Source organism: Alosa alosa, chromosome 12 (assembly GCF_017589495.1).
Source record: "Alosa alosa isolate M-15738 ecotype Scorff River chromosome 12, AALO_Geno_1.1, whole genome shotgun sequence".
In the NCBI taxonomy this organism is placed as follows: Eukaryota; Metazoa; Chordata; class Actinopteri; order Clupeiformes; family Clupeidae; genus Alosa; species Alosa alosa.
The window spans coordinates 8,612,112-8,739,611 of NC_063200.1; the positions used below are offsets into that span (position 1 = coordinate 8,612,112).

The 127,500-nt window shown below is 43.9% G+C and overlaps 2 protein-coding genes across 2 annotated transcripts in view; one reads left to right on the plus strand and one right to left on the minus strand.

The window, feature by feature from the left end:
* Positions 1-5,679: 5,679 nt before the first annotated feature.
* LOC125304353 (potassium/sodium hyperpolarization-activated cyclic nucleotide-gated channel 1) lies at positions 5,680-66,252 on the plus strand. The gene is given in 10 exon segments (XM_048258542.1): positions 5,680-6,167; positions 13,085-13,508; positions 31,522-31,683; positions 41,198-41,416; positions 47,750-47,896; positions 49,501-49,707; positions 50,218-50,249; positions 51,843-51,849; positions 53,192-53,354; positions 60,120-66,252. Coding segments are annotated over 10 exon segments (2,784 nt in total). The 5' UTR covers positions 5,680-5,811; the 3' UTR covers positions 61,187-66,252.
* Positions 66,253-106,398: 40,146 nt separating this feature from the next.
* LOC125304352 (probable E3 ubiquitin-protein ligase HERC1) overlaps positions 106,399-127,500 on the minus strand; it is a 56,557-nt gene continuing 35,455 nt past the window's right edge. The window contains 35 exon segments of the mRNA XM_048258541.1: positions 106,399-107,287; positions 107,472-107,777; positions 108,236-108,388; positions 108,626-108,878; positions 109,083-109,159; positions 109,968-110,133; positions 110,649-110,818; positions 112,310-112,476; positions 112,922-113,060; positions 114,170-114,339; positions 114,722-114,824; positions 114,948-115,070; positions 115,156-115,311; positions 115,690-115,871; positions 116,118-116,256; positions 116,444-116,569; positions 116,971-117,036; positions 117,751-118,035; positions 118,412-118,585; positions 118,707-118,808; positions 118,959-119,090; positions 119,319-119,433; positions 119,736-119,935; positions 120,575-120,702; positions 120,859-120,872; positions 120,904-121,081; positions 121,438-121,562; positions 121,778-121,905; positions 124,105-124,370; positions 124,571-124,784; positions 125,374-125,605; positions 125,749-125,923; positions 126,086-126,283; positions 126,427-126,476; positions 126,590-126,858. Of these exon segments, the coding sequence (XP_048114498.1) occupies positions 107,102-107,287; positions 107,472-107,777; positions 108,236-108,388; positions 108,626-108,878; positions 109,083-109,159; positions 109,968-110,133; positions 110,649-110,818; positions 112,310-112,476; positions 112,922-113,060; positions 114,170-114,339; positions 114,722-114,824; positions 114,948-115,070; positions 115,156-115,311; positions 115,690-115,871; positions 116,118-116,256; positions 116,444-116,569; positions 116,971-117,036; positions 117,751-118,035; positions 118,412-118,585; positions 118,707-118,808; positions 118,959-119,090; positions 119,319-119,433; positions 119,736-119,935; positions 120,575-120,702; positions 120,859-120,872; positions 120,904-121,081; positions 121,438-121,562; positions 121,778-121,905; positions 124,105-124,370; positions 124,571-124,784; positions 125,374-125,605; positions 125,749-125,923; positions 126,086-126,283; positions 126,427-126,476; positions 126,590-126,858 (5,667 nt within the window). The 3' untranslated portion in view covers positions 106,399-107,101.

Genomic DNA, 127,500 nt, shown 5'->3' on the forward strand with positions numbered 1-127,500 from the left:
ACGCAGTGCAAACGGGTGCTTTCCAACTGCATATGTATGTACTGATGACACAAGAAGCATTCTATTGAGCCAGGTCAACCAATCATGACATGAAACAGATTGTCCTGTCAGCAACAACATGTTTTCCTCTTGCTAGCATGTACCAGGGAACACAAACAGGTGGCAAAGGGTACAAATCCCTTCACAGTTAGAATCAGGGAATGGTTTGCCACCTGTAATTCACCTAAGCAGTTGTAGTAATGGTGAGTGTATCATGGATGCAAAAAGAGAACATGCATAACCCCAACATACTGTATTATGTTTTATCTGCAGTGCAACCGGAAAGCAAAAACTGTAAAGAAGTGATGGGCAATAAGCAGTGGATGGTCATTGTTCTGCTCTTTCTCACTCACATGAAATAAGATAAAGCCATTAATGCAACAACCAGGAACGTATGTAGCTGATGTCAGTGATGTGATATACTGTCTGTAGGGGATATATCGTGATGGTAATTTTGATATCACAGTTGCATGTATGGGTTATTTTTTCATGAACTTGTCCAGCCCAATCTGAACAGACTCTTACAGTCCATAGTCTACTCATCCATTCATCAGACCCATGCCAGTACATTTGATGAATGGGAATGTGCCCAGAATGAAGGCACTTGAGTGCAACACATTGTAATAAGCCTCCCAGTCTTATGCCAAGTGACGTTAGGAAGAAAAGGACTGAGCTGTTGAGGATGGTGTTCCCCTCATGAATTGAGAATATGAAGAGCAGGACTGCACTCTGTATCTTGTGTACAGCGTGTCATTTCCTGTCAGATAACAGATAGGTGAAATTCAATAAAGCATAGAATCATAATAATACCTGATCTTTTGATATTTGTTTTGTCCACTTGTGGACGATGTAACAGAAAGCAACAGCGAGGATCTCAGAGGTATAGCTAAAAATAACTATTTTTTTTTTTTTTTAAGGGAATTGATAGAAGATTAGGCAAAGCCAGTGAGCAACAGGAACAGAAGGCAGCTCAGTAATAACAGAGACAATGTCATTTCCATTTTACTCTCTCACTAAAGAGCATTTCATCATTACTCCCTAACCTCTTTATCCATTGTTTTTGTTTTTGTGCAACAGACATTTGATATCTCTCCCTGAGTTAAGCAGTCTGAGATCGAGATCACGATGGAGATTTCCTTTACACACAAAGTCAACAACAAGCAAAGGCTGTTAGACAGACAAGCCATTTAAAACAATGGTTTAGATAATTGGTGGTTGAAATGAACAGCATTGGCACTGCTCATGCGTTTACTTATAATGACTCACTGGGGAGGAGTTTAGAATTCTAGTTTGATGACTATTTCATCCACATGCTGGCAAAACATGAGGGAGGGATACATGACTAAGCAAGGCACATTCAAATGGAATTGAATTTAATGACTGTTCGCTCGTGTACTATTACCTTAAATCTGATCTTATGATGATCTGATGATTCTCCAAGGGGGGGATTTAAGTGTGTGTGTGTGTGTGTGTGTGTGTGTGTGTGTGTGTGTGTAAAAGAATGAGAGAGAGAGTGTATGTGGGGAACTATGCTATTAATGGAAGAGATGTTGTGTTCTAATGTAGAGAGAAATATCCCCATCTACACAACTTTCTACTCTAATCTGCCTGTCTAGCTGGAAAAGAGCAAGCGAAAGGCATGAGACAAATGTCCTTCTCTGCCTCCTCTGCTCAGGGTTATGAGGGCGGAATAATGTCATGTCTAAAAGGCTGCACTCTTGGCCCGTGGTCTGTCCTGCACTCGGCCATCGCTGACCCCCCCCCCCCTCCACCCGTGGTGTGAGACCTGTGGCACTGAGCACTCCTCTAAAACTCACTCAAAAGAATTGGCCTTTGACTCGGAGAAGTTGGAAATGTCCAGTAAAACCTATGGGGGCTCTACAGAGTGATCTCCATTTTGTCTCATTTGCCAATGATAACCTTCTGCAATAATTGCTCTGAAGTGTTATATCTTTCTATTTTCACCCCTTTCAACATTAAAAAAGACATCAGGAGAGTTACACTCTGGGCTTAATGAGTCTTGGCCCTCCATCCATTCTCTGCCTTGCCTCCTTCACCAGCTCTATTCCCCTTTGGCGTAATGCCCACACAGCAAAGCCCAGGCTTCTAGTGTGTGCGGGAAGGACAATGTCATTTTTTATGCCCACTTACCTCTCCCTACTCCCTGGTGATGTTTAAATCTCCTGTGCAGTAGAGGTGACTTAATTGCCTTTTTGACCCTGCTTATTCAAGTGCCAGGTGCAAGATCAAGAATTAGCAGAGGTTGGGGTGCTCTTTGTTGAAGCCTGACAATATGCAAACCTGTGTTTCATTTCGCCTCTGGTTTGTTTAGTTATAATACTAATACTACTACTGCTACTACTACTACTACTACTACTACTAATAATAATAATAATCCTTCTCCATAATTGGAAATAGTCGAGTTGCACTGTCCAATATGACAGATGAAGGCATAATATCTGCATCCATTTGCACCAGGGTCCACCAATGAATCTTTTAGCCTCTCCTTGGGCGGCATGGAGGACAGACATGTGAAAAGTTTTGCATATATGGGCCTGTACCCAGTGGTGCTCTTTGATTCAACAGCTCAAAAGCTGTCAAAGGATCAAGTCAACAAAGGGGTCTAAAAATACTTTGCCAATCCTTTGGATTACTACACTAAGCAAGTGAAATGCACATGCGTTAAGTCTGGGACGAGAGTGGCTGGGAATGGGTAGATGGTGCCACACCTGATCTGTTTTACAGACTTAAGTTTGCACTGCCCTACCGGCCTGGTGGGAGCAGATAGAATGTTTGCTATTTACTTCACTTCTTTGATCACTTCTCCACACCAAACACATAGCTCCATACAGATAACTTGTCTTTGTTGTATTGTTTTGTTTGTTTGTTATTGTGTTTCCTTGCCTTCCTACTATGTAAAGCGACCTTGGGTTTGAGAAAGGCGCTATATAAAATAAACGTATTATTACTTCCATTTAATACCACTGTGAGGGCGAGATGTGCATCAGGGGGAAAAACTCAAATGTGTTCTATTGCTCTGAGCTGGCCTACTTTCCAGATATGTTCCCTATCAGTTTGAGTTGAATATGATGAAACATGAATGGATGGGCTACATTTGAGCAGATAGGGGCATCCTCTAATGACTAACACTCCATCTGCCTTTATTCTTTAGGCTGAATGACTTGCAGAAAAGAACAACCCTTTTGTAACATGAGTCTCCCATTTTGCAGTTTGGTCTATTTGTGGTATAAAGATGGCTGGCATGGAAGTGCATCGTGTTTCACATCTCAGTGGTATGATGACTGCAAACAGACCCGTGAAAAGGAAATGTAACATCCTCTGTGGGGTGACAAAAATCGCTGGGGAGGAATCCAACCCACAAGCCAACCCACAGCAGGTGAAAGTAACTTACTTGCTGTGGTATATGCAGTCTTCTGTATTTCAAAATAAAACCATTATTCATTATTATTTCTTTGCACCCTTCTTATCATCCATACATACGGTGGTGTATGTGATGTAAGTAATGGTTACACTGGCATCCAACATGTGTGTATAGGTGCAATGAAATGTGAACAGAGCACCTTCTGATAGAGAGCGGAGGGATACTCAGGTCAGAGACATCCTAGTGAGAGCTCTTTCATTTTTTCAGCACCTTGTTTGCTTCGAAACCGGATGTCCCAGGAAGACCATCTGATTCATTCGGTCCATTTGAAATCTAAATTACCTTGGGTTTTCAACTTATGCAACACTTCCCCCTCTGCTGCAAATTACACAAGCTTTTGAGACCAGTTGAGATTGGTTAGGGAAACAGTTGGCATGCAAACTAATCCAACAGAACTCTGGCTGAAAGAAGAAAGCAATTGGAAATAAAGTGATGTGTTTCAGTTATGATAGCACTGGGGAGATTACACAATGCCATCTCCAAAATGTATGATGCTAAATATTGCTATTCTTATATGAAATCTAGGCAGAATGCATACGTTATTGCACGATATGTGACAAACACAGTATTTGTGTTACAATTAAATAATAATAAATTGTTGAAGTGAAGTGTTAAAAATAATCATCATGGTTCATGGCGAAAACTACATTTCAGTGGTGACAGATTTATATGATAAGTATCGATATGCATAAGTCTGTAGGCAAGACAATATTTCTAATACCTACACTCTTAAAATGAACATGTTGTCCCTATCTGGACAAAGATATGTGTTAAAAACAATGCAAGTTGTGTTATTTTCAACACATTGTGTAACATATAAAAAGGGAAACAACACAATCTGTGTTGTCTCTATATGGACGCAGAGATGTGTTAAAAACAATGCAAGTTGTGTTGTTTTCAACACATTCGTTTTAAGGGTGGCAATACAATATTTCTAATGCTTACATTTAATTTTGCTTTGGAATTCAATTTACAGTAATGATTAATCATACTCAGCCACAGCCAAACCAATCTTCACCTTATTACAAAGGTGAGGAAAAAAAATAAGATCTGTATTGAATTATTGAATTTCACACACACACACACACACACACACACACACACACATAGAATGCACATGCATTGCAGCACAGAGAGAAAGAGAGAGAGAGAGATAGATAGATAGAGAGAGAGAGAGAGAGAGAGAGAGAGAGAGAAAGAGAGAGAGAGAGAGAGGCATATCCTTTGGCCTTATAGGCTTGGACTCATCTGGCACCATTCCCACCCTCTGTCCAGTGCTGGCACTGAGCTGCTGATGTATCCATGTGCCCTCTAGACAGGGCATCAGAGCAACATGTGGAAAATTCCCTCCAATTAATCTCTGAATGAGGAGGCCAAGGGCAACCGGAGCCATCCAGAGTGTCTTTGGTAACCTCTCAAAAGGGACTCACTCTATAACTTTTCTGTAGGTCTGTAATAATGAAGCATTCCCATGGTCATTTGGGTCTTACTAGGTTGAGCTGCATAATGACAGAAGAGGCTCAACCAGGAGTTCCATATTCAGATTTTTTGCAGATGCAGTCTCCTCTTCATTCCCTTGTTTAATTAAACATGTACATATTAAAACATTCCAAATGGATTTTATTTGGATTAAGAGAGGACATAAGCCCATGAATGGAATGAAAACTTGTGAATTAAAAAAGAGAAAGAGGATAAGAATGGGTGATTGGAATTCATGTCTGAAGTTGAATTTTTGCAGGTGTCTTTTTTCATGAGAGGGTTGTGACAGGTGAAATTATCTTTAAAAAGTCTGTTTCTGGCTTCTATTTTGCTTTTGTGTCCATCAGACACATAAAAACATTTTCAGGCCTCAAGCCATAGCTCAACACAGATTTGATGTAGATGAAATTAGTCATGCCTAGGGTCACCATAGAGACACCGGGGGTCGCTACATAAACATACACTACATTTTCCTGTAAATACCACGCAAATTCGTCGCAAAAATGGCCTGTACACATGACTAATTTTAACATGGGATATTCGCCTCACGTTACAGTAACTAAATCTATGCTGTTTTGGAGTTGTAGTGCATCCGTATACGCTATTATGCTGCCGCGGCCAAGCTGAGGTGAGCTAAACTGAGCGAGAAACTGGCGGTAGATGGCGCTAACTTGAGAAACCTGATTCTCCAGGTCCACGACAACTCTGTATCAGTTTGCACCAGTCGCAAAGGAGGCAGCGGAGCTGAGCAGTTGAAGGACATCAAATGAAACAAGAGAGCTTCCAGCGGCTCCTCTTGAGTTTTGCGCGTAGTCTGTCCTCCCGTCCCGGAGACAGTGCGTTTTGAAAACATGGATGACAAATCCAATTCGTTCGCCAGCAACAAAGAGGAGAAGGCGGATGGGAATAACGTGTTTCAGAGGCAAGACTCCATACTGAAGAACAACATGGGGAGCCAGAACATGAAAGACCACGGTAACTCTGTGGGTGTAAAGGGGGATCGAGAGGAAACCATGGTCGGTTTCGATGATATAGATGCAGCAGCCAGGCAACACAGTTTCATGCAGCGGCAGTTTGGAGCCATGATGCAGCCCGGGGTGAATAAGTTCTCCCTGCGGATGTTCGGCAGTCAGAAAGCCGTGGAGAAAGAACAGGAGAGGGTTCAAACGGCTGGATACTGGATCATTCATCCCTATAGCGATTTTAGGTAAGGCGTGGAATGTCACCTTCCTCAGCCCATGCCACACTTGGGTCCGCAACACACCACTATTCCATTCTGTCATTACACGCGTACGTGTGCGCATAGCACATTGCAGAGACGCGCTCTCAATCGTGTCATACTACAGCTTACTACATACTACATTATATTTTGAACACCAAGGTGTTGCATTTGTCTTCGGATGAACCTGAGAGAAACGTGGCATGACGACAGAAACGTCTGTGATGCCCTTGTCAAAGATGATGGTGAATGTCATCCTGGTAAACACAGACTGTGTAAAAGAAAACAGCAGGATCAAATACAAACTCATATGGTACAATAAGGGGTTCTATTGTCTTGGCTTGCCGTGTGCTAAATCTGACAGTTTATGAGCACTCGCACGGTAGTGCACATAACATGCTGGCTAGTCTGTAAAGGCTAATGATCTTCAATGGAAATACAAAGCTGTCTATGTTACTGAAATGCTGTCATTATCACTCTATTCTGAAATCATCTAATTATCGCTGATTACAGTTATTTATAGGACATTGGTTTGCGTCAAACCAGTATAGTGATAATCGTTGTTAATAGCCTACAAATATAGGTAGCCTATCTGTTAAGTAGTTTATAACAACCTCCATCTTCAGAGATTTAATGTGGCATACAGCGCTTTGCCCATTCAATACGCAAAATGACTTGGAATACAATAGGGATGTATCGGTACAAATGAAACATCGATTCAAAAGCCTGTGTTATTCTCAAAAATATCAGTTCAACTAATCACGTATCTCGAATTTACGACACATTTTATTCCATCAATACATCAAAGTGATTAAAGTATGTAGGGGTCAATAGCACTGCGCCATCATATTTTGATATTTCATTGCCGTTCTCGGTCAGTTCTGAAACCTGCACGGTCCACACCTTACTGACACATAGCAAAGATCATCTCAGCGCGCAATCGTCATTTGTTGGTGTTGTATGTGGTCTTTCTATGCCTATTTGTTCTGGAATAGAACACTTATCATTCACGTGTGATTATTACTATGGACTAGCTTGCTATAAACAAGGCAGGCCTAGATGTAGGCTACTACATTTTTTCCTTCTCATCTTATAACCTTTACATGTGAGTAAATCATACATGTTGTAAGAGGGACTAATAATTTCCATAAATAATTAAATGGAATGTTCAAAGGAGAATGTTTACTTGAAGCCGAGTTGAACGGACCGTGACCTGCGTTCCTGTAGTGCATTGGTCGAGGAGACGGCACGTCTCACGTGCACGTTTTCCCTGGCAACAACTTCTTAAAGAATCAATGAAGTATTTCGTGCTCGTTCTGGGCCAGCAGCTCAGGTATTCGCCAAAACCTACCAATTGTCTCCCATTCGATCCTCCTCGCGGCTGTTGCTTTTCCTCGTCGCTGTCCAGGGTGCTGAAACGGAGGCTAATAGAGGGCAACGTCCATACATACCCTTCATTTTGTACGACTATGGCGTTCCAGTGCAAAACTTCATGCTACGTCTCATTAGGATGAAAAAGGGACTCGTTATACTTTTTCTAAAATGTGAAGCTATGCCAGGATGACACCCTTGGCAGAAAGGGAGAATCACAATGTCAGAAAAAATGATAGGTACAGTGCTAATAAAGTCAACAGGACAAAACAGAACCTGCAACAGCAGTCACTGCAATAATTTCAGTAAAATTCATTGCATCACTCATGAGATTCTCATATTTGGAAGCTCAGCTATGGCATTGTTTAGAGGCCTGTGACATCAGGGCCTGGAGAGGATTAGATGTGTGACATGACACTCAATAAGCTTTGTGTGCAGGAGCATAGTGATGTAACATGACTGTCCTTTGCAGAGTATGCACAAAGGGCATGTGTGATACCAGTGTCCCTTGTGGAATGCAGGCCAATTTATCAGATGTGTCATGGTTATCTAAAGAATCTGCATGCACTAGTGTTTGGGCCATTGGAAGATAAATTATCAGTTCTCACCTGCAGATGTTTCAGGCACGTTTGAATTGCTTCATCAACCTTAATTTAGGAATTCTCAAGTCACATTTCAGTCCGATAGCCTCTTAACCCAGATCACTGTTTCACTAATTCATAAGTGTTACGTATTTCTCCTGTTATGATAGAGTGGGCTTTACACAGTTCAGAAAGAATATTAGACACAAAGTCAAAGAACCCTCCCTTAAGGCCAAAGCATGGGTCCGTATGGCTATTTTAGACCCACACATTTAGTTAGAAATCCTACTGGTCACACTGGTTGGCAGGCTTTTCCATTGTGTTTTCTTCCAAAACAAAGTAATTGCACACTAGCATATTCATTTTTGTTTACAATATTGTATACATTCTCAGTTCACATGTTTGTTCTACTCTCACACATCTAAGGGTCTAGTGACATGACATGAGTAAATTAATGATGACATAAAAATGAACAACATCTCAGTGAATGACAACACCATTCATGAATTCTTTGTATGGGTTTTACAGCACTAGGAAACTCAATCCAGCCATCTCTTAATACTGAGACTGCTTAAAGATTAATGGCTGGTTAGTAATATTTATTATTTATAGATAGACTAGGTCTGGCCCCAGCCTTTTCGGGGGGAGCTTTTGTCCTTGTGCTGAAAGTCTGCCCTCTGTCTCCTTCATCAAGCCATCAACGCTAGAACGTGTCATCTGGTGCTATGCTTTTGCCACTTGCAATCTTCATCCAAATGTTTCGCTCTGTGGCTAGTTTATCACCAAAAACAATAGGTACCCATGGAAGACCTGTCCGAGTTGCTCCTGATGGTGTCATTACTCAGGGTCTTTGGGATATCTCCCAGGTGGATTTCCGGTGATTTAAAGGGAATTTGGCTATCACGGTGACACGCATTCATCGTTTAACTGATATGCCTGTTCAGAATTATTGGCTGATTAATTAATCACAGTCATCATAGAAAATCTGATTTGAATGAGAGAGTAGACTCCTCCACACATCAAAGCTCCCTCTGATTTCTAAACCAAGATTAAAGGCTATTTTAGACCCACACATTTAGTTAGAAATCCTACTGGTCACACTGGTTGGCAGGCTTTTTCCATTGTGTTTTTTCCAAAACAAAGTAATTGCACACTAGCATATTCATTTTTGTTTACAATATTGTATACATTCTCAGTTCACATATTTGTTCTACTCTCACACATCTAAGGGTCTAGTGACATGACATGAGTAAATTAATGATGACATAAAAATGAACAACATCTCAGTGAATGACAACACCATTCATGAATTCTTTGTATGGGTTTTACAGCACTAGGAAACTCAATCCAGCCATCTCTTAATACTGAGACTGCTTAAAGATTAATGGCTGGTTAGTAATATTTATTATTTATAGATAGACTAGGTCTGGCCCCAGCCTTTTCGGGGGGAGCTTTTGTCCTTGTGCTGAAAGTCTGCCCTCTGTCTCCTTCATCAAGCCATCAACGCTAGAACGTGTCATCTGGTGCTATGCTTTTGCCACTTGCAATCTTCATCCAAATGTTTCGCTCTGTGGCTAGTTTATCACCAAAAACAATAGGTACCCATGGAAGACCTGTCCGAAAGGTTCCTGATGGTGTGTCATTACTCAGGGTCTTTGGGATATCTCCCAGGTGGATTTCCGGTGATTTAAAGGGAATTTGGCTATCACGGTGACACGCATTCATCGTTTAACTGATATGCCTGTTCAGAATTATTGGCTGATTAATTAATCACAGTCATCATAGAAAATCTGATTTGAATGAGAGAGTAGACTCCTCCACACATCAAAGCTCCCTCTGATTTCTAAACCAAGATTAAAGGCTATTTTTAGACCCAGCAACTTTAGCATGCATTATTTATACTTTTTGGTCTAGCTGTGTTTTTTTCTCATGCAGTTCTGATATGTGTCCCAAGTCTAATGAAGCTTTGTTTTTGACTTGCAACTCAAAATTGATGCCCTCTGGTTCTCTTTATTTAGCGACACTGATATTGCAGAACAATGCCTTAAAGTCAACATTGTGCACTGGCTGCAAAATAATAATAACCTACTGTCTTGTTACCAAAATAACTCTCCAACCTTTAGTGCATAGCTTTTAGCATGTCTAATGGTTACAGATTACCCCATGTTTATCCTGGGGATCAATGTTGATTATTCAGATGTAATGCCAGTGTTTTCTGGCAAAATGTCCAGAATCTGTACAGCATGACCTCTGTTTGGGGTCAGAGCCATGCGGCGGTCTTCTTGTTTGGGTCTGAGATGAAGGGCTGAGTCACGTGTCTATTGTCTCGCCTTTGATGATGCAGTACAGGCGGCAGGACAGTGAAACAGGCGGCAGGAAGAATGTTCTGTGCATTGTGTGAGCATGATGCGGCAGGATGTGTTAAATGATGAGCCTGTGATTGACAGCGCATAGTCCCTTAGGGCAGACATTACAACCAGGCAGTTGGGTTGTCAGCTGTAACAACAAGCCAATGAAAAACAGCTCCACCAAGAGCGGCTCCATTGTTTGTATTTATTCTTTTGAACAGCCTCTATCTATTTATTCAATAATTGATCCCTTGGTTCTGGTTCATGACGCTGCTTTAGCCAGGGGCCTCTTTTTCCCTTTTGATTGAGTGCACAACCCAATCTGATTTGCATGATATACAGCAGTGGATCAGACTGGATCACTGGCTCTTAGCTGCCCCCAACGAAGATTCCACCTGCATCGTGAGGTGTTGAATGAGGTGGTTATGGGTTTAATACATCCATGTTGGATATTATTAACTGGCGAGATGACCATTTAGTTGGAGTGGAGACAATTATCTGACACATGATCTTCAGATATTTATAAAGCAAGGCCTATGGCTTCATTTATTTAAGCAGATCCATTACAGCCGAGTGGCTCAGCTGCTGCTACGGCACCAGACAGGGTTTTAGTGTGAGATAGGATTCTTGAAAGCATCTATTTTAGTTCATGGATGTGCATCGTTATCAGTGTCTGGGACATTTCGTCAAGACTACCCCCTCTCCCGTCTCTCACTTTCTCTCTGTCACACACACACACACACACACACACACACACACACACACACACACACATCTATAGAGAGACAAACACATTGCTGTGTGTATACACCATGATAGAGGAATGTTACATTCATGCTGCTCTCTGACGAGTGTGTCCAATCTCAACCTCGCTTTCACCCTTAAAGGGCCGGTCTGCTTTTGAGGACCTGCGAGAAGCTACTTCCCACTCCCTGCCTCTCGTTCAGGCATGCTGATTCACTCCTATTCAGTGTGCTAAGGGAGGTAGAGAGCCAGATCTCTGGCTCTGTAACATTACCAGGGATTTGCAAAAGTGTATTTGCATTTCATTTCACAGTAACGTTTAGTTACGCATGTCTGTGAGATCTCTATTTAAATTGTGTGCACTGATGTTATTGTGAGAAATGATGTTTCAGATCCATGCTGAGACAGTGTGAATGGAAGGAGACATTTAGATTCTTCACTGACAATCAAACAGGCTACAGATCATCAAATACATGGATGGTATCTGTGTCAGTATTGTTTTACTGTAACATGAAATAAAATCTAAAATGAAATATTCTGTTTCATCATTTTGAAGAGTAAACTGTTAACACATGCTTTGTAAAGTAGGGGGCCTGAGTAATCACCCACCAGTCTTCTCTGACATTTCAGCAAAAGCAAATAGTCATCCCTTGCTGAACGAGTTCAGTTTGTGGCAATTTTAATGTCAAATGGAGGCTTTTAGCATTACCACACAAAATTGCTTTTAAAACGATAATGTATTTCAACTCTCAACACACAACAACGATTCTGTTCTTTATCTCTGTTGAGGAGCAAAGATGGGTGCATTGTAGCATGCAGTGACTTCAGATATTGCCTGTATGAGATATTAGGTTTTCTGAATGGAAGTAATGACATGCTATTTTGAAAGGTATAGAGGATCTTTTCACAAAATTGCACTGAAATATCTGAATAGAGCAAACATAAATGGGTGATATTGCTAAAAAGCTATAACCATTATCACCAGAATATAATCTGAGACAGTATAGGATACATGGACATGGTCTTGCTCTGTTCCGTCTCCTCCTTAGCATACACGTATGACATAGTAATGTGAACATGCAGGAAAGACCATGTTGTCTTTCTTAAGTGTCTATGGACCCTTTCAAGATAGTTCCATTATCAGCATCATAGTTGGCCCCACAAGACTTCCATTTTAACATTCCATATGTTATCTTAATGCAGAGGAAGTAGATTGGGGCCCAAATAGAACGTTCAAGCATTGTTTTTGTTTTTATTGTTGAAAGGGTCTATAAAATATGCCTTGGCATGTCTGACATGGGACACAGGTGTACTAGATTTACTGCGCAGGCTGTTCCAGGTGGCTTAAGAAAACTCCATCATATCTGCTTTGCCATAGGGTGAGGACACTCCAGTGCCGCGGCACAAACTGGTGTAGTCACGGAATAGATGAAGACTAAGACAAAAGCACATATTAACACCATTCATGACCTTTTCCATTGTTCACAGACAAGGGCATACATTTCTCATCTAGAAACATATCTACATAAAGATTGCAGGAGAGTGGCTTCCTACCTTAGAGGAAACCACTCTCTTACAATTCAGTCATACACTGCTGGCTGTGAGACTGATTAAGCCATTTTAGTCTGATTGAGGTATGATGAATGCTGCCGTATTGTATGTTACAGATTCTGTACCATTTTGGTTGAGAGTATTTGAGAGCTGTGTGCATGCAATTCTATTTTTTTTTTTATTATTGAGCTACTAGCATTAAGTGCTGCTGAGCACTTCAGCTGGGTAATACAGTAGCTGCAATAGTGTTGTATTACTACAGCAGTTTATTTAACATTTGTGCTACAAACTCTCTTTCCTGTTTTGTCAGGTTCTACTGGGACTTAATAATGCTCATCATGATGATGGGAAATCTAATCATCATTCCTGTTGGAATAACATTCTTTTCCGAAGAGACCTCCACCACCTGGCTAATATTCAATGTGGCCTCAGACACCATATTTATGGTGGACCTGGTCATGAACTTCCGGACGGGGATTGTCAACGAGGAGAGCTCCGAGATCATCCTGGACCCCAAGGTCATCAAGATGAACTACCTGAAGAGCTGGTTTGTGGTCGACTTCCTCTCCTCCATACCGGTGGATTATATCTTTCTAATAGTGGAGAAAGGGTTTGACTCAGAGGTGTACAAGACTGCCCGTGCACTGCGAATTGTGAGGTTTACAAAAATCCTTAGTCTGCTCCGCCTGTTGAGACTGTCTCGACTCATCCGATACATTCATCAGTGGGAGGAGGTGAGTGCTGGTGGTGGTGTGTGTGTGTGTGTGTGTGTGTGTGTGTGTGTGTGTGTGTGTGTGTGTGTGTGTGTGTGTCTCTGTGTGTGTGTGTGTGTGTGTGTGTGTGTGTGTGTGTGTGTGTGTGTGTGTGTCTCTGTGTGTATGTGTGTGTCTGTGTGTGTGTGTGTGTGTTTGTGTGTGTGTGTGTGTGTGTGTGTGTCTCTGTGTGTATGTGTGTGTGTGTGTGTGTGTGTGTGTGTGTGTGTGTGTGTGTGTGTGTGTGTGTGTGTGTGTGTGTCTGTGTGTATGTGTGTGTGTGTGTGTGTGTGTGTGTGTGTGTGTGTGTGTGTGTGTGGGGTGCATGTATGAGTGTCGGCCAGTTGAGGGCTGAATCACATGGTACTGGCTAAGAAGAAGCTGGATGGGTCAGAAGCAGCATTGCTTTTCCTGTCTGTTCAGCTCAAGTTCTATTGAGTGGAGCAGCAGTGAAGGCTAGCACTCCTCAGCCAAGCTGCCACCTAGATTTATCCATCTTAGGCAGAGGATAGCTGCCCCTTTTCTTTCACTCAAACACTCATTTGTCATTCAGACAATTGTAAGTGTATCACATGTAAGAGTATCAAGTGTATTTGTAATTAGGCACTTGTGATCGTATAGAAGGACACTGTTGAGGCCTGGCTGAATGATGTTGTAAACAGGGCAGGGATGTTGATATATAGCAGTCCATGTAGCGGCTGGCGTCGAGGTATCTAGTGCAGTTCCTTTGGAGGGCTCATTAGGAAGTGTGCATTACACTGGCAGAATCCCAAATGAAACACGGCACTGTGCTGGAGTGCTGCCGTGAAGGGGAGACCGTGTACCTCACGACTGACCTTAATTAGGAAACAGCTCTAACTAAGCTTTTTGAACAACGGCAACAAGAAGTTCTTGGGCCAAATTTGTATATCCCTCTCCAAAATGATTGCAGTGACCTAGGTATGCCTGATCAAGTGAGCAGAATGTGACAGGAATCTGGACAGGCCTCGGCCATCAGACGCAGTGAGAGACAGACAGCGGTCAGCCTTGTGTGGCTCGCTGAATCTCCATGACAGGCTCCTGCTCTCTTTATCGCCAGGGCCCTTCTCTGATGACACATTTTCTCCTTCGCAATTAGAACTTGAATTACCATGACACCATCTTTTTGTGCTCCTGCAAGAGAGGGGCTAGCAGCCCTCCCCTCCCCTCCCCTCCCTGCCCCCAGCAATCACCCTGCCCCGCCCTGTCCTGTCCCAATGTTTTGATTGTTTAACCGGAGTCCTATTCCCTTGAATGGGTGTGCTGGCACATACTGCTGTTATCGAGCTGTTGCCAGGGTTGACAACCTCAGGATAGCACAACATGGAGGCTTATCGCAGGATGAGCTTGTATGCTCAGTACACATTATAGGCCACTGCCAGAGAATGGCCACAGCTCCACGAATGTGTGTGTGTGTGTGTGTGTGTGTGTGTGTGTGTGTGTGTGTGTGTGTGTGTGTGTGTGTGTGTGTGTGTGTGTGTGTCTGTATATGTGTGTGTGTGTGTGTGTGTGTGTGTGTGTGTGTGTGTGTGTCTGTGTGTCTGTGTGTCTGTAAATGTGTGTGTGTATGTATGTGTGTGTGTGTGTGTGTGTGTGTGTGTGTGTGTGTGTGTGTGTGTGTGTGTGTGTGTGTGTGTGCGTGCACACATGTGTTTTGTATGTGCGTAGGTGAGTGGGTATGTATGTGTGTGCTCGTGCACGTGTATTCTCCAAATGCCCCAATCTGCTCTGCTCAGCACAGCTGCATTTAAAGTAGGAGTTCTGAGCCATGCTCATGTGCTGTCCACAATCCCCATCAGCAGCACGTCCATGTGGGGCTGCTTGCAAACCAACCACTGTGGAAAAACCGTGTAAGGAGGCTGGGGCTCAGTGTTGGTGCTGCAGGGAGTGATAAATCACACACTCTCTTCCCTCTCCTCTCCTCTCCTCTCCTCCCCTCTCCTCCCCTCTCCTCTCCTCTCCTCTCCTCGCTTATCTTCCAGCTAAAACACTTTTTGGGTAGAATTAGATCTATCGATTGGTTATACATGCACATAACCGTGAAGACTCATACAGGCATTATAAGGCTGTGAGGGGGGGGCTGTTGTAAAGGAACAAAAGAGCCTGGACTACATAGTAGGTAGATAGATAGATAGATAGATAGATAGATAGATAGATAGATAGATAGATAGATAGATAGACAGATAAATAGATAGATGAAATGAAGTTACAGCTGTGAAATGAAAGTGTAACCACCAGATCTCTACAGGGAAATAATACTATAACCTGAAGGAGTGTGTGTCAGTAAAGGTGATGAAGTGAAATGCTATGGTATATATCAGTATGTCCATGGAGGTGCAAGGTGGAGGTGTAATTGTCTATCTGAATGTTATTTAGTGTAGGGGCAGAGAGGTAATGTCATGTCCAATAGGCAATATCACTTTTTGTTCACAAACAATTTAAAATGTTGAAGGACCCCAGCATCCTCAGGAAATAGAACTGGCTTGAGACAGTTAGCACAGGGGCCATGGAAAGGGTGAATGGACAGGGGAAAGCACAGTCCCCTGTGGTCCGCCAGTGTTGCTGACCATAGTCTCAGAGGAGCAGTCTGACAAACTGCACCTGACTGCAACACTGCAGAGAAGAGGTGCCATATGCCTCCGTTGTGCTTGTCTGTTGTGCCCATCTGAATGAGGACGACCTCTGCAGCCAGCATCATCTCTTTCTACTTTCAGCCATCGTGTGAGATTATTATGGATTAAATGGATCCAACAGTCTATTTACAGAGACAGCCATCGTAATGGGCATGAGGCACTGGAATATTCCTATTACCGGATATACACTCCTGCTGGGCACACCCACTCTGCAGTGAGAGAGAGAGACAGAGAGAGAGAGAGAGAGAGAGAGAGAGAGAGAGAGAGAGAGACTGATGGAAGAAAGATATAAGTATTCTGTTTGTGGGATGAGACAGAGCTAAGCCTTCGTTTTTATCCCCTGTCATCCATTAGGGAAACTAAAAAGAAAGTGCATCATGTTGACTTAAACTGTAGATGCCTCTGACTACTAATGTTATACAATCTGTTGTATTTGTGTTCATATACAGAATTTTCTATACCCCTCCCCCCACCCATTTCTTTCATTGTAGATGGAAAGATTTTGAATTGCTCTTAACTGCTTATCTCGAACGACTTTTTGATTTAGATCAGTGCCAACAGTCACATAAACTTGATGGAAGGACAGACAGGAAGAGTGATGAGGAACCAGATGGAGAGTGCTCACTTATCTGGCTTTGGAGAGAGAGAGAGAAAAAAACTAGCATTCACATGAACAGATGCAGTGGATGCTGGAAAATGAATCCCCATGGTGACTGCAGACACATCTGTCTCATCACACCAGCTCTTTTGCCGCACATTAGCGGCGCACGGTTTGAGGTGGGGAGGTTAGGTCCTGCCTGTGCCCCAAACACACACACAGCTGCTCACCCACGGTGTAGGTGACAGCTCAGCACAGTCATTATTCCAGGCCATGGCCGGTGCATCCCCTGACATAGAGCTGCTCACTGTTTCCTAACAGCCCCTGTTTACCTTTTTCCGTCTCTAGGAGTTGGGGAAAAGGTTAGGGGAGACAGCGTGCAGATCCCTGGAGCATCTTAGGAGCGCTGCCTCTTTAAGAGGCTCTTCACCTGGCAGACAGGCAGGCGGAATGAGCCATCACTAGGCAGAGTAAATTGATCTGAAAAGGGAAAATTTGAGCCAACTGACCTATGTATCAAGTTCGTTGACTGAACAGGGGCATCGGCTAGGGGCGGGAGCAGTATTTAACGGCAGTGAAGTATGCAAGCAGATCTGCACTGAGGTCGTCCGTTAGACCTAATTTCGCCCAGTTTTTCCAGGACAGTGTTGATGTTGGGGACACTTTCTAGGGCTCAGCTAAGGACTAACCTCTCAGTAAAAAAACCTCACATCAATCTCTTTCTCTCTTGCACTCTCTCTCTCTCTCTCTCTCTCTCTCTCTCTCTTCCTCTCTCTCTGCTATTGCCTCCAACCTTTTGTTTCTCCAACTAAACTCTTACAAAAAAGTATTTAGAACTTTAGAATCATGCAATGTTTTTATACAGGCAAGATTTTTCCAGTTTTCTAGAACACCTTGGAACAAAGACGCATTACCAGTCTGAGGAAGAGAGTGGAATGAGGCCACTTGGCTCGTGCCTTGTTTGGGACCGGAGGCATAAGGTCCTGACAGGTGAAGGTGTGTAAGTCCATAGCGTGTTAGCTGCCTCAGCAACTCTGCCAGCTAGCGTCAGGGATAAGAGCCCCAGTGCATGTCTGGCAGCACTCGCACATGCCCGAGGGGTGAGGGTTTTAAGAAGTGACAGGTCCAGATCTCTAAGCTGTTGGCCTGTGACAGGGAACCTGTGCCACCCGGTGAGTCACATTGGCCAGATATACTGATGGCCCACGCAGGACACTATGAATCACTCGGGCTGTTTTCCTGTCCAGTCAGCCACTTTACTTTGCAGTAAATGTTGCAGGAATGCGTCCAATAAAAATTATGCTGGCTCAGAGGTGGACGCCATATTACAGTTCTGTGCTCTTTTGAGCCCTGTAACAGTCAGAATGTGATTTTAATAAACACCAGAGGTGATGGGGGCACATTTGTCAGGGTATGTTGTTGTTGCAAGCTGTGCTGAGAGGTGCTGCGCTCCTCATTAGACCTGTGTTGGCCAGAGACACCCATACTGTGAATGAATCTCCTTAGTGGAGTGCAAACAGCTGTCACGACTGCACTGTTTAACAGGGTCTCTTTGTCTCGTTCCACAACGCAGAGAAGAATAGCGCCCGAGACATAAATGGAGCACCGACTCAAAAAAAAAAAAAAACAGGAAGGGAAAAAATGTGGGTGGCACCACTTCACTTCACGGCAGGCAGAACAAGAGAGACAGAGAGAGAGCGAGAGAAAGAGAAACAGAGGCGAACGTGAGCGAGCACTCAGAGGCGAGCGTGATTGGCTGCGAGATTGCCAGCATTGCGCTGGCAGCTGCAGACACAAGCCTCTTGAGCCCGAACAGACCCGCCCCCTCCGTCCTCATCATTGCGTGTGAAAGCTGCTGTCTTCAGGAGCTGAAAATCCTCCTCACGCGGTGCATGTATGTGACTAGGCGGCCTGCCTCATCTGCCTCATCGCATACTTTAAGAGGGAACAATCAGCCCTCTCTGGGCAAGCCAAAGGAATCCCCAGCCACAGCCAGGCCATGTGCTATATGGAGTTATTATTATCCCACCCCAGACATGCTCAGTACATTTCAGATGGAGGGCACACAGATTCGCAGACCATGCCTTAGTCATCCATATTAAATTTGTTTTTGAGCCTGACGTGCGTACGTAGCCAGAGTTTGCATCCATAATTGTAATTGGATGCTGTCGAACGGAGGTGTTGGCACCGGCTTGATGGTGAACACGTGTGTCATGATAGATAAATGTTTCCACCGAGCCTTTTTATGCTTTTTGGAGCCATTTTTCAAAGGTTAATTAGATTTCACAAACTGCTCACTTTCTCTGGCGATGCTAATGCAATTTTACTGCAGTTCCTCTCAATTAACAATTCATCTCCCCAAAAGTGCTCTATGTGCTCTCGGCCAGCACAATCACCCAGCTATCTCCTGCTGGCAGAAATAAACAAGCGCTTGTCGCTCTTCACCGCGTCCGCTGGGACTCAAGACGGCTTGTGGGAGAACCTGGAGAAATGTAAATGTCCTCATGCCCAGCAGATAAATAAATAAATAAATACATAAATAAAACATATGGCTTGAAGGACTGAGAATTGGTTGGCACTTTGTATTCATCCATGCAGCCACTTAAAGACTTTTTCCAAGTCATCAACACTGAGTGCCTTAGTCACACAGTCAAATTCATTGTAATAGCTTATTGCTCATGATTACAGGTAGGCTGCATAGAGTCTGTGAGTACCTGTCTATGCATAGCCGCCATGTTTAGATTTAGCAGTCCAATCAAAATGACAGCGCTTCAGAAGCATAAAAGCATAATATTTCCTCACAAACTTTGGAATGTAGTGTAAGCACATGCTGGTATTTTTAATCAAATTAATTGTATTATTATTATTATTATCAAATAATAATAATAATAATAATAATAATAATAATAATAATAATGTATTCATGTGTGTAAGTGAGTGAGAAAAAAGAATGAGAAGTGAATGGTCTTCACACCATCAGCAGAGGATCGAAGAGATTATGCTGTGCTCATTATATCTCCCCCCTCTAAAGAGAAGCCAAAGATATTTTCACTCGAGGTTCCTTTGAGGAGATACTGCTATTCTAGATCCAATTACTGGGAGTACATCCTCTGCTACTCGCTGCGTGGTGCTGTGCCAAGGGGAATCGGACTTGGACACTTCCATTTTTGGAACGGAAGCTATTTTTGCACCCTACTCCTGCTTTTCCCACCCTGGGATCTGCAGCTATAGTACGGGATCTCGCAGCGCTTCAGGCTTTCCCGTCTGGAATTTTAGCCTGACCAGGTTTTGGGTGCCTTTGAAACACCCGCCTTCTTGTAATATGTAATTGTGCTAGGCGCACAGCCCAAGCAGTGCTCACAAATGCTGAGTCATACCAGCCGAGCCAGTAACACCTGCTTCTCCATACCAGACCGTTTTTCCCAATTGAATGCACTGTGCAGAGTGTAGGGATTCACACAAGGACACATATTGGTAAAGGTCCCATTTTTATGAATACTTCCTTTTACAGATGCTGAGTAGCATCCACACATATAGCCTACATGTAGCTTCTCTTCAGCCATGGCCTTGTAGGGAATGCCTCCACCTTAGTGCTAATCCTTAGGGATTACTAGTGTTCATTACTAGTGTTCAAGCCATGTAAACAGACAGTCAGTCTGATTCTCAACTCATCTATGTCATTCTGCTACTTGTTCAATTATTATTAATTAAATATGATTCATTATTTAAGGATTGGAAGGTCTGTAAGCCCTTACTGTGGTTGCATGGATATTACAGCAAAACAACTCTAAATGCCGGTTTTTTGATTAACTGGAATGCAAATATCTGCCTGCATCAAAGAGAGAGAGAGCAAAGAAAATCCTGCTTATTGTCTTGATCACTTGGTCACCCTTGAGATGGGCTTGATGTTATCTGCTGGTAGGTTGGCTAATTAGCTGTGAATAGGCTATTGAGACATAATATGTACACGGGGGGGGAGGGGTCTGTGTGATTTGTAGTAGATGAAGGCATTGAAAAGGTTGGATAAGGTTTTGGAGCAAGTAGTCTAGCATTCTCCAGAATAAGAGGCAGTGAGAGTAGATTCATGCTGAAATGCATGTTTAATCATGGCTGAATGTTCCATTGCAGCCCATATTTATGGATATCATCATTTAAGGTGACACTGTGACATGTATGAGAGACAGAGATGATGCTGTAATACATCAAGTGATTAGGCCCAATTGACGCCTTTTCCTCTTTATAATGAAGTTAATGTGGAGATGCAGACTGGATGAGTAGCTGTGTACACAAGCCTGGCTCTCATTTCACTCATCTAAACTGCCTGTGTAGTTATTTTACTTATTTTAATATTAGACAATATGTCCAAATTGAGGTTTTATGTGTTTGAAGCCAATTTTCAAAGGTTAATTAGATTTCACAAACTGCTCACTTTTACTGGTAATGCTAATACAATTGTACTAAAGTTCCTCTAATCTCTCCAAAACAGATACTGATGGATATCCCTGGAATAGTATCAGCAGATATATCAATACACAACAGCTGGTAGATCTCAGAGGTCAAGTATACAATGAAGTGCTTTACAGAGAATAATGTCCACAGTGAATTGTTGACCTTTTTGTCAGCACTAGCACCGCGGTTTTTGGGCCTTTTTGCCTGAACGTGAACAGGAAAGGACCACAGGTGGGATCTGAACCCCACAGGCACCTGTACCTAAATGTGGCAGTGGCATGGACACTGCCGCTTGTGCCACAGCTCCCCAATAATCCCCAATAATAAGGCTTTTGTAGCATTGTAGCCTTTTGTCACCAAAACTCTATGTAGCAAAAATGGATGGATGCTGTGTTGCAAGGGGCAGCATCCTGACCACGTCCAGGTCCTAGAGCGGACCAAGGGCAGTCATGGGAGATCTGAAGGCGATGAGGTGGTGTTGACCACAGATAGATTTATAGTCTTAGTGCCCTTGTGGACATACTGTAGAAACAGCAGGTCAGGCACTGCAGTCCAACAAGCCTGCCCCCTTTCCATCCTTTTGTCTCTGTCTCTCTCTAGCCACTGCCACTCACATAAGGGCAGGTCCAACTCATCCAACTTTAACCAACTGAATGGCTCAAGCTTTATCTTTTCTGGCCTTTGCACATTATATGCGTTTGTTTGTGTGTGTGTGTGTGTGTGTGTGTGTGTGTGTGTGTGTGTGTGTGTGTGTGTGTGTGTGTGTTGTGTGTGTTTGTGTGTGTGTTTACCGTTCTTGTCTCTGGCCATCCTGTCCACCCTGCTAAGGATAAACCCCTCAGGTGACTGGCCGAAGCAACAATAGGATTTCCTTGAGCCCTGTTAAAGAGTCAAAGGGACTTATCTGACTTTAAGTCCCGTTGCCCGTTGTGAATGGGTGTCGTCCGCCCCCACTGGTCACCGTCAGATGCTTTTATAAAAGGTCAGGACTCAGGTCTGTTGGCATGCAGCCTAATGCACTTGGATTAATGAGTTCAGTGGATATGAGACATTCTCAGTGCAACTGAACCAATCCTCAAGGCATTTACTGACTGTGGAAATAAAGCACACAAGTCCCACTTAACAGACAATGTCAAGGTTTTGGCTTTTGACTGTTTCTTTTAATATAAAGCCTCTCACAGATATCACAGAGTGTTATGTGCAGACCCCAAGAAGTGAAAGTGACACAGGCTTTAGAGGTCATAATCTTATGCTATATCAAGACTCCATAGTTTGATGGGACCTCATATGAGTGTGTGTGTGTGTGTGTGTGTGTGTGTGTGTGTGTGTGCGTGTGTGTGTGTGCGTGTGTGTGTGTGTGAGAGAGAGAGAGAGAACAAGAGAGGGGGTGTATGTGTGCATGGATGATTTTGTCATTGCAATATGATATAATGAGCATGATGTGTAGCAAGCAGCCTGTTAAGTCTTTTTGAAGTTGGTAATCTGCTAAATTTCGGCATTATCACTGAGGCATAATAAGTCTAAGAGTAAATTAAATAATGCTTCCTTGTTTTAAATCAAGCTGGTTACTGTAGCTTCCCTCAGTAACAGATTTGTATTTATATCTTTGTCTAATTATCCTTGTCACTAGGACAAATTAAATGCTTAACAGGTTACTGTAAGTCAGTTCTTCATTAAAGTCATAAATATTGTTGTCAAAAATAAAGTCCTACCTCATAATGATGATCCTTCGGTCTTCTTACAGTTTGGTTGGATTTGGATTTATTCTAATAACTATTTAGCATGCTGCCTTTCTCTTTATACATGCTACAATCACAAAGACTTCAAACAGTATTCTACGCTGCCAAGAGCTGCACCTGTTTTCATTGTAACATATTGTTTCAATCACAGATATAAACCTTTGTCCTACACTGCATTCCCATAATCATTAGGATCTATCCTGTCATTGACGATAAGAAACCAGAGTGTTGGAGATGAAAGCTCCTCTGCTTTCTATCTCCGTCTCTTGCTGTGGCTGGATGGGAGCTCTGTGTTTTGGGAGACCAGTGAGTTATTTAGGATCCGATCAGGAATATGGCAACTCAGTCATGTGTGATCACTCAGCTGACACAACCATGAAATGTGGTGCTGCTGAATTTTTAAAGTGTGGTAATTTTGGGTGGGATAATTAGGGATGGTGGATGGCCTCTCCTCTACTGAATCTGGGTTGAGGTTGGGACAGTCAGCATTTGGTTGCTCCCTCCTTAGAAATGACTGCATATAGTATGCGTGATGGCTCTCCTTCCTTCTTTGGCTCAAAAAGAGAAGATGGATTCTGACTGGGAAATGTGAACATGCCAAGTGTGAGTCCTGATCTGAGAACAGAGCCAATGCCAAATGGAACGTCAGAGAAATGATTGCTAGGTTGTGCGCAAGTAGTCACTGAGGCAGCAGAAGAACCCAGTTAGCACAAACAAGCGGTTTCAAGTCGAACCTTTACTGCTGTAGAGTTAGTTTTATAATCAAGCACAGCTTGTAGTGGAGGGGGGATTCAGATAAGCAGTCCTTTTGATGAGTGCCAGTATGTGCAAAGTTGCTGTGCAAAATGTGCAGATCTAACCAAGAGGAGCGGTTGGCTCGCTACATGTGCATCTAGCGCGTATTTGAGAATGTCATCAACTAAATTGGACGCTTCTCTTCCTTCAGTACACAGCTGGGACAGGGGTATGAGTGACTGCTTTTTCAAGCGAGACCTGTGTAGCTGTTTTGTCTCTGCTATCGTCTTACAGAAAGGAATCAATAGACCATCCACCCTACAGCCATAAATTAGTTTTGTTTAGCACTGAAATATGAAACCCCTGTCTCACGATATATTTTCGATGTTGACTCTGGCAAGTTCCACATAAATCTTACATCAATGCATGGCTCAGTGTCAAGCTGTTGAGTTTCCTCAAGTCATGGGTTTTGGCCATGTTTTTTTCGTAAACTCTTGAGTGCAGCCCGGCCGCCTGAGCGCCCGTGTGGAGGATGTGAGCCCCGACTGTGTCTCTGGGCCTCTAGTGCAGGCTGCGCCTCGCAATGGAAACAGATTAAGCGAGCAGTGGAGTCGAGGTTATCACGCTCACGCGACCAAAATAGATGTGCAGCTTGCTCGCCGCCCCGGAGCTGGCCAAGTGTGCAGGGCAGGATGGGAAGTGAGGGGAGAGATGAATGCTCAATGGCAAAGTCCCCCTGAGATGACCGTCTGGGCACTGGACACAAGCACATCGATTGCTGAGGCAATTTATTCATTCTTGAATAGACATAAATAGACCTTTGAATATATGGATAGATGGATGAATGGATAAGAGAGATTTTGACATTTTTATCTTTGACATGATGGAATGATTTATGGGGATGTGGTGAGTCCACTACCTGGCAAGATGGCTTTCTCCTTTCTCCAAGATTGTCTGACATAATGTAACAGCAAACATACAGAAACATGAAAAGATAATCAAAGTCTTGGGGATTGGGAATAAACGTGTGTGTGTGTGTGTGTGTGTGTGTGTGTGTGTGTGTGTAGTTAGGGGGCCTCATATAAACAAAAACATGAAATGAGAGATGAGAGGCTTTTTAAAATGATGTCGCTTTTCATTCAAACCTATTCCAAAGGATAATTTGTTTAAATAATGCACAGTGGCATAGACAGCAGGCTATTTCTATTAATGTTGGTCCCCTAGTTGATTACCCCCTCTCCCTGATAATTCCTGATGAAAGTGATGAAATCTGATGAATGGACTTTATGTATTAGACATATAATTTCATACACTTAAAGCTCTTGCTGTCTGATTGGTCTTGCCTCTTTCTTCTGTGCACTTAATTTGGTGAAAGAAGAGTAAGGTGCACATTTAACAGTCCTCTAAAGCATTTCCTTGCTCTGATTTAAAACCAGCTCAGCGTTCATCTACAATACACTACAGTGCATTATTGATGTCAGGGACTAATTGTTTTTCTATTGATTACCTTATCTTTAATTATCTCCTTCCCCACACAATTATTATCATCAGCTAATGTCAAGGTCAGTTTTGCTCGAGAAGGACTTCACCTAGCAGCTAAATCAAACAAGGCAAGCAAAACCTCTGGTGTCTGCACTGATATGCCATTTGTATGGCACAGAAAGGGACTGTGTTCAGGGATTAGAGTACTGTCCATAAACCATATTATAATACTTTACTGAACTACTGAGCTGAGGAAAAAGTTGATCAGTTTTCATATGAATTGAAGTTAATTAGTTTAATGCTGATAAGAGAGCGATAGATATAGTGGCGTCTCTGTTCGGAGTGCTGGGTGGATGCCTTATCCTCAGTGATCAGGGCTCCTCCATATGCATGAAGCTGGCTGGGACTTATGGGAGGAAACAGGGAGGTGGTAGGTGGAAGGGAAATGATGTGGGATGTCAGTATTCAGATAACACTTGGGTCAGCTGGTGAGCTATGCAGGCTTTTTTTCATAGGCGAAGCTGTGGAAAACTGTACTTAGAGAATCAATGGCATAAGTCTGCAAAATGAGTTGGCATATCTACCAGTGATTCACAGCGTTTAGGTTTAGACTGTCTTTGTGTTGGTGTGCTTCAGGTGATCACCACTGGGCTGTGGAAAGAGCACATGGTTTTATTGGCGGCGAGCGTGCTGATTGGCCGCATGGCAGGCGCTAGATGTTGCTGTGGAGCCACTCCTCTTCTCTCTGTGCCTCTCGGCAGGAGGCTCGGCAGAGTTTCACACTCTCTGAAAGAGCCCGTGATGTCACATGCATGATTTATTTAATGGAGGGGTGCAAACAGAAGCGCTCTTTTTAATGACGAAAAGCTGCGGAAAGGGCAAAAGAAAATACTATGAGTCATATTTCCTCCTCTTGAGATGGATTCTGCCTCATTTGGTGTGTTGGATTCTTAGGTCTGTGACCCGAGGCACATCTCTTCCCAAGCATGCAAGCCGAGCAAACAACTGAAATTGAATTGCCAACAACACAACTGAAAATTGCCCCTCATTTCCAGTATGTCTCAGATAGTCCACTCAACGCAACTATTGTTTCTGTAACAAAAGTATACTAAGGGGATTTTAAGCCAAAGCCATTTTCCTGGAAACAGTTTGTCATCTCCCAACGTAATAACGAGTGGTGGATTTAATCCAGGCAAATTAGTCTCTTGTTAATCCTTCATAACCTTTCGTAGAGGTCAATCATTGCTGTGTGTAATTTAAAAATGGAGATCGTATATTTGATGATCCTGCAAGTTCCACTTTCCACAAGTTCTGCTGACATGGGGCAAGGCTGGTTAAATGTGTTTTATACTCTTAAGCATGTTGGCAGTTGAATCATCCAGAAGATTTCACCATTGGTGACTTCACTGCCAGGGTGATTTGCAAAGTATTAAGGGATTGGCTGTTTAATACACTTAAATCAAACCCTACAATAGAGAGTGCCGTGTAACAGTAGCTAACAGCCATGGGACAATCCTGTCTGTAGTGTAATGTGCTCTTCAGAAGCACTGTGCAATCATGAGAACTAATGTCCTCTCAACACTAGCAAAATGCACAACTTAGCATCAGTGCTCAGCAAAACAAAAGACACAGACCACTTTCCTTTTGGAAATATTTGATACAAATGCCCTTCCCATTCACTTCTCAATGTGTTTTGTTGAGTGCACACACACAAACACACACACACACAAACACACACACACACACACACACACTCACACACACATGGTGCTATGTTGACCTTGTTAATGAAGACACAGAGGCTGTCTGTTGTGTGTTTGGTGTAGCACCTTATGTGATAAACTCATTAATTCGGATTACCTGGGGTTTGTACACAAATCTATCAAGGAAACCAATGTTATAGCCCTTCTAATCCATCTGCATTATGGGACAGGCGTTTTACAACAGGTTGGAGGGGGTACAGTAAACATGTTACAGTACAAAAAGACTGTTGTTGTTGTTAAAGGTTGTTAAACCTGTCAGGATGTACCAGCTTGTGTAGGCATATTTAAAAGGACTTTTCAAGTCATGTCAGGACTGATGTTGATAGTTTATACTGTACAGTGTTCCTATGCAGACAGAACAGAGAGTGTAAATTGTGCAGACTATCTTTGGGAGGAAGAGGTTTGGCTACAAGGTTATTCCCAAGCCTGTGCAGGTGCAACCTGACAGAGGCTGTTAAGGCCTTGCTAAGCTAAACACAAGAGAATGCTCAGCGCCATTCTCCACAGCTTTGATTCTTTGGTTGCCCCTGCCCCCCTCTCCCTTCTCTGTCTATTTTGTTGTGTTTTCAATTATCTGTCGTTGACACAGACTTTGCAGACAGGCTGTCAGGGGCTCTTCATATCTGTGGAGAGTGTGAAACATTAGCAATTCAAATAGGCCCATGTGCTCTTTCCTGTTTATCACTTTTTTCAGGGGTCCTGCAGGAATATCTGCCTCTCCTCCCTCTCTCTCTCCCTCTCTCTTTCCCTCTCTCTCTCCCTCTCTCTTTCCCTCTCTCTCTTATTCCCCCCCCCATGTGTTGTTCTCTGGTGTGCGTCTACGTGTGTAATCAAACAGTGTTTGCATCCGTAGGAAAAGAGGATGAAAAGGCTTGAGTTGGGAAAAAGCTGTTGAGACTTCCACCCCTCGGAGCCAGCTGCAGCTAATTTTAGCGTCCCCTCCCGTGCTGTGCCGGGCCCATGCCGAATGGCTGTGAGAGATTAATGGAGTTACAGCAGCGCTACCGCGCAGAGCTTCGGACGCCCTGTCTGAACCCGCTGAGCCCTGCCTCTGCCCCTGGCACGGCCTTGGCCTGGGCACCGTGCGGTGCAGTGTCAGCAGCGGTCTCTGCGGGAGGCCACATACGGAGGGACAGGTCTGGGCACCTGCGCTGGGCACCCCAGGGCTCCTTATCCTCTAGGTTGTCTGTTGGTGCTGCGTCACGGTCAAGTGTCAAGCTGAGAGGCCGTAGGGGTTGTCCACTGGGTGGGAAGCAGAGGGACAGGTCCAAAGGGAACTGAGAGGGAGAGAAAGCTGAGGTTTGGGGTAAGGGACAAACGTCTGGTAAGCATGAGACAATTCTGCAGAGGTGATGGTCTAACAATAACAAATAGTATTGGAGAGAAAGAGTAAGAGAGAGAGAGAAAGAGAGGCAGGAATATATCATACACTTATAAATGACAATGTCACTGCTTATTCTAATGCCACAATCTTACTTCATAAGGAAAAGAAAATAAATGACAATGTCACTGCTTATTCTAATGCCACAATCTTACTTCATAAGGAAAACATCACATTATATAACACAATATAACGGAAGATTAATATACTAAATTGATTTTCAAATTTACTGATCAATTATTTGACCTTAAGCCCTTTATTATGTAGCCTATTGTATGCAAAACAATTACTGTGGTATTTCAAGATCTCAAGTGAAAATGCCCAGCTTTCTGAATCATATTATATATTGACATGGGGCCCAAAATGTTCAATGATTTAACTAGCAAATAGTTGATTTTTACTTTTTAACTCATGTTTATAATTCTGATCTAAAGTCAGTTCTTGACCAACCCAAATCCAAAGCCAATGTTATTTGTAGCCTATGAAAAGTGTGGATGTTTTACTTTCTAAACCTGGACTCTGTAATACGTACCATTTAGCAGGGGTTAATAGCTGACCCAGAGTAGCCCATTCATTGTGTAAGTGATGTTTGCCCTTGTGTCAGTAACCTTGAGTGTAAATCAATTTCCTGCTACGTCATCACCTTTGCCATGGGAGGCCGTTTGTGCTGCAGTTCACCTCCACGTGAGGACCACAGCACGTTCCCCTCAATGTGAAGGTGTTATTTCCCTGATGAATGCCTATGCTGGTCTGTCTTCACCGGTGGCTATATTCCTGCACCAGGGGGAAGCAGGACATTTAATATGGTGCTGAGGATGTGCACTGCCAAGATGTAAACATGGAGGATTGGCTTCCAAGTAATTGGTTGGGAAACTGCCCCAAGGCTGAGCAGCCGAAATGCAGGCAGAGATGTCTGGAGTTGCCAGGTGTCACTGTACAAAATCTCTAAACAATTCCTAGTGCCAATATCTTGTCCTCTTGCTCTTAGCCTCCGAGATGGTTATTACAGTAACAGGACTGCAGATACGTCATACACTTGCATTGTTTTCGTGACCACATGATCAGATTTAGCATAATGTACTGTAATGCTAAATGTCAAGGAGAATAAATGGCAAAATAATAATTATAAAGCATTCATTATAAGATATTAAGCTAATGATACAAAAATGTCATCCTGCTGTAAATAACATTTGCTAAGGTGGAAGATGGCTGGATCCTAAAATTCAAATCATGGTGTGGAGAGAGTATCTAGTATTTGACATCATGTCATACTTTTTTTTACATTAGTGTTTAACAGTATCAGCTATTCTATGACTTTTATTAACCAGACTGTGAGTAAACATATGGTTGTTTTTGGTCCTTTTTATATTTCATAATCCACAGACCATGTGGACCAGTGAGCATGACCAAAAAGAAACTTGGCTTCAGCCCTGATTAAGAGGCTAACTTGAGTTAAACTAAAGGTCACAAGCCTCCCTTGTCAGTGGGTTTTTCTGTGTGTAAAATTAACTCACGATTCCCTCATTGCTCCCATACTGAACCTATTAAAATAACCGTAAAATCCATGCATTGGTGAGTTTATGGAGAAAGCAATCTTGTCACCTTAAAAGTAAATAGCAATTACCCCAACACTCAGATAAGACAGCCCACCATACATTCTGGCGTGTGGATGTGTGGAGACTGGTTTTATCATGCAGAAACAGAACAGCTCTTTCTCCCACACTGAAGAATCATGCTTGGGCCAAAGTGGGAAGCATAATAAGCAGAAAAAATAATGGATTTTGTATGCAAATGAGAGGGCCTGAATTTATGACCCATTCACAGCAGCATGATAGAGTTGGCTTTGTCCAGAACTAATGTCACCAACCTCTTTTATACTGACTCATTCAACCATGGTGCAGATTGCATTCTTTTATATAGATCCTTGGTTTGATTAAACCACAAGTCTGAAGTATTGCTCTAATGTAGATCTGTGCTAACAGTAGCTTATCATCTCTGTACAGCGGGAACAATTGTGGTGGAGACACCTTCAGACTAGCATGATCTGCCAAATGAATTTCTGATTATTCTGATTCTGATAATTATCATAGATAACGGGTGTGTGTAAGATCTTTTCATGGCAGAAATGAAACACTTTTGGTTTTGGTTAGTAGCTACTTAAGGAAATAGAATGGAAGTCACATTATTCTTCTCAGATGTATTATGCCAGTGATATTTGGTTGTTTACTACATATTTCAAGATGTCCATTTGGAGCTGAGATTTGCACAAAATCCCCCCTTCTCTCTCTCTCTCTCTCTCTCTCTCTCTCTCTCTCTCTCTCTCTCACACACCTTCCCTTTCTGGTTTGATCTCTCTGTCTTCATTGGTCCTATTTTGGTCTGTTGTCTATTTACTTCCTGGGTAAAAATGGATTTTTTTTGTCCTCAGCCCAAGTCAGGTCGATTGCTGACCTTGGGGGTTCTGAGGGAAATATAAGTCCCCATTTCTCTGACTTGAGATGTTTATCTACATTGCAATATCAGAGATATTAGGCTTTGCTGTCTCCCTTTCAGATATCTGTGTGATCTCTTTGTATTTTCTGGTTGTGAATCACTTGTTCTGGCGTGCCCTGGTTGTTAAATGGAGATTTAATTGGCATGCATGCACACTGTCTAGATGGGATCAATAAAACAGAAAGACACAGCAGGAATCTTGAGTATCAGAACATCATGTCCATGATAAGAAGCGGTCAAGTATCATAACCTAAGCCACATATAAGAGTTGTTTATTCTGGTCAGGCATGTGGAGTCTTTGTGTGTTCTGTCTTAAATAGTGTGCCTGATTGTATGTGAGTGTGTGGGTGGCAATTCTCTGTGTGTTTTTCAGCTGCTCATTACTGAAGCTCACATCACAAATGTTTTATGCAATCTTTACACAATTATCTCATTATTTGCCAGATATCATTTATTTAATAACTAGAATGTTAGAGACATATCTGTGTAGATGAACTAAATGAGGACTATAAATATACTTTATGAATACAGTAAGATTGTTACAGCAGCCTTCTGTGACACATCACACACTATTATATTACATGCTATATTATGCTATATATATTTGAATAGTCAAGCAGTGTTTCACATTTCTGTAACCTTTTCATTCAAAACTTATTGATTTTATATATTTGATATTTATCCAATCTCTTGTCATGTTTCAGATTTTCCATATGACCTATGACCTGGCCAGTGCGGTGGTGAGGATTTTTAACCTGATCGGGATGATGCTGCTGCTGTGCCACTGGGATGGCTGTCTGCAGTTCCTGGTGCCCCTCCTGCAGGACTTCCCCCCAGACTGCTGGGTCTCCTTAAATGGCATGGTGGTAAGTGGCACACGCTTTTTCACTCTCGTTTTTCCTCTTCACTGGACTGACTGCTTTATGTGCTCAAGTCAGATTTTCATCAGGAGATTTTTTCCCTTTTCCCCCATCAAATGTCACTGAGTTCTAGTGGCTTTTGATGGCCGCTGGGCTTGATTAAATGGCTGCTCAAGGGTGCATGGAATGTCCTCCAGCCAAGGTGTGTTGAAGCAGTGATAAGCAGAATAAAGTACTGCATTATATGTACAACCTGAGAAGTTCAATATTCCTTAAGAGCTGACTGAGTGATGAAATCAATGGACGGCTTTCTAGAGAAATAAATCATGGTATGGAATGGCTACCTTTTTTAATCAGCTGGTTGAAAGGATTGAGAATTTTCTTTAAGCCAGTGAATGTGTGGTTCAGTTAAATTGTTGATATCACTATCCTTAGATTACACTCTTCAATTATCGTCACTTTGTATAGCTCAAGGTTAAACATCACCTTATAACTCAAGCCCAGCTATGGATTAAAGTTCTTTTAAACCACACAAAAGTCCTTTCAAATACTAAACTAAGTGGTATAAGGATGAGTCACCCACCCAGACCTCACCCCCACCACACCCCACTGCTGTCCATGGGAATGAAACATCCTTTCTCACACAGCTTCACTTTCACACGTGCCTGTTTGCCAACTGCATCAAAATGAAGTGATGCAAAATGAATTCATCGGGATTTGTTACCTCTGCTTTTTTATAATGTGCTTAGAGCTTCAGGATAATGCTCTGGCTCTGTGCAGTCTGTCCAGAAAGGATGAGATCAGTTTCATTATCCTGACTGGATCAGATGAGACTAAAACAACATCATTAACATATAAAAAGTAATTTGATATAGAGCCACCACCTGATTTTGGTGAGCCAGCCAGAATGGTCCCTGCACAAAATGAGCTCCTCATAAGCTTCTTATGGTTTAGAAGGAGAGAGCTTTTCTCGGACAGAGCATTGCCCTGTCTGACCAAGATTATATGTTTTATTTTCTCTCTTGGAGCAACATACAAAGCTCAAAAGACAGAGTTTGGGGGACATGAGGGAAATCTTCTTGCCTTATCTCATGTTTGCCGTGGTCATTTAGTGTAGCATACATATTAGGTAATAATGGAGGTGCAGTCAGGACGGAGTTACGCAACAGCTTTGTGTTATTTGTTTTGAGAGCTGCAGGGCCAAGATGAAACTTACAGATTTACAAAATTCATCTTGTCTGTCTGCCGTGATTTCATGTTCAGAAATCATGGTGGATGCTGCTGAATCATCCATGGTGTCTCTGTCGACACGTCATCTGCCTCAGAAAAGTACACTGGCTCTCGGGCCAAAAACAATCTGTATCATCTTTTGTTTGTGTAACCCCCACACTTTATCTCACTGAAAACAGAAAATGTTATCCAAATCCTCACCTCTGCATCACTAGTAGTATTTTATCTGACATGTTCAAGTCATTTTGAAAGCAGTCCACCCTATCTCCTGATGTGAATTTGAATTGCTTTCGGCCTTTTTTTGTCAACCTGACTGAAGAGTCATGACTCTAATAAGAAACCAGTTGATGGTGGCAATATGATAAAAGCTGTTTGATGTTGCACGGTGGAGGTTTAATGCCGTCACCAGTCTAAGTTTAGGTTGGAATCCATTTGGGAGTTTGTCATCCGGCACTATTATAATGGCCCAGGTGGAGATCAGTCTTCATTTAGACTCGCATCCCCCGCACCGCGGGCCCCTCCTCACACACTCCTGAGTACAGAACATGAGGCGAGACGTTCATGGGCCAATGCAGCTAAACTAGTTATGTGGGAATGGAAGGGGTTTCTCATTGTGCTCATTCCCCAAAGTGATTAAAATCGCATCAGAGTTAGCATTGCAGTGCAGCCAGTTGTGGTGCCATAAATATGATAAATTGCAATGTGAACAATATGGCAGCAGAGGTGAGATTCAATTCAACTGGGGCCAAATGACTGCCTCATATTCCAAATTTGGACAAAGAAATGTTGCTTTAATGCAGGTCAAAATAGGATTCATTACAAGTTTCACAATATTGTGTACAATGTTCTTTGTAAAAGCTGTAATTGTAATGATACATTCAAACAATAATTCCATCTTCACTTCTGTGATAACCCTCTTAAGTACTCCAAAGGATCAAATGAAATATCACAGTGTGTATGTGACTTTCCTGAATTGCAATTAGTCGACTTGTATTTGTGTGGTATCTTCTTGATTTCTTAAAGCTGTTAATACTGACATTTGCCCCTTTCCAATAGAATTATAGCTACAATCTCATTCAGCACTGGCAATTTTCAGAGCTATACAAGATTGAACATGATTCAACACTGTCAGTAAAGTAATTGCATTGGTCAGGTACTATTTGTGGAAGCATAGATCTAAACTACATACATTACAGAGCAAAATAGATAGTGTTACATTCTGTGACATGAAGTTACTCTCTCTCTCTCTCTCTCTCTCTCTCTCTCTTGCTCTCTGGCTATGTGTGTTTGTTGTGTGTGTGTGTGTGTGTGTGTGTGTGTGTGTGTGTGTGTGTGTGTGTGTGTGTGTGTGTGTGTGTGTGTGCTCTGAAAAGAGAGGTCAAACGCCCCTAGTTCCTCATTTCAGAGGGATGAGATCTGAGCTTGAAATTGCGCCCTTGGGTCCTAATTGTAAATGCTGGCCCCAGGTTCTTGCTCTTGCCTTTCCCATCCCTTGCCTGTGTGGAGGACGCGAGCCCACATGAAACACACACACACACACACACACACACACACACACACACACACACACACACACACACACACACACACTGACACACACACACTCACTCTCTCTCTCTCTCTCTCTCTCTCTATCACACACACAAACACACGCATGCACAATCAGGCTATAAATGTATGTCAGTACTTCTCCCCATCAGCACCAGTGAGCACCAGAGCAGGACCACCCTCGCACATCATCTGTATGCGGTGGGGAATCTCTTTCCAGTCAGGCTATGAATATAGCTCAATTCATTTGCCCTAATACAGTCATTGATGTACAGCACTTTTAATTTATTCCATCAAAAGGTGTTGAGGTAGTGACTCATTTTCTTGTCCTTGATATGTAAAAAATATACTAATGTGTGTAGGTTACCAGAGAAATATATTTAAATCATATATTCTGTAGGTATACAGAGCCTTTTTTAAACTTGCATTTGCTACCACCATATGTTTGGTAGAACTGCATCCTGTGAAGTTAGGTGCTTATTTTGCCATGTTTGTGTGGCATAGCAAGCCTAAATAAGGGAATCCCTGAACAGCAAAATCAATGCTGATGAAGAAATGAATAAAGATCCCCCCATGCTGTGGGTAGTGGCTCATCTGTGTGTGTGTGTGTGTGTGTGTGTGTGTGTGTGTGTGTGTGTGTGTGTGTGTGTGTACGCATGACTGTGTTTGTTCATTTGTGTGTGTGTGCACGGGTATGTGTGGGTGTGTGTGACGGGCAGTAGTCTGGCTGTGTGGCGGTGGTCACTCCAAGCACAGATAGTCGAGAGCAGCTAACTGCTCCTCACACCAGAAAGTACTTGCCAGAAATGCATCTCCAGAGACAGGGCCTGCAGCAAGAGGAGCGCTTTTGATCTCCTCTTTAGCTCTTAAATATGAAAGGATCCCATGCACTGGATATCGAAGTATCATGGGAAAGATGCAATCGGAGCAGTGATGCAATGATGGTGAATCACTTGCAAGCGTTTTTGTACCATATTTTATTTTGAAGACATGAATAGCATAGATAGATAGATAGATACTTTATTGATCCCCAATGGGAAATTCAAGACTGGACAGTCTCAGGCTGAGCTCTAATTCTCTGATGGATCTCTGATATAGTATCACCTACTGTATGTTACATACATGTTGGCTTCATGCAAATTTAAATTCTACTCTCCACCTGCAAACAAGCGTGATTTAAAGCTGTTAAATGTTTTGCCGCACAATTATGAATCTTGAACCACTATGTTTCACAAATCTCCATGTAGGGTGGGGAGGTGAAAAGTGTCAGCACGTGAGGAAAAGACTGTAGTACTTATGGGAACATAGTTTAGACCCAATTGTCTCTATTTCTCAGAGAGTGGACATGCAGTGTGGCGCTGGTGCTGTTAATGTCCTGTGGAATGTGGCCAGGGATTAATACTCTCTTCAGTGTATTCATTAGTCTACTTGTGCATCGACTCATTGTCATTCCAGTCAGGCAGAGCTGGGGCCTGGGCAAAGCAATGACCATTAGCCTCCCCTCAAAGTGGACCGGAGCGTCTGTGTGATTCACACATGCTGCTGACCTCTGATGGTGATTGGGCTTGTTGTTGAACAGGCCGGCAAAACGGGGGCGCTGGACCTGCCAAGCTCACCTAGGTTCGGCGGACCTGGAGCGCAAAAAGCCCAGACTGGCGGCCTAGTCTCTATAGCCTCTTAGCCTCTCAGAGGCGCATCAGCGTTCCCAGTCCAGCTTTTAATCAGCTTCCTGTCCAGGTTTGTGTGAAAGCACCCCTTTATTTCTCCTGACACAACTGCATGACGTCATTTCAGAAATTGCAACTTTGGATGTTGTCGGGGGAAAACTTTTATGCCAGACTCCCTATCCAAACACCCCCAACAACACCAATGCTGCATATTTGACAACGGCAGTTGAAACGAAAAAAAAAATATTTTGTGTCTGTTCTCACAAAGACTACCTTCCTCACCCTGTCACTTCCTTTGTGTCGGTGGCGGCTGCGGTCCAGTGGCAGAGGCGGTGGTGCAGTCTGGCCTTTGGTTGTTTCCTGCGAACGCTGGGCCTATTTTAATCTGGGCGTGCAGATAGGCGGCCGGGCTGACGTCTCGTGCAGGCTGTGTATGCGGGTGATGTGTGGGCCTGCAGATAGAGCGGAGGGGCGCGGTACAGGACGCGGCCCTATTATCTCCATGACTAATGGAGGCAGAGGAACCTGGGCCTCTGTGAGCGCTGCTTTTACTTAATCACCAGCCGTGATAACGAGGGGACCAGGCTCAGCCCTCCAGACCTGGGCTGCAGCTCAGACACCTTCTCAAGGGTAGGGTGGGGGAAGGGTAGGGTGGGGGAAGGGTACGGTGGGGGGCAAATGTAGCAGTAGCTCTCGCCCCGTTCAACCCCCGCCATTAGTGGGATATATTCTCTATCACATTTTATGCATACAAAATCATTATGACTATTGGTTTTTTTATAAGAACTTTCTCACTGGAGAATATTTGGACATTTTTGCAAAGTCAAAGTCAATAACTTCTAATAACTTCTAATGATGTATTGAAAGAGGCTGACCTGTTCAGTAGTAAAGGGCTATGGCTACTGAATTAATGACTTGACTTTTGGGAACATTCTCTCTCTCTCTCTGTGTGTGTGTGTGTGTGTGTGTGTGTGTTTGCAAAAGAGTGCATGAGGAGTTTGTTATGGCTCATTTGAATTTCTATGACTAGATTTATTAGCAGGGGTGTTGAAGAGGCTCCATAGAGAATAGATAACCTCATGCATATTCCCTCACCCTGCCAAGCCACTACTTTCTCCTCAAATGCCTGTGGCACTGAAGAGACGATCAACTTTCTTTACATGTTTTTATTTCATAGACAACTTTCAGATGCACTATAGTCTACGACGCTATTACAATCCACAGTGCAGGATAAAGAAAATACTGTAACCCTATTCACCCCATTGACATAAGGACTAAACCAATGACTATAGCATCACTTGAAAAATGTGATGTCATGTGCTAAATGCAAAAGAATTACAAATAAATAATATATTCTCTAGGCTGATAAATGTACTTCAAGAAAGAAATATGATTTATTAAGATTTATTCCTTTTCTCCATTTTCCATGCATTCATTAGTTGTGTTTTGTGTTTGTTGAGGGGGGGGGGCGATGTTGTTTCTCATTGTGATTGTGAAACATCTGAAGAGCAGTCTTCTTTGGCCTGCTGGGTTGTTTGTCCTATTTTGATTGCTACATGAATCATTTGCATACAATCTTCAGTCCTGTGTGAAGGTGGAATGGGGGAATGTATTGAGGGTGGTACTGTGTACATCTCACACACATAGCACAAGCAGCACCTAGTTACCAACAAAAATGAGAGTCAGTCCCCTTCCTGGTCACATAGATCTCACATCACAGTGGCTGTGACATGACTGGCTGCTTGGCCTCTGTTCACACCAGAGCTCTGAGTGGTCGGCGGCTGACCACCATTCCATCACACATGGCGTTTTGGAAGGCCTGCTGCTGCCAGAAATAACAAGCGTGATAAACGGTTACTGACAAAAACACTTGACATCTGACAGAGATGCAAATTCTTCTGCCTAGTTTAGTGTTCAAATCCCAAAAGCTTTTTACTCTTTTCATAGCAAATGTGTTTTATATTCCCATAGGCCGCAGTGAGAGGCAGACGATATTGTATCAAAAGCCCCCTTTTGAAATGTTAAAAGTCAGTTTGGGCTCAGAGAGCAGTATGGAGATGTGATGTTTGATGCTACTTTGACTGCCAATTCATTGTTTGGGATAAATTTGAGTTTTTTTGTAACTCATAGATCTGCACATTATCATTGCATTAAAACACTTTCTTAAAAGTGGTAATTCAATGATCTATTTAAAATGTTTCAACACTCACTTCTTAAATAATTACTCTTAAAATAAGTCATCTTGGTATGTATATACAACACATGATCCTGTACTTTGTCAGTAGCACTGTCATGTGTACCTTAATATTGTCCTTCATTTTTCGCCGAGGGGTCTTAGAAACCAACATTCAGGGACTAGCCGTGGCTGTGGACAAGTCTTTATTGTTAAGCCCCCTCCTGTGCTGATACACTCAAGGCAAGAAAGCAATCTGCCTTTTAAATATTTATTTTATAGTCTCTCAGAACGCAGCCTTGTAAATACATCCCATTTCTTGATCCTCATGTCATGTTGTGTACAGTATGTTGCTATGCTCTCGTGTTGTTTTGTTTAACCCTCAGGTCATGTGATGCAAATGCCTCCCAGGGCTACGCTGACTGGCTGAATCTCCTTTGTCTATTAGATTACGGAGAGCGTTTCCAGGAGAAAGTATCTCAGAGTCTCTGTCATGTAAAGTTATTTATGGCAGCATAGTGATAAGCTGTTTTTCATCTGCTATCTGATACTCTGTCCCAGCCGACTGTCTTACTGCAATTATAGTAATGTGGAGCAAAGAAAGACTGACAGAATGTCTAATGTCTGCACAACAAGAAGAATGTACACAGTCTACAGGTCCATCCTGTCATTACAGGTTACATGATACACATGTTTCAGGTATGAACGTACACACGCACAGACACAGACACACACACACACACACACACACACACACACACACACATGAAAGAAAAGGAAAATGTAGGTTTTAATGAGATGTCCTTGTTGCTGTCCTACCCACAACAGGTCAACAGGACAAATTTTATGTGGTGAAATACATATTTGAATATTTAGAATAAAAGTTTTACAATGTTTAGATGAAATTGTTGCAAATCAGTAAATATCTCTGTATAACGTAAAAAATATATTTTTGAACAGGGTTACTGATTACAGCTTTGAACATGATTACTTTTGACATTTTCGGTTTCATAATCATATTTTGGTGTACACCATCACAGGTAGCAGTGATATAGTCCAAGCAGTCCAGACTCAGTTCCTGATGACAGTAGCATAGGTAATTATCAGATAATTTCCCCATCAATTCCCAGAAGAAACAAGCAATCAGCGTGGAGATTAGATTTCATATTAATAGGTGAGTCAGCGGAGGAGCTAATTTAGCCATAAATTTGCCATTACCTCTGTCTGGATAATGGATTGTCCTTCGTGCTCAAACAGAGGGGTGAGCGTTGCTGTTTGATGGCACAGTTGCTATCATCCAATTTTTCTAAAAGGTGCAAGAAAGGCCCAGCATGTGCAGGAGTTATTATAGGGCTGCCATGTGATATATTCAGTGGCAGCACACCCTGGTGTGTCAGGTGCAGAGAAGGAGAGAGATTTACGGTGATGTTCCTCTGGAGTTCTGCATTGGGTGAGAAATGCTAGGCTTCCTCAGCACTTTCTGTCTTCAAAGGACACACAGTGATTCCAATAGTCAGCAACTTGGAAACAACTACAGGACTCTAGCTCAGAGCTGTCACATTCCTTATTCAAAGAAAGCCTTGTACCGATCACACACACACACACACACACACACACACACACACACACACACACACACACACACATACACACACACACACACATATACACACGTACGCACACACACACATTCCCAACCATTTGTTCTTTTAGTGTCACTAGCTTTCTCTGTCTCACGACACACACACACACACGCGCACACACACACACACACACACACACACACACACACACACACACACACACACACACACACACACAGTAAAGGTTTTGTTTTGATGTTTTGGATTCATCATCTTGGTTTATCATGAAATGTTGACAAAGCAACAGTTTTAGTACTCAAAACAGGAAATGGATTTGACTAATTTCTTATTTGTATTCACTTGTTGGTTGTGTATATTGTGCCTTGTGCATCACTTGTGTATGATTACAAACTGATGAGTCAACAGTTGGACTTCCTTCTCATCCCAAAGTGGATCACAATTCCCCAAAGGCCCAATTTTCCTCCTCAGTGAACTAAAATATTCATGTTTTTTTTTCTCCAGTGGGGTGTTTCCTACAACATTATATAACACTTCACATACAACACCAGCAAAATGCCATTTGACAAGAACAATAAAATCTCATTGAATTACAGTAATAAACATTTCTATTTATTAGCTCGCATGACCTGACATGTTGGTTGAGATTTAGGCCACCTTGGTGATGCTGTGTTCCTGTCTGTGCGGCTCTTGAGTGGATCCTGCTCCGAACAGCTGTGCTAATCGCCCATGAGAGCACGGAGTTCACGACTGCTCATTTCCCCTCTCCCTCGCCTGGCTGGCCTCCCCGGGCCACTGGCAAAGCTGAGCATCAGCCGCACAAAACAAATCGGAGTAATAGATGTTGATTAGTGGTGCTCACAGCCAACGATTGTTCCACACCCAGCGGCGGCCGAGCACTAGAGAGGACTAGGGAGGACTAGGGAGAGTTGGCACAAGGGAAGACAAGGGAAGACGTTGAGTAAGAGGGAGAGAGAGAGAGAATGAGAGAGAGAGGGAGGGAGAGAGAAATAGAGGAAAACGTGCACTGACACAGAGAGAGAAGTTTAGCTCGCTCTGCGTGACTGTGAGCCTCTGAAGCATGAAGGGTATGTTGTCAGGATGTTCCACGGCAGTCCACTGATCCATTGCTGCGTGCTGCCTGAGGTCCTTCATGTGGTAACCTCCCCTCCATCCTTCTGTCTTTTATGCCCCCTCCCTCTCATCTCTCTTTCTCTCTCTCTCTCTCTCATCTCTCTCTCTCTCTCTCTCTCTCTCTCTCTCTAATCTCCCTCTCTCTCTCTCTCTCTCTCTCTCTACAGAATGATTCCTGGGGTAAGCAGTACTCCTATGCCCTCTTCAAAGCCATGAGCCACATGCTGTGCATCGGGTACGGTGCCCGGGCGCCCGTCAGCATGTCAGATCTGTGGATCACCATGCTCAGCATGATCGTGGGTGCCACCTGCTACGCCATGTTCGTGGGCCACGCCACTGCCCTCATCCAGTCTCTGGACTCCTCCCGACGCCAGTACCAGGAGAAGGTAAGACAGGCCTCACACACATGCCCACATGGACAGGACTAGATGGATAAACAGGTCACATGAACAGCCAGTGGAACAATGCCAACAGACCTGAGGATTATGTTAGTTAGGTAATCAGTTCCTGATATTATAAACAAAAGAACTGTGTATTCATCAGTGCATATGCAAAACTTCCTCTCGATTTGAGAAGTGTTTCACACTGTGTAGCTGATTCACTGACATGGTATCATTTCATGTTGTAATCAAAGACCTTTGTAGGCCTCCTCTCCCGCTGACACATTATGACAGTATAGATTATAATGTTGTTCTACAGGCCTCAAAGCTGATGAGGCTAGATTATACTCCCTGTACAGTCTGAGCCTGAATTAGAGGCTTAAATACTCGTGCTTATTGAGGTTTCTTCAATGTATTGTTCTTGGTCCAAGTCATTTAGATGATTGACATAGTATAGATGCTGGAAAGAAACAGAGCCAGATGGAGATGGGGATTTAATTGGCAAACCCTGTGTGTATATACAGTCAGTACAGTACATAGTTAATTAGTCTTTTCAGAGTTATGATGCATCCACCACAGTTTAATGACAGCTTACCCACTGATTCCATGCACAGTCTCAAGAGAGGCATTTGGAGTGTGATGTGTTGGTGCAAATAAGCCCCATGATGCACAGCAGCCCAGACCAGGGCCAGAACATAATCCATTCACTTTGACAGCACCCACACATGCTGGTGTGAAATAAACAGCCTATGCTTCCGCTAAATCAAACCGCTTTGCACCAGTCGCAAATAAATATTTGAGAAAACAGTTCAATAGATTATGTCTGTTTTCGGGTGCGCAAAAAGTTCACAAAATGTGAAGCAAAGAGTGAAACTGCGGAAGACTGGATGCTGTGAGCTGGTGAAATAGCCCCAACACCGGAGTGAGGAGAGGAGGAGTGCACTGCATCAATTAGCCTGTCAGAGGCAGCGCGTTCCTCCTTATCTCCAGCGTCCATGGAGCCCACGTCACCTTGAAAGTGACAATGACAAGGCAGCCACAAATGGACGAGGCGTTACGTTAATTTACATTCAATGGCTCCCGCATTAGTGGCTATCGTTCATTTAAATATGATGTTGTGACCTTGCTGAGACAGGCATTGGTCAAGCAAGCTGGACCCCCAACATGTTCTGTATTTATGTCGCATTGTTGCTCATTTGTTGTTGGTAGTGTGTCTGTGGTTTTAGCGGGTTTATGAGTTTAGCACAGAGCAGTCAAATTAGTGACCATCAGAACACATGAGACCAATGCAATACGTTTTTTCTGTGCCAGGTTCTGTCCTGTTTTAAGCCTCAGGCCCATGAGGAGCTCTGCACAGTCAAAGCCATTTGCTTCAGAGTCACACAATCATGTTTTCCAACCTCCCTAATCCCCCTGACAACACAAACACTATGGCAACTGGCGAAGAGGCTGTCCCAATGGTGGAATGAGACTCTTCTGCCACTGAATGGGGGAGGTTGGGGAGATAACGGTGGCACACATGTGTGCTCTGAAGGAGCCCGCTCACGCACTCCCTCCTAATGACTGTGGTGGAGCGGCGCGGTGGCGTCACACACACACAGGCATTATCTCTCATCGCTTTCCCCCCGTCGAGTGGAGCAGCTCTGATCCCAGATCAAAAACGGGCGATGAACCCGTTTCAGATCAGCCCCCTAGGGGGAACAACAGCTCAGCTCAGCTAGAGAGAGAGAGAGAGAGAGAGAGAGAGAGAGAGCGCCATGTGACTGAGGAGACTTTGGAGAGCGAGCAGCACATACTCAGCTCTTTCCCCTGAAGTCAGTCTGGTGTGGCTCCTGTGCCTGAGGCAGGTACTGAGTCCCAGTGGCCCACGCTCTGAGTGAGTGACACACACACACACACACTTTCTCTCACACACACACACACACACACACACACACACACACACACACACACATACACACACACACACACACACACACACACACACACACACACACACACACACACACACACACACACACACACACACACACACACACTCTCACACACACACACATACACACACACACACACATATATATATATATGAAATATTTGAACATGTGCAGCCGCCACCGTGCTGCAGAGATGCAATTACGAAGCATGCTCTAGCCGAGCACTCTGAGCACTGTCCCTCAGCTAAGATTAGGCCATTTTGTCCTATTGCTCTGGTTGATATCTCATTACTGAGCAGCTCCATCAACACATCAGATAATTGTTTTGTGTTGTGTAGGACTGATTCTCCAAAGGGACAGGGATAATGTAATGTAATGTTATTCCATGACAACGTATTGTTATGGCTGCGTCCGAAGATATCCGTCTGCTAATATCGCAGCTATCAGAGGGCGGGAATGTCTAACCAAGTTTCCAATTTCAAAACACGTGGCCGCCAAAGCAAACCAGCCTATGACCTTACACCCTGGAATAGCTTTCATTTGCTTTTATTGCAAAATAGGACATCAGCATCTTGCTCAGCTAGGTAAAGGCCCTGTTATTTCCCTCCGCTTGAATGACTGTTGTGGAAATTGTGTTAAACAAAGTGCTTTTGGCAGCAGTGGTGTATTTTATCTTCCTGTGAGTCAGAAAGCAGGCGTAGGCTGGTCTGTTTTCACCTGATGTCCACCTGGGGAGGATGAAGCTCCGCTGGCCGATTGGTTCTGACATCTAATATAACCCTGCCTCTCCTCAGAAGCACTTCTAATATGATCGCCGATCATATGTGAGGGGAAATAATCGGAAAGGGGTGAAAATAAGCTCTCTCTCCTTTTACTGTCGTCTTCTCAAGCTGTTATGTACGTTTCTCGCAGCTTTGCCTGTGGAAATTACAGGAAGGAGCCTTAATGTTGTTCAATGCCTTCCACCATTTTACTTCTGCAAGGATACAAGGTTAATTTGATGTCACCTCTCTGTGAAGAGGACCTATTTCTGGGGAACCACAGCAGCATCTTGCATGCACAGAGTACATAGTGGACTTAATTAGACTTCATTAGCTGAGCCCTCTGGATCCCTGTGAATCACAACACACTCATCACTGATGCAAGTGCTTTCATAGGCCCGCAAGGAGTCCTGCACCACTGGAGGAACACACACACACACACACACACACACACACACACACACACACACACACACACACACACACACACACACACACACACACACACACACACCACTGTCTGGAGGAACACACACACACACACATTTGTGGGCAGCTGTGGCCGTGGTTAGCACTCTGGACTTGTAATCGGAGGGTTGCTGGTTCGATCTCCGACCAGTGGGCTGCAGCTGAAGTGCCCTTGAGCAAGGCACCTAACCCCTCACTGCTCCCCGAGGGCCGCTGTTGTAGCAGGCAGCTCACTGCACCGGGATTAGTGTGTGCTTCACCTCACTGTGTGTTCACTGTGTGCTGTTTGTGTTTCACTAATTCACCGATTGGGTTAAATGCAGAGACCAAATTTCCCTCACGGGATCAAAAAAGTATATATACTATACTTATATAGTACATGCATAGATCCATGGAAACAGCACTGAAACAGTAGTTTTGATTAGGTTTTGTGAATACCTGACATTGTTTGTGGAACATATTTAGAGACTTTATATAACATGTTTACTTATAACATAAAATAGCCATTATTGTCTTTACAGTGAAGTAGGCTGCAATAGGAATACGTTTTATATGCATATACCTTGCTGAAATACCACTAAAGGGCCATGTAGTCATGACAAAATCCACTGGCGTTGGAAGAGAAGAGTCTTTCTGTGTCCCCAGCTTCAGCTCACACACCAGAATGATACAGGATTTCATTGGAAATCCATGTAGAGGCATTCACTATGTGCATATACAAGCAAGTGTTCACACAAGCTTATGTAGATGGGATGCAGACTGTCAAGATGCAACACACACACACACACACACACACACACACACACACACACACACACACTAACACACACTAACACAAATAGAAGAGTGAGTGATACAGGAGACTTGTTAATAATTCAGAGAGTGTGGCCCTTTTTAGCTTAGTCTCTAAATGGCACACTACTCTATACCATACACACAGGACTGCACCAGGGTGATGCTGTGTCAAATTTTCCTGAAACAATTCAACCCCCTTCCTGTGGGAGTAGCGTGGTGGCTGTGAGTAAAAGCTTGATGGAAATCGCTCACTGCAGTGAATGAAGAGGAATTAGTTGGGGCTGTGGGTGTCTGTTAGTGTGTGTGTGTGTGTGTGTGTGTGTGTGTGTGATGCCATGACCTACAGTGACCCAGCCATACTCCCTGCCAAAGTGATCATCATCAACATATCAAAGTTGAAATTCAATTGCCTTTAAACTAAAGGAGAAGAGTGTGGGCTTTTATTGTGTACACAGTGTAAATGAATTTGCCTCAAACAAAACGGCCTGCCTTATCACCCCCCCACTGCAGCTGTGCCCTTATCAGTTAGGAGCACATTTGCTTTTGCTGGCTGTGTGCTCAGTCGGGCCAAATTATTATTTGCTGGTCTGCTCTTGTGCAATTTTGGCCGAGGGGCTGGTCACTGTCACCGGGGAGCTGACTGGCACCTCTGATTGCACCTAGAGAGCCGGAGATGGACCGCGGTGGACGGCGAGAGTCAGAGCGCGACAGTGAGAGACACCCCCCTAAACACTGGCGCTCTTGACGGCCGCCATTCTATACGTGCTGGAGATTGCCTTCGCTGGCCACCGGCCTCCCCTGGCTGCCCAGCAGCGCCGCGCTTGATTACTGTAAAATGGACGAGGTCCAAAACATTTGTTCTTGTTCTCCTTTTTCCACTGCGCAAAGTGTGTGTGTCTCAGCACAGTCTGGAGCCCAGTCTGGTGTTCAGGCTCCCTGCCAAGCCCTCACATAAATCAGAGGTCTTTGCTAAGTCTGACACAGCCCATATTTATTTGCCTGCTAGCGTGACATGCTGATGCCACTGTTTAATGAAATATGCAAGAGGTGTGTCCCTTCTTCAGACACACTGAGTAGCAACGGGTCACCTGTGCGTCTTGCTCCGTGTCTGGAGTGCTAACGGATCACATCGCCCAGTCAGGTCCGGACAGTGTTCTTCACACCGAGGCATCCAACCAGATGACACCGCGGAACCTCCCAGACAAGTCCTAAGTGTGTCTTTGAAGCCTGCTTCACTGTGCAGTGCTCCCTCTTCACCTTTCCGCGGCTTTAAATAGCCAGTCAGTCATTCCAGTCCAAATGGGCTGATTGTAATTCTTTCAGACATGGCTAATTTTTCAGGAGCAACAGACTAATGGTCTGCTGCTTAGAAGAGAGTGAGAGGGCATCTGTCACATTTAGCTCCTATTGTTTTGGCTGCCAGGATTGAGCACTCAGACAGACTTGCAGATTTAAGCCCCTTGCATTAAGATGTGGGTCCAGATGCCAGATATTTATTTATTTATTTGTTTATTTATTTCTTAATTTATTTATTTATTTTAATGTTTACAAATCCTCTGCCTTAAAAGCAGCTGCACAAACCACAGGCATTTTTCCATACTTCCACAAGAAACAATTTCCTAGAAGGGTCTTGAGGCAAAATGGGTAGTAAAGGATAGCTAGTCTGTTGCTAAGCAGACAGCGAGTGCGCATGAGCTGTCATAAGCGATGTCTAAGGCAGGTTTGTCAGATGCTTGGCCTGCAGTCATGAGACATCATTGAGCCCCAGTGTGAGGGCAGACTGCAACACATCCTGTGAATCACAGGTCCCTCTGCAGGGCTGAGTGACAGTGGTTGGGGTGGCGATGGTTTGGGGGGGGGGTGGGGGGGCGAGGTTGTGATAGGCCCGCAGATGGTGATGTTATCGGAGTTGCCAGCTGGTGTCAGCGGAAAAGCCTGTGGCCATACCTGCATGCACACCTGCGCCCTCACCTGCCACCTGCTTTGCTAGTTAAAGCACATGGCAATGGCTACGTTTGTTTCTCTGTCTGTGTGGAAAAGTGTGTATATATTTGCCTGACTGAATGTGTTTGCATATGGCCATACAAGAGAATTGTGTGCATGTAAGAAGATGGTAACAAAGTGGCGATGTGGAAAGGCCAAAGTCACAGAAATATGAGTGTGAGGTAGTTTTGTATCCATTGCAACAGATATATCAAAATATCATATCAAGGGCAGAGAGAATACATGCCAGCCCCAGTCTTATTGGTTCCATTTCAATTTTGAATGATGATCTGTCATATGCTTTATATTCTATAATATTCTATAATTCTATAATGTTCCAAAACATTCTATAATGTTTCTCACTCACTGCTCTCCACTGCCTTATTGTATGTTTACAGTATAAGCAAGTGGAGCAGTACATGTCCTTCCATAAGCTTCCTGCAGACATGCGGCAGAAGATCCACGACTACTATGAACATCGTTACCAGGGCAAGATCTTCGATGAGGACAACATCCTCAACGAGCTCAATGACCCCCTTAAAGAGGTGAGTCCCCAAGGACGCCCGCACCGCAGGCTCTCAGTGCCAGACGTTCACACCTCAGAGCTTTCTCGCCATCGATTTGTTTGAAATTAATCCATCGTTACCCTCGCCGACGACGCAGATTAGGTCATTTACATGGTGCCTGATTATTGATATTTTGGTATGGGAAAAATGTCTGGAATCTGATAGGAGCAGAGAGTCATGGGTAATTTGAAGCATGCCCTCTGTCGGGGAACACTTTTGAGTGGACTTTACGAGAAGGGCCACCGCTCTAAGTATCAATTTCCCTTACGTCAAATCAGTTTTTTGATGTGTTTAGAAAATAGACTACACATATTGATGTGTTGGTCAGAGCATGGTAGAGCACGCCTTCCACAGTGAAAAACATTAGCCTGTCCATCAGACTGAGGTTGCCGGTGCTGTGATTAAAAGTACAAAATGCACGCTGAATGTTTAAGTAGTTTAGACCTCTTTGGTCAAGCAGAGCTCTGTAGAAAAGTGCTCATTATAATGCAGGAGGGATTTATAATGCAGCAAAATGCATCAAGGCCTTGCAGTTGGAGTACAATTTGGGTAGCTTTAAAGCAAGGCAATGCTAAGCTCCCATCCTTAAACGATAGATAGCTTGTCTCTTTGTAATGGTGCACACTGTAAATCCTCTGGGTAATTGGGCCCTGAACAGAAAGAAAAATGATCAGAGCAGGAAAAAGAGCTGTGCATCACATAGGCACGTACAGGGGCTTAAAGCCCATCCCAGTGCAAGACAGGCGTAGGCATGGGATGCAGATGCGTGTGATGCTTATCAAATAACATGGCAGCCCATAACTCTGCCAGCTCTGATATAACTAGACAGAATGAGCCCAAGTGATGATGCTGCAAGGTGAGAGAACACTTAATGTTTCATCGCTGCAACACTTTTTTTTTCTTTTTCTTTTTTCTTTTTTTTTGCAGCTGGTCACTGCTGCTATTTTTATGAATGTCGCCCGATGACAAATAGTCTTTAAATAGATAGAGTAGAAAGCTTGTTTCCCCCTGGTGAAGCCGCGAGCAGGAGGATGCTGGGATCTAATTCATTATTTGGGGTGTGATTGGGGTCGGGGGCCCCTCAGTTCGAGATGCCACAGTGGTACCTCTGTGTGCTTATGCTGCTATTAACAAATAATGCTCTCCCCAACACACACACACACACACACACACACACACACACACACATGCAGACCCCCTCAGGAGGAGCAACAAACAAGACTAGAAAAGCGCTCCTGGAGCTAAGACACACTTCCTCATCCTCATCCCCAGGAAATTAGAGACTGCTTAGTAAACAAGCCTCTCCTCTCATGTCGGCTTAAAGGTAGACTCAGCAAGACAACTTCATTATTCACAACAACTGTCTGGCTGCTGCCAAGGCAGGTATCAAATGTACAATATCAAGACATGGCAGTAGTGGCGATAAGGCCTTTGGTTGTTTGTTGTCTGCTAGAAATGGGCAATTTGAAAAGGGATATTACAGTCAACTTTTTAAGAGCCGAATCGATTTTAGATTACAATATTGCATTAGCGAGGTAAAACATTGCAACGATATGACTTTATTTTTGTACTTTTGCTCATAGGAAATTGTTAATTTTAACTGCCGTAAGCTGGTGGCCACCATGCCCCTGTTTGCCAACGCCGATCCCAACTTCGTGACGGGCATGCTGAGCAAACTCAAGTTTGAAGTCTTCCAGCCCAACGACTACATTATCCGCGAGGGCACCGTGGGGAAGAAGATGTACTTTATTCAGCACGGCGTCGCCAGCGTCATCCGAAAGTGAAGCACCGCATTTTGGAGGAGTGTGTGGCCATGAAGCATCACCAGAATGCTAATTTCCTGTTCATTTGCCATGCTAATCTTCAAACGCTGATGAAGAATATAAATGAATACATGGCCTTGTTGATGATATGTTTGTTCAATTTTGCATCAGTCCATGAAATACAGTAAGCATCTCCTTTGGTGTTGTAGTTTGTAGTGTTGAATAATTTATGTGAAAATATAGGGCTCATGGATGAAATACTAAAGTGTTATGGATAATTGTTGTTAAGTGATGGTTTCTGCAAACTTTAGAAGGTCTTTCAGGTTAAGAGGTTATCTATAGGCATCTACAAATAGATATTTTGCACCCTTGAGGCTTCCATCCCTCTGTAAACACACTTTAGATGTTCCACTGATTCCCTCGGTGAGTCACTTGAATCTGGAGGTCAGTTGAGAGGTAAACAGTCTCTGGTCCTGGTGGACCGACCACACTGAGCTCAGTCTGCTGCGTTCCACGGCATTCTAGAAGTTCTGTCAGAGTGGTGACAGACTCTCATCGGGCACTTTCCTGTCCTGGAAATGGGTTTGCGTTCACAAGCTCTTACATAATGTTCATCTGTTCAGGCAGAAGGGACCAAGCAGAAGATCAACTTTCCCAGAGGACAGGCAGAGGTTGTCATGGCACTGAATGTTGAATAAATGTTCCTTTCGCGTAATTGAGGGAGTAATTCCCCCTCTCTAGCAAACATGGCCTGACATTAAATATTAATCCATCAATCCGTTTAAAACGAAGCTGTTTACCCTACCTTATTCGTTTATTTATTTATTTGGCCTTCGTTTCCCCTTTCTGTGTAATGGGACTACGTGACATAGTGTAATGTTTTATATTGTCTTCGCCGTGAATTTTTTATTTCAAATGAGATCATTTTCCACGGAAAGAGTTCTAAGAATAGTGACAGATTGTGTGCAATTTCAGGAATCATTTCTGTTACTTCTAAGCCCAGACTTTTAAAATATATTTTTCCCTCTTTGCCAGAACTAAAAAGCTAAAGCTTGGTCCACAAAGGAGTTTTGATTGATTTTTAATGTTTCACCCAAAGCTTTCCCTTTCATTTCTCAAATGAAAAATGAAATGTTGACACAATGTGATGATTCATTGGATAAGTATTATTATGTTTCACTAGATATATTCAGTTTGCATTTAGGACGTCAAAGCAGTATTACTTTGAATTGCATCATGTGAATGGTAAAATATGATATAATAACGTGTTACTGCAAACATGCTATTACTGAGGTGAACTGTGAGAGTTTGCCAGCCCATCTCAATAATATAATTTGTATTGAACCTATAACATAATTTCATGAGCCTCCTCTAAAATCAATCAAATATTTTTTGTTCATGAATTAAAATGTTCAGTTGAGGTCTTGAAAGAGTAAATGGAGTAAGATTATTAGACAAAGTCATTACAACAAAAACATTAACGTGTCAGGATTTAACTGTCAGGTTAGTCTTTAAGTCCATGAGATGATTGTGATCAGGTGGCTGACCAACGTCTATGTCTCCGGCTGTAGTTTTTAGCATGCTGTCGGCTGTCCTTATGTTTCATAATGCCGTAATGAAAAAAGGACATTTAAATCCCTCCCCCTAGCCCTCCTTGATAATCCTTTTCCCCCCAGTGTGGATGGAGGATGTTGCTGGCCTCTCTGGCATATTAAGTTCTGATACCAGCCACCTGCTCCAGTGGGATGCCCATCTGGTGGGGGAATATTTATGCTGCGTGGCATGAGCGTGGCATTAGGAGATCAGTGCTGACTGGGCATCACAGCAGCTGGCTTTGTCAGGAAGTGCATCCTTCTCCTCCACTGAATCATGGGAACTGCTGTTAGGCTAAAGAGATCGAGCAAACTCTAGCGATGGCTGCCTTACCCAAACGCCGTTCGTTCCGGTTGCATAATGAGACACTGTCAAAGAATTCCCTTCTAAGAATTTCTAAATTTGATCCTAAAGTGGCTCAGAGACACATGCAAGCCCATAGACAAGAACTCAATCAACAACTCCCAAAAGCAACTCCCAAAAGTAATTGAGTGTTGTCTGGCTACCTCTGTCATGTGAAACAACTCTTTCCCAAGTCCAGTTGAAAGCAGGCCAGGCAGTAAGGCCAGTGGGGAAGTGTAGTGGTGGCTGTGTTTCGACACAGATCTGCACAGGAAGCACATGGGCTCATGGCTGGTTACCCACACTGCCCTGCGGTGAACAGCCCCGCTGGACGACATGTGTGAAAGTGCTGGTCGTCATGCCAGCTTGCCTGGCTGCCTCCTCCAGCCCCCCTCGACCCACCCACCCCTTTCCACTGCGGACGACCTGATGGGCCGTTGGAGTCGTATGGTTGTAAGAGGTTGTGAGGGCAGCCAGCAGTGTGTTAGGAAGTGTGCACGTGTCTCTGCTTGATTTCTCTCATTGCTATCACAACACACACATTTCTCACACAGTAATGTGCAAGTGTATATTGTCTGTGTCAATAGTGTGTGTATATTTGACAGCACAGGTTTTCACGTTGTGCTTTTCTTCATTACGTAAATCCGTGCGGCTACCTTGTTTACACCTCCAGCTGGAGTGTGCTGTCCAGGCGTCCAGCAGGCCAGCCTTTTGGCAGCGCTGCACACCAGAACTTGAGCTGTGAATGTCAAGGGCATCGGTCCTCAAACGGCCATTTAATGCCATGTTTTATTCAGCCTCCGGGACACACGCGCCGTTATGAGGAAGATAAAACTGACAACGTCTGTCGTTATTGGCAGAGGTGGCCAAATTGGATATTCACAATTTTCACGACACATGGTGTCGCACAATAGCACAAGGCAGGAGGCCATTTCGCTAAAAGATTCACAGCAGATAATGTAACAACCAGTCATTTGGGAATCATTTTAGGTCTACTATTATATATTAAATAAATCAAGGCCTCGTCCATTAACGGTAAGAATTTGGCTGGTATGGTGGGAGTGGTTATGTGAATGGAAGAATAAATTATTTGTGAGTTAATCAGCAACACGCCCCAGTACAGTAGATGCGCTACTGAGCTGAGCTCGCTGCTGTAGTATGTTCTGACCACCTACAAAAGAAGTATTGGGGTGCAACGCTTCCTTGATTGCACTTCATGTATGATCATTAGTGCTGCCAGCTCAGCACAAGCCAGTTTAGTTTGGAGGAGTCATTAGCCACCGAGCCATTTGACGAATGGGGTGTGGGAGCTAGCGGCGACAGCGCACGCGTTGGCTGCGTAGCCGAGGGCTCATTCACATGGGTGTCCTGCTGGCCTCGCACCCCCAGCTGTCCGGCCCTGTGTCCGAGCTCCACGCTCATTTGGGTAGCGTTCAGTCTGGACTGTGTGTGAGTCTTCCATTTGCTCCCGTGGGTGATGATGATAATGGCCATTTCTTGTCTTCATTTCCACTTTTTGTGTGTGTGTGTGTGTGTGTGTGTGTGTGTGTTTCCTGCCTTTCGCTCCCCCGCAGAGATCTGCCTGCTGACCAAGGGCAGACGCACGGCCAGTGTCCGCGCCGACACCTACTGCCGCCTCTTCTCGCTGTCCGTCGACCACTTCAACGAGGTGCTGGAGGAGTACCCCATGATGCGCCGCGCCTTCGAGACGGTGGCCATCGACCGCCTGGACCGCATCGGTAAGGCCGTGACTCTCCGCCCTCTCAGCTCTTCTGCTAGCTCCCCATACTAATGAGTGCCTTGCCTGTGCCATAACTCATATGTGCTGTGTGTCTGTTCTCCCTCAACGCACTTGTCTGCCATCGTGCCTGCATGCTTGTGTGTATGCTCTCTGTCTCTACCTCTCTATTCTCCTCTCTCCTCATCCGGATTAACATTAACCCTGTGATCTTACGATCCAATAATGATTGAAGAAAATGATGCATAAACCCAAATTTGTTGTCATGGTGTTTAAAAAAAAAAAAAAAAAAAAAAGAACAAAGTGCATGTGGCTGTCTGGGAGGGGTTCAGGTCACCCCGGAGGTTTGGGTTTTGGAGTCGACCCCCGCCTGGACTGAAGGCGAGTGGACGGAAGCTTGTTTCATCTGCATGTGCCTCCGTTCCATTCCCCTGCAAACCTGGGTATGAGCAGCACCCCACCCCCACCCACAGGGGGCCCAGCTGGATCTCTGACATCCCACTGCCAGGGGCCCCTAAGGATCCGCCTGGCTGCTCTAGACACACAATGCCAGTCCTTCAGAAAGTCTCCCTATGTGTTTTACCAGACATACTTAGTGTTCCCTTAACTGCTTTCTGCTTACTTCTGTTTGGCCACGCAGAGATGTTAATCAGTCAGAGTTTTCTTTTCTATCGTTTCTGATTTGTTTTCAGAGGGGCACGCATATAAATGCTCAGCAAAGGCCAGATTTCCAGATTCCTCAGTACTTGTTTTGTTCCTTTTGTAGGAGATGAAACAAGTCTGAAATGGATTATACCGTATTAAAAAGGGATCTGTTGTAGTCACTTTTGTGGGATAATTGAAATATCTTTTGAACCAGCAATCTTTGAACAACTGACCCACTTGAAGTGACTTGATAGGATTAGAGTAGCGAAGGTTAAAAAGAGGAGAAATCAAAAAGTACATTGGTGGGATTTAACCATAAGCCAAGTCATCTTTGTAGCTAAAACATGTCTTCCATTGTGTGTATGTAATCACTGTTCTGGTATGACCGTGATTTGTTTCCAAATAAAGTACTGACAATATTAGTAACAGGTCAGCAAATTCTCTATATTCCAACCCATTCTATTTGATAAACGTAGTTTAATAAACTTACATGGTAGTAGAGCTCTGAAGATAGTATTAGGGTGAGGTGACAAATCAAATGTCATGACATTTGTTATGGATGATATCATCAAATACATCCAGATATAGTGAGACAGAACAGCTCCAGTACTTTATTTGGAAGTAAAGATGTTTGGAAGACATAGACCACTGTGACGTCTTTACTGTGAAGCCTCCATGCTGCACACATGTTGTAGTTCCTTTTCTGTTGTTATTGTCTAAATCTTTTGTCATGTCCTTTGTGGTGAGCCCACCAAAGATGGAACTCCTCAACTTTATGCCTGGTTGTGTCTTTGCCTCAAACGTTGATTGATATACAGACAGCCAGATAAGCCATAATTGAATATTCTAAGTGAAAGTGCCTATAGTCTTAATTCAGGCTCAGTGCATCATATTTGGAAAAGAATTCAAATGTGAGCATTCAAAACATTCTGAACATATGTGGAACATTGACAGTTATCAATGTTCTGTGCGATTAAATATTTGTCAGTCTTAATTAATTAGTCTGAAGGGTTATTTACAAATTAAACATCCACCAATCAACCCTGACTGACCATAGAGAGACAAAATGGATACTGTACAGAAACAAATTATGACAACATTCTAATATTCCACAGCAGATAACTACTAAAGGTAAACCATTGAATTTGCACTGATGGTTTTTGTCGTTTTTTGATGTTTGTTGCAATAGTATTTTTTTTATAGTGTTTTTCAATAGTTATATCACAATATCTGTCCACATATCATGGACATTAGTAATCTAAAATATTAAATAATTGTATTATAAGATGTAGAAAAATTGTGACCGACAAGTCCAAATTAATTACTAGACATTTGGACTTCGGTCTGAGCAGAAATTGGCCAAGTATATCAGATGAAAGCAATGGGAGATATGGTATGATATTATCTTAGGGTCAAAAAGAGGTGAAATGTCAGAGGACTGGCTCCCACTTAAACTCCATTACTCGTGTGATTTAGGGGATGAAGGCTTCCAAAAATGAGTGCCCTTTAGCCCCCAACTTCCTCCATTTAGCCACTCCAGTAAAGAGCAACAAAGTCACAGATTTACTTGTGACATGTTTATTTTGATTTGTGAGTGATTATTTTACCACACCTCTTCTGAAAATAGAAGGGACTTTGGCAAAATTGGAAATCAAAAGGGGTTTTGTCTCATACAAGGGAAAAGACCAAAAATGTCATGATCGGTGCTTGATGTTACGTGACTGTGTATATGGACTGCATTTGGTCACGTGCTTGCGTGGTTCTTCAAAGGAAAGAGAGAGAGAGACAAAAAGGAATGACATTGACAACAGTGACATGTTTGACAATTGATGTATCTATCTCTATCTAAAAATTATTTGACCAGGAGTTCCTCTTGAGATGAGCTCATCTCGTTTTCAAGAGTGTCCTGGCCGACGAATAGGCAACAGGTAAACGCCTCATCCCAATCCGAATTTTCCCACACAAGCAGAATGCTTCACAGGCTGACACAGTTGGGTTACCTCCTGCCCAACTCTCCTCTCACGGACAAGCACCCACATAGATGGGATTTTAACAGAAGTAATTTTTTAATTTTTTTATTACATGGATATATAAAGAAAATTAAGTTGCATGACAAAACAATGATGCCACACAAATTGTGTTGTGCTGAAATGTTTTTCCAAAGTTTAATTAATCTGCGTTGTCTAAATTGTGAATAATGTTAGGTGCATGCCAATTATTATTATAACAGTTCTATAAATGTCTTCTGTGTTAGTATGTTGTACAGTGTGCTATATTATCAATAGGCATCATTTCCATGTAGAGCAAAGTTCAAATGGACTGTTGTGTTTAGTTGGTCACATTTCCATGTTTGTCTGTGTGCGGGGGTTAGGACGGACTGTACGTTAAACTTAGGATCAAGGGGAGGGCTTCTCCCTTCTAAAAAACTGAGTTTACACAAGGAAAAGAAAGAAAACAAAAAATTAAGTTTTATTGCATGCTATTTTTCAAGCCCCAGATGAGTTTGGCGTCAGCCTCATGGCTGTGTTGTTTTTCTAACTCACAAATCAATTTTAGTTTAGTTTTAGAGTTGTGCCTTGCCTCTTGTGAATAGTCCAAGTCCAACTGGTCTGAGCAGGTTGTGATGTCCAGGCTCATCAGAAAAGGAGCTAATGGCAGGGGCCAGAGAGCATAGCATTAGACGAATGAGGCATTTATCATCACATGAAGGACTCTTCAGAAAGCTTCACCACATGAGTGATGCCACTCAATCGCAAAGGAAATTCTGCGTAAGTATTCCGTTAACAAGAAAAAAAAACATGACAGCACTCCTGTGCTGGGAAGGCATGATGTAGTCATTGAGGATAAGAGTGCTTGAGGAAGACTCCCAGACTATAGCAGCCCACTGTCCCCAGTGATTTGGAAGGCCCATCCATGCCGCAGGGCCGCATACAGCACCCCTGAGAAAAGCAGCCGACAAGCACATGAATATGCCACAAAGGATTTGACAGATTTTAGATTAAATATGTTTTGCTTTTAAGTTTATTTAAAGTCTTTCTGGATCTACGTTTGGACATGCACCATTTTAAATCTAAACCAAATCCAGCTTTAATACGCTGTGCTTTTATTTAACTCAACAAGAGGATGTAAGGGCCAAAAATTGTTTCGAGTGAAACCCAAAGCTATGTTCAGAATGTTGCTCTCTTTTCCTGCAGTAGAGGACAATGTTTTCATGCTGTTCAGCATTGGAGCTGAAATGATGTCTTCGACCTCACTTGCAGATTGCAGTCTTGTTGTGTGGTTAATATTTTGTGGGTTAAGATGTTCATGCTATGAAACGGTTCTCTTTGACCTTGGCAGAGTATTAATTTAATTCCAATCAACCCCTAACAAAGCAATTTTCATCCCAGTAGGAATTTGGTGACATGAAATCATAGGCCACACTCAATGAAAACGTAACATTGATTTCTCTGGCAACTGTCAGAGAAATTTGAATTAGCATTAGGCAATGTCTTGAAGTGGAGTAGTTGCATTTAGATTGTTTAACTTACACGGGTCCCATCCTATCCCTCCCAGCACCAACGACCAGTGCAAATAACATGTTTATGTGTTGTACTTCCATCTACAGAATTTAAACATGTTCCTTACCATGCATCAACCATCTTTACAGATGACGTGTAAGTGTGTAGATGTACTGGACTGTGTTTTGTCCCAGTGGTGGTAGTAAGTATCCCTAGTTTGGTAGGTGTTTTGAGGAGAAAAGAGGCACACATAAGCAGTGTGATTCCTCTTCTTTTTCTCACGTTTGTCAGCAAATGAGACATATGGCCCTGGCCTTTTCAGACTGAATAAGCGAGCGATCCGATTCTCACATAGAGAGTGGTCCCAGTTTAAGGAAATCATTTGTCACAATTCATACGCCTGCCAAAAGGCTTTGGCATTGACAAAGTACAGCATGCCTCCAGCGATTATTGCCCCTTTGATTATCCATACAACCAGGCAGTGCTAGAAGTGTGTTGGGGAAATGCAGAGTCATGCCTGGCCTCGACTGCTCAGGGAACTGTGCAGGGAAGCTCGTGTTCTTGTTTATGTATAATTTCACAGTACTGTCTCGAGAGTTGTGACTATGCACTCCCTCTGTTATTCACCGCAACTCGTCGCCCTTCTTATAGAACTCACAACCCCAGTGTTTATTTACTTGGGAAAGGAAATTGGGCGTTCTGTAGCATATACCTTGTCCAGATGAAATTTTAAGAAGAGGTTATTTTTTTCAGTACTCTACAAATTTACTGCGTGTTTTTAGTCACTAAATGTCACTATGCTATTGGCTTGCTCTTATGATACATGTTTTGTATTAGGACACATTAATAGTTCCTCTGATTTATGTTGGCTTCGGCCAAGAGAATCAGAACCTACAAGCTCAGAGGAGTAACAGTCCAAACCAATCACTACTCTGATTGCTGAGCCTACAGTTCTGAAAGAATACATTCATACTCTACAATTAATTAATAGTTTACAAGTTATTCTAATTGGAAAAAGGTGAGAAGGGTTGAAAATGAAGGTGGTTCTACAGTATGTCCTAAGAGGAAATTAATGTCATTTGATCTCTGTCCTCTTTAATTTGTAGAATCTATTCTAGTCATGTATCATTTACAGCAGTAAGTATAGCGTGACATTCCTTCTTTCTATAAAGTATTTACATTTCTGATGTACTGGGACATGCAGCTGAATGCTCAAAGGATTTTGATCCTTCATAAAAACGTATGCAAAATGTCCGCCATCCAGAAGCTGGCTGAATGCATAATGCCCATGCCACCTTGAGTAGTGATGGCGGTGTGGCACCAATCATAGACAGCCAGCCCACCAAGGTAAAAGCACCTCCCTTGTCCTCAAGGCTTTAGTGAGGAGATTAATGGCCTGGCGCCAAAGCCTTCAGTGCAGCGCAGTCTTACTCAGTCATTTCCTTCAACAGAAATGTTTCAGCTCAACCGTCAACAAAAGGTCAGCCATCTGCAGAGCAATTCCCAAATCAATCGAAGCGTCACTGTTTTCCCCACCAGTGAGGACAAATGGGACAATTTTAACATAACGTCTCAGACGTTTAGTTAATTATAGATGCCAGTGAGGTGCTTTGTAAGCCTTGCAGAATGCCTGCTGATAAATGCTCATCTTTGGCTTGATTCTGCCTTTAGTCACGACCTCTGTGAACACTGCCGACTAAAACAAGATTAGCTGATCTCAGAATAACGTCATGCTAGTGCTGAGATAGCATCTCCCGTGACAGGATGAGAGCAATTTTATGCTTTTTGCGCAAGTAGTCATTTGTTTGCCAGAACTTTCAGCGCCCCATTCCAACCCTATATCGCTCATCGTCATAGGGGGGGTTAGAAAAAGAACCCTAATAATAGTCCAGTAAGCGTTTCATTGATTTCTAAGAGCTGAGTCAAGAGCTGCTCTTTTATATTCTATGCAGGTGTTCTTTTCTGTGAACACTGCCCAGCTGGACAGTTAGGTGTTTGGTCATACTAACTGTTCCTATGCTGTACATGTCGAGAGCTATTCATCTAAATTTGTAAAGTTAATGCCTCGAGCTGTCCAGTAGGCAGCAAGTAGCTGTTTAACATCATTTTAATTAGCAAATGATCCTGATCGTGTAACGCTACTCATTTTTTATTAGCAGTTGATCCAGAACCTACAACTCTAGTTGACTGATAAAAGTCAGTAGACATGTGGTTCTAGTTGGTCTTTTTGTAGTCTCCATAGTAGTGTCATCATGTGAAGTTTGTCTTGAGGTAATTCTCTGTGTTGTGGTCTTTGGTGTGTAGAGGACAAGGAAATTAGATGAAAATGGTAAACTTGGTGCTGAACTGATCATTTTCCATGAAGACATTGTAAGACCATTGAAAGTCTTGGTGGGTATGTATTGACACAGTTTTCCCTTAGATTTACTGAGCACGTGTCGTGTTGTCTGTACTGTCTGTTACAGTATTGACTGTGTATCTTCCATAGTCATGTTCATCCCTCTCTCATTGTGGAACACACCATAGCAACAGACATTCCTTACCCTCTCTGGTGTCCTGTCTGTGCAGCCAAGCCATGCCTCAGGGCAGAAGTCATGCCTCTATCCATTGCTCCCTCACAGGGAAGAAGAACTCGCTCCTGCTCCAGAAGTTCCAGAAGGATCTGAACGCCGGCGTCTTCAACACCCAGGAGAACGAGCTCTTGAAGCAGATTATCCGTCAGGACCGGGAGATGGTGATGATGGTGGACCGCAAGCAGTCAGTCACGGGAGTGAACTCAACACCGATGTCTGGAAACTCCATCATTAACTCTCCAGCGCAGCCGCCCTACGCTGCCGCGCTGCAGCAGTCTGCTCCCATGACCTACAGCGCCTCGGCCACCATCGCCCCCACCGCGCGTCTCATGGCCGCCTCCATACAAGGCATCTTCCCGGCGCCTAGCGTCTCCATCGGCAACCTGAACTCGGCTTCTCCCAACCCACAGACGCCACTGCAGCAGCAGGGGGCGCTCATGTCGCCGTGCTCCTTCACGGCGGCCGTGTGCAGCCCTCCCGTGCATACCCCGTTGGCCGGCCGGACCTTCCAGTACGGCTCGCCCACCGCTTCGCAGCTCTCCCTCATCCAGCAGCCCCTGTCCACCCAGCAGCCGCAGCAGCATCCCGCACAGCCATCGCCCTCCACGTCATCACAACAGCAACAACAACCACAGCCACCGCCACAACAGCCACCACCCCAGCAGTCCCAGCAGCAGCCATCACAAGCGCAGGTGCCCTCCCCCCAGCGCGGCGACGTCCACAAGAGCACTCAGGCCCTGCAGTCGGGCAGCCTGAGCCGAGACGTGCGCCACCTCTCCGCCTCCCAGCCCTCCCTGCCACATGACACCACGTTGGTGACGCGGCCCGTGCCTCCTCCCGCCTTAGGCGAGTCCATGGCAGCGCTGCCCCCTCAGGCGGGCTCGGCCGCAGGGCCCCAGGCTCCGGGCTCGGCCCTGCAGGGGGGCATCCGCAGCACCGTGCCCCAGCGGGTCAGCCTGTTCCGCCAGATGTCGTCTGGAGCACTGCCGCCGGTGCGCACAGCGCCCCCTGCTGCTCAGCACAGGGATTCCACAGGCTCAAGAAGAGAATCGGCAGTCTTAAGCAGCACAGAGACAGAACAAGACAAGAATTTGCGGTTTACGTCAAATTTATGATCCAACTTTCATTTCCTCTTTTTCCTCTTTTTTTAAATATGTTTTGATTCATTTTTATGAAGATATATAAAAAAGAATACCAGACTTGAGAATTTTTTCTTTTTTTTTTTCTCCAAACTTTTAAAAAAAGGAAAACCTCATAGACACCCTATGTACAGACTGCCCTTGTATTATATTTTAGACACATCTCCCCTTCAACTTAAGAATGTATATTAAGCGAATATATATATGTGTACATCCAACTAGAATATTTGGCATTGACTATTTAAAAACTAGTATAAACATGAGTCTTCCTTTCTGAAATATATGAACACATACATAAGGAGAATATTTCCTTTTTTATTTTTGATTTTGTTTGTCTTTTGTTTTTGTAACTGGAATGCAACATGAATTCTGACAATGACTTTTTAATTATCATTTTTTTAATCTGAGAGAAGATGACAAAATAAGTCCTTATTTTCTGTGGCTTTGCCATCACTGTGGAAACAACAGCAAATTTAAAAAATGAACACAAGCAAACATGGAAATCGTCAAAAAGCACACATATTTAAAGTCATAGTTACAATTTGTGGGTACATTTTGAACCAATCTCCTCCACTGAAAGCATTCTGACATTTACCAGTAAAAATCTAGTCCTCATTCTATAAAGGACAGAAACCCTGTGACTTGAAAACCCCACATAAGTGAAGAGTGTTGCTATACCATAAATATGAGCAAATCAGAGTGTAGATTCCATAAATACAGTATATTTGTGTAGACCACCTTGTGTATTGACTAGGTGTTTTGGAATAATGCTAATGAAGGGCACTGGATCATACATGGATGCTAGGAGACCTTAGTGTGAGAGAGGAGAAACACAATTATATTTTGTAGTGTTCTTGAAGTGAACAAACTTTACTACGTAAGAGATTCCCTCAAGCCTGTTTCAGTCCCATAGCTTGTGCTATTCAAATGTAAGGATTTCGGTTTTGAAACAAGTTAGTCACTGTCAGTATTTGATGACCCCCTCATTTACCTTAGCTTGCATTGTCATTATGGTTCAAGTCGCAGGATTTCTGTCTTTCTGAATAGAGAGACATTGACATTCATGTCTATAGAACTTGACTGGAATTGACAGTATGCCACAGATGCTGCAGGCAGAGATGAAGTGGAAAAGCACTTGAATATCACTTTAAAGTACAGTACACCTGTCACTAAACACAGATTTGAGGAACTCTGGGCAATAATGTTGTAGGCTAAATGGAGAGGAACACAGGTGCTTGTGATGACATTTGCAATATTTTCTGTGGTGTGAGAGGTGTGTTCAGACCGTGGCAGTGTTATGGGTCCAAAGGGAATCGGATGAATTTTGCTGCTTTTTTCTGCGTCCCAATGAAGACGTGTGCAAGGAGGATGGAGAGTGGATGATGCTGTTTATTGTTTCTGTTTATTTCTCTTGTTCTTGTTTGTATTTTTATTCCTGAGTTCTGGCAGTGATGGACATTACGTAATGTTGCTTAATGACTATGTGTACATTTATAATATTTATAAACTAAAGAGTATCACCATTATGCAATAGACTGTGATATAAAGATAAACTATATCTGTGTTGTAAATAGTTTTGTAGATCTAGTATTTACAAAATAATGTGTGGTGCATTCTCAATCATGGCAATGTCTTACTTCTATCAGGAACCCGGATATCATCTATATATGCATATTAACTGAAAAGGTTATAAGATAAAAATACAACAAAAAAAAAAACATCAGAGATGAGCAAACCTTAATGCAATTTAGAATGCCACTTGACACTGAGAAGATAACACCTCTCAAAGTGAAACATAACAGCTTCCTGTCTGCAAAACCCTGAGGCAGTTGTGCCCCTCTTAAATTGCTTCACATGCTTGGACACCTTGACTCGCTTTGGCAGCCTCGAAATGCCCTCCTCAATCTGATGAGTCACCCTTGTCGGTCTGTTCAGACTGGTATGGAATGACGTCTCTTTGGAAATAGATTAATTGGAGATAGACCTTTTCTTCAACATTAATATTAAACATACATTTTGTTCAAATTGTGTTAAACATATCCTGGTTATAGCATACATATCTTACACTCATGAAAAACACTCCTTTAACATACTTTAAACCCACATGCATCCCATCACCTACCTAGCTTCCTAATTTGACACCACATTCTTGTTGTCATTTTTGTTGTACTTTGAATTTGTTTAATTATTTTACTTTTGTCCAGTATTTCAATATGTCAGAAAAAAAATCACAACATGCTTCCTTCATATAGAATGACAGTGATGAGTGACATTGAGCAATACAGTAATACCCGACATTTCAGCTGAACCTAAATCACCAAACTGTAAGTGTTTGAATTTGTTTGTATGTTTATTGTTTGTGTCTTGATCTTATTTGTATTTTCTTCATTTGTTTGTTTTCTGATTGGGACACTTAGTGTAATGCTTTAGCGTATAGCCCTATCTGTACTAAAATGCCTGTCCCAGGAAGGAGGCCGTGGAATTCCTTGTATGTTTTGTATTCCTTGTATATTTTTCTCATGTGACTGTCACTTGCCTTTAAATGTCTTTTTCTACTCTCCTTTTCCAATTACTGCTTTTATCAGTGACTCGTTTGTTTATGACTGCTTTATGTGTACGTGTGAACAGGATCCACTGTCTATGTCCCAGGATCAGAAATATATAAGATGGTTCTATATCTAACTGGATTTGCTATGCTTGTTTCCACTATATTGCTTTGCCGCACAATATAAAGCGTTAACATATTGCAGGAGCAGAGGCACTGCTGAGTGTATGGACTGTAACATCTCTACTGGGTATTACTGTATTGCAGCATGTTTAGCTGAAGCTGCATCATCAACGAGCTTTCATTTTAGATTCCCTTTGTCAATTGCAAGAAAGGTAATCGCAATTGCAAGAATTCGTAAGTCGATGATATTATACATGATTAGCAGAAAAATGGTGAAAAAAAGCTAATTTCCAATGGAGGTTATCTCAGGAGCTGAAAGGCACAGCTGGTTTGCATTAAGGTTTCTGTCTCTTGTCCATATGTGTGTGTGTGAGTGTGTGATTTCATCCTGTCTGGGTCTTGAGATTCTGAGCTGATATGGTGTGGAAACGCGACACACTCACACAAACACAAGCACACGCGTGCCCTCAGTAAAGAGATTGCTGATGGCCAGCTGACCTCTGAGCTGGTTATTAAATACTGTTCATAGAATCTGAAAAGTGAGTAAGCCCCTGCAAATTCAACACCAAATTATGATGTATATTTTAGGTCCATCATGGCAGGTTGTGCATCATGTGAAATCAGTGTGGACTGTCAATATGACTGCATTGCAGTGTGGCCTTATACAGCTAAATGCTTGTTTGCAGTGGATTGACATCAAACTGATACTTTTTGCCTCTGTGTCTCTGTGTCAAGCGTATCAACACTAAACCAGACCAGCTCAGAGTTTCAAGGGATACAGAAAAAAATCAGTTAAGCAAAATACAGTACAGTACCCACTTGTGTCAATATTGTATCAATACAGACATCCACCCACATCATAAAAGCATGCATTGTCACAAATACTCAAAAGAGAAACTATTTAAAATGTTGAAGTTAAATGTATTGTGAAATTATGATTTTGTTGTCTGTCTACAGTACCTAGGCATTATTTGTGTGTATCAGAAGCATTGAATTTTCACAAGAGGACATTCTTAAGTATTTGTGCCTAAACTATAGCCATGTTTCATCCTTTTTTTGTTGTCTGTGAGCTGTGTGCCTGCACACACACATATAAAGATGATATATGGTCATATGATCATAGATCAATGTTTTGAAAGGATGGTGGCATGCAAACAAGCTGGCCAAATGTGTTAGAGTAAGTGAATACTTGTAAACACAACCTTAGAAACACTCTAGGAATCATGGTCGACAGAGCAATCTGTTGTTTCCTAATTAGTAAAAAAGACAGAGAGAGAGACAGAGAAAGAGAGAGAGATGTAGTGTAGGACATAGTAAGTACAGCTTCTACACTGAAGTCTAAAGTCTGTGTGCGCATACAGGCTGTGTCCTTCTGGAGCACTGTCATACCTTTTGTTGCAGCTACTGATGTTTGGTTGGATATATTGTTATGTGGAATGAAAACTGGCCAAAGCAAAACATTCTGAGTAACTTTATTCATTTTGAATTGCACTTTCTGACTTAAAAAGAGGCAGAGATTCAATAAACGACTCTGCGTTTATAGTTTAAGTTGATAGGCTAATTAAGAAGAAGAATGAGCTAGTTTCTGACCCTCCCACAGTTTTGTGGTACTTCGAAAGGGGGGGCCCATATTTAATTTCAACAATGAGCGTTTAACCTTGCTATGCCATAGTGTATAGGGACTAGTATACAGCTTGAGTTGGATTGCAGTACTGTTGGTATCTGCTGTTTTTGATACTAGCCTTCACGGGGGATTGCTTCCTAATCATGTGCTTTTATCCACTATTCCACCTCTAGCTAGCACTTTGGGACAGGGCATTATAGGCCAAGAAACAAACTTAGCTAAATAAAAACAAATAAAACAGTCAAACATGGAAGCATTCAAGAAACCAGCACATATATTTATATGTTTCATTTTTTTTTTTTTACTTTTACTTTTGCTGTTTCTTTTTTCAGTGATGCAAATATAATAAAGATCAGAGTAGAAAGAGGAAACTGACACTTGGGTTTACAACCTCTGCATTTGCAGGTGAATTAAATTTATTTGAAATGTTTACGGATGCTATGTTTTGTGTAACAGAGAGAGAGCGCGCAAAAAAGAGAGACATGCTATTACAAGCCACAAGCTCTTCTTAAACTCTACTGACATTATCATTGTGCTCCTTTTACGTTAACCAAGGCTTGGATAAATGAACAATTAGTTGGTTACTTGATTCAGAATAAGGAAAGATAAAAAAATGTATACTTTCTTACAATCTATATGCAGACAAACGGTGTTTGTCAGAAATTATTTTGATTTTGTTTTATTTTTTTCTGTTTGTAAATAATAAACCTTTAAAATATAGAGAAAAAAATAAAGAAATATTGTAATTTACTGCTGAGCCTATTTGTGTGTTTGTTGAGGTTCAAACACAGAGCACACTCCTCATGCAATATCTGGATAAAACATCAGCATATAATGAACAGCGTAGCACTGAATTTGATCATAAAGATTTGATCAGTGTGGCACTTTCCATCTCCTATTTTACTCACAAGTTGAGACAACATTGATCAAAAAGGAGATATAGAGCAAATCATTATAATGAAATACGGTGCATGGATAGAGATCAAACTTTTCAGGATGCCCTGGCTGTGTGTGTGCAACAGCTACACATATATATTGGCAGCACTGAGGCAGAATATACTGGTTGTGTCCGACAGGACAGGACAGGACAGGACAGGACAGCATAAAAGCTGATATAAAGCAGAGTCGGGGCAGCGTCTAGAGCAGGGGCGGGATTTACAGACACTATTGGAGGCCATTTCTCAGAAGATCTGGCACAAGAGCAAAGGGTGATTGCTCCCTTCCTTTTCACTGTACAGCATGTGAAGATGGAGGGATGATGGAAAGCAAGTGAGAGACATGAGAATGACAGATGATGTAGAGGGAGGGGGGGAGGAGGAGGAGAGCAGAGGGGGAACGTCAGCAGTTCGTTCCCAGGTTATGAAAAATCGACCCTCGCGGGTGCAAAGGATTTCCATTCATTACCTTCACCTCCAGTTATCCGTCATGAAGAATTCATACATGAAGACGGATCCCTCCAGCCCCCACATCCATTTCCATTGCAGGGGGAAGGGAGCAGGAGAGCCGTGCCCATCCGCTGGACCCTTTTGGAGGTGCATGTTGTTATTCATAACAACCTGCTCATCACTCACAGGGATGGACAGGGGCCACCTCGGCACCAGATCGGATGGGAGATATGGCTTCAGTGATGAGCCCATGCATTTTTAAGGAGCCCCAGGGTATGAGATGGGTGGAGCATTACCTTGTGTGTGTGTTATCACTTAGGCTTGCTGCATGACCCAAGGCCTTTTGAAGTGGACCTCAGGAGGCCGTTACGGCCTCAGTCAGGGTCATTTAACTCTGATAAAAGAGTCAGATGCGCTGACCATGTTGCATGACCAGGGTCTGGTTACAAGGTGAAAGGTGAAAGACAGGCTTAAAGGGCTTACGTGAGTCACTCTGTCATTTCATTATCAACGGAACACTGCTCTCAATTAGGTATTATTATGGCATTTAAATGACTGTAATCGTAGACACAGCAAATTAATATTTCAGCATGTGTTTGGTGAGATTGTCTCGTTAAGTAAATGCTTCTGGCCTATCACTATCTGGACAACAATGAGTAGCTTTACCTATTTAAAGATTCATAGTTATGCCCAGCGATGCGTTTTCTGTTTACGCAGGGCTGCCAGAAGAATAGTAAACTTCTACACACATCTACTTGATATGCCAGTTTTGGTTGTGGTTGTTTATTTGTCCATTCAAATACATACATTAAAATAGACAACTACATAATTCACATCATTTTGTAGTTGTGAAATCTTTTAGTCTGTAGTAGAACCATCAGGGTGTTTGAAACTTGTTTCCATCGATGTTCCTGGTGTAGGGCTAGTGGCCAGTGGCAGGCTGGTCTTCAGTGTAAGCTGATACTTCTAAATAAACATGAGGAAGATGCTTAGAAATGACCGATAATAATAATAAATAAATAAACAAGTGTAAAAGAAAACACATTACACTCTTAACTCATTACACTCTTGCAAGTTGTGTTATTTTTAACACTTCTCTGTCTCCAGATAGGGACAACACAGTTTGTGTTGTTTCACACATTGCTTTTGTTATTCATTACACAGTGTGTGTTGAAGATAACACAACCTGTGTTGAAAACAACACAACTTCCATTGTTTTTTAACACATCTCTGTGTCCAGATAGGGACAACATTGTTTGTGTTGTTTCCAACACCTTCGTTTTAAGAGTGTAAATATATAAATTAAGTAAAAATTTGTACAAATAATGATAATGTATAGTTAATGTTAACTGATTATAATAATGTTGACATGTTCTATGGCAATGTAAGGTAAAGTTGGTCTGTCTACCTCTGGTTTTATGACAAGACATCTTAAAATAACCGTTTCTTGGTGTTTTATGCCCCCAACGTCAAGGCAGCGCTGCCTGGAAGGCACTAGGGTTAGGCATGGGTAAGGGTTAGGGTTAGGACTTAAGATCTTACCATGCAAAAGTATGAGTTGTCTAGCCCTACCCCCAAATGGTAGCCATGTTTATCTCTCTCCTACAACCAAGGTCGAGAACAACTCTAGTGAGTTTGAGCTCAACAATTCATAAAAGCTTATGGAGTTCAGAAGAACTGCATTTCGCAAATAATGATTTCAAGAGAAACCAGTTCACTGTATATTATACTACAGGGAATTAAGAATCCTAAAGCATTAATCTTTTTCTATAGTTCAGATTGACATGGTTAATGTGTATGCCTACAGAGCTTCACTAAATCCAATCCATCAAAGAGGCTGTGATCCCTCTTAATGGAATGTATGCATATAGCATGAGCTGGCTTGCTTGGTGCATTTAAGAAGAGCAGCAATGTTCTGATAAGGCAGAGAAGAGACAGAGAGGGAGTGTTTCTGATAAACAACTGTTCAGAGGTCAGTTGAAGCTGAACTGACAGGTTGAGGGTGAGAAGGTCATCACATGGCCAGCCAGGATGTTTTTCCTGGAGCCAGATGAATCCGCAAGAGGATGCAAACCATTAGAACCGTTAAATCCACCGGGATCCGGATGTTATCTATGAGAGTATGTACATATGTACATCCTACAATGCACCTACTCTCCTATCAACAAGGCCTGCGCCTACCTAAAAAAACATCTGAGAGAAGACTATAATCTCCATCAGAGACCATAAACAGAAAAAGCAGGTGAGTTTTAGAACTGTTCATTGAGCCCAGATGGAATCTGCTCAGGGTTCCCCTGCACTGCTTTGGGACATGTTTCCGGGTATTAAAAACAATCCGCCACTTTCCTGGTGAATGATGGCAATCGGCTCATCTGTGACTGAGGGGCTGTTTGTCCCAGTCGGTGAGACAGCAGTCCAGGGGAAAGCACTTTATGTAAAACCACCTGACCTTGCTCCGCATCATGGCTATCCAGACCAGATACAGAGGTTTCATAACGACAAAAAGGAGATTTTGTATTCCTAGAATGCCAATTTGATGGTATTTAACTGATGTTAAATTGGAGAATTGGAACCAAGAACCAAAAGCTGGATGTTGGAATTTCACCATAATTTGGCTATTTATTTTCAATGACACATATTCAACACAACTGGGGAATGTATGCAATAACTAAATTAACTAATTTTAAAGATGAATGTTAGTACCCTGTTCTTTCTGAGACCTCATTTTGGTGTGCTTAGCAGACCAGAAGGTCAACGCAAACCCAGTATGATGGACAGAATCGTGTAAGATTAGATGTCGAAATCCGATGGAGGATCTGTGTAAACATACTTGGTTCTAGTCCTTTATGACTTTGTGGTAATTACAAATGCCAAGCTTCATTAGTCTATTTCTCATCTACCTTTTCTCTTCTCCCTCCTTCTGTGTGCCCTGTAGTATATTCTGCTTTGAAGATAGATCATGCATTACTCAAATAGATTCAGCTCAATATCTAAAACAGCACAACAGTTCATGACAAAGGTTACCTGCACGTAGAGTCAATTTAAAAAAAGAGAATCCAATCTCTTGTCAAGTAATTCCCTAAATTAGACCATGAGTAACAAAATAAAACATTCCTTGTTCTGTTGGTAATCTGATAAGCATAGCTGAGAGAATAAACTCTGAAGGTTATCCCAGACTAATAAATATGTTGTGTATTAACCATTGTCCCTGGGTAACTGCGGTTAATTTAATTGCTGTGTTTCTGAATGAGTACGATACAGTTGATACATTGGCGGCTTCACTGCCTGAATTGGAAATAGCCGCCCAGACTAAACACACTGCTGATTCAGAGTCTGATTAAAGGGCATTTCATTAGGCCTCCACAGGGAAAGACCTTGGAATCAATTGCTACTGTTTCTCAGGGCGTATGAGGGCCATTGGAATGTCTTCTAATTGTTTGACGTAACATTAAAAAGGCAATTTTTTTGTCAGTAAAGCTAATTTAACTGTGATGCATGTGTTATTTGTTGGATTACCTTTTGATCAATACTGCAAACATTTAAGAAAGCAAATTAGGATAGAGAATACATTTGTCGTGGTATAGCATTCGTTTTTCCAAGCAATTATTTGATGGCAAGGAAGAGGCTTCACAGAAAAAAATTATCAAATGCAAACAGCAATCCAGCCATCAAACAGCAGAAGAGCTACCAGACTAGTCATTGATAATAGTGGAGCTACCAGACTAGTCATTGATAATAGTGGAAGCTCATTTTTGCAGCATACACTCCACGGATGGGCGCTTCATTACATTACATTACATTACATTACATTTAGCAGACACTTTTTGACCAAAGTGACTAGTCAGCCTTACAAGGGATCACATTGTCCCCGAGCATCAGCCTTGCTCAAGGGCATCCGACAACTTTCAGGCTACTGCACGCCAGTTTGGACCACCACAAACCACCGCTTCAGTTCCGTGTTTGGTGTAGTCTGCCTATTACTCTATCAGCCTTCAGGGATCTAGTCAGTTTGGAGCAAACAGATAAAGTGGCTCTTTGGACCAGACTGGTGTTTCTGGTGTGTGATTTCCTTATTCAGCATATTAAACTGTGCAATTAATGTAATTAAATATCAGAGCTGCAGCTCCACTAACTCAATGAAAGGTTAATGAATACTATTTCTGTGCAGACTCTTACTCACACCTGTCCCAGGAGAACACAGCTTTCTGACAGCCTGCCTCCTCCCAAAATAAAAAAATATATTGCCAGTATCTGTTAGATGGGCTTAACCCTCGTTAAAGCTACAGTGCCTTCGCCAGAGGCTTGCAAAAGTTCTGCAATTGCAAAAGAAGTAACACAGAAAGCTTTGTTCTGCCCCTTTATCAAAGATTGCTGTACATCAAAGCATACTGTAGCAATGGGAATATAATGATTCCACATGGTTCATAGAATAGGCAGCTTACCATCTGGAAAATGTGTGAATGTTTTTATCAAACTTACATCACAAGCATGGTGGAGAGTTGAATTTGGTAACAGACACTCTTGTTTTGTAGGAATCACATCTTAGAGGATTTAGAGGATAGACAAAGAGGACTAAGGACAACAACTGCTTCATATTCTTTGTGTGGAGTAAGTATGAGAAGGAGCGCCCTGCTCCTGTGGGAATGCATAGTCTTACCAGGTGTTGCAATCTCTCGGTCAGGCTGTTCGGAGCAGTTGACTCTGGAGAGTGTATCCTACAGTATGGTCTGTGGGGAACTCATTTAGTGAGTGCAGCAATGCTGCTGTCACTGTGTCACATACAATGTGTCTCCTGTAGGCCTATCTAGTCTGTATACCTCTGCAGCCCATGAACCCAGGCACCTCTTTCTAGTGCTCTGAGATGAGTTTGAGTCTGAGTTTATAATCTACGGTTTATGTTCCAGTTTATGTTCTAAACCTGCTAAACAGGGTGAATGTTCACATCATGTCTGATGTCAGCTTTGACATTATCATAAAATATGATCTTGCTGAATAAGTGAAGACAAACAAATAGTGTAGTGTGCTTGTGATACTCTTAGTATATTTATAAGAATTGTGCTTGATTGGAAGTTCAGCATGAAATGAATAGTGTTTAATTGGAGCTACAGCTTTTACTATCATGCAAACACACACACACACACAAACACACCCTCTCACACACACAGTACATATTTATACATTCACTTAGCCAGTCTGCTGCCCCACTCTCCTGAACACAACTAGATTAAAGGGTATTATCTCCAAATAAGACCAAAATAGCATTACAGGCTCAGGGCTAACCTTTGGCCACTCCTGCTTTGCCAAGGTTACTTTGTGAGTGAGTGAGTGAGTGAGTGTATGTTTGTGTGTATGCATCTGGACAGTTTTACAAACCTGAGGAATAAGTCAATTCTATTCTGTTCTGTTCACCACTTATTTTATTTCTCCAGAGGAGATCATGGTGTGAATGAGCGCAGATATGGGGTGTAGCAGTTCCAGTGCACAAAACCTGTATGGTTTGCCATACAGGTTGTTTATACTTTGTTTATACTGTATCCCCTCATTTATAAAGGGTTCTTACGCACAGATTTGATCTTACACCGTGCGTACGCTCAAATCCATGCCAACGCTCAGATTTATAAAAACCGTCTTTGACGTGGAAAAGTGCTTATCTCCACGTCAGGTTCAAACTTGACGTACGACCATTTCCTTGTGGTAATGCCGGGGTACTGCAAGTAATCTGAGGTCTAAGTGCGATGCATTTTCAAAATTCCAAGACCAACGATCTTATGTCTTTCTTTACCATATGCATGATCAATATCAGAAGATGTTTAAAGTCGTTTGGGACGCAGCTAAATGTTTCATGGTTTGGCATAAAACTGATAATAAGAACTTATAGCCCACTTAAGAAAGTGAAAAAACGAATAGCTTAATTATTTCATAATATAAAAAAACACCAAGACCTACGATAGAATGATTGAAACATTCTTACAGGTGACCTAGTATATTTAGTGTTCTCACCAATCTAATATTGACCATAAAATGTCCAATTGCCCTCGTTTAGGAGAGGAAAAGTACTTTTGCCCCAGGGATGTAGTGGTAAATTAAGAGGTGGGTGAGGTTATTGTACAATATTGGGAATAGGATAGTATTGGATAATTTAGACAGTTTTTAATGTTAAAAGTGAATAAACTCTTTTAAGAGGTGGATAAACTCTAATAAGAGGTGGGTAAACTCTATTTCTGAAATATCAGAGGTGGATAAACTGCGTTTACTCGCGTTTAGCCTCCACTACATCCTAATTTGCGCTCATAGGTCTATTCCCAGCTCCGTAACAGAAAGGTAATATTTGAATGTAAGTTATACAATGTAGGCTATAGATATTTTATATCATATATAGCCTACACAACCAAGGGACGGGAGTTATCCTCTGAAAGCAGGGCATCTTCATATTTAGTGTTGCTGCGGGGTTGCGTAAAGAGGTGCAGAGCGCGCACCTGTTTTTTTTTTTGACTGACAGTGCCCAAGATCAGATGACAATACGTGAGTTGGATAATAGCTAAAATATAAAGGTAGGCCCAAAGCAAACAATAAAGGACAATGTTTAGGCTAAGCCATTGGACATTATTGAAAGAAAACGATCGCAAAGATATGCTGAATCAATGAATAATGACCGGCGAACTAGGCTACTTTTTCAGCAAAAACATAGCCTATCCTAAAGAAACGTTAAGCCTACATTAGGCTGGGTCATATGAAACGCAGTAGCCTATACTGTATCATAACGTACATTATGCTGTAGGCCTAGAGGTCTTTCCTTCATAAGGTAGGCCTACCATTCTTTTTTCTACAAAGTAGGGCTAAATGTTGATTATTCACATTACTGCAAGCAAAATGAATGAAAGCGAGTAGAGGACAATGGACATGGATGAATACGATCTCTTTCCAGAAAGCCTTGCTTGGAAATTAAGCTATTCGAACTGAACTATAGTTAACATCAGATGGCATAGGCTAGGCCTATACACAGGGATGGATTACTGCACGGGCCTACCGGGCCCAGGCCCAGGGGCCCAAGGGGTCAGGGGGCCCTGAAGCCCAAGCCTTTGCATGGAATCATTGCCTCAATATCAACAAATCAGGATGTAGGCTATGAATCTGATTGAATTTAGTATTGGCAATTCCCAAAATGCACCAGAATACAGGAAATCAGATCAAACAAATTAAAAAAAATTCTGGGGGAGGACCCCCATATCCCCCTCCCACATATACGACAATTAGTGGGGGGCCCTTAATACATCTGGGCCCAGGGGCCCAAAAATTCATAATCCGCCCATGCCTATACAATGTTTTCAATATATAATTTTACATAGGCTACCGCTTTTAGGCAATTGATTTCATTAAAACATATGCTAATGATCTTGATGAGGGGGTGTTTACAAGGCGGAGACCTAAAACCATCCGGCTGCGCACAAGTTGACGTTCATTTGTGATTTATAATGGGCACATCTTTTTTTTTGGCGCGTCACGTTTTTTTTCCTGAATCATTTTCTGAATCACACGCATATCATTTCAGAAATGATCAAAGATCAAATGAAGGATGGTTTCTACGCAACACTTTTATAAATGAGGCCCCTGGTCCAATTTCTTTGACTAAAACTAACCCAAGAACCACCACTTCATCCCATACATGTACAGGAAATGGCAAAACAAAAACAAAGTATGCTACATGCAACACTTATGACAAATTGACACCTACAGTACATTCCAGGGCCTAAAATAGTATTTTTTTTTATTAACTATCACTCACCTTATTAACTGAAGAGATAGCTTGCTCAATCTCCTTCTAAATGCAGTCAACACAAAGATGGTGAATAGCAAGATGGCATGACTTTGTCAGTGTGTAGAACAAAAAGTTAGCTAAGAAATTAATGAAGGGTCAAGAGGCTTTGAAAAGAAACTCTTGTCCATGACAAGTGTCATAAGCTAAAAATATATCACACATTCACATTATACTCATAATATGCTTGGCTGCGCTGATGTGATAAATTGCAATTAAACCAACAGTGCTGATGACTCCTTTGTTAATCTGACTCCTATAGTTTTCCCCCTGGACATCTCCCTCAGAGTCATCCTGTGGCAGACTCACTTTGAAATGGCTTATCTTGAGAGCACTGATCCGTACATGTTTTGTTGTTAATTTTCTCCAATTTGCTCAAGTGGAAATGAAGATGATTGACCTCTTGCTTCTGCCTTCAATTGTGAGACACAAGGTCAACCCACAATAGAAATGCCATGCTTTCTATTTGTGATTCTGTAGCAGTTCTAAAAGGTAGACTGACGCCTGATTTTATTTTTCACCCTTTAAAAAGTGCAGCGGCTTAGGACGGCTCATTGTCCGAAAGCTGATTGCCAATGAACAAAAGATTCCATCTTCCTTCAACATACATTTCCCTCCTCCTCCTCCTCCTCCCTCTCCCTCACTTCCACATTCCTGCTCAGTGTGCGCTGCTTCTCTTCACAGACAGAACCTATCTGCAGGCACTATTCAGTCTAGGCTGCTGCTAGCCTTCCTTGCAGACAGAACCTATCTGCAGGAGCAAATTTTCTGAGATTCAGTCTAGGGGAAAGCAAGACGATGATGAGCTATGAACAGACGATTTGATGTCCGTGGCACCCAATAAACGGATCTGCCATTTTTTCAAATAACAGAAAATGAACATTTGATTCCCAGACCACGCCTCATTGAAGGCAGCCTGCCTGATGAACTGGAGCTACAGAGAAAGTGTTGCAGTGCTAAATCAAGCCTTGTCATTAGTCTGATGTACCAATGAGGCTACTTTTTCTCATACTCTTTTTGTACATTAGACCTGTGGTGCTCGGCTTTTAGACAACGGTCAAAACAATTTGGGCATGAATTGAGTAACTTTTCACTATACACAGTAGGTATTTGTCCAAATATCAAAACATTTTATGTTTGTAGCTGCAAACATTTGTGTAGAACTATGAAGATTATATCAGACATTATAAAGAGGCTGTATGAATAACCATAGGCATTATACCAAACCACCATAATCATTACCTACTGTCCCAGTCCCCAGGGTTGGTAGATGTGGTGCTCCGAGCATGAGTACTCTCTAGCCAATGGAGTGTGAGGAACGTGAGGTAAGGAGAAACGGTGGCATTTGCCAAACCACCTTCTACCTACTGTGCCCAGAGAGTAGAGATCTGCAGTATATGGGTGTCTGAGTCCAACATTTCCGTCGTAGGCTACAGCAAGCTGGAGGTTATGTGCTCAATGGATGTTTATGGAATTTAATGTCATGAGTCAGTGTCAGTGACATTAATATAGATTGAACTTGAACTTGAAAAGCACAGTTTGACAAAAATATTGGCTGATCATGAACTTGAAAAGCACAACTGTTAATCAGCAATGCAAGGGCAATTATGCTCAGGTGAAAAGGCCAGTAAGTCCCTTCAAATGGTCCATAAGGCACAGCCAGAGGAGATAATCAGAAGAAAGCCTCTTAAGTAATGACAGTTAATGGAATACACCTTCTAAAACATCCTAAGCTAGACCTTGACAATTCCTGGTTAGGATTCTTGGAAGTGGTTTATTCACTCATAAGCATCAGCTAAGCATCAGAGAAAGAGAGAGCAAACACACACACACACACACACACACACACACACACACACACACACACACACACACACACACACACACACACACACACAGCCGTTAATGTCAGAGGCTGAGGTTGGGGTGTTACTGTAAGCGGGAGTTTATTTACATGTATTGACATTTGCGGTGGCGGAGTCAGCACTAAAGGCATCTGATTTAAACAGCTTCTTCAAAGTACATGCTGGCAGGCCAGTCTCTGTGATCTCGGACAGATAATGAAGTCTGTTCCAGCAGATAAGTCAATCAAGATTAGTGCCACCAGCTCCCCAGTGCCCTGTGCGAGAACGTTTTTTTCCCCCTTAATCTCATATCCCTTTCCAAGCAAAAAGGAGCTGGATGTGACCCTGGGTGATGCAGGTATTGCTCAAATGCCTCTGATCTGTGTATGGGGCTTAGGGGAAATGTACTGTAACGTGTGGAAAGCCAGCTCTAAAATAAAATAACTCTGTGGGTGTGTGTGCATGTGTGGTCTCCAGATGTCCTCTACCCATGTCCTCCAGCCTTACTACCTCCATGACCACGAAGCTCCCCTGATCTGGCTTGCATCATGTGAAGTTGAAGGTGCGCTGCATGATTTGAACCCATGGTCTCCATGGCCTTCAAGCTGACTGGTTTGCACTCAAATCAACATTCTGGCTCTGTAGGGGAAACAAACACACAGTGGCATGGCACCAGGCTATGATGACCAGTCCCAGCCAATCAACACGCTGCTTCAACAGCATGGAAGAGAAGGGAAGAACCTGAGTGGTTGTTCACAATGTTCAGCTAAAACAACAACCTTTCACAACACAGACCCCAAATCACACACATCAATCTGTCATACTACTCAGCCATATGTACACACTCTCTCCCTGTTTGCCTTTCTTTGACATACACACTCACAGAGTTTGTTATCAGACAGCATCTGGACAAGCCTCCACATACCTCAGATAGGCTACTGAGAAGAAGCATGATGCATATGTGTGGGAGTGGGAGTCAAGAAGGGTTAAGTTCATGCATAAGTATTATGCACAGTAGGAAAGGAGGGGGGTGCACAGGGAAAGAGAAGACCCTTCAGCAATACAAGGAGCAGGGATGTAGTGGAGGCTAAACACTAGTAAAAACAGTTTACCTACCTCTGAGATTTCAGAAATAGAGTTTATCCACCTCTTATTGGAGTTTATCCACCTCTCAAAAGAGTTTATTCACCAATTGCAACTTTTAACAATTAAAAATCACACTGTATTATCTACATTCACAATATTTACAGTCAACATATGAACCATTTAACACCACTGGTATTGTTCTAAACATTGGACAATAACCTACACCATCATCAAACATGTTCTTCTGAGTGCCTTTTAAAAAAATCTGATACCGCATGGCGCAGTCTACCTTACCATGATCACAGAATTCATAGTTTACCCACCTCTTGTTTTACCATTACACCCCTGACAAGAACCATAATGTTATTGGTTTACCCAAAATAAGAGACAATCAATCAGCTACCATTTCCTTTTATCAACCCATCAAATCATAATTCTGATGTCTTTGGCCTTAAATGACCATAGAATCAAGCAGCAGGGGTCATGGCCAGTGTGCAGATTGGAGGGCTTTGCAATGTGAACAGTAAACAGATGGCTCAACGCATCGGAGTCTTTGTCTATTGTCTATATCTACTCTATAGCTGGGAGCGCACATTGTGTTGAGAAGAGTTCATTGATTTATTAATTTAACTGTTGTTGTGGTGATGTTGGTGGTTGTAAAACATGGTTAGTAGTTTAAAGAGTAATTGACTGTAGCAACTTGTGTTCCAAGGTGCAGATGCAGGTCTAAGCAGATCACAGTATGGATAATATACATATCAGAGTACAGCATATATCTGTAGATCCATACTGGCTGACACTGTCATCTTTAGCACATTGCCCTTCTCCCTTGTTAAAATGGACTCAACGCTAATGAGGTCCCAATTAACTTGGAAGCGAACAGGCTTTTGATCTTTCACCAATATATTTTTAAAATTCAGTTTGTAATGATGAAAGTCCTTGCTTAGAGAAGGTTAACAGGAGGGTCAATGATTAAGTGAGATAAATGATAGTTCTGATTCAACTGCAAGTGTGGTAAGCACTTCTTCTTTGTTAATATTTGTGACACCTTTACAGAAGTGCCTGGCTCACTCCCTCCTATTGGTAGATTTAATTGTACCACGGGAGACCTTTATAAATAACAGGGGAGAATACAGACTCGAAAACATGAGGAACATAGAGGTCATGTGGTAAAATGTTGACTCTTGATATCCATTAAAACCAGGTAGTTGAGGAGTAAGACATTGGAGCTGTATTATGTACAGTTTGGATCAGTTTTCACCACAGTCAAGAGATTTAGCTGGATAGCTAAGTTTAACTGCCATATCACTTGCATACACAAACAAATAGCATTTGGCCCTGAAGCTACCACAGAAGGCTGTTGCCTTCATGCATGCACTCGGGCATTTACATAATTTTTTGGAGACAGATGAACAAACAAACAAATTCATGAATAATTAAATGAAACTGAGAAGTATTTGCTCGTTGCCAAATGCAACCTTTTTTGCGTGTTTGTTTTTGTGTTTGCAAACCCAGTCGTGCTTGCGATGACCTGGAGACCATGCGTGGGGGGGTTGGGTGATGGTGACCTCTGCATACTGTAGTTGACCACGTGGGCTGGCGTAGCTCTGCTACAGCCTGGACCACTGCTCTCTTCTGGAGGCACATCTGGAGAATTGTGCCAGTATGGAGGAAGTCATGTATGGCCCTGAAGCCAGTGGAACAGGACTTAGCTCTACAGCTGCAGTGTCTAAAAATAACTCCAACAATGATAATGGAAGTCAGCAGCAAGAGGAAGAATGAGCAAGAATTTATGACCATCTGAGTGTTTGTCAAGTGGTTGTGGGAACAAAAATGAGTTGAAGATACTGCAGGCTATCTCCACATACCCCAGGATCATTTGCAAACATTTCATTGAGGGCTTAACATTTGCCATTCCAATCAGCCGTAGCCATAGTTTTATACAGGCAATCATGTAGCCATAGTTTGTTACAAGCAATCATGCTTTTGATTAGAGACTGATGGACAATCAAGACCCCCCAGTTTGAGTCATTTGTTAGAAAAGCAGCCAACAACACTGCAAAGTGTTGCTTATCACATCTTTTGTATCTTTGAGGGGGAAGACAGGGCATTACTGGAACTCATATTTTTTACAAAACTAGGTCACCAAAGAGTTGCATCTTTCTTCAGGGTATAACACTGTCTCCACTGTTAGATTAAAATAATAATGTGTTATTATGGCAAAGGTCAGAGAGGATGGTCATTATGTATGCAGAAAAACAGAAGTGTGTTACATAACACCCTTGTTGATGTTGTGAGGATTATATCATCTTTAAGCTACAAGAGCAGTCATGTGCACTGCACTCACACCCTGTATGGCGCTCAGAGAAGCCCATTACACAGGGGCTCTGTATGGGATGGGTTTGATTCTGCATAACTCAAGATCTCAGCCTCTTTTTCACCCTCTCTGGTGAGGATGTGTTTCTCAACCAGCTCTGGCTCCATCGCCTGCCATGTTACACAAGACGTGGATGGATGTAGTGTTTTTGATAGGCAAGAAATACTGTAGGTGCACTCGACTCAACGTAAAAAAGTGGGTGAAACAAAACGTACCTATCCTCGGTAAGACGCTAAAGATGGCATAAGCCGAAATGTCTTGTGACATGCTTTCTTAAAAATTAAAGAGTTAAAGCTTGAGAGTATTGCCCCATATCACATTTGTTTTGTCCCACATCATTCCATATAATTCCACTGAGTACTTTTATATTTAAAATAAAGAAGATGTACATTTGTTTCATGCAGTTGTTTTTGATACCATATTATGAATAGGAGCATCACTGGCCTCAAATGAATGTCCCTGGATGGGAAGCATGAAAGGGCTGGAACGGCCTTGAATGGAATGTATTGCCCCATTCACAATGTGTGAAGTTCAAGAACATCACAGCCACAGCAGTTGCCCTGTCTGCTCTGCTGTTCACAATGCACAACTCCTTTTTTATCAAAACAAAGCGTAAAACACACATGAGAATCAACTGAAGGCAATATACATGGAGCGGTGAGGGGAACAGCACAATAAACTAGCCTGAGGGCTAGCACCACCATTTCTGCCAGTATTGATTCAGTCTGAGATGTTATTCTTCATCCCAAAGCAGCCCTATAGTCTCAGTGATAGATGTTGAGAAAGCTTAAGTTTCGTATCAGAATTTTCCTTCTAGGGCCAAGTGGGAACCTTTCACAAAAAAATGAATGAATGCCTTCCAGTTTTTTTTTTCTTTCTTGTTTGCTATGAAAAAATCCACAGGCAGTAGTCATATATTAGAATGTCAGCATCTTTAATAGGAGTGGAGAATGTGTTATGACATCAAAGTAACTGCTTTTTATTTCATTAGCAAAATGTATGACAATCTCTTTTCATTATTACATTTACATTTCATACATTCCAGGTTCAATTCCAGAGGCTTTTAAAAGGCAGTTAATTGTCTAGTACCATTGAGACACAGCAGTTTAAAATGAATTTGCATTATATTACTACTATAAGACAGATGTTAGGTCATATTGACTGAGTAAAGAGCAGTGGGTAGTCATACTAGCATTGCAGCACAAAGGTGGACTGATAACAGTATACTGAAACAATATTGAAATACTTAATGTCCTTGTTGGATTTTTGTGATTTTGCACAGTACAGTGATTGACCCAACTAATAATCATTTATACCCTCTGGCCTTTACCTGACAGGGAAACCACATTACACAACAGGAAATAATCCAAAATCTGCCAAAGTTAGATTATAAAAAATATCATTGGACTCATGGAGTTTGTTTGGGTCTATAAAATAACATTAATGATCATATCATTTTCATTTATAAAGCATGTCACAGCTGGTATTCAACAAAAAAATCTCCATCGTGTGCAGGATGTGATCGGATTACCCATCTGCCATGACTGCAGTAACAAATCATACCACCCACTTACAGGCAGTCACAGCAGGACACGCTGTACTTTGTAACAGGCGCTCAGAATTATGGTGATTTGTTGTTAAATGTTTTTCTGTTGAAATAACCACAGGCTCTGTCCACATATTTATGACTCTTTTTATGTCACTTCTCCAGCAGCATGAAAAGTGAAGGACTTGCAGTTTACGCAAAATGATCAGGTACCATCACAATCAGTCTTACAAATGCTGGAGCGATGACAATGGCAATAAGTGTCAAGCATCCCTCAACATATCTCAAACTCATTTGACATCAAAGTGCTATCGGTGTGCCAAAAACACTTCCTTAGACAGCTGCAGAGGTACTTGGCACTTCCTTCCTTCACTAAACACATGTCCAAGGCTTGCACAGGGCTCTGCTGATCCAGTGATGTGTAGTACTAATACTAATACATACTGTAAATAAGTAGGGATATGCCACAGTTCAAAAATCAAAGCTGTAAGATGTTTTGATAACTCACATAAGCGCAAACATGAATTAATTTAAAGTAATTCTCTGTTGCCCAGTTCTTTTCCTCAGAGTTCATTTGATCTTTAAAAGAAGACTCTTGTTCTAGTTGTAGAAACAGTCCCACGCACCAGTAAGAGACAAACATTGTGCTGTCCTTCCTTTGCCTTGTCGGTAATTGTACCCCACGGGACATGTACATGTAGTATTCTGCTGCAAATGAGCACATTGTTTTGCCTGTTCTGTACTCAATGTCACTGCCCTTTCATCTGCTCTGTGAGTTTGTGCAAGTTGTCACCCAAGGCTCTGTGTCCTTCTCTGCCCTCACAACTCCTGCACCCCAGCCTCTCAAGGTATACGAAATGCTGTCCTTTATAAAGGAATCATATGCAATCGAAGAGCATCGCTTCAAAACTAGACTTGGCCAGGCATGATGCAAAGAGGAAAAGCAGGTGGATTTGAAAGTGCTGGACGTACTGAGGGGTCTCTGAGACTGAGGCATGGCCCAACGCAGAGCACAGTGTCTCCACATCAAATGCACTCCACAGCACAAGTACTCAGGAGCTCATCACATCCAAACTCAACTGGCACAAATGATGCTGAGCTACAGTGTTGGCACTCAGTTGAATCTATTGGGTGAGTGCCATCTCATAAGCCACCCCAGCCAAAATATTGAAACATTAGAGACCCTTAATAAGGATATTGAGATTAATGTGGTAAGTTATTTCTGAGTGTGCACAGGGATATAAGCCTCTTCAGGGCAAGCCACTGTGACATCTGGCAGTACCCATTTTCTCAACTTAAGTTTAGCCATTTTTGTGCACTTTGTAATTTCCTTGTAAAGTACTTTAAACTATGTGTTTGACAATAATCAGGCTTCTCTCCAAAGGATCTCTGTGTTGCTACTTTTGCATACTTTTGTTTTACTTTTTTAAATGACTTTTGCATACTTAGGCCCTATGCATTTTCTAGATGGAAATCCATCCGCTTTATGTCGGGCCATTTTACTATCTCAAACTTGTATTAACTCTGTATAGTGGAAGGGCGTGTCGTCCATTTTCCCTTACATATTCACTCATAAATTGGACCTACTTTTACAAAATTATGGAATATTCACTCATTTACTGGACATTTAGTAATTGAATTGGAAGTGAAACAAAGTGAAAGACTTAAGGTTGCTACTATCAGCTTTCATTTCAACTATTAATGATCATCATAGCATCCTGAGGTGACAGCCACTTCCCCCATGTATTAAAATTGGAGCACTAATAATTTGAACAGTCTTGTTGTTGGGCAGTTCCAGTGTTATGGATGTGACAATTAGACTCATATTGGTAAACAAAATGCCTTAGAGTGGGGACAAAATTAGTATCAGTGAATTAATTTGCATAACTTTTAGTGTAACCTCTGTCCTCAAATTTCATATAATCAATTTCATTCTAAGAATACAAGGCATTTTATCAGCGTTATGGATGTGACATGAAATGGACACACTTTTGTGAGAGATTACAGGTTTTCTACAAACTCTATGAATTTTTAAGGAAACTGCTGAAACTATGATATATATGTAGCATGAAGGAGACTTGAATGAACACAAAAAAGTGTGTTTTTGAAACTATAATGGCCATTTTCGAATGCATTATGTAGGAAAAACTGGCTTATGGATGTGACGGTTTCATCGCTATGGATGTGGACGGTCTGAACCAGTCCCTCGACAAACTACATAAAACACATAATTAAGTAGTGAATTTTGATATGAAACAATTGAAATAGTAATCATGAAAAACTAGCGATGAAATTATTGCTTCCTTAGTGTCCACTAAGATCCACAGGAAGAATCAGGACAAGTCATTTAAAATATAAAAAAAATATATATATTTTTTCTTTTACCGTCATCAATTTTGGTCAGTGATTCCCGGGTTACTGAAACACCAGGGAACATGAAACTTGGTGGCAGCTCCCCTAAATAACTAGCCCTACTTGAATCGTTGCACCCAAGATGAAAAAATATTTATGGTATGTTAGTCTCAAGAGCCCGCATCAACCTAACCTATACCCACTCATTTGTGATTTGCACACATAAAGTACATGCACACACACGTGCACACAAGCACATGCACACACACGCACATGCACACACACACACGCACGCAACGCACGCACAGTCGCACACATACAGACAGATGATAAGCACACACACACATAAACATATACAGACAGGCAAGCACTCACACACACACACACACACACACACACAAACACCTAGCCATTTCCTAGCCTGATGAGCCAGACCCACAATAAAATATAGGGTCTGGGCACTCACCGTTCGCAGTGCTCAGTCCGAGGGGCGGGATAATCGGTTGTCTTTCAAATTCTTTCTGCACGCAATAGGACAGCTCTATGAGTCCCATGCGTTTCCCACCAGAGGAGCTAGTTGGCTAGTTCAAACTTTTGCCAACTTAATAAAAGCTTAACTCATGTCACACTGTTCGCCAACAGCAACATCCATCTTATTTGTTTTCAAGTAGCAGGGAATTCAAGCCAAACCGTTGCAACTCTGCCATCAATCATTATGTTAAGCCCGCCTAACGACTCTATACACGATTTGATTGGCCTGATAGAAGTTTAATTTTTCGAGCTCACAAGCCAACGGAGAGTTGCTAGACTAGCCCTGGCTAGGGTGCGTCTAGATTTCTAGGCTAGTGATTTCCTGTATTCTGGTGCATTTTGGGGATGGCCAATACTAAATTCAATCAAATTCATAGCCTACATCCTGATTTGTTGATATTGAGGCAATGATTCCATGCAAAGACTTGGCCTTCAGGGCCCCCTGACCCCTTGGGCCCCTGGGCCAGGGCCCGTGCAGTAATCCATCCCTGGTTGCAGGAGTAGGAGATGAAAATAAATTTACAAGCATGATTTATTTTTGCGTAGAGAATATGCAGGACTGAGAGGCGGTCATATTTTGTACCGCTATGCGGTACATCTAGTTTATTGCTGCCGTTACTCATGTTACTCTGTGGGTATTAGCTACAGAGGACCATGCTGGCATATCTGATATATAATCTAATATAAATTAAACTGTGTTAAGCAGATGTGAACGGCAGGCTGAACAGATCTGCAACAGAAGGAGGTTGCTATGTTAACTCCAGCTGCAAATGTTAAAGAAAATAAAGAGAATGCCGCACACTCTGCTCCATGTTTTAATGTTGAAGTGACGTTTCGGCCATCTGGCCTTCTTCAAACTTTTTTTTTCTAACTCCAGCAGCAAAGTCAGCCATCTTCACCAGCTAACACGATAATCCAGTTACTGTACAACAACAGTATGACAGTTACGGGAAGATAATCGCTCAGATTTTCGTTATTAGGCCACTTGAAAATAGGCTATGGCTAGGCTAATCACTGAAAGGTATTTTAATATTATGTTTGTTTTGCTAATGGTTAGGCAAGGCCTCCCTCTGGTTTTGATCAACCTAAATGCGTTGAAACTGACATGCCACCAGAACAGACGTTTTATCGGCTTTGAGGTATAATAAAGTCTCCAGTCTTGTAAATTCACATTATGTAACATCCATAACGTCACATCCATAATGCACCATTAAAGGTTTTAAAAGTAAGAAAGGGGCACAATTTGGTCATCACACTTTACATTGATATAAATCAGCTTTGCACAGACACTATGGACATTGTCGCATCAACACTATGTAGCATAAACTTTTCCTATAAAACGTTATGGATGTGACATGGCCATGGAACTTGCTGACTTAAAAACAAAAGCTTTACAAATGTAAGGAGTTGTGGTCTTAAAGGCAAGCTGAGCATAGACATTGCTCTATCATTCCCTTGTCAATCTGGAATTTGTCAAATGACACAATTTGTTTGAACCTTGGGTCCATTTATCCACTTTTTAAATATGTATAATATTACCATGTGAAAAATGTTGTTTTTGGTATGGTTGCACACCATATTTATGGTGTAAAAAGAGTGTAATTCTCCATCAAATTCAATCAGATCAGTTACAAACAGACCTAAATTAAGATTTTAACAAAGTTCTATTTTATAAAATATAGACCTAAATTGCCCTGTAGCATGATGCTGGTAAAGGGTTTGTCAGGTAAAACCAGCACTCACAAAGGCACATATGAAGACATTTGTACTGTTCAGTGCACTTTAAAACATTAGTTCTCAGCCAAGCTCTATTCCATGGGGTAGCTGATTGATCAGGGGTGGCAGTGTTTGTTTCCTCAGCACCATGGCAGAACTTTATTCCGGGCACATTCCACACTCCACAGCTATGCCACCAGACCTTTCTCCCCACAGGCCACAGCCCACTCAGTAAACGGCTGTGCAGGTAGTTGCCATGCATTTATTCTGCTGTGTGTCTGATTTATGCAGCAGATGCAGAAGATTCATTGCTCAAATATTTGCACATTGCTGGGCACACAGATATGGCCTTGGTGACAGCAGCGGGCCTCCAGATGAATGTGTTGCCTCACAAAGCCTTGTCTCTGGCGCTCAGCTGATCTATACCATGTGCTCCACCAACATTCCTCATGGTTGCCAGTTATCAAACGAATGAAATGAATTATGCCATGCTTTGCATTTTTATTCCACTGTGCCTGGGATTCGAAAAACAGTATTACTGTTGTTGAGTACTTAATCAGAGGAATAGACTACAATACTATAGATCTTAGTTAATGATGAGTCACAGGGAGAAGTCATGTCACTTGCAACAGACAAAGACACTAATTGTCAGTGATGTGTTTTGTTCTCATCAAAATGCAATCCTTCAATACTATATTGGAAATTCAACTTGCAGACTATCGTGTAGATTCAATGTTCAGATTCATTAATTACAACATACTTTTCAGTATCTGATCATTAACTGACAGACATTTAAGTCTACAACCAACTGAAGCTCCGGCTTCAAGTCCTTCACTCCAGGAGGAGCCTCCTGCTGTGAACAGAAACCCTCGGTATATCCTGAGAAGCTCTGATAATCTAATTTGCTGTAGCCCTGAGCTCAAGCAGCGCATTTGTCACCTGCAGACATCGCAATCTATCCTGATAATCAACAATTGACCTGGCCAACTTTTACGGCTCCCTGATGTTTCAGTTTGAGTGGACATGACCATTTAGATGTCTAGACGTATATAGTTTCAACAAAACACAAAGCCCACCATTAAAAAACCATATGGTCTTTAACATTAAATTTAAAAAAAGAACATATTTCTTATTCAGACCACTTATAAAATCTTACTGATCTCTCAGGTCCATTCCAAATCTTTGGTTGTCACTGTGAAGATTTTGCATTTGGAAAGTTCAGTGAACCCACAACAGCAGTGCACCATGATTTTTTCACATAAAACTCGGCGGGGAAAAAATTGCACTTTTGCAATAACATCCTCATACAAATTGCTTCAAAGAAACTGACTCAAACACAAACAAAAGCGCAAAGACGCCAAATCTGCTGGCTTTTCTGAGATTAGTTGCCAAGGCTTGTGAGATGACACTGGTATTCAGTCACTCCTGTGCTCCACTTTCTATTTTCTGCAGGGAAATGAGTCATTTCATTCAGTATTTTTAGCACATGAACTTGGCTTGCTCAGCAAGGTGTTTTCTCCATTATGCTGAGTTGGTGGCAACTTTTTCTAATAATATTGAGGTGTGTAGCTGGATTGATTTTGCAGGTCTGACACTATTCTCTTCAGTCATAACAGTTATTCTCCCCCTGAAGAAATCTTCAGTTGGCCCAATCAGATAAGTATAGCTGCAAAGGAATAGCAGACGAAAAGGCCTTGCAGGAGCACATCTGCATGTGGGGCACAACGGTGTACAGATGAAGCCTCTGCCGGCCAGATAATGATGATGGTAATGAGAGCTACTTGATTTATTTGCATCTGCGTGATTTGTTGGATAATGTGCTCAGCATGGCTGTGCTATGCATGTTGATTAAAATAACACTTAGCATATTTCACACATTATCTGCAAACAAGCTCTGTGGATGAGACAAAAAAACCTTGTATTGTTCCACCACAAGAGTCCCTGTGCCTTTGCTCTGATCCCATCTGGATGCTGTGAGGACAAATGTTTGGAGCCCTGGCACAGCCTTGGCCGCCTCCCGAGGACGAGGACAGGATGTCTGCTGCTGGTCGCTCCCTGTCACCTGGGTCTCCTCTCACGTCTGGACGTGCTGGACTCCAGTGGCCAGAGGGATGGAATGTCAGGTCCACACTAATCTCAGGCTCAGACAACGCAGACAATCCATGATTGCATTTGTTTCTGTGTAGCGTGTCATTCATCATGGCGATACTGTATTTGCCACAAACAGGCATGATTAAAGAAATTTGATTTGAAGCTCAGATTATGGCTTTAAGGTATAAGCTGTTCACCAGTGAAAATGATTACAAATATGGGGCTAAATTACCTGTCTTTTAAAGGTTTCCATTGTTTTGTTTTTTATAAAAAACCCTCAGGTTGTCATCATTTTCTGTATACTCCCCTTGTCCTCTGGCCAAAAACGACTTCCTTCACTAAACCCCCGAAATAAAGCTGTTTAATTGATTTTGAAATAACAACCTGTCACCCATTATAAATGTAATATAAATATGGGTTTCTCCCCTATTCTGTGAAAAATATTACATTAAATCAATGAACATTTGCCATTCCTGCAAAAAAATGTTAGTTTGTCTGAATTCAGTGAGTAGCACATTTGATCATTTATTTATTATGCCTGTAGGTTATAGTGTATGAATGTGTGTGTGTGTGTGTGTGTGTGTGTGTGTGTGTGTGTGTGTGTGTGTGTGTGTGGTGGGGTAAATTTAGTAAATTTATGGGCTTAGTTGTATATGTTCATGTGTTGTGTGTGTTTTTTTTTGTATTAATTATTTCATAACTGCCGAGTCAAAAATGATCCAAAGATAATATTTGTACCATGTGGTGTATAGCTTTTATATAAATATGAAAAGAAGTAATCTTTGGATGAATGATAGGAACACACTAGGAAAGATTTCAACTATATTTTGTGCATCTACTTTGCATACATTTGGGCTTTTTCACAATTATTTATATTTTTCTGCACTTGAATATGTAGGGAAAAATACAGAAAATCTTAGATCAATTATGATATTGGAAACAATCTTGTTTTCACTGTTCCTGATAACAACATCATTATTGCACTAGGTAGGCCTAGATATGTACATTTTTATGTAATACATAATAATAATAATAATAATAATAATAATACATTTGATTTATTTGAGGGGAAAGGACATATTGCAATTTTATTTTATTTTAAATGTATGTATTTTTTTTTCTATTTAGCAGGATTCTTGTTCATACAAATTGCCCAGACATCAGCACTATTCTAGACGAAATAAACAACAGTATATTTTGCCTCCCGATCGCACACCATGTATCTACATTGTATACCTTGATCCCAGTCCTGCTAATCAAATCCAATTTATGGATTCCTTTGTTCACCCCACACACCCAAATCAGTGCCACCACTTCTCTGTTTGTCTTGCATAAGCCAGCATCTCATTTATTTGCATCTATCAGTAACAGATGTGCAGACCTTGAAATGAAGCAATTAGAAACGATTAATATTCAGTCACCTGACAGCATATGCATGTAAGCTCCACTCATAGACTTCATGCTTTGATTGCCACTCCATATTCAATGGCTTGTGCATATAAGTGTCTGGTATTGGCAGGGGAATTAGAAAGAATCCTTATGGATTTGTTTGTGTAGGTCATGCACATTATGGAAGTTTCCAAGGAGAAACAATTAAATAGGAGGGTGCCAGGAGATGGCCTTAAAATATGGGAGAAAACCAGGTAAAAATGTGAGTGCTGGCAGGTATGTGATTATCTCATTAGCAGCAGTCCTTTTGTTCATAGCTTTACCTTCATATAGTCATGTCATAAATTTAAATTCCTATTTCATTGCCCTTTAGCTACCAGTTCATCAGCTGGGTGAAAACAGTTAAAGCTCTGGTGACAAACGTTAGACCAGAAGAACCTCTGACTGAGAAGCTGAATTGCATCACAGCATTCCTGCTTTCTATCAGCAGCTCACAGGTGCTCATTTGTATGACCGTTCATAAGCGCCTCTTGATGAATGGCTCAAAATAAAAATCATTCAGGCACTCTACAGATGATTTCCAAGAAACATCGATCTGGTCAGAGTGGCCTAGAAGGTCTTCGCAGGGTCAAGGTGGCAGGTGTTCAGAGGGCCTACACAGGGCGACAATCTATACGGACCACCAAAAACTATCCAACCACAAAGGCCTCAGCTGATCCCTCCTGTCCCTCTGTAAATGCCTTAGTACCCTGAGGAACCGGAGGACGTGAATGTCGAATGTCTGGGCCTCACAACTAAGTATAGCACTCAGGTGTCGGCAGATGGACAGATAGTCTGTGGGGTTGTTTTTTAGTCAAACACGGTTGCAGAGGGAAGATCCCTGGGCTGGGAAGGATTTCAGGATACAACCTGGACGGCAAAGCCTACTGTATCTCTCTGTGATTGTGCAAGTTATGGAGGAGAAAGACAGGCCAGAGAAACCTTCCTTCAACATCCTACAGCACTCTGCCACCAGAAGAAGAAAGACCAGGCGGGTCTTAACGATATACAACTGGGGCACCCATTGCATTGAAAAGTCACGTCAAGGGGTTCAAACCATGAATAAAAATGTGCCAATGAGCCCGTAGGTGTAGATATTTGACAAGATGGAAGTGAAACAGGCCAGAATGCATCTTTAATGTTTGCAAAATTACATTGTAGTCAAAGTCCAAGGACCTTAACAATGTTGTGCTTAACTGTGTAGGTGAGGAGGGCTGGTGGTGTGGATTGTGATTTGGTGTTGTGTTGTGTTGGGGTTGTGTTGTGTTCTGCTGCTTCTGTGTTGAAAGGTTATTTCAGGTCTGTTGTGTGTAAGTGAGGGTAACTGATAGTGTGCCCAACTGGCAGGCGATGTCATATCTTCAAAAGAGAGGAAAGGTGATATTGCGGAGCGCTGAATGAGAACCCAGATGGTGGAGTGGATACAGTTGCCCATTCAGCAGATGCTGCACACACTGTGAAGTCGCTTCATAAAATGTTGAAAGTCTTGAATCTTGAAGTGTGTGGGGGCAAAGCAATGCACTTACTCTGCCACGGGGGCAACTGTATGAAACCTCCTACTGTATATTTTAATAGCCCAGAGTCATGTAAAAATAGCGTCATATCTTTCATACACGCATACACAGATGCATGCACACACACACACACACACATGCACACACACTTGCATGCATGCATGCACACATATATGTACACACACACACACACACACACACACACACACACACACACACACAACGCAAAAAAACACACGCAAGCGCACACACACGTACACACGCACACACACACACACACACAAAACACACACACAAACTCTTTCAGGGATTTGTAGCAGATTTCTGACTCTGTTCTTTTTAGGATAAATCTGGAGGGAATCTGATATTCTAAGTGCTGTCTAAAGTATTACCAGGTAGCATCTTGGATTAGCTGCTGAAAGACACATTAAAAAATTATGGGGCAGACTCCAGCAGAATGTCAGGGTTACATAATCTGGGACAGGCAGCAGGGAGGGAGGCAGCCCAACAGTTCTATATTAAAGACCTTTTATATTTTCTCATCACATTACCCTCAGATCATAGCATGCGTTCTCACTGTCAGAGTTCTTGGAAATGTCTTTTTACTGAGAGTTCTTTTAATTTTTGTACACATAATGACACACATTTTTACATATGATTAAAATATTTGCCTACATTCTTGCATATGTGTCCACAGGAGAAGAGTACAGTGAATCTGCTGCATATTGTAAATACAGTGAATCTGCTGCTTATTGTAAAACAGTGAATCTGCTGCATATTGTAAATACAGTGAATCTGCGGCATATTGTACAACTGCAAACAACGCTTCGTGCATATAAAACCTAACGCAGCATTTGTATTCCTCTCTGTCTGCATGGTGAACACACAACGTCCACATGATGGAAGTGGCAAGCGTGCGCACAGAGCCCATAGATTTGTGTACCAGTGTGTATGAAGCAATAACAGGCCTCTCAGCGGCAGCTTCCACTGGAGCGAACCAGCCTGGTGAGAGACATATGAGAGCCCATAGGGAGTGACACCCGGGCCAGCACAACGCAGCCAACGTCAGAGCTCTACTTCCAGGAAGATTGTGTTGACTCCGAACCAATCCCGCACAGAAACAAATCACGCCTGAGCCAGCCAGCAAATCAACATATAGAAGGTGCACCGGCGTGACTAAACCAATACAGCGGACTGCTTTCCTGCTTGTTGAGTTTTCTGGTTTGGTTCTTGTCTGCTTGTGTAAAAGTAACTTGTGGCTTACAGCTCTCTCAAAGTGAGAGACTACCAGGTAACGTATTCAGATAAGCAGCTGTTTTAAAGGAATGTTGTGTGTGAGCACAAAGGAGGAGTTTGTGGAATATGGCAAATGATGGAACAGTTCCAATAACATTTCTGTCCTGACATGAGGCTAATGATCCATGGCATCACTGTGCTCAAGCCAAACTGAAGGCCCTGGGTAAGATGACTAACTTGGAGGAGTAGGAAGTCATTACTTCCTGGGTCCAGATCCTGTATTTGGTGCTGTGGATATGACAGCAGGCTCATCTGTGACTCATGTTTGCAAATGCTCCAGTGAGATGCATCGCAGTATTCAAAGGCCTCTTCCAGGCCTGCATGCTGTGGGAGGGGAGGAGGGTGGATCAATGGAGAGATTGTCGACTTTCCATTATCATCACAGAGGACAGCCGGGGCCATGGACACCATCTCCATACAATGTCCTCTGATCTCCTGCACTACATGCAGTAATGATGCAGGACAAAAGAACAGTATGTGCCAAATGCCTTTACACACACACACACTCTCTCTCTCTCTCTTTATCTTCTCAACCTTTACTCTTTCTCTCCCCCACACACAAGAGCAAATATGCACTGACACGGGTGAGCACGCAAACATGCTGATATGTCTCCCCTAACGCATGCATGCACTGACACGTAATGCACATAACACAGGCATGCACAGAAAGATGTGTACCACATAAATCCACAAACACTAAAAGAGAGCACCAAGATATTGCGCCGGGGAGGCAGCTGAGGGCTCACTGTGCTCTGCGTACGTACGCTCAGGGCCTTGGGCCCTCCGGTGCTCTGGCCAGCAGATGTCATATGTACTGTTCCGTGTCTTCACTTCCTCTCTGGAGACATCCAACTTCATCTCCTGCTTTATTGTCGGTAGGAACATGAGGAGGAGGCATTGGGAAATATTTAGTAAAGGATGGGGATGTGTCCTCCCAAATATTGCGCTCATGGGAATTCCACGCTAGTAACTTCAGCAGCATGGACATTTTCAGTGTTTCAAACAAAGCATGTTTTTGTGCATCTCTTTTAGTTAGATTTTAGTTCATGGTTCCATTGTATAGCACAGTAAGACTGCAATAAGTTATAAGGTATTCAAAATCACTATGCCTGCCAACACTTGAAGATCGATAGCCTAGATAATATATGTTAATCATTGGTATTCATGCTAACAAACTATGTTGCAAAATGAACTGTATGAGAAAGAAATTGCTTCCTCACTGCGCCATATTAGCTTGATGCCACTAAAGCTATTTGGGTAATAGAGAGAAAAAATGATTCAACACTCCAAACTAATATACAGGTGTCAGGTTCACCTGCCAGAGTCATTATTCAGGTAAAGCCTATAGGCAGAGATCTAATTATGCATTACGCTCAAGGTTTGGTGCGGCAAATAAAATGGAATCATAGAAGGCCACTTTCAAGAAAATTAAGTTTTAAAAAGATGTTGGTCGCTAAAGGCATAAACACACCAAAAAGTCTCTGTTATGGAGAACAAGACTGATGCTATGGACAACTCAACTGATGGGATATTCTGGACCTATTGTCCTTTTCCTTTGCTTGACTCTGACAAAGAGCTTCTCATGGTTAGAGTGAACAACACTTTCTCGCTGCTAACACAGGTTGACAAGGGGAAATAGACTAAACTGGAAAGTTCCTGGAGAGAACTAAAGATGCCCTCTGAATCTAATCCCTAATTGCGACTGGGGAAAAATCAATAAACCTTTTCATTCCTGAAATTCAAATAAGTACTGGCAGTGCGAGGAATTACAGTCCCTAATAATGGCTTTCCCACTAAACAATATGCCATGGTGTAGTGGTGCGTGCCGTTTCAATAGTCTCATAAATTTACAGGCACTGCAGGCCAATTCTGTGTAATGCCTCAGAACTAATATAAATGATGATGAGCCTACTGCATCAGTATCAGGCACTGGTCCCCATCACTTGACAGAATGAGCGATTGCTTACACAAAGAGAAGATGAACATGAGTACAGGAAGAGTCTCAGGGTCTCTCCCTAACTCAGTGCACCAGATGTGGCTAGTGCTTAGCCTATAATCATAAATAAAAGCACAACACTCAACACATCTATGAGCTCATACACAACAATGACAAACCATTACTCTGTTTATGCATGTTAAAAAAGCGTTAAATGCCACTTTCCTCTCACAATAATGAATGATCTATCAGGAATCATGTCAAACTGACTATTTTAGAGGCACTTACCCCATTAAATGCCATTATAACAAGTACAAAAGATGATTTCTAAACTTTACTTTGTTATCAGAATATTCCAGAAAGCTGAAGTTGATGAATGATGACAAGGGGAAACAGATTTTTTGGTACCAGAAAAGCCAAGCAGTTATTTCAATCAGTTGATTATGCTCAGTTTATGTTGGGTATGTTCAGTCTGAGTTGAAGGGCCGTTTTTAACACGTTCGAGGTCAATGCCGGGAGGGAAAAGGGGGTGTTGGTCAGTGCTACCTAACTCAAATTATCCTGCTAGTGGCTAGTGCAGTCAGACGGCTACAAAGCCATGCAATGGGGCCAGAATTTAGACTGTATTTGTGCCTCTTAACAGACTCAAAATGTCATTACAAGTGCTGTGCTAAATGGATGGAATCCTTACGAGACACCATGTACTGTATATCTCAGTAATTGTGAAAAAAACAGTATAAATCCAGTGTTTGTACTGGCAGTCACATACCTCTGTTTCCCTCGGTCACCACCAAAGTCAAATTCATGTCCTTTCCCACTTCTACCTTTACAGGTTAGGTCACAAAGTCAGTTACCGTAGTAACTGAACCAAGTTGAGGAATCCAGGATTTCCCTCATCTCAGGGTTAACAAAGCAAAACCCAATTTTTGGAATACCCTTGGAGATTATTGACCAACAGGAGTTAGTGAGATCTTGCTCTTATTTAATGAGAGCAGATTAATTGATCGATGCAATAATGAAACAAAAGTCTACCTTGTTCTTTGGAGTTAGGGACAGCAAACAAACTTTAGTCTGCTGTGTACAACAGCTGTGCATTTTCATCTCTTGTTAGTCAGTGAGATACTTTGTATTCATTTCTGGCCTGCTGCTCTTAGACAGACAACAAGAACACCACGGCAATAAAACATCAAGTCTGAATCGCTTGTGTATTCTGTTTACATGATTCACAATGGGTCACCATGAGTTCACGGTTCACCTGCTGATAGTACTGCGAGTGAGCACACATTTAAACAGGCCCCTTAGTCATCCCCGGCATCGCCCATATCAATTCCCATCTTTCGGCCATCTGCCAGGGCTATATGTCAGCCCAGTCAGGGCAGGTGAAAGGGAGCTGGTCGCTGTTGACTACGATTGATGTATTCAATTTCCAAAAGAGAACACACAAACACACGCACCGATGCACACCGACACACACACACGGCCAAGGCACAGTCCAAGGCATGGCCAGCCAGTCTAAGCTCCATTCAGCTCTCGATCAGCGCCACAGTGATCATGGTCACTAAAGGGTCCATGCCTGTCACAGCCCAGGAGACACCCCCCCTCCCCAGGGGACCCAGTCCAATGGAATGCTGTGGAGGAGCTGATTGGAGGACTGCTGGCAGTAGTGACGCATTCCCCATCCAGAACAGCTCCTGCCCAGACCCGTACACAGCAGGAGCGAGGAGCTTACCCCTTCAGGAGAGAGAGGAAACCGGCCCAGAGAGAAAGAGGGAGAGAGAAGGAGAGAAGAGCAATAAATAAATAAAGAAAGAAAGGGAGGCCAAGGAAAGGCAGAGAGAGAGAGAGAGAGAGAGAGAGAGAGAGAGAGAGAGGCTCTCTCAAGGACATTGCGCCGAGGTTATATTTATTGATTTTGTCGCAGGCAGGCGCGTGCAGTGGGAGACTCCATCCTCCCCCCAGACTGTCTTCTTTCATCCCAGGAGGGGACTGAGCTGAGCGGAGCGCGGTGCCACTCGCCTGGTGCATGTACACGTATATGTGGATCTCCACACCAACACACAACACCAGCAGCAGAGCCCAAATAACACCATCCACACAACACCAGCAGCAGAGCCCAAATAACACCATCCACACAACACCAGCAGAGCCCAAATAACACCATCCACACAACACCAGCAGCAGACCCCAAATAAAACAACACCATCCACATAGCACCAGCAGCAGAGCCCAAATAAAACAACACCATCCACACAACACCAGCAGCAGAGCCCAAATAACACCATCCACACAACACCAGCAGCAGAGCCCAAATAAGGTGGTCTTAGGTATGCTCAGACCCCAGGTACGCCATGCACTAGACCCGTTATAGTTTGCATACCAGGAGAAAGTGGGCGTGGACGATGCCATCACTTATCTTTTACACAGGACACATTCTCACCTAGACAAGGGGAAAAGTGCTGTGAGAATCATGTTCTTTGATTTCTCAAGTGCTTTTAACACCATCCAACCCCTCAGACTGGGAGACAAGCTCTTGCAGATGGGTGGGGACGCTCACCTGGTAACCTAGATTACAGATTACCTGACCGAGCGACAGTTCGTCAGACTGAAGAACTGTCTCTCTGACACTGTGATCAGCAGCACCGGAGCGCCACAGGGAACTGTGCTCTCTCCAGTCCTGTTCACCCTGTACACATCTGACTTCTGCTACAACACCGAGTCATGCCACATGCAGAAGTTTTCTGACGATACTGCAATTGTGGGGTGTATCAGGGACGAGCAAGAGGAGGAGTACAGGAGCCTGGTGGGGGACTTTGTGCATTGGTGCAAACTCAATTACCTTCAACTCAACACTTCAAAGACCAAGGAGATGGTGGTGGATTTCCGCAGGTCTAAGCCCGCTCTGCTACCAGTCTCCATTGATGGGGTCAATGTGGAGGTGGTAAGCACCTACAAGTATCTGGGTCTCCACCTGGACAATAAACTGTACTGGTCAGCCAACACTGATGCACTCTACAAGAAAGGACAGAGCAGGCTGTACTTCCTGTGGAGGCTGCGGTCCTTCAGTGTGTGCAGCAAGCTCCTCAGGATGTTCTACCAGTCTGTTGTGGCCAGCGTCCTCTTCTATGCAGTGGTATGCTGGGGAGGAAGCACAAAGAAGAAGGATGCTGGGCGACTTGACAGGCTGGTAAGGAAGGCTGGCTCTGTAGTGGGAGCTGAACTGAGTGCATCACTTCAATATCTGACAAAAGGACTCTGAACAAACTGATCAACATCTTGGACAATGAATGTCATCCACTCTACAGCAAAAAAAGCAAAAGAGCTTGATCAGCTGGAGACTTCGCTCACTGCCATGCACAACTGAAAGGCTGAGGAAGTAATTTGTCCCCAGGGCCATTGAACTGTTCAATGCCTCACTAAAGGGAAGAGGAGAGATAGATTTCTCTGCTTAGTCTGTCTGCCTCTCCACCCTCTCCATGTTTGAGTACTGACTGCCCACTACTGCTTTACTACTGTTTTACTAATGTCCACAGCCTAATGTTTTCACTACTGTTTTACTGCTACACTGTTTTTCATGCTATATTAGCACACATGATCAATGGCTGCGGTCAGGCTTCTGCTACAATACTGAATGAATGAATGGCTATAACCCTATTACCTCAACCTGTTCTTGCACTGACATAGTGTTTTATATTACCTTGTCTACATTATACTTTACTCTCCTATTTGTCCATATTATTATGACCGCCGCGCAGCGAAGCGGCAGTCATATAGGTTTAGTCAGATTTTTTCTTTTTTTTTTTCTTTTTCGCATGTCCAAATTTCTGTCAAGGATTCCCGGACACTGAAAGACCGGGTACACCTAAACTTGGTGGGCATGTAACCCCACATGGATAGCATGGAACCATCGTTTTTTAAGCTTTGATCTGTAGCCCCCCGGCTGGACTGGACCCCGAAAGGAGGGTAGGGCAGACACAGTTTTCTGTGAATATCTCGAGAACAGTAGGGTTTAGGAGGACCTTCTTTTTTTGTATGTTGATCTCAAGGGGCCATGTCAACCCATTCCATAACCACTCATTTCATGTATAGCGCCACCTAGTTAAACACAAAAAAGCAAAAAATTAGGTGTTTTCATCACAATATCTCTGGCTGACATGGTCAAAACTGCACAAAATTGAAAGTGTAGGATCATTATGACACCTTCCGAATGCATGCCAAGTGTTGTGAACTTTCGTTCATGGGGGGCCTTACAATAAAATGATTTATGTGTACATTTAGTGACCGTACACCAACAAGGATTCCTGGGACACTGAAAGACCGGTGTACACGAAACTTGGTGGGCATGTAACCCCACACGGATAGCATGGAACCATCGTTTTTCGCTTTGATCTGTAGCCCCCCACTGGACTGGACCCCCCGAAAGGAGGGTAGGGCAGACACCGTTTTCTGTGAATATCTTGAGAACCGTAGGGCCTAGGATGACCAATTTTTTCTGTATGTTTGCCTCCAGGGGTCATGTTAACCCATTCCATGTGCACACATGTGCATAAACAGATACACACGCACACACATACATTCACAGTAATCATAATGCATGACACATACTCACACAGTAGACATATGTACGCATGCATGCACAAACACACATCGCAAACACACAAACACACAACACACACACACACACACACACACACACACACAAACATAAACGTGTGCATGCACACATGCACACAATTCAAGAATTTCTCAGAATTATGAACAGGCAAGATGGGGTGGGGTTGTATAAAATGAATTTTACATGTGAAATCTATGAACTAATCATGTTTTGGTACTTGTTGTCTAACAGATACCAGTGAGAATTGTGTGTGGATAATGCAATTTAGTGAGACAGTTAGAATCATATAGGCTTTTCAGCGTGCGGTACATCTAGTTTATGCTGGTCTCCAGACCTTATTCTTGCACTGTTGGACTATTTTGCACCTTCTGAGGTGACACTCTCTCTTGAGCACCTTGCCATGCACACATAACTAAAGGACTATGGTTAGACTACTTTTTGCACCTTCACCATGACACTCACTCTCTTGAGCACCTTACCAGTCCTGGTGCTGTCACTACAAGCGTCTTAAGCGTCTTATGCTTGATCACCCTCTTTTTACATTTAATTTATATAGTGTATTTAGTATTTAGTTTTGTTAGTTTTCTTATCTTCTACTGTCTTTATTGTACAGTGGAGTTTAGTTATATGTTTATACTTATACTTATGTTTACCATTTCTGCTGTAAGTGCATGCTGTGTGTGATGTCTGTATGCTACTGAGACCCTTGAATTTCCCCTTGGGGATCAATAAAGTATCTATCTATCTATAACACCATCCACACAGCACCAGCAGCAGAGCCCAAACAACACCATCCACAGAGCAACTGGAACAACTAGATACTCTTTGTTATTCACTGACTATTCAGTTTCAGGCTGTCCCTATACTGTGTCAGTTAAATCTCTTTTCATCTTCAAGCCAGCAAGAGCATGAAGGTCCTTGAGGGCTTGGCTTAGGTCTTTTATACGAGGAATTGCCATAGAGCAATTTAAAAGTGATAAGTAAAACGTCCTTCCTGGTGCCTGACTAAATAACTTTTCTGACTTCACCGTGCCCTTTTTGCGAAGCCTTTAATAATGTACACAAGGAGACTTGATCCCCCTTTGCCTACCAGTCTTCAGCAGATGGCATAAACTAGGTGTGCAATAGTCCTCTTGGGGACCCCTAACGGCACGGGGTGCGAGAGATCATTAACGAGGAGACACAGGGCACAAGACAGGGCACGCATCAGAGGACCGCTTGATGAGGGAGGGGGTGGAAAGGAAATCAATGTCCATTCAGCGTTTGTGCTTTTCTTCTCTGGTGAAAGAAGCATAAGAAACGATAAGAAGTTGAAGGAAAAGAAAATTCATAAAAAAAAAGAAAAGAAAAGTCATACAGTCAAGTTATACTCACAAATAATCAAAAGACGATTGTTTGAAGAGGAGAGCAACTATTCTCATTTCTTGACCAATGCACTTTATTATGTTTCTCTAGTTTTAGACATGACATATTCCGCAGTTGTGTCCAGAGAATCTGTATTGTATATTGTCCATGTGTCAATGCTAATATTTTTGAATTTTTTTTGTTGTGGATATTGGCAGACCGATGTATTGCTCAGAGTATCCGAAACAAACAAAATGATACACTGTTTATATGCTGTCCAGTTACCCTATTCTAGTAACTCACTTGATAGGGTTAGATATGATGCCTTCAGTTGAAATGAAGCAAGCATATTTTTGTGCAAATAAACATAATTTGACTGTTTAGAGAAAGTGTTTTATTCACATCCAAAGGCAGGACACTGAAATACTTGAAAAATTGATAAAGCATGAATTTGATCAGAATTGAGATGAAGTGCTAGCCTGGGTGTTCCCATGCTGCCTTGTGCGCGATTTGATTCACGCTGCTAAGGCAGCCTGGAGACCATGAAGCAAATTTTCGCCTGAGATAGGGAACCAATCACAGAACAGGTGGGAATGAGCTATGCAGACGATTTGATAGACATCCGTGGCACCCAATAAACGGATCTGGGCATTTTTTTCTAATACGAGAAAATGAACGTTTGGTTCCCAGACCACGTCTCATTGAGAAGTGGTGGCGCTAGCCAGGCTAATGAAGAGCACAGAATGGGTGCTGGATAAAGATGTAGAGAAACTTGTCTGGTTTAGGTCCACCACATATGTAACCTGACTCCGCCAGATGGATGTTTTGCATTTGCTCTGCATGTCCATCTGGGAACTTTCCATTGGAGAACTTTTGGAAGATTCAGAACCAAGGTTCAAGGCTACCGAACACCGACTGGAATCGGCCGTGGATGATGTCTGTGTCATTCATTCCTCCCAGCTGCATGGCTGAGACTCATAGCTTCACAGCTTCCCCAGGAATACTTTCTAATTCAAATAAAACTTGCGCGATAGCTACGCTCATCTCATCTGTGGATGCCGCCATGTTGTTTGTTGCGTCACACCTAAACCCGCCTCAAAACCAACGCTGATTGGCCGTTCGGAAAGATGCCAGACTGATCTGCGAGTGGAAAACTGAAGCTCACAAGATCAGGATGGTCTCACAAGGCTACGACATATGTACTTTCACTTGCAATGTGCATGATCTTTTCTTGTGATGTGTGCACTGTATTGTGCACCACCCAAACCCCCGCTGAAACTCATGCCAATGTTTCTTGCTGAACCCCCACCCTCTGTCCACTTGTGTCCCTCTCTGATATTCAGCAGTGAGCTGATGAGGCGCTCTGATCCCTGGGCAGACTCACTCTCCTCAAGAGGCAGCACTAACTCTCCCCTCAAGGCCATTTGTCAACATCAAGCAGCCTGACAGTGGGGGCAGTGAGCCTGTCACTCACCTGTATAATTAACCCAGTGGGTGGGGTGAGGAGCACAGGGCTCAGAGTTGGCCAAGTAATTCCCTCTGCTACCCTGTGTCAGGCTGATGGAGGAGAGCAGACGGTCTGATCGGTCTGTCGTTGAGAGGGTGCATGAGGACACCGATTCAAGCAGGATTTGGAGAAACAAGGATCAGCGCTTTGTAAAGCTGTGCTACGGGATGCAGATCATGATTAAAACCCCAGGATGGCAACTCGGAGAATGAGGCAAACTCTGTCTGTAACCTTGTGTGTGTGGAAGAGGGCATTCTGAAGCATGCTGCAGCAGGAGTGACTGAGCGCAGTGGCAACACTATCCCCTGGTGGCTAGGAGGTGTACAGCGCTGTGAATTGTTGATGCTGTGTGGCCATCTCAGCTCTCATTATTGATGAGTTGTGAGTTTCCAAATCAAAGCAAAGGGGACACCATGTCACACTCAATCAAGCATCAGACAGGATCTCCTTTCCCTTGCCTTCGTGACACTCATCTATATTCTTGCACGCTGCTGGATGTGTGAGAGCCTGAGGGTTATGGCTTTGCGTGTATGTGTTTGGAGTGTGTGTGTGTGTGTGTAGTGTAGAGGATGAGTAAGAGGATGGGCGAACGTCAGTGCAAAGGTGACATAGAATTTCACACTGATCTTTTTTTGATATACATACTTGTCATTGACAGATGGAACAAAATATTATATGAAAATCATTTGGACTTTATAAATACATCAGCTATAAATTGAATGTGTGGCATCTGTATTTTGGAACATTGACCCTGTCTATAATTCAGATGAAAGACATAAAATATTAAAAATTCATCACATCACATTACATATCCACATGTGTCAGGGCATGTGTCTATGCAGGTGTGTGTGTGTGTGTGTGTGTGTGTGTGTGTGTGTGTGGGTCCTTTGTCATCTCAGGTCAGCTACCTGGACAGCCCCCAGGCCCTGCCCCCACACACACACACACAGCACCAGAAGCTTTGTGTTCATGCCTCATTAACAAAGAAAAACAGAATTCAATATCCAGTCTATGCATTTATCATGACACTAGATTTTTTTTAACTAAGATCTGAGCTTTACTTTTGACTTGGATGGATTTAACCGTTCTAATTATTCTAGCCCATTCAGACAAGGAAAATAGCAACCTCTTCACACATTGCTCAGCTTACCTGTTTTTACATAGCAGCACATGCCAGTGTAGAATACTGGCATGTTTTAATAGCTGTTCTGCTAATGGAATGCTATTACTGTAAGGCTTGTTTGCAACTAAAAATGAAAAACACACGCAAAGGAAATAACACTAGAATGTAAACATTGAAATAAACATCAATTTACTTATTTATAAATTATCAAAATATAGACATGGCAATGCAGTTGATAAAATATATGCAGTCTTGCCATGCTAGGAAGTTACCATGAATTTCATCATCCACAACCTGCAGCATTCCTTGAGTCTTAAAAAACTACAATTACCAAGGGTGCAATTGTGTATGTGTGTGGTAAATATAACTACAATCATGTGTCTGTTTTTGTTAAGCCTTTGATACCATTCATGTTCTAGATCTTTCACTTCTTATTTTCATTATAGGCCTAGTTAACAACTGATTTGGATTCAAACAGTGTAGGCTCAAATGTTTCTGTGAGCTGTGCACACATTAGTGTTCTGTCATTCAGCAGCATGCTAGGCTACCATCAGTGTTGTGAGCAGAGTCAGTAGCTTGGTGTGCTGTGACTACACCTGAGATGTGTCCCCATCTTCCCCTAAAAAAGGACCATTAAAATGGCACATCCCCCACTGCATGAGAATGACTGGGAGCAAAGTTATTTTCCCTTGACCTCACCCCATTGATTTAGCAACGTTCCGCATTCATATCTCACCTTCCCACATTGCTCTTCAGCCTACTGGGGATATTTCCTTTTCCATTTGATTTGCAGGAAGAGCGTAATTCCACTCACCTGGACAATTGTTGAGCTGTGACGTTTTTACTGGTCTCTCTAATGGCGTTTGTAATTACGGTGATAGATGACTTTGCCGTGCGTATTCCGCTCTGGAACGAGGCGTGATGAGTCGACGCCGTGCGGAGCTGAGCGGACCGCCCCAGCTGCGGGGCTGCTGACTGGGCCATGAATTCCACACCGGGCGCCAGGTACACAGAGACCAAAAACAGATGGGTAATAAGGTCAGGCTACACATTTCTTCTGTGGAATAAAGTAATGAGAAATGCGTCTAGCTTGAGACAATTCAGCTTAAAAACAAGCCTATTGTCAACCTCCGATTTGGACAAATTAAGGTCAAAGCTAAATCTGGCTGGAAGAGAATGGTGTGGAACAATTTGTTTCACTGATATATTGCTGGCATTGTGTCTCCTGGCTTCTCTACAGCTAATACTGAAAAAAAAATACTTGCCTTCCCTAAGGGCAGGGAATGACTTGTAGAAAACAAACTAATTTCAGCTTTCAATCATAACACTCACACATATCCAATATAGATTTTCTGATTCCACTTTCCCCTTAATTCCTCTCAAGCCAAGAATGGAGGACCCAGCCTGCCCCTCCCCTTAATTCAAAAGGAAGAAACTCAAGGATACTGATGATCACCATCAGTTTCTCCTGTGCTCACTGGGCCAGTGGCAGGCCCATCCATCAAAGTGATAGCATCTTAAGAGAGAACCTGGAAGTTAAAGCTCATTTGATCCACTGTGCCGGTCAGATTGGAGCTGCCAAATGCACTGGCACTGTACTTTTGTCATGGTCAACGTACCTCAGTTTGTGTCTGTTTAAACACAACAGCCTATGCTTAAATGTTCAAATTGATACCTATGAAATCTTTCTCTAAAAATCCTGTCTTAGGCATCCTCTAGGATGTAACAACAGTTGAGATCATCAGCAGTGGACTAGGCTACTGGGTGTGTGTAGGTTTCAGACACACACACACTCCTCGGTCCAAGGGGATTGCCTAAGAGTGGAAAGATAGAGAGCCACAAGGCCAGCCCTGCAGAGGAGAGGAGAGTGGAACTTTACTCAGACACCCAATTCCTCCAGGTGAATAAGAAACGGGCAAAAGGTTTCGGCGAGTAAACAAGCTTATTTTTATCCCGGCCAGCTCTCAGAGGGAAGCTTAGCTCTCCCAGCCTTCCTGTCATCCTATCAAATGTTCACGGTGTGGGGTAACATCAGAACAGGACCCAATCCCAAAAGCATCCCAAGATAATTGGGAGTGAAAAGATCAAAACCTTTCCATCAGTTTACACTGACTCCTCTGAAACCTGGATGGGTATGGCGGTGCTTATTCATCCACTTACATATTTCTTTGTAGGACCCTATAGTGTTATATATAAACAAGTTAGTTAAGATAGTGAGACCAGGTCATACTTAACTGAAATTGCTGGCAAAAGGATGGTTATCATTTCAAGTAGAATGTATTTCTAGTTGACTGGCACAGATCATCTATCAAAATGAACTACCAAATAATAAGAATAAACACGCTTGAAATTTCAAACACAAGATTTAATTTACATTGGACTTCAGCTGAAACCAACATGACAGATCGTACTGCTTATGCTGCTCCTCACATTTGAACTGGACATGAATCTTCCCCCTTTCTCATAAAACCCAAACGCTATGATTCAAGACCTCCGATGAGCAGCAGGGGGCAGCAGTGATGATGGAGCTCTATGCAGATCTCAGATGTGGACGAGATTAGGCCAATTTACATGAAGGAAATTCAAGTGATGTAAGGAGCACCATAAGGTTTTATGTCTCTCTCTTTTGAATTGAAGAATCTCCTTTTTAAAGGTTTTCATTATTATAGTTATTATCTTTTTTTTTTTTTTTTTTTTCTCAAGCACAATGCATACAAGTCTAAAGTGCAAACACCACAACAACCATGCCACTTTAATGACCATAATGGGACTGACCACCAAACTTCCCTTGAGTCAAAAAAGCCCCCTCTCGTAGAAAACCTCCCTTCGAAATAAAAAAAGACAAAGGAAAGAAAAAAGAGGAATAAGTTAGCCAATACTGTAATTCACAGCACACAGTAGTCATGGACGTGTCCACTACACAGTTCCTCACTTCCTTTGGGCTCTGGAGGATCATGGGCAGCACGGAACGGGAAGTGTGGGTGACCGCAACACACAAAGTCCCACAGCTCAGGAGAAGCCATTCGGACTCTTTCAAGCACAGCACTGCCATGAAAGAGCTCTTTTTTTTTTTTAACTAAAAACCCCCCCTCGTTCATATTGGCAGGGAAAACCAAAATAAAAAAATGGTCTGCAACACCACACCATTTCATAGCTGCAAATAACTCAAATCCATCATCTAAATGCAATAAATTACAGTAGTACAGATTTTTTTTTTTTTTTTGGCAAATTAAAAAAGAAAACTGATCTGAGTGCATATGTGCATGGCATTCACGAGTATACATTCATCCTAAATACATGTTTATTTTTTTTTCTTATGGAGCAACATCATATGGTTGTGAGACTGAACACCAAAGTTCCATCCGTCCCCCCGGCCCCCATCCCCGCCGGGTGACCGGGCTTCGGCTGGCCCTCGTCCTCTTTGGGTCATTCTCACTTTAAAAGCTTGGGGAGGCCAAAAGGTCATGAGCGGATCATGAGCCCAGTCCACACCTCGACGACACAACAAAACAGCTCCACGAGCTTGGGAGCAGTAATGAGAACAAGTGAGAGCAACGCCGCCATCCCACGCTTGGCCCAGGTCAAGAGCATTCCTATGAGCTAAGGCTGACCTAGGAGTGCCACTCTGCAACGTTTCACACAGGCACAGAGAGGGATATGGTCATTACAGTACGTATCTTTGCAAGCCAATGAAGGCTACGTGTTCAGAGGGATGTCCTCCACGAGAGTGTCCGGCGGGAGCACAATCTGTACCCAAAACAAACCTACAAAGGGAAAATTAAAAGGGCAAAAAAAAAAAAAAAAATGTTTTGTCTTTGTAACAGTCAACCAGAAATGCCATGCAAAAACCAAAAGGGAGGGGGGGGTGATTTATGAACGGACAGGACCCCTTCACATCAGCGAGGGGCGGACGCTCTATGGTGCTGCAGTGCCGGGGTCTGCCCACTGCACCGGGCAGCAGCCGAGCGAGCTGCGGTCTTCTATTGCACGAGCGCCCGCGTGAGAGGAAGAAGAGACGAGGTGGAGGCGGAGGAGAAGAACAGACACCAGGGACAAAGGCTTGTGCTTTCAACAAATCAGAGGCGGCTCACGCCCGCTTTAGTACTCAGTATCCGAGCCCTCGGCCGCGTCGGTGTTGCGCGACAGCATGTAGTTGTCCATGTCGATGGAGGGGCAGTTGTGGATGGAGTAGCGCAGGCGCTCGGCCAGCACCGACTGGCTCGTGTACGGCGGCAGACGCAGCTGGAAGAAGCAGGTCTGGGCCGTGGGCAGGCCGTTCACGGGCTACAGGAGGGGACAGAGGAGGAAGAGAAAGATGAGGAGGAGGAGAAAAATAATGACCCCTCAGAGTAGAGTCAAACACAGCACACTAGCAGGAGCAGGCATGTCGCGTTGCTTTGATAGCTTGCTAGAAAACCTCTAAAAATTCTAAAAACTAAAAAGCACTGGTCAGTCCCCTCAGGCTTACCCGGTCCACTTTGATGATCTGGAACTTCTGTGTGATGTCGGCGGGGTTGGAGGGCAGCCGGGAGCGGCCGGACACGAAGCGCAGGAAAAGCACGCGCTCCTCATTGGTGAACTCCTCCAGGCTCTGCCACAGCCAGCCAATGAGCTGGTGGCTGTCGGTGATGTCCCGGTAGCGGACCACCTTCTTGAGCATCTCCACGGAGACCTCGGGCAGGCCGCAGACCAGCTGCTCCAACTGCCGCGCCGTCAGCAGGGAGAGCAAGGGCACTGGGATGATGGAGGACATGCCCTCACGCACCGCCGCCACCTACACACACACACACACACACACACACACACACACACACAGAAAGACACACATGCACACACACAGAGACACACACACACACACACGCACACACATAGACATGCACAAGCACACACACACACACACACACACACACAGACGCACACACATGCACACACACACACACACACACACACAAACACAGTCAGCACAAAACACACCACTGCACAGTCAAAACTCCACAACATGCCTCACGGACCATTAGTTCAGTGACAGGCCAGAGGTAGACATAGATCTGAGAGCACAGTCTGGCAGTTCACAAGGACAGCTTTGCACCAGCGCCCACACTATTGATCTACGCTCCGGCTCTGAACACTGGCCCTCTCAGGCCACCGTAGTGCCCACTGATGTCAACAGGCTGTGGCCCTGGCTGTAGATAGTCACATGCCCAGCGCTGAGGTGGGTTGTAGGGGAGCTACCTGTCGGTCCATCTCATGCAGGCGATACTCCAGTGCCCGCTCCACGTAATCGGTCCGGTTGGAGAAGGTCAGGGGGATGTTGTGGCCGCCAGGGACCACTGGCACAAGCTTGCCATCAGCACTGTGGGCCACAAACGAGTCCAGCGGGATCATCTGGACACAAGGAGACAAGACAACAGAGCATTTTAAGGTCCATCACTGCTTATTACACACCATGCTGCATATGGACTGCATTCTGGGGAGAACTCTGAACTGTCCCACCACGTGGTCAGTTTCTCATTTCCCAACCCTCTGGCACTGCGGCAGATCACTCCTGAGCCCATCTGGACCAGGTCCAGTGCAGACCAGCGCAGGTCAGTGCCACGTCCCTGGGCCCGCTTTGCTCCTCACCACTGTGAAGTTCTCCTCAGTGATGCCACTGTTGTCCAGGTGGAGGATGCCCTGCAGCGAGCGGTAGGTCAGCAGGTCCACCTCCTCCAGGTCGCCGCCGCCCAGCGGGATGGAGCACAGCTGCTTCCACACCCACGGCGCCAGGTGCAGGTCCAGCGGTTTCTTGGTGCGGATGGCCACCGCCATCAGGATGCCCAGGAAACGGAACTGCACCAGGTGGTCCTCGGACACGGCGGCCGGGTTCAGCAAAAACCTGCAAGAACCAACCAATCAGCGAGCGGGGTACAAATCGCCAACTTATTTTTCCCCAGTTCACATTTCACCATCAATGCACCATAGAAATACACTGAAATCACCCAATATCAAAGTATCTACAGTTTTGAAGCCGATTAAGGCAAGAAATCTGGTAAGCAAGCAGGTGATGCAGAAATGGTGGCCGTCTGAGACGAACACGCACCTGTCCGTGTTGCTTCCCATGTCAGTGGAGCTGTTGGGCGTGTGGATCAGCAGGTCCACAACACCAGACTGCAGCTCCTGCAGAGAGAGACAGAAATGCACATGAGCAAACATGACACATGACCGATTTCAGAGAAGACAGACATACAGTGCTGGCCAAAAGTATTGGCACCCATGCTAAAGTTGACTGAAAAGAGGAATATAAAATCATCTTTTGGAAATTGATCTTAATGCCTTAAGTGAAAAATGAGGAAATATCTAACAGGGGTCATAAGTATTCCCACCCCCATGATAAATTCCCATAGAGACAGGCAGATTTTTATTTTTAAAGGCCAGTTATTTCATGGATCCAGAATACTGTGCATCCTGGCCTTTGGAATTAAAATAGCCCCACATCATCACATACCCTTCACCATACCTAGAGATTGGCATGGGTGTTATTTCAGTTATAATAATAATAATAAGCTTTATTTGTATAGCACCTTTCATACACAGAATGCAGCTCAAAGTGCTTTACATTTGAAGCATGTAACACAATAATAGTCGGTCAGTCATTATCAATCACTTTTCTTTGCTGTTTATGATCTACTCAGCAACATATCAAAAATATAGAAAATGGCGTCATAAGACTGGCAGCCTTAACCCTCTTACCCCCCACAAGCACGCCATATGGCAACTGTGGCAAGGAAAAACTCCCATATTCCAGGAAGAAACCTTGAGCAGAACCTGACTTAATTGGGGGAGCTCATTGAGCTCAATGCAAATCAAACGAGCTACTAGGCTAACTGAAATAACACCCATGCCAATCTCTAGGTATGGTGAAGGGTATGTGATGATGTGGGGCTATTTTAATTCCAAAGGCCAAGGCGCGTCCTCGATGGCTCACCTGACACATCTCCGTGATGGTGTCATCAAACACTCCGCCCGCGTCGTCCGCTCCCTCGCCCACCAGCTTGACCTTCCAAGCGCGCGAGGGCAGCCGCAGCTCGGTGGGATTCAGCGCCACCACCTGCTTGGCGATCTGGACAAAGATGGGCTTACTGGAGCGCCCCCTGCAAACGCAAACACACACACACACACACTGATACACAGACTGGACCATATGGGAGAAGAGTATCTGATGCTAAGATGCTGATGCTGAGGCAATGTGACTGGAATCTCTTCATGGTGCTGCGCTAGTCCCAGAGAAGTACCAGAACGGTATAGGGATGGGCATCGTTAAGAAATTATCGATATCAATGCCATTGTCGAGTCTGCTTATCGCTGCGATTCCTTATCGATTCCCATATTGATTCCTGTACCATTAGCTGAACACTTATAGGATGGCTTTGAGAGTTGTTGGCTTTGAATGTCTAATTTAAAGTGGTTTTAGAGAATGAGTATCAAGTGTGCAATATCAATACAGAAGTTGAATGCTTTAAAATGTCTAAAAAAGTAAACATTTCTAAAACAAAGCTTTGTATTGGAATCGTTAGTGGAATCGTTAACATGTGAATGTGTACGATTCCGATGGATCGGAACGTTCCTAACTGATACCTGGAACCGATTCCCAAGCCTAGTACGGTACCTGGTGGATATCCTCTTGACGGTGATCTGCGGCCCGTAGGTCTTGCCCTGGGTCATGGTCCGGCCGATGGAGCGGACCAGGGGCAGCGTGTTGACCTTCGGGGAGAGGAGCCCGCGGAGCTGACCCTGCACGATGGCGGCCGTGCCCGAGCTGTAGCGCGACGCCAGCACCTGGCACGGGAGGGGGCGCAGACTGGCAGTGAGTACAGAGCGGCTAATGAACACGCACATCCATTATACATCAGCGCACCGGGGCCGTAAACGAGGCGCATTCATCAAGCGCCGCACCTGTTCCTCCCTTCAGCCATTACACCCTCTGGCTCGCCACCAACGCCTCGGAGCTCCACCACAAAGCACCACATCCTTTACAGCAACCCTGAGCTTCCCAAACAAAGCAGCACATCTGCACCACATCCTTTACAGCAACCCTGAGCTTCCCCAACAAAGCAGCACATCTGCACCACATCCTTTACAGCAACCCTGAGCTTCCCCAACAAAGCAGCACATCTGCACCACATCCTTTACAGCAACCCTGAGCTTCCCAACAAAGCAGCACATCTGCACCGCAGCCTTTACAGCAACTCTGAGCTTCCCCAACAAAGCAGCACATCTGCACCACATCCTTTACAGCAACCCTGAGCTTCCCCAACAAAGCAGCACATCTGCACCACATCCTTTACAACAACTCTGAGCTTCCCCAATAAAGCAGCACATCTGCACTGCAGCCTTTACAGCAACTCTGAGCTTCCCAACAAAGCAGCACATCTGCACCACATCCTTTACAGCAACCCTGAGCTTCCCCAACAAAGCAGCACATCTGCACCACACATCCTTACAGCAACCCCTGACTCCAACAAAGCAGCACATCTGCACCGGCAGCCTTACAGCAACTCTGAGCTTCCCCCAACAAAGCAGCACATCTGCACCACATCCTTACAGCAACCCTGAGTTTCAACAAAGCACATCTGCACCACATCCTTTACAGCAACCCTGAGCTTCCCTGCAACAAAGCAGCACATCTGCAATCAAGTAGCCTTTACAGCAACTCTGAGCTTCCCAACAAAGCAGCGCACCACATCCTTTACAACAACTCTGAGCTTCCCCAACAAAGCAGCACATCTGCACTGCAGTCTTTACAGCAACTCTGAGCTTCCCAAACAAAGCAGCACATCTGCACTGCAGCCTTTACAACAACTCTGAGCTTCCCCAACAAAGCAGCACATCTGGACTGCAGCCTTTACGACTAGACATCAAGTCAGGAGGGGAGCCAGAATAGGACACCAGCACCCTATAGTGCATGCATGCATGTTAGCAATAGCAAGATGGTTTGTTCCATACTACTTCTGAAGAAATATGCCAGTGTGGTGGAGCAGTAGGAACATTACACCTGACAATGGCTCAACCCAGGGTTTGGTCCCCCAACCTGCTGCTGTGAGTTCATCTCACTAAAACATTGTCTGCTAAATACCATTCACTTTTGTACTTTTACTTTACAGAAATACAGCTCAATTCGTCCCAAAAACATACTTTGGAGACCTTATATGTCCTTATACCTTCATCTTCAAACTAAAGTACCCTAATAAATGACAACTGCTTGAAGAGGAAGGCCAAGCTCAAGTTTGCCAAGGCCACATGCCAGGGGGCTGGGCGGCGAGTGGTCACCTGGTTGCGGGGCTCCAGGTTGAGCAGTCTCCAGGACTTGTACATGAGGTCGGAGAAGTGGTAGAGCACGCGGAGCCGGCCGTTGAGCACCTCGGGGCTGCAGTCCTTCAGCGCGTTGTACTGGGGAGGCACGGACAGGGGCAGGCCCAGCTGCACTGAGGGAGAGCCTGCTGAGACACAGAGGCAGCACACACACACGCACGCACAGACGCACGCACACACACACAGACGCACGCACACACACACTTAGAATACAATGGAAAAACAGACACAAAAACTGATAAAATGTCTGCTGTGATCTTCCAGCTCAGAGATGTCATGGACACAAGCGAGGAGAGAAATGTAGCCTGGCTGTGTGCACAAGTGAACTGCAGTGTGTGTGAATATGGGTGCTTGTACCACTAAAATGTTATCGGTTTCTGTGAAACATCTGTGTGCATTTCTGTACTGTTATCTGGGCTCTGGCAGACTTTCTAGCCTGAGCCATGCAGTATGTTGTCCGTGTGTGTGTGTGTGTGTGTTGTTCTATTGTGGAGGCTGTGCGCCAAGTGCTAGTGTCTCCAGTGCCAGCTGACGTCTGGTCTGTGTGCATGTACAGTAGCCGGTCCATACCAGAGGCTTTGGCTGATGTGGACGGTGTGGTCCAGGCGGCACTGTGGCATCGGCCAGCAGAGATTTGCCGGATGTTTTTGGCCTGGAGAGCAGTCACTAGTGCGGGCTCCTTTACCGGGTTGGTGTGGGCCAAGCCCAGCTGTAACACACACACACACACCAACAAATGTGTGGACATTAAACATACACGCTTATACGCATTGGTACACCAATCACAGAGACGGACCTGTCAGCACTTATCAGTGAACACCTGGCTTGATCCTGCACTGGGAATCTGCATACTGTGTGTGTGTGTGTGTGTGTGTGTGTGTGTGTGTGTGTGTGTGTGTGTGTGTGTGTGTGTGTGTGTGTGTGTGTGTAGGGGGGGGCATACGCTGCATAAGCAGTGAGCTGCAGAGACATCACCAGCTCTATTACCTGCCAGCCCTGCACAGACACACAGAGGGCCATATCAATCGACGCACCTCCCCCCACACACACACACGCACGCGCACGCGCACACACACGCACACCTGACCACAATGGAGTGGGAGATTTAGTGCCCGTGCGGCCGCTGGCTGGCCAGAGACGCGCGCTCCTCCGCCAGCCCACCCTGCAAACCAGAGCAGCTGCCGCAGAGCTGGCAACGCCCCTGTCGCCATGGCAACACACTCAGGACCGAGCCAGTTCACACAGAGTGCAACAAAGCCCTCAGACACACATGAAATACTGCCACGCAGCGGGTGCTCATTCTATACTCCCATCATTGATTTGAGATGAATCAATAAGCCTGAAATAAACAACTGTCTCCTGAGATAAATCACCACATTGGAAAGATAGAGGAGCAGGATTACAGTGGGGAGCAGAGTCTTGGTCTGAGCAGAGCAACTCATCATTCACATGTCAATCACCAGCACCTTAAGAAAGGTGGGAACCTGATGGATACCAATATGAGTGTGAGAGAATGTTACACCTGGTTATTATGGATAACTATTATGGATGGCTGTGCATACCTATTCATAGACTGGATTCATATGTGTGTGTGTGTATGTGTGTCTGTGTGTGTGTGTGTGTGTGTGTGTGTGTGTGTGTGTGTGTGTGTGTATCTCTCTCTCTGTGTGTGTGTGTGTGTTTGTGTGTGTTTGTGTGTGTGTTTGTGTGTGTACGTGAGTATGAGTTTGTATGTGTGAGATTATAAATCTAAGTCTTATGAGTGTCTGCCTCTCCATTTCTGTCTAGCTCTCTGTGTGTGTGTGTGTGTGTGTATACCTGGCCCTCGCAGTTGCAGCCCCAGGCGTAGACATCTCCATTGGAGCAGAGGGCCAGGACGTGCTCACAGCCCACAGCGATGTCCTCCACAAACACCCCCTCCAGTGCTGGCACCACCTGCGGCCGGTTATGGTGCTTCAGCATGGAGTCTGGCAAGCCAATCAAGCGCTCTGAAAGAGGGCAAAGAACACCCACGCACACACACACACACGCACACACACAGCGTTACACACAGAGTAAGAATTCAGACATATAAACAACATATACTGGCAGGGAAGACCATAACACAAGTATACACACACACACACACACACACACACGAACACACAGCATTACACACAGAGTAAGAATTCAGACATATAAACAACATATCCTGGCAGGGAAGACCATAACACAAGTATACACACACACACACACACACACGCACACATACAAACACACAGCGTTACACACAGAGTAAGAATTCAGACATATAAACAACATATACTGGCAGGGAGGAGCATAACACAAGTACACACACACACACACAGTACACACACTCCTACTCCCTACCTTGACCAAAGGTGTACACTCGTCCATCCTTGCCCAGCACCACGGAGAAGTGGGTCCCACAGCCAACCTTCTTTATTCCCTTATTACACAGCAGCTCCACTTTCTGCCCAACACAGTGGTGAGACACAGTTACTTACTCCACCCTTACTCCACCCCTACTAAAGCACTACTGAGAGAGCGTCTGAAAGCTCCGTGGCAGAGTGCCATCAGCGCCCAGGCTCTGTACCTGAGGGTAGCACTTGACAGTGCAGGGCCCCGTGCCCAGCTTGCCATAGTCGCCGTCTCCAAACGCCCACACGGTCATGCCATCAGACGCCAGCACCAGAGTGTGGTTGATGCCACACGACACCTGCACAAGAGGACAGGTGAGGGGGTTAGGTCAAATGCGCAGGATTAAAGGTCCCGTATATCACAGGTCATCAGGCCGTTCTCACCTGTCCGACGTGGTAGCCCTCGAGGGCCATCACTCGCTCGGGCAGCATCTTGTTGGACGTCGACCTCTGACCCAGGCGGCCGGAGTCACCACTGCCGAAGGTGAAGAGCTTCCCGTCGGCCGTGACCACAGCCGAGTGCTTAAAGCCACAGGCCAGCTGAGACAGAAGGACACAGCGCGTCAGAAACACGCATGACAGGCGCCAGGAAACGCACAACTCGAGTCTCCATATACACCAATAGAACGAAGAATGTTTCAAGGAATCTTTCAATGACATGTTTAGATCTGCAAATAGATGGGAGGCTGACAGGTTCATTCAGATTGTGTGATCATATTGAAACATGCCAGATTGGCTTTCGGCATCACACGGACACTGAGACTACTACTGTTGATAAAGACCATCAGTATATTATGCCTTTATATGGTTTGCACTTCCTTCCTGTATATCTTACCTGCACCACTATGCAGGTAAAGATAAAGACCATCAGTATATTATGCCTTTATATGGTTTGCACTTCCTTCCTGTATATGTTACCTGCACCACTTCCTCCCCCTGGAGAGCTTCTACTTGTTTGGGCCGCCTCTGCCGTTCAGTGTTGCCGTGGCCCAGTTTCCCATAATCCCCGTCACCCCAGCTGAACACCTCTCCAGTCTCCGTCAGGGCCAGAGAGTGACCGTCGGAGCCGTAGGAGGTCACCAGCTGCGTAACCACATAGCCTGAGGGGGACCAGCGGAGAACAGAACACCCTTACACCAAAGAACCACAATATCAGAAGAAACAGAATAATGATCCTACTAAAACACACAATGTAGTAAAATGCAAGCTGAGTCATATTAAAACCATGGCTTGGACATCATGTGGAGTTTGCAGCAATAATCAACGTGTTGGCCTTTAAAACAGTAGTGTATGTGAGCCCCTGCTGGGGGGACATGAGGTGCAGGCACGGCTGGGCTGGAGGCTACCTTGCAGGGCTGATATGATAGTGGGGGTGTACAGGTCATCAGAGTTGCCCTGGCCCAGTCTGCCATAGCTGCCCTCTCCAATGGCCAGCACTGTGCCATTAGCCTGCACCAGGAACGTGCAGTTCTGCCCACACACCACCTGCCAGGGAGTAAACACACACACGTACGCACACACACACACACACACACACACACAAAAACATCCATCCATCTAACTTCATCAGGTCGCAGCTCAATAACAATATTGATCATTTGCCTTTCCTGAGTAGTTTATTAACTCAGCTGTTTGCATGAGGAGCTGTTTACTGTAGCAGGATGGAGCGTACCTGCTGGGTCTGGCACAGAGAAGGTGCCAGGGTGGGCACAGACAGATTGGTGCCCGCATCTGCCAGCTGCCCATGGCGACCATTACCCCACAGATAGACCTCACTTTTACCACCCTGCTGCCAGTCCTGAAAAGGTACACACACACACACAAAATCAAATTCAAATATTCACATATTCTTACCGTTCGTTCTTTTGAACGTCTGTGAAAGCCTTTACAACTAAATACATAATAGTCAGACTCTCCTAGACTATTTCAAAAGTGCAGCAGGTTAATTTCTCAAAATTGCACTGTACATTTTAAAGAATGGTTTTCAATAGAAACACCCCCCCCAGTCCCAGTTCCAGCTGCTTCCCCAAGATTACAAGCACCTGGAGCCAGCCTCTGCGGGTGCAGCGTGGAGGTCATTAATAACAGTGAACAATGCGAACAATGGATGCGTGAGTCATGGCTCCAGGTTCCCAGAGCCTCGGACGACAGTGATGCATGATGGGAGATGGAGTGATAGGGGCAGGGCCAGGCGCTTACCTCAGGATGAGTTGTGGCCCACGACATGAGCTGTTCATCCATCATGAAACTCCACTTGCTGTTGTCCTGCAATAAAGGACAACATCTTTATTTAACACCGCTGTTCCAGTTTAGGTCGATTCACACAACACTTTATCTGGGTCTCGTGGCGGGAATGGGTCTAAACATCCCCAGAGGCAAGGAGGGAGTTTCAGCTAGCGTTCATTTAGTTTCCCAACTTCCACTGTTGATCTTAAAGGGGTGGTTCAGGATTTTGGACATAGGACCTCATTTCCAAGTTAGAAAGTGTGATATTTATCAGTGGAAACATGTTTCATCCAGTCCTTCTAGTTGCAGAGTTCACAGGTGCTAGGCTAGCGCAAGTCATCAGTATGTGTTAGCCTGCCACTAAAAATGCCACTAAATGTTAGAAATAAAACTATCCTTGCATTTCAATGATCGCATAACATTTTGAGGGACTAGTTTCTTAGCAGCGGCATTATACTTGCTCCGGTTAGTAGCACTGCGCCGAAAGGTAAACAGAGAAGATAGATAGGTAGATAGATAGATAGATAGATAGATAGATAGATAGATATACATACTTTATTGATCCCTAGGGGAAATTCAAGAAAGCACACTCCAATCGGAATACCTAGTAGAACACTTGGTAATATCAGTCCACCGCTGCCGTTGTTTATATGCCTACTACCAACTTCAGGGAACAAAGTATAACTACTGCCTGAACCACCCCTTTAAAACTGGACCATCTCATAACTATGTAAAGCGTCCAGATGAACTGACCAGGGCTTTAGAGACCTCGGTGACCCCAAGCTGCTGGAACTCTGGCACGGTGAAGGACTCAGGGAAGCCAATGCCGCGGGCAAAGGCCTCGGCGCTCTTGACGGTGGTGGAGAAGGTGGCGAGCCAGGTCCACTCCAGTGGGCAGCCGTCCGCCTCGCCACCGGCATGGTGCAGGGGCCGTGGTGGTCGGCATAGCAGCTGGTCCATCGCAAGGCCCACGGTCAGTGAGGACAGGCTCTGCAGGAAGGGGCTGTGCACCAGTTGATCGCCTGCCATCACGTGACTCTGAAGAGGAGAGAGAGAGAGAGAGAGAGAGAGAGAGAGAGAGAGAGAGAGAGAGAGAGAGAGAGAGAGAGAGAGAGAGAGAGAGAGAGAGAGAGAGAGAGAGAGCACACACACATTTACACACACATCCCCAAATAAGGTGAACGCGATCGATTACTAAGGTGCTGGATTTTTTGGCCATTCACAACACGCAGCCTGGTAATGAGCTTGTGAGGTGAAGATCTATTCAAGTTGCTGGATAAAAAAAACAGCTTTTGGAGCATTCTGGCGTCTTTCCCAGAGCAGTGGAGGAAAAAAAATAAAATAAAAAATAAGTCCTGACTCAAGACGCCTATTTGGGTTCGGTCTGGAGCTGTGGATTTAGCGCTCCGCTCACCCTCTCGTAGTTGAACTGCTCCTGCAGGAGGATGGGGAGGCGCTCCAGGAGCACGGCCATGCAGGGGGCGCGGTTCAGACCCAGAATGCCCTGGGAGCGGAGCACGGAGCGACACGACGCCAGCACCTGGTTCTGCGAGATCCACTCAGGCGTGCAGCGGATCAGCAGAACATCCTAAGAGGTGCGAGAACAAAACAAACATCAGACGCTTCCATCATGACAAACCAAAACAACTACAGAAGGCACAACAAAGGAAAAGATCATAGAGTTCATCACCAAAGTTAGGCTCACATACCTTTGATCTGCCAGAGCAGGCTGCCACCCCCACATTAGGAATCCAGGTGGTACAGACCACTGAGCCCAGACCTGTGACAACAGTCTGAAGGACTGTGCCATCCTGAACAGAGGCAGGAACAATACAAGACATCAGAGAAAACCAGAACACACAAAAGATACTGGGACCAATGTTATCTCCTAATGCACTGCTACAAAGGTAACATTTAGTATCAGAGAAAATATCAAAGTACAGGAGTGACCATCCACTGACCCTAAGGGACCAGATGTTGAGGAGACCTCCAATGCCCCCAGAAACCAGTGCCATGCCACTGGGGCAGAAGGACAGAGTCTTCACGGCTGTGATGTGGCCGCTCAGCCTAAACATACACTTGGCACTACCACGCTGAAACACAGGATGATGTCAAATTTAGCTTTGTGTACCCACACATTATGTACACAAAGCACAATCCCAATACTTGGCTCACTGCACTATTTACATTCAAGAGGCGCTCTGCCCAGTTCTGGGGTTGTAGGATTCAGGAAGAGCAGCACTTCTCTTGTGCAAATGACTGAACAGCATTTTAAACAGACTGCAAAAAGCATCTTATTTATGGCACAATGGGCTGCTGACCTTGACGCCGCCACTCTTCTCCTGGCTTGAGGAGGAGCTGAGGAAACTAGGAAGTGATACAATGGCGCCACCCTGTGGCAGAGTCCACACGTACAGGAGACCATTTTGGCATCCACTGTGGAAAAAATGGATAAATACAAACGTCACAATGTTGGGAGATGGAAAAACAACAACGCTATCTCAATTTCACCTCCTGTCAAACAATGGCCTAAGCACACACACACACACACATATATATATATATAAATACAACTACTAATCTCTTATTAAAGGCCTAAATTTGAAAATGTCCTATATTAAGTCCTTCCAGGAGGCATGGAGAGTCGATCTCCTGAGATCAATGGTAAGTCAATCCTCCTCCCTGTGGTCAGCCTGAGAGCCTGGGTCCTGCTGCCCAATGAGCGCTGGCACACTTACACTGCCATCATGAGGCGTGGCTCTGGACCTTTGCCGGGTAGTGGGCACCACTCGGCTGCGTTGACCGCACCCGTGTGGAAGAGTGAGTGCAGCGTGCTCCAGCCTCCGCCGACGCGGCCCCAGATCTTGACCATCTCCGAGCGACCCACCGACAGGAGCAGGTGACCCGTGGGGTCCCACTTCAGCAGGCTGATGCCCTCCTAGGAAGAGAATAGAGACGCAAGAGGAGAGATGAGAGGTGTGTGTGTGTGTGTGTGTGTGTGTGTGTGTGTGTGTGTGTGTCTATGAATTTCTTTGTGTTCGGCACGTCAGTGTCCACCTCACTCAAGGTGAGGTGCAAATGTGCCTCTGGCCACAGAGGTGAGCAAAAAAAGAAAAAGGAACAAGGCGTTTTGTTCCACTCCATGTGAGAGCACAGGGCATAGGGTGGGGGGTATTATAGCATATTATTATTACATATATATATGCAGTGATTTTATATATTTTAAGAATTAAAAAAAAGAAAAGATAGAGAGAGAGAGAGAACCATATTATTAAGAGTGTGAGAGAGAGTATTAAAGAGAGAGGGAGTGAGAAGGGAGAGAGAGAGAGAGACAGAGTGTGAACCAGAGAGAGAGAGAGAGAGAGAGAGAGAGGAATGAAAGAGAGAGAGTGTGAAAGAGAGAGAGGGAGAGGGAGGGGGGAGAGAGAGAGAGACAGAGTGTGAACGAGAGAGAGAGAGAGAGAGAGAGAGAGAGAGAGAGAGAGAGAGAGACAGACAGAGTGTGATTATTGAGAGAGAGAGAGAGAGAGAGAGAGAGGAGAGAGAGAGAGAGAGAGAGAGAGAGCTCCATACTCACAGGGAATGCTGTGAGCAGTACAGGCTGTTCTGTCTCATAGCCCTGAGCTGTAGCCAGGAGGATTTTGCCATCAGGGTATCCCACAGCGAAAGGCTTATCTACACTGTGCCAGGCAATACACTGAGGACCTGCAAATGAGAAAGGGAGGCAGAGAGAGAAAGAAAGAGAGAACAGTCTGTTCAGGTAACCACACATGAACAAAATGGGTTCTAAAGACCACTGTCCGCAGGGCCAGAGCCGCTGGCACACGTGTGTGTGTGTGTGTGTGTGGCGTGTGTACTCACTCTCTTTCCTCTGGCTTTCCAGGCAGCTTCGCTGCCTCTCCACGCCAGAGGCCATCAGAGACCTCCAGCCAGCAGAGGGAGCCGTCCAGCCGGCCCACCAGCAGAGACTCGGGGGAGCTGCAGGGGCTGGCACCGCCCTGGCTGGGGAAAGGCGCCGAGGACTGGACCCAGGACAGAGCGGTCACCCACGAGCTCTGGGCCTCCACCACACACGCCTGGGAGCCTGTGAGAACACACACACACACACACACAGGATATACACAAATGATTCAGGTCTCAAAGATGCCATTTCTCAGAGGAAAACAAACACAGAATGTCATAATGGAATGACACAAGTGGAAAAGATATCAAATGTGTTTCTATATCAAATTTTCTGAAGCCAATTTGCGCTTTGTCATCATAGAGAGTCAGAATTTAATGCTACTACAACAATACCAAGCCTGACAACACACAAATGAGAGTGATGTCTATATGTCAGTGTGTATATGCGTAGCGTATGGCAGTGTAAAAAGACAGCGGTATGTGTGTACTGAGACACAGCAGCACATGAGAGTGAGCGCGGCGCGTAGGGAGACCGACCGTTGACACTCCATATGCTGATCTGTTTGCTCTGGAAGGCAGCCAACAACGCCCCCCCTGGACTCCAGAACACCGGAGAGAGCAGGTGGGCTCCCAGAGAGGAGTCGGAGCTGTGCGTGTCCTCACTGGGTAAACACACACACGCACAAGTATACACACACACACACACGCGCACACACACACACACGCGCGCGCACACACACACACACACACACACACACACACACACACACACACAGCATTCCTTTACTTCCACTGAAATGGATTACAAATACCACATAATATACACTATGGGTGAAGTAGGGTCCACATAAATATTTGTGTGAGTGTGACGTCTTACCTAAGGGCGCAGGTGTGAGTGTACTGCAGTTCAGCCGAATTCTGTGTCACATCCCAGACACGTGCCGTCCCGTCCTGACCACTGGTGGCTAGAAGGCTCTGAGCATTACTCCAACTACAGCTGGTCACCTAACAAAGATGACACATTTCAAATGAGACATTTATTTCTGGTATATTCCAGTTAGGACTCATTAAAAAATCATTCAAATGAACATCTTACTACGGTCATCATCGGTCACTGCTCCAGCCATGCGTTGGCCACCCCCTGACCCTGTTTGAACTGCATTTAGCCACCAGGCAGCTTTACACATGCTTACTAATGTGGCTCATGCGTTCCATGTGAGCGCTATGAACTGACATGTCAGGTCTCATCACATGAACACTCCATTTAATCAGCTCATTTAGGCCTGCATGACTAATTACATTTACCCTGCCAACAGAGATTCAGTGGAGTCAGACTGACATAGAAGCAGTGTGTGCTTTAGGGAATAGAAACCCTCTATTCATCAGCAGTTTTGTGTGTGTGTTTGTGTGTTTGTGTGTGTGTGTGTGTGTGTGTGTGTGTGTGTGTGCAGTGTTTCCCATACATTGACTTATTTGTGGCGGCCCACCACAATATCAACATTGACCATCACACAATGATTTTCCAGGCTGTACTAAATTGTGCTTAAATCTGGTTAGCATCATAACCATGCTGTGCTAATTTGCTAAAAACTGTTGCATTCAAGTTAATTCTGCAAACTAGAGATGCGCGGATGGGCTATTATTTCAACCGTAACTGCATAGCAAAACTTATCATCCATCCGCACCAACGTTTTCTGACCAATTTTCAAAACCGCACCCGCCCGCCATCCGCTGGTTGTTTTAATGTATATGGGTGATGCTGATGTGAGGCTAGAAAGCTCTTGCCTGTTCTAGAAAGACTGATCCAATGCAGCAAATATATTAAAAGGCTAAAGTCCTACATTGGCTATGTTGTAGCCTATCCCCAGAATATCAGCAGCAAACTCGGTCTCTGTCTCGCAGAACAGTCTCCAAATAAAACATACATCGGCACATAATTTCAACATGCTGTTATTTAGCCTACTAATTAATGCCTATTGTACTTTATTTTTTGCAAAAATAAAGAAATCCTTAATAAAATAACAAGTCATTCACATTATAGGCTACTTTCACGACTTGTCAGGACTTGACACTATGACAAGCCTGTTCTGAAGACTCCCCATTCATTTTGGATCTGCATGGGAAGAGAGCGTGTCTTTTCAGACAGACAAGCGCAATTCATTTTATACCAGCAGGCCGACGGACAAACTGGTGCCTCGATATTAAAGAAACGCCGACTCTATTCATTCCGAAAAGTCCACCGCGACAATTGCAACGTGCATGTTCGATTTTTAGTAACAACCGCCAAACTTTGCTTGCTTGTCTTTACACATCTAAGTTTTTTCCCGAATTATTTTTCTCTTATCTTATTTTTCCGCTGTGGATGTTATTGAGCTTGTAGAAGTTAACTCTTACATTCTGAACATCTCCACACTGCCATTGCCCGGATGTCATTTCTGAGTCACATCACTCCATAATCTGTCTCTCTTTTAAATGCTCATTCCCTGAATGGTAGGCTACAATGACTATGTGTTTTATATAATATCGAAACAAAAATAACCTAGGCAGTCTCATCTGCTAGATGTTTTGCCTCCTCCAATACTGGCAGCTGGGCTCATAGGTTGCAGATTTGCTAGTAGCCACCAAGGCTCTGCAACGAGGCATTAACATGGGAGTATGAATCATCGGTCAACTTGCAACTGTAGCCTATTCTGAGCTAGTGGAGATGAAAAAATGCTGGTAGGCTACCATAGGCTACTTAATTTACACTTTTAAGTTACCCTTAGTGTGTGTGTGTGTGTGTGTGTGTGTGTGTGTGTGTGTGTGTGTGTGTGTGTGTGTGTGTGTTGTAAATGCCGGCGTGTGTGAGAGGGGTTGCTCAGCCTAACATCAAACAAGCATGCACCCATCTCACAACACCATCTCTGATAGCAGCCTAGCCTAAACAAAGCAGCATGCATAGAAGCAACTAGGCAAATGACTGCCTGAGGAAAATGTGACATGTGAATTGGTTCAACCGCCCACCTTCGGAATTTAATTAAATTATTATATTTCTTCATGTCATCCACCCGATCCGCGGTTTAACCGTGGAGTCCGCAGCTGTAACCGCAAACCGTGCATCTCTACTGCAAACCTACAGTACCACCACAAATAGAATTCAATTCTGTGGGAAACACTGTGTGTGTGTATGTGTGTGTGTGTGTGTGTGTGTGTGTGTTTCCTGACCCTATTCTGATGGCCCTCCAGCTTGCGGAGTGGACACTATGCATGAGGTCTCCCCTGCCATGTAAGCTGTAGGTTCTTGGCTGATGGGTTTGTCCCTCCTCGGAGTATGACCAGGGCCTGGACCAGTTGCCAGCCGGCCCACTGCCGGTGCTTGCTGGTCAGCCGGGCTGAGAGGGCGCAGGCGGCCAGAGCGTTGGCCAACTCCAGCGGACCCACGCGCACCCCCACCTGAGCTGGAGACACCGCTGCAGCAGGGCTCGTCACATCTACAGAGAGAAGCACAGCACAGGTCAGTCTACATGGGCCACCATGACGGAGCTCTTCACACCGTTTTCACAAGAGCAGTTTAGAGCAGCATGTGTGTGTTTTCACGCAAGTGTGCATGCGTGTGTGTGTGTGTGTGTGTGTGTGTGTGTGTGTGTGTGTGTGGTGTGTGTGGATTGTGTTTGTGTAAAGTAGTGGGCACCTTTAGCGTCCGAGTCGCTGCGCTCCGCGGTGTATCTGTAGCGGATGCCCTTCTCCGTCAGCAGGGACACCAGGCTCTGGGTGACCAGGAAGGTGGGCGGCGTGAGCTCTTTGGGCTCGCGGGGGCTGCCCTTCAAAGAGAGGGTGAGGCGTGCCCGCTGCTGAGGGTCACTGATGGCACTGATGTTCATACCGGTGGCAGCTGCCATCAGATCCTGTGTGCGTGAGAGAAGGGGGAAAGAGAAAGAGGGATAAAGATAAAGAGAGGGAGGGAGAGAGAGAGATAAAGATAGAGAGAGAGAGAACAGGAGTTTGATAAGTAACAACTTCAGCATGACATTATACTACCACTCTCACAGTCCCCATCCCACACAAATAAGATGTAGTGCACACAGATATTGAGGCAGTGTTTCCCATAAATCGACTTATTTGTGGCTGTTCACCACAATATCAACATTGACCACCAGACAATGATTTTCCAGGTTGTACTAAATTGTGCTTAAATCTGGTTAGCATCATAACCATGCTGCTCTAATTTGTAAAAAACTGTTGCATCAAGTTAATTCCGCAAACCTACCACCACAAATAGAATTTAATTATGTGGGAAACACTGTGAGGGATATGAGGTCTGGGTTCAAAGTTCACCGAGTCCTATGGAATAGGCAGATTAAGAGGAAGAGACTGTAGGAGCACATGTGTGCAGAGCAGAAAGGAAAGAGATGGATGTAGAGGTAGATGGAGGAGAGATAGGGGAGATAGCAGGGTGGATGAACAGTAGCGGAGCTGGGGTGGGGGTGGGGGTACCTGAGTGCAGATGTCCACCAGCTCTCTGTAGGCCACGGCGCTGTGGGACACCAGGCTGCCGATGGCCGAGCTGAGGACAGAGGAAGGCGAGCCCGGCCCGGTCGAACCGCGGGGCCCGTCCCCAGGCCTGAGGCTCTGCCCCATGTGGATGCGCCCTGCCGCCGCCAGACACATGAGCCGCACCAGGATGCGGATGTCGGCCAATCCCAGAGCCTCCAGGCCGCAGGACTGACTGCAGGAGGGAGAGCAGAACAACGCAAGTGAGCCAGGAGCGGGCCAGAGAGAGGACAGAGTGACCGCACACAAAGGGCCCTCGTCCAGAGAGAAACAGTGACCCTAAGCAGTACAGGTGAGGTAGAAGTGAAGCTCTCTGACCTAGCGGTGCTCTGGGACAGGGTCCTCATGACCATGCTGTAGGCCAGCAGGATCTGGGCGGTGGAGGTGACCCTCCTGAGGGCCTGCAGCCTCTCCTGGGCATCCCGCAGCGAGGCCGCCTGTTCGCCCAGGCTCAGAGGAGCCGCGGAGCCCTTCTGCTCACTGCTCGCCGCCCCTGACAAACACGCACACACACACACAACCTTACAGCATGACAGTACAGTGCACACCCTCATCTTCACACCTGGCTAACGAACACCTTTCTCTACACGAGAGAAAGTCACTCTACACATAAGCTTTTGTGAGTGACCAGTCCACCTCAGGTCAGCGGCCGTACCTCTGTGGAGCAGGGCCGACTCTCCGCTGAGGGAGCTGCTGGTGATGGCCCCCAGCGGGTCGGCCTCCGTGAAGGGGATGGGGTCCGGCACCAGCTTCTTCTCACTCAGGCCCAGTGGCCTCAACAGCAGCCCAAAGTCCTCCAGGCCGGTCAGCCGGTCAGCGTCGGCTGCCTCCTGGTTGCCCAGCTCCCATTCATCTGTGTGCACACACACACACACACACACACACACACACACACACACACACACACACACACACACACACACACACAGCTCTCTCATGAGGAAAGGGACATTGCTACAACAGCTTATGGAAGGTCACAGAAGTAGTTGTACATACCATCTGACGTACTATCCAATCGGCCGATCAAATCCGACGCCAGCCCCTTCCTGAGAGAGACGATGAAGAAACACAGCACTCTACAGTTAAGTTATTCTACAGTATTCTTCCTTATAGCGCACAGAGGAGATGGTTCTAGATCTTACGGCACGCGGCTGCTCACCTGTCCTGTTTGGAGTTGAGATCGCCCAGGTTGGCGGCCAGGTACTTCTCTCGACAGGTGCTGCAGAGCAGGTAGTAAGGGCTGCCCGAGCCGCACTCGCCCCCGAACCAGCCGTCCACGTAGGCGCCGTTGCTGCGGTAACCGCAGCGGCCGGCGCTTTGTCCGCAGCCTGGGTGGTGACGCTTCATGTGGTTGTTGAACTGCAGGGTTAGAGTGCTGCACAGCTCACACTCCACCATCTCATGAGGCTCCGGGTGCTCTTCTCCTCCCTGCGACCACACACACACACACACACACACACACACACACACACACGTCAGTTTTTCACCCTATGCTTATTTAAAATGGTCATTAACTGTTCATCCTGTCTCATCAACACCAAAAATGCAAACATACCAAAGGGTCATTACTAAATGTTGAAATGACTAAATGTGGCTTTTTACAGGGAGGCTACACCGTGTCCGTAACTGATGCACTCCGTTCGCCTTACGTAAAAATAGATTTTGAAGACTGGTCTAATTTTTTTTTAAACGTACACACCACCATCACAACTGGTGTAGCCAGCTCCATTGATTACAATGGAAGCTAATTGTTGCAGCAGACGCTCTGTGAACGGAACGCTTCAGTTACGTGCCCAGGGTAGCCCCCCTGTTATTTCCCCTCCAAGACAGGGGGAGTACAGTAACTTCCTGTGTATTAGCCGCATTGTGTATAAGCCGCAGGGCAGTGTTTTATGCAAGTTAAAAGAAACAAAACCATATCAATACCATATTAACTGCCCCCGTGTCTGAACCTCATAGCTGAAGAAATTTTGCGAAATCAATTTATAATCCGCGGCTAATAGTTTATAGAAATAGAAATTACGGTATGTCAAGCATGCATTAGAACCGTTCTGTGTTGTAATGTTTAGG